At 38.3% G+C, this 144,179-nt stretch overlaps 10 protein-coding genes, 1 long non-coding RNA gene and 1 pseudogene across 14 annotated transcripts; 6 read left to right on the top strand and 6 right to left on the bottom strand.

Moving 5' to 3' along the window:
- Positions 1 to 1,221: 1,221 nt before the first annotated feature.
- LOC311286440 (microfibril-associated glycoprotein 4-like) lies at positions 1,222 to 5,052 on the top strand (annotated as a pseudogene). The gene is made up of 5 exons (XR_014630267.1): positions 1,222 to 1,271; positions 2,099 to 2,289; positions 2,370 to 2,466; positions 2,649 to 2,816; positions 4,781 to 5,052. The product of XR_014630267.1 is annotated as a microfibril-associated glycoprotein 4-like (transcript).
- An 11,874-nt stretch (positions 5,053 to 16,926) lies between these two features.
- On the top strand, positions 16,927 to 22,164 carry LOC311286435 (microfibril-associated glycoprotein 4-like). The gene is made up of 5 exons (XM_084402656.1): positions 16,927 to 17,009; positions 17,839 to 18,039; positions 18,120 to 18,216; positions 18,361 to 18,528; positions 21,893 to 22,164. Exons 1-5 carry the CDS (start codon positions 17,004 to 17,006, stop codon positions 22,147 to 22,149), a joined length of 729 nt encoding a protein of 242 aa, XP_084258782.1. The 5' UTR covers positions 16,927 to 17,003; the 3' UTR covers positions 22,150 to 22,164.
- Positions 22,165 to 24,564: 2,400 nt separating this feature from the next.
- Positions 24,565 to 26,045, bottom strand: LOC311286431 (microfibril-associated glycoprotein 4-like). The gene is made up of 5 exons (XM_084402651.1): positions 25,870 to 26,045; positions 25,582 to 25,791; positions 25,405 to 25,501; positions 25,143 to 25,310; positions 24,565 to 25,041 (listed from the first exon to the last, which is right to left on the bottom strand). The coding sequence occupies exons 1-5, from the start codon at positions 25,873 to 25,875 to the stop codon at positions 24,788 to 24,790; spliced, it is 735 nt and encodes a 244-aa protein (XP_084258777.1). The 5' UTR covers positions 25,876 to 26,045; the 3' UTR covers positions 24,565 to 24,787.
- Positions 26,046 to 30,338: 4,293 nt separating this feature from the next.
- LOC311286405 (uncharacterized protein) lies at positions 30,339 to 44,670 on the top strand. The gene is made up of 5 exons (XM_084402618.1): positions 30,339 to 30,396; positions 30,546 to 30,598; positions 30,954 to 31,121; positions 31,327 to 31,651; positions 42,699 to 44,670. Exons 3-5 carry the CDS (start codon positions 30,954 to 30,956, stop codon positions 43,787 to 43,789), a joined length of 1,584 nt encoding a protein of 527 aa, XP_084258744.1. The 5' UTR covers positions 30,339 to 30,396; positions 30,546 to 30,598; the 3' UTR covers positions 43,790 to 44,670.
- A 9,126-nt stretch (positions 44,671 to 53,796) lies between these two features.
- LOC311286316 (NACHT, LRR and PYD domains-containing protein 3-like) lies at positions 53,797 to 63,877 on the top strand. Its single transcript, XM_084402465.1, has 9 exons — positions 53,797 to 53,840; positions 56,958 to 57,233; positions 57,377 to 57,439; positions 58,948 to 60,754; positions 61,269 to 61,442; positions 61,748 to 61,921; positions 62,470 to 62,640; positions 62,723 to 62,769; positions 62,849 to 63,877. The coding sequence occupies exons 2-9, from the start codon at positions 56,978 to 56,980 to the stop codon at positions 63,385 to 63,387; spliced, it is 3,231 nt and encodes a 1,076-aa protein (XP_084258591.1). The 5' UTR covers positions 53,797 to 53,840; positions 56,958 to 56,977; the 3' UTR covers positions 63,388 to 63,877.
- A 3,674-nt stretch (positions 63,878 to 67,551) lies between these two features.
- LOC311286362 (piggyBac transposable element-derived protein 4-like) lies at positions 67,552 to 70,536 on the bottom strand. Its single transcript, XM_084402555.1, has 3 exons — positions 70,013 to 70,536; positions 68,728 to 69,674; positions 67,552 to 68,600 (listed from the first exon to the last, which is right to left on the bottom strand). Exons 1-3 carry the CDS (start codon positions 70,254 to 70,256, stop codon positions 68,052 to 68,054), a joined length of 1,740 nt encoding a protein of 579 aa, XP_084258681.1. The 5' UTR covers positions 70,257 to 70,536; the 3' UTR covers positions 67,552 to 68,051.
- An 8,674-nt stretch (positions 70,537 to 79,210) lies between these two features.
- LOC311279875 (microfibril-associated glycoprotein 4-like) lies at positions 79,211 to 129,023 on the top strand (the record flags this gene model as incomplete). The annotated part of the gene is made up of 5 exons (XM_084391657.1): positions 79,211 to 79,230; positions 79,753 to 79,953; positions 80,034 to 80,130; positions 80,217 to 80,384; positions 128,767 to 129,023. The coding sequence occupies exons 1-5, from the start codon at positions 79,225 to 79,227 to the stop codon at positions 129,021 to 129,023; spliced, it is 729 nt and encodes a 242-aa protein (XP_084247783.1). The 5' UTR covers positions 79,211 to 79,224.
- LOC311286426 (microfibril-associated glycoprotein 4-like) lies at positions 90,702 to 92,168 on the bottom strand. Its single transcript, XM_084402645.1, has 5 exons — positions 92,098 to 92,168; positions 91,810 to 92,019; positions 91,633 to 91,729; positions 91,385 to 91,552; positions 90,702 to 91,292 (listed from the first exon to the last, which is right to left on the bottom strand). Exons 1-5 carry the CDS (start codon positions 92,101 to 92,103, stop codon positions 91,027 to 91,029), a joined length of 747 nt encoding a protein of 248 aa, XP_084258771.1. The 5' UTR covers positions 92,104 to 92,168; the 3' UTR covers positions 90,702 to 91,026.
- LOC311286383 (zona pellucida sperm-binding protein 4-like) lies at positions 100,030 to 102,156 on the bottom strand. Its single transcript, XM_084402585.1, has 8 exons — positions 101,520 to 102,156; positions 101,253 to 101,440; positions 101,084 to 101,181; positions 100,862 to 101,019; positions 100,583 to 100,775; positions 100,366 to 100,513; positions 100,226 to 100,298; positions 100,030 to 100,135 (listed from the first exon to the last, which is right to left on the bottom strand). Exons 1-8 carry the CDS (start codon positions 102,133 to 102,135, stop codon positions 100,059 to 100,061), a joined length of 1,551 nt encoding a protein of 516 aa, XP_084258711.1. The 5' UTR covers positions 102,136 to 102,156; the 3' UTR covers positions 100,030 to 100,058.
- On the bottom strand, positions 103,234 to 103,621 carry LOC311286466. The gene is made up of 3 exons (XR_014626566.1): positions 103,570 to 103,621; positions 103,427 to 103,499; positions 103,234 to 103,338 (listed from the first exon to the last, which is right to left on the bottom strand). It is a non-coding gene; the product is annotated as an uncharacterized lncRNA (long non-coding RNA).
- On the top strand, positions 105,857 to 127,060 carry LOC311286335 (dynamin-2-like). 3 transcript variants are annotated; one of them, XR_014626535.1, is made up of 22 exons: positions 105,867 to 106,242; positions 108,219 to 108,292; positions 109,065 to 109,214; positions 109,431 to 109,515; positions 109,592 to 109,710; positions 110,638 to 110,736; positions 112,192 to 112,352; positions 112,760 to 112,902; positions 114,042 to 114,177; positions 115,513 to 115,580; positions 116,574 to 116,712; positions 118,182 to 118,268; positions 118,399 to 118,469; positions 118,551 to 118,602; positions 118,691 to 118,801; positions 119,646 to 119,755; positions 120,874 to 120,985; positions 121,852 to 122,016; positions 122,318 to 122,544; positions 124,447 to 124,716; positions 126,058 to 126,466; positions 126,566 to 127,060. XR_014626535.1 is itself a non-coding variant. In XM_084402503.1 (21 exons), exons 1-21 carry the CDS (start codon positions 106,082 to 106,084, stop codon positions 126,122 to 126,124), a joined length of 2,607 nt encoding a protein of 868 aa, XP_084258629.1. In that variant the 5' UTR covers positions 105,857 to 106,081; the 3' UTR covers positions 126,125 to 127,060. The 3 variants fall into 3 exon arrangements, 2 of the variants coding, with proteins under 2 accessions (XP_084258629.1, XP_084258630.1); XM_084402503.1 differs by having other exon boundaries at positions 105,857 to 106,242; positions 126,058 to 127,060; XM_084402504.1 differs by lacking the exon at positions 116,574 to 116,712 and adding an exon at positions 117,105 to 117,243 and having other exon boundaries at positions 126,058 to 127,060.
- An 8,052-nt stretch (positions 129,024 to 137,075) lies between the features above and the next one.
- Positions 137,076 to 139,387, bottom strand: LOC311286369 (uncharacterized protein). The gene is made up of 2 exons (XM_084402566.1): positions 137,222 to 139,387; positions 137,076 to 137,138 (listed from the first exon to the last, which is right to left on the bottom strand). Exon 1 carries the CDS (start codon positions 139,300 to 139,302, stop codon positions 137,623 to 137,625), a length of 1,680 nt encoding a protein of 559 aa, XP_084258692.1. The 5' UTR covers positions 139,303 to 139,387; the 3' UTR covers positions 137,076 to 137,138; positions 137,222 to 137,622.
- Between the last annotated feature and the right edge of the window lie 4,792 nt (positions 139,388 to 144,179).

Genomic DNA, 144,179 nt, shown 5'->3' with positions numbered 1-144,179 from the left:
TATTTTAGCTTTAGGTTCTAAATGATTACTAATAAGCTGTCATAAATTAGGATAAAACTTCACCTTTTATATTGTCGCTATGGATACCTGAATGACTTCAGCTGTTCATTCATACAGATATACATGAAACTTTAAGACACTTTATTCTGCTGAATGAACAACAAATTTCAAGACTCACGCCTGTAAGCAAATGATGTCGATCCCAAACAGTGACTGTGAATGCAGCCATCATGGACATTTGTATTACTGATTATTAATTCTTGCCACTATTTTGTTAAGCTTTATAATTTGTAAAGTATTTTATGAGAAAATTTTTTAATAAAAAGTTGAAAGATTAATGGGAAAAGTTATGATTATTATTTATTAGAAGGTTAACTAAAATATTTAATTGATTGATCAGAAAACAATAAATAGATAAATCCTAAATAAATCCATAGATTAATCAACTAATCATAAAAAATAACTGATAGATTAATCAATCCTCAAAAATAATTGTTAGTTACAGCCCTAATAGTAGATGCACCTCAGCCTTGAGTCTGCACATGGTATAGACACATTTGGTATAGACACACACAAAAAAAGCTTGATTTAAGCTAAATAATAGTATTCTATCTGCCAAACACACTGTAACACAAGACACATTCAAATAATTAATTAATTCATACATTCTTTAAAAAAAAAAGCAAAGCAAAAATTGCTCTTAGCAATCTGCCTTCCGTCATGTTTTCACACAGAACGATACCTACGCTGCATGCTGTGCCTCTGTGAGACTCCTGCTAACTTTGCTTAATCCAGCTTGATTGAAACTTTAACGTCCTGATTTGTTTTGTTTTCTGTTATATTGTAATTACATTTCCATGTTCCTAAATAAATAAAAAATAAAAACCACACGGCCGATATGTCAAAATTGATTTGCATTGGAGGGGGTGGAAAACATATTGGCTCACTCTGATTAGATGAACAGTACTTCTTGGCGAGCTACCTCCAATCAGGCCACGGGTGACGTGTTTTAGACCCTTCATCTTGAGCTTCATAGTGGACATTTACATACACAGAGGAGGAGTCTGAGAATCTGACAGATATATAAAGAGTGTTTGTGTCAGACTGAACCACACAAACGGTGAGTCACTGTTTTATTCTTCATTTACCTCATACAACATTCAGACATTTACACAACTTTTGGGGGGAAAAAACATAATAAATGTATATTCCTTTCTAGATTAAACAAATCTATATCTGTGAACTACTGAGTAGAGATTCAGAAGATGGAAGTAAGTTCATCTGCTTCTTTTATTTTATCAATTAATCTAAAGTCCTGATTTATATGTAATAATTTCACTTTGATTTCATCATTATAAATTGTGGAACATTGAAGACTAAAAAATACTGTTTAATTTTTATTTTTTTGTATTATTTTTCTTTATTCATTTTCGTAATAATTTCATAATGTATTTGTCAAGTCAGAGTATGTTGTACATGTGTCCTGAGCAGAGATCTGGGATGAGTTATATATTTTGCTTAGAGGTATGCAACGTTCACTGAGCAGAGATGTTCACTGATGATGATGCTTCAGTTGGTATGATCTTTACAAGGAAAGAAACGTTTCAACTGATGCAAATGTACCACTAATGTATACAGAGGGATAGTGGATTGTACCATGTGAAAGCATGAGGTATATATTCCATTTTTAAACATAAGCAACATGTTTTTCTACCTTACAAGGAAGTGTAAGTCTCTCTGTGATGTATATAATCTCAATCTTACAGTACCACCTCAGAGAAACATAGAGATGATGGGGTGAGAGGAAGGAGAAACATAGAGATGATGGGGTGAGAGGAAGGAGAAACAGAGATGATGGGGTGAGGGAGGAGAAACCCAGAGAAACCATTTACAGCTAGCATGATGGGGTGAGAGGATAGAGAAATGGGGAACAGAGAAATCTGTAATGAAGACCTCCTCTCATGTAGCCTTATTCTGCTATAGAAATATCTTGGCAAAAGTAACTGGTGTAGCTTCCATGATTCAACAATAATGGGGAAAGCATGATTTTTAAATCTACAAACATGTTTGCTTAACTCTTTCCCCCTCTCTCTTGTAGATGATGCTGTTTTTGGCGGTTCTTCTCCCGGTTGTATTGGGCAGTGACTGTAAATTCATGCCATTCGACTGTTCTGACATCTACAACTCCATCTATGGATTTACACCATCTATCCAGCAGGAGACGTTCCTGTCTGGGTTTACTGTCACATGGTCTCAGATGGGAAAGATGAAGACAACGGAGGATGGACGGTACGAATGTGACTTTAGATCATCAAACACACATCAGAACATACATTATGAATCATATATTCTATATAAACCCATCACAGGTGATTCAGAGGAGAATGGATGGCAGTGTGAATTTCTATCGGCCGTGGAATCAGTACAAGAGAGGATTCGGGAATGTGGAGAGCGAATACTGGCTGGGTAAGATCTCACAGCGTGTGTCCGTTTGTGTGGATGATCGTGTGTTTGGTTGAACATGTTCTTCATGTGTGTTTGTGTGTGTGTTTGTGTGTGTGTGTGCGGGTGTGTGCATGTGTGCGCGTGCGCGTGCGTGTGTGTGTGTGTGTGTGTGTGTGTGTGTGTGTGCGTGTGTGTGTGAACAGGGCTGGAGAACATGTACCAGCTGACACGTAACAGAAAGTACATGCTGAGAGTGGATCTGGAGGACTTTGAAGGAAGCAAGGGTTTTGCTCTGTACTCGTCCTTCTCTGTGGATTGTGAATGTGTTGGATATCAGCTGAATGTTTCAGGGTTCACTGATGGAGGAGTTGGTAGGACACTTTTATTCATTCTCATTGAGTTCATATTCTTTGGAAAACACACGGTTACAACAACCAAAGAAAAGCTAATGTTAAAAAGTCAAGGGTCAAGAGTAAAATCTAAAGCTAACACTGATCACCATAATGGTGATGTTAAATGAAGCAATAAATCATCAACATCTAAACCTCTGTTAATTCTCAATAACAGCTTCTGTAGATGTATGACAGAAATAAAGTAAATATGGTTAGTAATAAGTGAAGCTGGTAATACTGTTTGTGTTGTTTAACCCTCCTCTGCTGAGATCTTCATAGATTTAATGTCTTCTTTTATCCTCAGTGTATTTCATCTAAATCTGTGGCTGAAAGTCAGTTGTAGTGTTGTTTTTGGCGGCCTGTTTTAATTTTAGTTTTAGTCTAGTCTTTGTGTCAAGCTGTCGTTTTAGTTTTTATTAGTTTTAGTCACCTTTTTAGTCTAGTCTAGTTTTAGTCGACGAAAACTGATGACATTTTAGTCTAGTTTTAGTCGACGAAAACTGATGACATTTTAGTCTAGTTTTAGTCAATGAAAATTGACTAAAAAATAAAAACTCGTTATATATTTCCACACAAAGACGCGTGATATAGCCTAGCCTACCACAATGCGCTTTGAGAGGGATGTGGGACAAGCAGGAAAGAGTCCATCGATCTCTTTTCTGATATCCTCATGTTTTCAACTTGATGTAAAATGGTCTGAAGAGCGAATTTTATCCTCCACAAGGGCGAGATATTTAGGCTATGTTTGAGATTGCGCTGCCAGAGAAAGTGAAACTAAAAATCTTCCGCGCGTGTAAAACACGCTTTACAACTAAACTTGACGCGCCTTACCATGTCTATAACAAGCACAAACTGTAGAATTTGACATGCAAGTCCATATGTAGGCTATCTGTCCTACAGCGTTTTCTACTTTACCACAGTAAAGAATACGAATATAATAGGCCTTATTAAAAGCGAACCACTGAAGAAACGTTTATAATCCCCTTAGAAAATGGGTGAGACGTGAGTGAAAATTTAGGAAAAGAAACGAGATTCCATGCAGGGATGAGTCACGTTTTTTGAATATTCGATTAGTTTATTTAATTATAGAATATCGAATAGGTAAAAGTAATGATTATGAATGTGTCAAATATATCAATGAGACATTTTAATGGAATAACTAATGGAATAGTATTGTTAAATTTGCTGATAATCGGGTGACCAGATCGCAAACCAGAATTTAAAGCCGACAAAGCTGCTATGGGTTCACGCCATAAACGGGTTCACACACAACTCTCTCATTCGTCGTGACGTTATAACATTTCGTCTCGTCTCGTTTTGGTCAACGAAAATGAAGAGACATTTTAGCATAGTTTTTATTTTGTAAACCACATTTAGTCTCGTTTTTATTCGTCAACGATATTGCATTATACATTTATTTTAGTCATCGTCACATGACCAGCATTTACTTCGCGTCTCGTCTCGTTTTCGTCAGGTGATAAAGGTTCGTTGACGACAATATTTTGTCATAATTTTCGTTGACGAAAGCAACACTAGTCAGTTGAAGTTCTGTAGAACTGTAAAATTAATATAAAACTGGTGTCACCTTTGCTGCCAGTATTTCACTGTTAATTTGTTAAGCGTGTTATTGTAGTTTATGGTCAGCTTGCTTTTTTCCTGCTGCAGTCTAAATGTAACTTCAGTTGATGGTCTTTGACTGTTTATTTCCATTAATGATACACGTTTGGCACCCTGTGCTGCCATGCATTTCTTTTCTTTTTACACCTATATTATTTACAGTGTAGAATAATTCCACTTTTAGCAGGTAGTGTGAGATGTCGGACATGTTGTTCTGATAGCATACAAAAACCCTTGTTTATTGTGAAACCTATCCGACTGGATAATATAAACTGAACTCTTTTATATATTGTTAATCCAGTTAATGATGCTCTTCCTCTCTGCAGGCGACTCTTTGACCTACAATAATAATCAGAAGTTCTCAACCTTTGACAAAGATCAAGATGTCATTGCAAGTAACTGTGCCAAACAGCGTCTTGGGGCATTTTGGCATAAAGAATGTACCTATACAAACCCCAACGGTGTGTATCTGGGGGGAAATGATGATACCTTTTTCAGCATTGGTGTTGTTTGGTACCACTGGAAGAACAGTTACACTCTCAATATGAAATCCATCAGCATGAAGATTAAACATGTGTCTTAGAAACATCAGTGTTTCCAGGTGCAAATGTCTGATATTGTTAACCGTACATGGAAATTCTGAATATTTATGCTTTCTCCCTTAACTGTGAAAAAGAATAAATCATGTAAGTCAGAATGACTTGGAAAATCTCAAACTTGTGAATGATGCTCTAAGTTGTGCCAACACCATTTCGTGACTCTATTGTATGTTCCGGTAAAACTTAAATTTTATAGACAGTGACGATCATAGCCTTGGAATTGTTGTTTTGGATCTGACAATTATTCATTTACAAACTAAGCACTGTCCATATCCTTGTGCATTATTGCGTGGTTTCTAAATAAGCAACCTAAATTGCTAAATCGCGCAGCTGCAATACACACACACACACAGACACACAAACTCATACTGTGTACAATGTTAAAAAAAATCCTAATTTTACAGAAAATAACTGATTATTTTACGATAATTTTCTTTCATTTTAAATTGTACTCAAAACACTGTAAAATTACAAATAATATCTGTAAAATAAAAATTCAGCTGTTATTTTAGGTATTGTGACATTAATGACAAATTACAATAATTCACACTTTTTATACAGAAAATGTATTGTATTTTTCATACAGTATTTTTTCTGTTTTCTTAAATTACATAAAAATGAATGTAAAATTACAAATATAATCTGTAATTTAACAGAAAGAAAACAGTTAAATGATAAAATGGTCAAATGACTGTCAGCTCCCCAAAAAACTGTAAAACATCCTAAATTAAATAAACTGAAAAACACTGTTATTTTACAGGTATTTCCTGAATAATCACGATCAAAAACCTTCATTGTAAAAAAAATCGTAAAAAAAGGGTCAAATGACTGGCTGCTGCGGCTGCCAAACAAAAACCTTAAAATTAAAGTCAAATATGGTAATTTAAATAAATTGTAAAAAACTTTAAAATAAATTTGATGTCACCATGATTGAGATTAGTGTCTGCTTTAGTTGGGCTCATGACTTAAATTATTAACTTATGTTTTTCTTTGGCTGCTTTAACTGTGTATTTCATGCACATTTGTTATAGCAATAAATGCTGGAGAAAATTTCAGATGATTTTGGTGATGATGTCATCATATGATGGCTTGATTCTCTGATATGACAGTCAAAAATATGAATATATTAGCTTAGATTACATGTAGATGGAATTTAGTTTTATACAAAGTCTATAATGTCATAATTTCTCACATGCATATCATTTTTTAAAATCGTAATAATTCAGGAAATAGCTGTAAAATAACAGTGTTTTTCTGTAAAACATTTAAGGAAAATTTCTGTAAAAGTTTTTTGCACTTCTAAAATAGGATATTTTACTTTATTTTTACGGTTTTTGTTTGACAGCCGCAGCTGACAGCTTTAAAATAAATTTGATATCACCATGATTGAGATCAGTGTCTGCTTTAGTTGGGCTCATGACCCGTGAGTTTTTAACTTTAGTTTTCTCTGGCTGCTTTAACTGTGTATTTAATACACATTTGTTATAGCAATAAATGCAGGAGGAATATCAGATGATCTTGATCATTCATAAGTGATGCTACAGTCATCGTGATGATCTGATTCACTGATATGACAGCCAAATCTCTGAATATATTAGTTTAGATTACATAATATGTAGATTGTATTTAGCTTTATACAAAGTCTATAATGTCATAATTTCTCACATGATCCTTGGCAACAATATTGTAATAATCTGAAATTTAAAAAGATATGTATTATATGGAAAAAGTTTTGAGCTGGTTAATTTATTTTTATTTTTTTGTAGTATAGACATCAAGAATCAACATATGAATCTCAACAATGGTGACAACCAACAAAGCCTTTTTGTGACTTTATAGTAGTTCAGATTTTTTTTTCGTTGTCACCATTGTTGTGATTCATACGCTGATTATTGATGTCTGAGTGAGTCTATATGATCCTGTCAAAACATTTTCTGTATAATGACATCATAAAATCTGAGTATCACAGCACTGCAGGATCTTCTATAGCAGTTTTATCATGCAAAAATTAACAACTAATATTTAATTACTTAATCAGATATTACACTTCAGGTGGTATTAATAAAGCAGGACACTACATGATGACTATTGGCACTAAAAAGAGACCAATATCATCTGATCTGAGTTTCTCTTGGATTCCTACCATAACAAATATGCATCAAAGACACACAGTTAAAGCAGCCAGAGAAAATTTAAAGTCAAATACCAAAAGGTCAAGAGCAACTAAAACAAACACTAATCTCCATCATGGTGACATCAAACTTTATTCTTTTCAATAAAACTTCAACTTCTAAACCTCTGTTAATTCTCAATAAGAATGTTAGTATGAAAGAAATAAAGTCTGGATTGTAATAAGTGAAGATGCTGAGATCCTGATAGTGTTTAATGGTCTGTTTGGGTTTAAAGTGTTTCTGTATGGTGTGTTTTGTGTGTCACCATTGTGTTGAAGAGTAGAGCCTGAGCTTCAGTCCAGGATGAGCAGAGAAACACTGATGAAATGCTGCATGTTGCTTTATTTAACAGACAGTAACTGTGTAGTTGCTGATGCAGTGACGTATAGTCACAGCAAATCATGCATATAATTAACTGCATGTTTTTCAGTAAAAAATCAGAAAAAATGTGAATTAACTGTGTTTTAACTGTGTGTTTCTGTTAAAAAAGATTAATGAAGATTTCTGTAAAAGTATTTTCCACTTATTTAAATTAGGATATTTTACATTAATTTTACGGTTTTTGTATGGCAGCCATTGCTGACAGTCATTTGACTGTTTTTTATGGGATTTTTTTACAATGAAGGTGTTTGATCGTAATAATTCAGGAAATAGCTGTAAAAAAACACTGTTTTTCCGTAAAACATTTAAGGAAAATTTCTGTAAAAGTTTTTTGCACTTAATTTAAATTAGGATATTTTACTTTATTTTTACGGTTTTTGTTTGGCAGCCGTAGCTGACAGTCAATGACTGTTTTTTTACGATTTTATTTTTTACAGTGTGGCACAATAATAACAGAACTGAGATATCTGACCCTTCACACCCGTCTAACTGAGTGGGAGTGTATGTGGACTGGTCCGTCGGCACTCTGTCCTTCTACAGTGTTTCTGACACACACACACTCACACACTTACACACATTCAACACCACATTCACTGATCCCCTCTATGCTGGATTTAGGGTTTATGATTCCTCAGTATCTATGTGTAAGATTACACAACACAGGGACATGTGCTGCTCAATTTGAATGCACAATGTGGAGGCGAAGAACAACCTGACAGACATGATTCTAGAAACTTTTCAATCATGAACTTAATAAACATTTTAAAATAAATAAAATAAAATTGATCACGTTCAGCACAACTATATTCTTAAATATGTAAGCAATTTTCAAGGCTGTGACACTTTCATCACCCAGATGCTCCAGTCTGTGGTAGTTGAGTCTAGAGATTCCTGATCTCAACCATCTGTAGAAACTTGTGTGCAGCATAGAGAGAAAACAAAAACTTTCACAAAGTCACAGAAAACTTACATAAACTTCTACTTCTGACTTAATACAATCAAATTGTTGTTAATAGTAGATAGGGCTGGAATGATACATCGACACATTGATAATTTTTTTTTTGAAAATACATAAATTTGCGTGCAATATGTAGTTGCGTCACAATGTTTTTGTTCATCCCTAATAATTCCGTATCATTTTTCACACAAAACAAAACTCTAGACCAGATGCCAATGGCTAGTATGGCAATTAGGGTTGGGTATCGTTTAGGTTTTTTTTCGAAACCGGTGCCAAATCGATACTTTTAAAACGGTACCGGTGCCTGAATGGTGCCTGAACCGATACTTTAAAAAAGAGAGCCTCAAAACGATGGTGAATGACATTAAAAAACGTTTTTTTATTGAAAAATATTAAATAAAAAATTCTTAAAATTGTATGTATTAAAATGTTAGAGTAAATATATAAATATAAGTAGTCTAAATAAAAAACACAAACAATTTACATAACAAATTCACAATACAACTTAAGCCACCTAACCCAAATACAATAATTTAACACTAAATGAAGTTTTATGTAACAAAGTTCGGGAGGAGCATGTTCAGGTAATCATCCAATCAGCACAAGAAGAAGCCAGTATAAATAAAGCCTTCCCTTCCCTTACCTCCTGTCTCATGACTAATTTCTCAGCATCCCGCCACCACCCCATCACCTCACATTCGGCTGGGTCTGATCATAGATACCTATGATCTATACATTTATAGGGGGGAGTTCTCTGGGGTCGGGCCGAATTCCGAGCTCGGAGCCCTCCCCCCGGACAGCAAGCCAAATATGCATTATAATATTACATCAGATTTCATTAACATGTAAACTCGTGAAATAACACTACATTAGCCCACTAAAAACAGCATAGTCTGTATTCTTGGTATGCTACAAACCAGCTTTAAATTTCAGCAATTCTTTTCACATTTTTTGCCTTCTCTGGCCAAATACGACACCTCTCCTGACTTATTGAATGTCCCGCACAAGGTAAGCATTATTTTAGAACGGATCACCTTAAATGCCGTGACGCGAAACCCCTCGTGGAAGAACGCTGTCATGTTTACAACTGTGACAATGAGCGCTCATCAGGATCAGCTGAAGGCTGGATTTTCAAAAGTAGCCTACGTGAGGTTTGCAGTAAACCTCTATTGTTGCAGTAAACTTGCACAACGTTCTTGAATAAATAATTTATTAGATGTACGCCGGTCTGTTATTGTATGGACATCGACTTTACATTTTCACACTAAACATGAAGCGGAATGTAACCTGTTGTATTCTCTTATCTGTTTGATGACAGATTAAGGATACTGAGCTCGCTCCAGAGAAAGATGCGTTGTGACATCAACTAGGCACTGTTGGCTCGCCGTTCGCTCGTCCACGGTCAACTCAAGAAGTACACATCAACCGGAAACAAGAAGGAAGAAAAAAAACAACCTGCATAATGCAGAGAACTTGTCACTCATTCACATTATCTGAATTGACAACAGATATAAATCACATGAAATTTCAGATCTTTTGCTTTTCTTTGTTCAATTGTATTAACTTGGTTTACAAAGAAAATCCAGGAAGAATATACCCACTTAAAATCAACATTAAACAGGGCAATGTCTGACATATTATTATTGTTATATGACTCAAAACCAAATGAAACTACTAAATGTCATATATCCATATTCATCAAATCACTTACTCTGATTATTTTACAACAATATATCCCCAGAGTTAACTAACAGCAAACTATCGTCAAATGGCTCTGTTTACACAAACCAATGCACATTAATTAGTATGTGACGCAGTTAATTTTAACATCACATTGGATTCAACTCCGATTGGTTTAATGACAAAACTATCCTTTATCTCTTCGTCACAACATGCATATTTGAATATTTACTCATCATCAGTTAGTTATCAATCATATTTCTTATCGTAAATCATTAACTGAACACATATGAATGATTACAGAGCAACAACAGAGTAACAAAACACTCACCGGAGTTCTTCGAAATAAAAGTATGAAAAGATGTTTCTTCCCCCCGGATTTCACTTGAAAAGAACTTAAAACTTTGTCTTCACACTATAGTACTCTCTTTTATAATAATTACACTCTAAATCGTCTTTTTTTCCTCCGCTCTCTTTCTCGTTTTGCAAAAAATGGCATTTCTTTTCAGCTATTTTTACTCATCACGGAGAAGCGCCCTCTAGTGGAGAACAGCAGTCACTACACTTTTTTTTTCAAATTAAGAGTGTGTTTACTTCCTACATTTAAAGGGGTTACAGGAACAAATAACGAACTTTATTAGAAAATAACGAACTTTGATTGGTTGCGTTACATGTCAGTCAGTCCTTGGTTGATGTTTTTATTCTTAAACAGGGTTCTCAAGTTTTATCAAAAGCTTGGAGTGAGATCACATGCGGTTAGGGGAGGAGCCCTAATGGAGCCCCGCCCCCGCCTGTCCGTCCCCGCCCCCCAATTTTACCCATTGTTCATAATTAACCAGCACAAATTGAAATTATAACAATTGGTAAATCTGATAAATGACAGAGCAATTAATCACATCAAATATACTCTTAAATGTTATATTTCAAAATTACAAATATACAAAAATATAACAAATTGCTCCAAACAGTTTGGAAAAACAAATCTTTTTGCATTTTGAATGTGTCTAGTCGTAATGGTATAATGATTTATTGTGTGGTAGGACATTGTGAACAAATGACATAGTATTAAGGTGTGTGTGTAAGTATGGCCTGGTAAACCTTACATTATGGGGACAAGATGTCCCCACAAGGATGGCAATATCCGAAATCCTTGTTTGTGTGGGGAAATTTTTTGGTCCCCATGAGGAAACCGGCTTATAAATCAAAAAAGTTATGTTTTTTTGAAAATGTGAAATTGCAGTAAGTTTTCTGTGATGGGTAGGTTTAGGGGTAGGGTTAGTGTAAGGGAATAGAATATACAGTTTGTACAGTATAAAAATCATTATGTCTATGGAAAGTCCCCATAAAAAATTAAAACACTACATGTGTGTGTGTGTGTGTGTGTGTGTGTGTGTGTGTGTGTGTGTGTGTGTGTGTGTGTGTACACAAGAGTACACACTGCAGCTTATGAAATGTGTTTTGTGTTGTAAGTGTTTGTTGCACATTTTGACGCCTTGATAACATTGATATATTTAATGTTCTGGCCTAAAAATGTTAGACGAGCTTTCTTAATTCCAACTTACCTTCTCCATCACGACGTGTGTTCGCGTGATGTTGTTGGTTACTTAGTAACGAACGTACGGCGGCCGAGAATTTTCCGTCAACTTCCGTGTGTTCGCGCCTATGGTTCGCGCATCTATGTAACGAACGCAATCTGGCCGAGATACGTGCTGGCGGCAGGAAACTTCACTTTGTGTGCCTGCGCTCGTATACAACGTTATATATAAAGCTTGCAGGACAACTGGCATTGCCTTTTCAGCGTGAGAAATACACGGTGTGGCGTGTGAGCGTGTGAACTGGTTGAATTGCGTGTGTCTCACGGCCAATGCGTGAGACTTGAGAACCCTGTTCTTAAAGGTGCTATAAGCGATCTCGGTTGGCGTAACCCTTTTGTTGATGTTTGAATTATTATCAAACAAAATGGAGGCTAGCTAGACCCTCCCTCCTCCTCATCCGCGCACTAACCCCCGAACCCCACCCCCACATCATTCTTGTCGGTTATTGGCTGGAACAGTTTGTTATGTTTTGTGGTGCGGGTCGCTCTGTTTGTTGCTCAGTTTGTTTTTGCTGCAGTTTGTGGAGCATGGGGCTGTCTGCAGAGACCGTGTTTTTTTACAGTGTGTTCAGGGGACAGGCAGCTAGCGGATAGTGAGGAGATGTTTGCGGTATGTGAAAAAAAATGTTTTAGCCTAAAAAACGCGTGAGATCGCTTATAGCACCTTTAAATACATGTAAGATAAACCTTTATAATGATCATGATTCATGTTAGTTGATCTATAACGCACAATGGGCGCTAGTACGCACCGCAGTTCAGAGAATTGTATCTGTCAGGCTACAACACGTCAATTCATCCACTTCTCCTGAAATACATTAAAGTGGCTGGTGAAGTGTGGGAAGAATAGAGTCAATTTTATAGTTGCTACACAATGTGTATCTAAACACATCATCCATTTATAATCGAAAGGATTGTTATTGCCACTTCCACAGACATCAGTGTGTATTTTACTAACTATAAATGTTGTTTTGCTAGTAGTTAAATGTCTGAAACCTAAAATAAAGCTTGTATGGTTGAAAACACTGAATAGTTGTGATATAATATGACAGCGCTGAGCACGTCTGTCTCTGGCTCAGTGCCAGCTACGCGCGAACGCAGATTTGAATTTAGAAGTTGATGATCACCTGATCTGAACGTTCTAATCACACCAGTGTGAATGATCGTACGCATCAAAGTTAACTAGCAATCACATGCAGTGATGATGCTTGCGTCCATTTCAGAGAACCAGAGGGCAAATATTTCAACCATCAGCTGAAGCATTTAAGTGGCACCGAGTTTCGATTCGGTCCGGTTGCCAAATCGGTGCCCTGTTTTGGTAACCAACCCTAATGGCAATGCCACTTAAAATGGTTGCATTCATACAGCATTTTGGTATTTTTTAAAGCATGTCAGCCGCATAATTTAACCAAACTGATGCCCGCATATTTAGGAACTCACATTCTCGACACATCCGCACTTAATGAATGGAACCGCACTGGAAAACTCTTTGTCTGGCATGTCATATGATGTGAGAGCCACACTGAATTGGAAAATCATGATGGGTTTAGTTTGCTCACAGAGATGGAGAAATGATTTGCGCTCATCTGCAGATTCACTGGAGCTGCAGTAAATGCAAACTGTGAGATGCGTAGCTCAAACATACTCTATGCACTCAGTTGCGAAGCTTTTAGTTGTTGGTTGTTTAAATTATTTGATGGATGAAATCGCGCCTTGATTGGACTCTTTAATTTATCTCTTTTAAACTGGGTCTGTTGTCGCAGACACATCTACCAAGCTGTATTCATGTTACTCTTCAACCGTTTGCACTATTATTACTTATCACGGTAATGTCATGCCTTTCATCAGCAAATGACAGCAACTTTTGTGTAGAACGGGATGTTTGCCTGTAGCCATATAGTACAGCCTTCTCAATAAGGTGTGAGTTTGGTCTTTTATATCACTGTATTAGTCCATTAAGCTACGTTAAGTGTTTTATATGTCCAGCAATCCTTAAGTATTGAGGGAAACCCTAGTACTGCAGCACATCGCCGCGATATAAAGTTAAAGCAACTAAACAACCAAGAGAAATATATGTCTACCTCAAATAGAACATTTGATCTGTGCATCAGCATCGGGGGAGTAACATTATAATCTCGTTCACGGTAGAAATAGATGCATGTAGGCTACACAGGGACCATTAAACATAAAAACAGCCCTCATAATAATCACAAATACACTTACATTTCTATAAATCAGTTTTTACACTGCAAAAAATGCTGTTCTTACTTAGTATTTTTGTGTTGTTTCCAGTCCAAAAATCTAAAAATTCTTAAATCAAGAAGTATTTACTAGAGAAGTAAAACTACATAAGAAATTATTTTTTGTTTTCAGATAAACAGTAAGTAACTTAAGTAATTTTTGCTTAAAACAAGCTAAATTATCTGCCAGTGCAGTAAGAAAAAAAAACTTAATTCAAAAAAACTTAATAAAAACATAATCTTAAAACAAGATTATTTTCCTTACTGCACTGGCAGATAATTTAGCTTGTTTTAAGCAAAAATCACTTAAGATACTTTCTGTTTATCTGAAAACAAAATAGAATTTCTTATGTAGTTTTACTTCTCTAGTAAATGCTTCTTGATTTAAGAATTTTTAGATTTTTGGACTGGAAACAACACAAAAATACTAAGTAAGAACAGCATTTTTTGCAGTGTATGAATGAATGGCTCGCTCTAACTGTTGCTCTGGTCTTTGTCAACAACACACGCTTGCACCACCTGCTGGTGAGGTCGACTACAGCAGATGGAGAGTATGCTCGGCAATCTACTGCTTTTCCATTTGAGCCACTAAATTTACTGTCGAATTTGAACCACTGAATTTACTGTCGAATTTGAACCACTGAATTTGTGGAAGCAAATTTGTAAAGCGAAATAAAATGGACCGAAAATTGCCTGTTGAATATTGTAGGTTTTTTAAACAGTTTGAAAATGTTGGAAGTGAAATATGAAAGGTGAATACGGATTATTGGATTTCTATTAATGAAAATGTGTTTGAAATGTTTTGAACTGAAATATTCACAGCTTAAATATTCAACCATGTTGAGTTTCAGCCCATAAAAATGCAAGCCCTAAACATATAATGCATTAAAATGCAAGCATGGTTAATGCAATGCATTTTTTTTTTCAAGTAGTGCAATTCAACAGGCTTTTTTGTTTCAAAAACATTTGGCATTATTTTACTTCCATACTAGTGTCACAAAAAGGACTTTTTCAGCATTGAAGTGTTAGATTATTTCATTTGTGTTTTTAATTAAAATTAAAATCTATTAATTATTTGTCTATTTAAATTCTATTCACAAACTCACCACACAGTAATTACATTTATAGCCAATTGTTTTCTGGGGGAAAAAGAAACACTTTCACTTGAAGATAGCACATTGTTTTAGAATTGTACAGTCAAAATGTGAAGATCACCTATTTTAGCTTTAGGTTCTAAAGGATTACTAATAAGCTGTTATAAATTATGACAAAACTTCATCTTTTATATTGTCGCTATGGATACCTGAATGAGTTTGTGACTTCAGCTGTTCATTTATACAGATATATATGAAACTTTAAGGCACTTTATTCTGCCGAATGAACAACACATTTCAAGACTCACGCCTGTAAGCAAATTATGTCGATCCCAAACAGTGGCTGTGAATGCAGCCATCATGGACATTTGTATTACTGATAGAGGAATTTAAATTCTACCAGAAAGACTCGGGAGATAAAATGATATAACAAGAGTAAATTTATTAATAGCTCAGCAAGCATAGTCTTTGGCGTAGGCCCCGTCCTTAGCAAGCAATGCGAGGGTAACGGAATCTGCAAATCCCGCCTGAAGATGAAGGCAGGGGCGCAGCCGACCCCCTGGAGGTAAAGGAAGGGACCATCCTGGTGGTGGTGGGGAGGATGGAGGGAAAGGACCATCTTGGAGGTGGTTGGGGAGGATGGAGGTAATTGGCGCCGTCAGTATCTGCGAACTCAGACGGATGTAAGTACCATTCTTTTATACTGAGAGTGTTAACACATGATTGGTTAGAAGTGAGTTAATTCATAACGCGCTGATTGAGTCTTCCTGGCAGAACTTAACGCTAAGCTTACATTTCTTGCCACTATTTTGTTAAGCTTTATGATTTGTAATTTTTAGATTTTAATTTTCAATTTTTTGTTTATGAGAAAATGTTTTAATAAAAAGTTGAAAGATCAATGGCAAAAGTTATGATTATTATTTATTAGAAGGTTAACTAAAATATTGAATTGATTGATCAGAAAACAAGGTAAAAAGATAAATCCTAAAAACAATCCATAGATTAATCCTAAAAATAATCCATAGATTAATCAACTAATCATAAAAAATAACTGATAGATTAATCAATCCTCAAAAATAATTGTTAGTTACAGCCCTAATAGTAGATGCACCTCAGCCTTGAGTCTGCACATGGTATAGACACATTTGGTATAGACACACACAAAAAAAGCTTGATTTAAGCTAAATAATAGTATTCTATCTGCCAAACACACTGTAACACAAGACACATTCAAATAATTAATTAATTCATACATTCTTTAAAAAAAAAATTCTCTTAGCAATCTGCCTTCCGTCATGTTTTCACACAGAACGAAACCTACATGCTGTGCCTCTGTGAGACTCCTGCTAACTTTGCTTAATCCAGCTTGATTGAAACTTTAACGTCCCGATTTGTTTTGTTTTCTGTTATATTGTAATTACATTTGCATGTTCCTAAATAAATAAAAAATAATAACCACACGGCCGATATGTCAAACTTGATTTGCATTGGAGGGGGTGGAAAACATATTGGCTCACTCTGATTAGATGAACAGTACTTCTTGGCGAGCTACCTCCAATCAGGCCACGGGTGACGTGTTTTAGACCCTTCATCTAGAGCTTCATAGTGGACATTTACATACACAGAGGAGGAGTCTGAGAATCTGACAGATATATAAAGAGTGTTTGTGTCAGACTGAACAACACAAACGGTGAGTCACTGTTTTATTCTTCATTTACCTCATAGAACATTCAGACATTTACACAACTTTTGGGGGGAAAAACCATAATAAATTTATATTCCTTTCTAGATTAAACAAATCTATATCTGTGAACTACTGAGTAGAGATTCAGAAGATGGAAGTAAGTTCATCTGCTTCTTTTATTTTATCAATTAATCTAAAGTCCTGATTTATATGTAATAATTTCACTTTGATTTCATCATTATAAATTGTGGAACATTGAAGACTAAAAAATACTGTTTAATTTTTCTTTTTTAGTATTATTTTTCTTTATTCATTTTCGTAATAATTTCATAATGTGTTTGTCAAGTCAGAGTATGTTGTACATGTGTGATGAGCAGAGATCTGGGATGAGTTATATATTTTGCTTAGAGGTATGCAACGTTCACTGAGCAGAGATGTTCACTGATGATGATACTTCAGTTGGTATAATCTTTACAAGGAAAGAAACGTTTCAACTGATGCAAATGTACCACTAATGTATACACAGAGGGATAGTGGATTGTACCATGTGAAAGCATGAGGTATATATTCCATTTTTAAACATAAGCAACATGTTTTTCTACCTTACAAGGAAGTGTAAGTCTCTCTGTGATGTATATAATCTCAATCTTACAGTACCACCTCAGAGAAACATAGAGATGATGGGGTGAGAGAGGAGAAACATAGAGATGATGGGGTGAGAGGAAGGAGAAACATAGAGATGATGGGGTGAGGGAGGAGAAACCCAGAGAAACCATTTACAGCTAGCATGATGGGGTGAGAGGATAGAGAAATGGGGAACAGAGAAATCTGTAATGAAGACCTCCTCTCATGTAGCCTTATTCTGCTATAGAAATCTCTTGGCAAAAGTAACTGGTGTAGCTTCCATGATTCAACAATAATGGGGAAAGCATGATTTTTAAATCTACAAACATGTTTGCTTAACTCTTTCCCCCTCTCTCTTGTAGATGATGCTGTTTTTGGCGGTTCTTCTCCCGGTTGTATTGGGCAGTGACTGTAAATTCATGCCATTCGACTGTTCTGACGTCTACAACTCAGGAGAAACAGTCAGTGGGATTTACACCATCTATCCAGCAGGAGATGTTCCTGTCTGGGTTTACTGTCACATGGTCTCAGATGGGAAAGATGAAGACAACGGAGGATGGACGGTACGAATGTGACTTTAGATCATCAAACACACATCAGGACATACATTATGAATCATATATTCTATATAAACCCATCACAGGTGATTCAGAGGAGAATGGACGGCAGTGTGAATTTCTATCGGCCGTGGAATCAGTACAAGAGAGGATTCGGGAATGTGGAGAGCGAATACTGGCTGGGTAAGATCTCACAGTGTGTGTCCTTTTGTGTGGATGATCATGTGTTTGGTTGAACATGTTCTTCATGTGTGTTTGTGTGTGTGTTTGTGTGTGTGTGTGCGTGTGTGTGCATGTGCGTGTGTGTGTGCGTGTGTGTGTGAACAGGGCTGGAGAACATGTACCAGCTGACACGTAACAGAAAGTACATGCTGAGAGTGGATCTGGAGGACTTTGAAGGAAGCAAGGGTTTTGCTCTGTACTCGTCCTTCTCTGTGGATTGTGAATGTGTTGGATATCAGCTGAATGTTTCAGGATTCACTGATGGAGGAGTTGGTAGGACACTTTTATTCATTCTCATTGAGTTCATATTCTTTGGAAAACACACGGTTACAACAACCAAAGAAAAGCTAATGTTAAAAAGTCAAGGGTCAAGAGTAAAATCTAAAGCTAACACTAATCACCATAATGGTAACGTTAAATGAAGCAATAAATCATCAACATCTAAACCTCTGTTAATTCTCAATAACAGCTTCTGTAGATGTATGACAGAAATAAAGTAAATATGGTTAGTAATAAGTGAAGCTGGTAATACTGTTTGTGTTGTTTAACCCTCCTCTGCTGAGATCTTCATAGATTTAATGTCTTCTTTTATCCTCAGTGTATTTCATCTAAATCTGTGGCTGAAAGTCAGTTGTAGTGTTGTTTTTGGCGGCCTGTTTTAATTTTAGTTTTAGTCTAGTCTTTGTGTCAAGCTGTCGTTTTGGTTTTACTAGTTTTAGTCACCTTTTTAGTCTAGTCTAGTTTTAGTCGACGAAAACTGATGACATTTTAGTCTAGTTTTAGTCGACGAAAACTGATGACATTTTAGTCTAGTTTTAGTCAATGAAAATTGACTAAAAAATAAAAACTCGTTATATATTTCCACACAAAGACGCGTGATATAGCCTAGCCTACCACAATGCGCTTTGAGAGGGATGTGGGACAAGCAGGAAAGAGTCCATCGATCTCTTTTCTGATATCCTCATGTTTTCAACTTGATGTAAAATGGTCTGAAGAGCGAATTTTATCCTCCACAAGGGCGAGATATTTAGGCTATGTTTGAGATTGCGCTGCCAGAGAAAGTGAAACTAAAAATCTTCCGCGCGTGTGAAACACGCTTTACAACTAAACTTGACGCGCCTTACCATGTCTATAACAAGCACAAACTGTAGAATTTGACATGCAAGTCCATATGTAGGCTATCTGTCCTACAGCGTTTTCTACTTTACCACAGTAAAGAATACGAATATAATAGGCCTTATTAAAAGCGAACCACTGAAGAAACGTTTATAATCCCCTTAGAAAATGGGTGAGACGTGAGTGAAGATTTAGGAAAAGAAACGAGATTCCATGCAGGGATGAGTCACGTTTTTTGACTATTCGATTAGTTTATTTAATTATAGAATATCGAATAGGTTGTGTGATTATTCTTTAAAATAAACTTTTTTGTTTTCGGTGCTGATGCGGTGACGCGTTCATAACTAGAGGGTGACGCTGCCAATAGCACACATAGCTTAATAGCTGTCACAAAGAACCGGCAAAAGTAATGATTATGAATGTGTCAAATATATCAATGAGACATTTTAATGGAATAACTAATGGAATAGTATTGTTAAATTTGCTGATAATCAGGTGACCAGATCGCAAACCAGAATTTAAAGCCGACAAAGCTGCTATGGGTTCACACCATAAACGGGTTCACGCACAACTCTCTCATTCGTCGTGACGTTATAACATTTCGTCTCGTCTCGTTTTGGTCAACGAAAATGAAGAGACATTTTAGCATAGTTTTTATTTTGTAAACCACATTTAGTCTCGTTTTTATTCGTCAACGATATTGCATTATACATTTATTTTAGTCATCGTCACATGACCAGCATTTACTTCGCGTCTCGTCTCGTTTTCGTCAGGTGATTAAGGTTCGTTGACGACAATATTTCGTCATAATTTTCGTTGACGAAAGCAACACTAGTCAGTTGAAGTTCTGTAGAACTGTAAAATTAATATAAAACTGGTGTCACCTTTGCTGCCAGTATTTCACTGTTAATTTGTTAAGCGTGTTATTGTAGTTTATGGTCAGCTTGCTTTTTTCCTGCTGCAGTCTAAATGTAACTTCAGTTGATGGTCTTTGACTGTTTATTTCCATTAATGATACACGTTTGGCACCCTGTGCTGCCATGCATTTCTTTTCTTTTTACACCTATATTATTTACAGTGTAGAATAATTCCACTTTTAGCAGGTAGTGTGCACTGTAAAATGTAATTAGTTGACCTTACTTAAAAAAAGTATGCAAACTCGTTGCCTCAAAAAAATTAAGCAAAGTAAGCTTAAGATTAGTGAGTTAGAAAAGCTTGTTTATTTTAAGTGTGCAGTACTAAATCAAGTAGTACCACTAGCACGGTTTTTTTATGTTCATGTAACTTAATAGCCATTATTAGTGTTAACTTAGTTTTTTCATTTTGTGTGGATTGCTTGATATAAATTTAACCCCACTTAGAATGACTAAATACCTACAACTTAACACTTTTAGTTCTGCTCACTCATTTTTCAAGTTCACTTAAATTAAAGAAACCAATTTCTGAGTTAAGTTTATTTTACTTAATTATAGCACTGTCTTTGTACTGCATAATATTTATAATTTCTTAAAAGTTTCCATTATACAAAAAATAATATATATTTTTTTTTTAATTTAGTTTTTAGACACATTGACATCAAGAATCAGCCTGTGAATCTCAACAATGGTGACAATTATAAAGCATGTTGCAGTGCATTCTGGGTGCAACCAATCAAAACTCATTCATGGCTCCCATCATGCATTGCTGCATGAATAAATAATGAGCTTATGAATAGAGGTGATCTGTTTGTCACCATTGCTGAGATTCATACGCTAATTCTTGATGTCTGTGTGTACCTACATTAAAAAAATAAATTGAAGGTTTTTTTTATTATTTATTTGGATATCATTGAAATGGTTAAAAATATTATGCTGAACCAGGACAGTGCTGCTATAATTAATAAAGTAAACCTAACTCAGAAATTGGGCTATATATGAGTTCAGTGAATCAGGTCTAATGATTGTGAAAAATGATTATGTTAAAACACAACCATCACCATCAGATCACCTTTTCTATTTGTTCATCTGGCTGTTATAACTCAGGTACAGCAGCCAAACAAAATGTTAAATTAACAATAGAAGGGTCAAGAGCCCAACTAAAACAAACACTAATCACCACAATGGTGGCTTAAAATTACGGTTTTCACCTTCAGCCAATAGTAGCTATTGAAGGGCGAGTCTTGGCGTGGCCATATATCGACGTCTAGCGTAGAGAGGACTGGTCTGCGCATGCCCACAGGTCATAAGCTTACTTTTTCTAAATGAATCCAGCTCAAGTAGACTGAGCTGGTAAGATTTTTCAACCTCAAAGTACAAGTAACTTACTAAAAGTGAGTGTTAATAGCAGGTTGGAAAAAAATGATTAAGGTCAATTTACTATTTTTAATTAAATACCATGTTTGCATTTACAGTGTGAGATGTCGGACATGTTGTTCTGATAGCATACAAAAACCCTTGTTTATTGTGAAACCTATCCGACTAAGTAGAAACTGAACTCTTTTATATATTGTTAATCCAGTTAATGATACTCTTCCTCTCTGCAGGCGACTCTTTGGGCTTCCATAATAATCAGAAGTTCTCAACCTTTGACAAAGATCAAGATGTCTATGAAAAGAACTGTGCCAAACTGCGTCTCGGGGCATTTTGGTATGCAGGCTGTTCCTATACAAACCCCAACAGTGTGTATCTGTGGGAAAATGATGATACTCATAATGCCATTGGTGTTACTTGGTACACCTGGAAGAACAATTACACTGTGAATATGAAATCCATCAGCATGAAGATCAAACATGTGTCTTAGAAACATCAGTGTTTCCAGGTGCAAATGTCTGATATTGTTAACCATACATGGAAATTCTGAATATTTATACTTTCTCCCTTAACTGTGAAAAAGAATAAATCATGTAAGTCAGAATGACTTGGAAAATCTTTAATAATCTCCAGCATTGAAAATCATTATGTCTGCATGGGAATGTGTTAGAATGACTGTTTTATCAGGGCAAATCTCAAGAAATGAAGCGGCTAACAAGTGTGTTATTTATTCTTTAACTTTAAACAGTGACTGTAGTAGATATTAATGATTCCGATGTCAAAGTACCTTATTTTATGTTTCACAGAAATAAGAAAGTCATTAACACCTGGAACGACATCATGATGATAGAATGTTAATTTTAGGTGAACTGAAAGGGTGAACCCTTTAACAGGCGTGTTGCGTTACTTGAGAATGTGATGATGACGTGCGCCACTAGAGGGAGATGTTCAGTAAACACTGACATCAAAAAAATAACATGTAGTATTTTACATGTTAAAATAAACATTTATTTTTATTAATAAAAATGTATATTTAATATTAATTAAAGATCCCCCCCCCCCCATATAACTGTTTCATTAAATTATATTTTATTAACAAGGTTCGGGAGAAGCACTTTCAGAAGCATCTCTTGGGGTGCTGCAGTAACCGCAAGAACAAGTTCTGTGGCCCTTGCAGAAACAATGGTGGGCTCTGAGGCCTGAGCGGGCTCCTGGGTTGGGCTCGGGGGCTGGAGCCGACACTGGACTGTGCTCAGGGGCAAAGTTATTATAGTTTTGCATTTTTTTTATTAGTTTTTATTTTAATATCGTTTTGAATTTTGCTTTAAGTTTCAGTTTATGTTTAGTTAGTTTCATTAATGGTTTTGTTAGTTTTAGTTTAGTTTTTATTTTGTGAACACATTTCTATTTAGTTTTTATATATTTTCACATCGGTTAATGGATAACATCGGTAAATGGAAACACCGTCATTTCAAAATAGTATTTTATCGACATTTAGAAAATATTGCAAATGTTTTTCGCAAATCTGTAATGCCTCTCTAAACTCTTAACCCTTATTACCTTTTGGTTTACTTCTGTGGAGACGAGACCATTGTACCAGTCGCACTGAGACATTTTAAAACATGACTGTTAATTAACTTGCATTGACAGAACATTATACATTTTATATAAACTTTCTAAATGAACTGATAGAAGAGAAGGATGTGTAAAGGCAAGGAAGTGGGGGAGAAGGAACAAATGTGAAGGAAGGACAGGAGGGAAAGAAGCTTTCCTGTAACCTAACTCTGTGGGGTGTGGAGACAAATGGCAGTATGTGTTTGTGGTGTTCATATCTCAGGAGATCAAAGTATCTGAGAGTCTGTTTGTTTTACAAGTATATATAATGTTCTGTCATGAAGCTCTAGATGGCACAAGCTAATAGGTCCTTAACTCAGTCTGTTAGCAATCACACTGTCCTCTACATTGCACTGCTGATTGGTTTCTGTTGCATCAGCAGCCAATGAGCTCGCTACTCAGCATTCACATTCTTGGTCAGTGTTTGCTGTAACAGTTTGAGGTGTGCTTTCAGAAAGAGTTTGCTGCACACTTTCAGAATTCCTCTGAAATTCAACATCTAAGATAAGTAAACATTCTTTTACTCCATATCCAGTGCTTAATTTGAGCCGGATCCTGTTCTGGAAAATGTCCGATTTTGGATTTTTGCATTACGGTATTTGTTTTTAAACGATCCGGCATTAACAAGTCCATTACTTGGTGACAGTGCGTGCATGTGAGAGAGACCGAGCGAGCGCGGGTTTATGCAAATGTATTTGGAGGTTATGTTTTGCTATTGGCCCTCAACATATATATTTTTGACCAATTAAGTTTAAAATCACTCTTATTGGTTGGTGTTTACTGCTTATTGTTTTGCACGTAGTAAGCAGCAGAAATTTTGGAGAGAATGTATATACCTGACTAATTATAATAGAAATATGTTAATGTTGGCTAAATGTTAAAAAAAAAGAGGCAACTCTCATTTTTCATGTCTGCAAGTAAAGTCCGTAGCTATAAACGTGACAGACTAATACACTATAGGCTTCAGTTAGAGCCGTGCTGAAACTTGTGAATGATGCTCTTTTAAGTTGTGCCAACACCATTTCGTGACTCTATTGTATGTTCCCGGGAAAACGTACATTTTATAGTCAGTGACGATCATAGCGCCTTTGAATTGTTGTTTTGGATCTGACAATTATTCATTTACAAACTAAGCACTGTCCATATCCTTGTGCATTATTGCATGTTTTCTAAATAAGCAACCTAAATTGCTAAATTGTGCAGCTGCAATACACACACACACACACACACACACACACACAAACAAACACATGCTGTAAATATAAACAAATCTACATTGACACATTGTGTTCGTTGCATGAGTTTATTGAAGTTTATTGTTGATTCATTTTAATTTCAATTTAAAAAAGTGACCCAAAACAAAGAAGAAAATAATTGATGCGAGTGCACAAAACATCAGCCACATACAATATGCTTACATGATTTACTAAGTTACACAGTTAACGGAGACAAGGAAACCCTTTAACCTTAATTTATTTTCTAACTAAGAAACACTGTAATGTATCTTCAAATGTCTAAGACACACGTCTGATCTTCATCCTGATGGTTTTCATACCGACAGCGTAATTCTTCCAGGAGTACCAAACATTTCCAATGGCATAAATGGTGGGATCTTCTCCCCATAAATACACACCATTGGGGTTTGCATTGTGACAGGTTGCATACCAAAATGCCCCTAGATGCTGTTTGGCACAGTTCTTCTCCCAGGGGTCTTGGTCTTTGTCAAAAGTGGTGAACTTCTGTTCATTATGGTAGGTCAGAGAGTCGCCTGCAGAGAGGAGGAACATCATTGATGATATCAGGTGAACATTTACTCAACTGAGTGTGATTTTATTTTTTATTTTTTGTATGTGAATGAAAGTGTCCTACCAGCTCCTCCATCCTTGAACCCTGAAACATGCAGTTTATACCCGTCAGTTTCACAATCCACAGAGAAGGACGAGTACAGAGCAAAACCCTTCCTTCCTTCAAAGTCCTCCAGATCCACTCTCAGCATGTACTTTCTGTTACGTGTCAGCTGGTACATGTTCTCCAGCCCTGTTCACACACACACACACACACACACATGAAGAACATGTTCAACCAAACACATGATCATCCACACAAACGGACACACGCTGTGAGATCTTACCCAGCCAGTATTCGCTCTCCACAGTCCCGAATCCTCTCTTGTACTGATTCCACGGCCGATAGAAATTCACACTGCCGTCCATTCTCCTCTGAATCACCTGTGATGGGTTTATATAGAATATATGATTCATAATGTATGTTCTGATGTGTGTTTGATGATCTAAAGTCACATTCGTACCGTCCATCCTCCGTTGTCTTCATATTTCCCATCTGAGACCATGTGACAGTAAACCCAGACAGGAACGTCTCCTGCTGGATAGATGGAGTAAATCCCACTGAGCTTTTGTCCTGCTTTATAAAGATCAGAACAGTCGGCCGGCATGTCTCCATCCTGACTGCACCCACACACCAGAACAACAGAGAGAATAACCGCCAAGAACACCATAAACTAAACGAGACAGAGAGAAAGAGATGAACATCACACTGAAAACCCTCTCTAGAAATGAAGAGTTGTTGATTAACTTACTGCCATCTTCTCAGACTCTCCTCAGTAGATCACAGCAGATATCAGATTTATCTAGACAAAAAAAAAACAGAAACATTTACATACAGAATTTTCACATTTTGATTATATTCTGAAAATTGTATAAATGTCTGAATGTTCTGTGAGGTAAATGAAGAATAAATCAGTAACTCACCTTTTGTGTTGTTCAGTCTGACTCAAACACTCTTTATATATCTGTCAGATTCTCAGACTCCTCCTCTGTGTCTTTATGTAAATGTCTACTATGAAGCTCTAGATGTCTAGCTACAAGATAAATGTTCATATGACCGGCAGATTACAACAAATGAAATTAAATAAGTCTCTGTTTACACCTGTCCTTTTGGCAAAGGCTATTTACACTACACACACCATTGCTCATCCAAGGTCAAAACAACCTTGACAATCTTCAGTAAATCTTCAGTTTATTTTAAGTTTAAATTGCCTTTGTCAGACTCATACAGCCTGGCTATTTGCAAAAAAAAAAAAAAAAAACTAGCTTACAAGTAGTTACTAAGTTCCAGCGGAAATTCAGTGGGAATTCGACTAAGGTGACGACTGCTGCAGCTCCTCTAGAGACGACCGCTACAGAGACGAGGTGGCGGTGTCCACTGGTGAAAACTCTGCCTGCCTTGGCCTGCCATTGCTCCACGCCCCAGGACCCCCAATGCTCCACAGTCTGCCATTGCTCCACGGCCCAGGTCCCCCAATGCTCCACAGTCTGCCATTGCTCCACGGCCCAGGACCCTCAATGCTCCACAGTCTGCCATTGCTCCACGGTCCATGCCCCCCAATGCTCCACAGTCTGCCATTGCTCCACGGCCCAGGACCCCCAATGCTCCACAGTCTGCCATTGCTCCACGGTCCATGCCCCCCAATGCTCCACAGTCTGCCATTGCTCCACGGCCCAGGTCCCCCAATGCTCCACAGTCTGCCATTGCTCCACGGCCCAGGACCCCCAATGCTCCACAGTCTGCCATTGCTCCACGGCCCAGGTCCCCCAATGCTCCACAGTCTGCCATTGCTCCACGGCCCAGGACCCTCAATGCTCCACAGTCTGCCATTGCTCCACGGCCCAGGTCCCCCAATGCTCCACAGTCTGCCATTGCTCCACGGCCCAGGCCCCCCAATTCTGCACAGTCTCTCATTGCTCCACGGCCCAGGACCCCCAATGCCCCACAGTCTGCCATTTCTCCACGGCCCAGGCCCCCCAATGCCCCACAGTCTGCCATTTCTCCACGGCCCAGGCCCCCCAATGCTCCACAGTCTGCCGTTGCTCCACGGCCCAGGCCCCCCAATGCTCCACAGTCTGCCGTTGCTCCACGGCCCAGGCCCCCCAAAGCTCCACAGTCTGCCATTGCTCCACGGCCCAGGTCCCCCAATGCCCCACAGTCTGCGATTGCTCCACGGCCCAGGTCCCCCAATGCTCCACAGTCTGCCATTGCTCCACGGCCCAGGTCCCCCAATGCTCCACAGTCTGCCATTGCTCCACGGCCCAGGTCCCCCAATGCTCCACAGTCTGCCATTGCTCCACGGCCCAGGTCCCCCAATGCTCCACAGTCTGCCATTGCTCCACGGCCCAGGTCCCCCAATGCTCCACAGTCTGCCATTGCTCCACGGCCCAGGACCCCCAATGCTCCACAGTCTGCCATTGCTCCACGGTGCAGGCCCCCCAATGCTCCACAGTCTGCCATTGCTCCACGGCCCAGGACCCCCAATGCTCCACAGTCTGCCGTTGCTCCACGGCCCAGGCCCCCCAAAGCTCCACAGTCTGCCATTGCTCCACGGCCCAGGTCCCCCAATGCCCCACAGTCTGCGATTGCTCCACGGCCCAGGTCCCCCAATGCTCCACAGTCTGCCATTGCTCCACGGCCCAGGTCCCCCAATGCTCCACAGTCTGCCATTGCTCCACGGCCCAGGTCCCCCAATGCTCCACAGTCTGCCATTGCTCCACGGCCCAGGTCCCCCAATGCTCCACAGTCTGCCATTGCTCCACGGCCCAGGTCCCCCAATGCTCCACAGTCTGCCATTGCTCCACGGCCCAGGACCCCCAATGCTCCACAGTCTGCCATTGCTCCACGGTGCAGGCCCCCCAATGCTCCACAGTCTGCCATTGCTCCACGGCCCAGGACCCCCAATGCTCCACAGTCTGCCATTGCTCCACGGCCCAGGCCCCCCAATGCTGCACAGTCTGCCATTGCTCCACGGCCCAGGTCCCCCAATGCTCCACAGTCTGCCATTGCTCCACGGCCCAGGTCCCCCAATGCTCCACAGTCTGCCATTGCTCCACGGCCCAGGTCCCCCAATGCTCCACAGTCTGCCATTGCTCCACGGCCCAGGACCCCCAATGCTCCACAGTCTGCCATTGCTCCACGGCCCAGGTCCCCCAATGCTCCACAGTCTGCCATTGCTCCACGGCCCAGGTCCCCCAATGCTCCACAGTCTGCCATTGCTCCACGGCCCAGGACCCCCAATGCTCCACAGTCTGCCATTGCTCCACGGCCCAGGTCCCCCAATGCTCCACAGTCTGCCATTGCTCCACGGCCCAGGACCCCCAATGCTCCACAGTCTGCCATTGCTCCACGGCCCAGGCCCCCCAATGCTGCACAGTCTGCCATTGCTCCACGGCCCAGGACCCCCAAAGCTCCACAGTCTGCCATTGCTCCACAGTCCAGGCCTGACACTGCCCCATGATCTAGGTTCAATTCCCCTTCTCAGGCCTGGCTCTCAGTCCCTCCCCCTGGACCACCTCTACTCCACCACCCTCCTGAACTTTTTCTATGTTTTGTTTGGGCGTCTGGAGTCGCCCATAGAGGGAGGATATGTCATGGATGGTTTAGGGTTTTGTTATCACTTTTTTTTTCTTGTTTCCTGGTTTGTCATGTTATTCCCTTGCCCTTATGTGATCCTATCATGTGCCTCCTTGTTTCAAGTGTTATGTTTTCATTGTCTGATTATTCACAGGTGTTCCATGTTAGTCATTAGTCCTTGTTTGTGTGTGTGTGTATATATATATATATACTCTATTAATTTTATTACACCACCCAATTAAAAAAATAAAAATAAAAAGAAGAGGTTTCCATCTTTAAAAATAGTATTTATTTTCAGTGGTGTTCTAGTAGAAGCTCAGTCAGGTTGAGATCTGGACTTTAGACAGAGGCATCCAAGCATTCACAGTACATTTCTGAAGAAATAAGAGTTTCTTCTCATTGTATGTGGTTGTGCTCTCGATGGGTTTTGCACTTGGATGGGTTCTAGTGAAAAGCTAAAGAGCTAATTACAGATCACATGACCTCCAACTTTGCGTGTGAATGTTTCAGAACAAATATTATTATTTTATTTGTTTTTATTTTTGGTCTCAGCAACAGCCCACATTTATCCACTTTATTTTCAGAGAAAAACACAATTTGACCTTTACAACAGTACATATATGTAAACAAATGAATGTTTTGTACACACAAATACAGTGGTGTGAAATTTCAGCCTATGTACACATCAAACATCAGATCTACTGTATATCAAACCATTGAGGATGTTCATCTGTAGATTTTCCTTTGAACACATCATGCATTTTGAAAGAAAAGCACAACATGTTTGTTAATGTATGTTAAGATTAATTTCCCCAAAGACACAAAAGCCGGCCGAGGAAAAACACAGACTTTGTTTAAGAACATGTAGAATGCTGTCATGTTGACTTTAATATTGCAACTAAAATATTTAGTTTTTAAACTACAGAGTGTAAGCTAGTGAAGCCTAATATAATATCAGTCTCTTCTCCAAGGGCGTAGATTTGGTTTGAACATTAGGGGGGTTGAAGTTTGGGTCTGCATATTTTTCATGTGATCATGGTATAAATATTGGGGGGGTTGTAATACATAGATTAAAATACCCCCCCACAAATTACGCCCCTGCTCTTCTCTCTTAACATAGTCAGAATTTTTGGCAAATAATTAAGTAATTAAAAAACTAAAAGTAATTTTCTGTAATGTGCATATTTTTATCAGCAAAAGGCCTTTGTGATCACAAAATGGGTAAATAATGACAGCGCTCACTTTGCATTAAGCAACAGATTCTATGCAATAAGTAAATTGTAGTGCGAATAGAGGCAGATGCACCTCAGTATTGTTAAACAGTATGCAATAATAATTGAGTGAAAATTATTATATTTATTAAAATTATTAAATGGATGTCACCTTATTGGGACAATAAAGATACATTACATTAATCATTCAGAGTCCTGAAAAACAAGTGAGTAGTATCGAGCTGTCGATACAGTCGCTCCAGTCCAGCAGGAGGCGGAAATGCGTCATCATGTGTTGCTGTGTGAAACCACGAACGAGTGTAGTTCAGCCCAGTTCAGCCCGTGTGTGTTTATGGTGTTTTACATCAATGATGTGATTTTACATTATTGTGTGCTTGATGATGTTTAGTACCGGACAGTTTAAACGATTTACACTTTAAGGAGAAACGAGGAGAAATCTGAGAAAGATCAGCAGCGGAAGGTAAACGGAGGTAATCTTATTATTTATTGGAGTATTCCTGTTCGAAAACAAAAGTATTGTTTATATACCGGTATATATATTTTTGCTGTCTTGGGCACTTTTGTTCGTCTCTAAATTTGCCTTTTTAAAACTAGATTTAAACGCTTTTGTTTTGTAAAGGTGGCATTAAAGTTGTCTGGAACAATGAAACAACATACAAAGCAATTGTAAAGGTAAATGATGGTAAAACTCTTATGACCACTATAAACAACATTATTGTGGTCATATGACAGCAATGAACTTTACCAGTTTACACTAAATTGAAGAAAGTTTGTTGTCAACAACAGCTATATACTGACATTATTATAAATGTTTGACCATTCACTTTAATTTAAGTATTTATTGTGTGAAAATGATAAAGAAAAACTGTCTTTGAGATGAAATGAGGTATGTAATATTTGAAGAAAATAGAGTAAAAGTATGGTAAAACCATTGTTTCAATAGTTTAAGAAACACCTAATCACATGCAAATACTGTTGAGTTAATTATAAATGTGTCTTGTAGTAATGATGTTGTGTTTGTCTTCAGATGTTGACCATGAGAGCGCAGATGGACGTGATCTGCTGTAAATCAGTAGGAACTGATCTGTCCATGCTGGATATTGAGGATTTCATCACTGAAATCTGTCAGCTGAAGAAAGAGGTGGCGTCACTGGAGGCAAAGCTGAGAGAAAGAGGAGACAAACCCAACAGAGAGGTTTGAGCAGCTCATCATTTCATCCTTCAGCTCAATCAAACCAAAGTTTTGTTAGCTTCTCACTTCTTATGCACATCTCAAATTAAGCCAGAAGCAAAATATGCAAACAAATCTCCAATATACTCACTAGAGATAACTCCTGAGTAATGAGGCTAATATCAACAGGTTGTTGTTTATTTGTGTTGATCTATGATGTGTTTGTCAGGATCTGGAGAAGGTTTCAGTGTGTGTGACTGATGGGACAGAAGCTCAGGATTCAGTCTGGAGATCCAGAGACACACAGGACTCAGAGCTCAGCCTCACTTTACTGTGTTATACTGACGCTCAGGATCATGGATCCGCTGATCAAACCTCTGACTGTAACGCTGGAGAACAGCAGATGAAGATGTGCTCCGTCAAACTGGAGGACTGCAGGAACCTGATAGAGAGACGAGGAGAAGAAACCACAGCAGAGGAACAACAACAGAGCCATGAGGAGGAGGAGGATGAAGATCAGAATGAGGAGGATGATGACGAGTTTATACCTGCAGGTGTGTTTCTTTCATGATCTTTTTCATGACACTTGAATGTGATTCATTGGTCATTCAGTAGAGACTCTGTAGGATCAGGATCATATTGGCTGTTGGTCTCTGATGCTCCTGATCAGGTTTGACAGCAGATCTTGTCAGATAATAGGGAACATAATGGCAGACGATAGTAAAACTGAACGATTTGAGTGAGAAAATAAAATCTAATTACAATGATAATAATAAAATCCCAATGCTCTGTTTAACATGATAAATACAGTTTTCTCTCCTCTTACCACTTCTGGATGGTACACCGGAGACCTGCATAGCATTTCTAGATTTATTTATTTATTTTGCTTGCTCTGCTTTGATTGATCAGTTTGAACCAATATCCCTCTCTGAGCTTGTGGATATAGTCCAAAATATTAAAGGACCATTCACACACCGCATGATAACTATAACGATAACTATAACCATATTTGCGTCCACACCAACGAGCGATAGCTGAAATTTCAGCTCATTATCCCCCAGATCATTTATTATCATTTATTATTATAGCTTGTCAAATCTGCCCCTTTTTGGGTGTGAGCAAGAACGTGCCGTTTTTGTGTGTATCCTTTTAAATGCAAATGAGCTGCAGCTCCGCCTCCATTCAGAAGAGGGCGGAGCCTTTACACGAGCTTCAGATTAGAGGTCTACACGGTCCAAAAATTCGTTTCCAAACCCGAAGAGACCCGTAATGTGCTACACCGAACCGACCCGGACCCGTCTATTATTTCAAAAGCTGGACCCGGACCCGTGTAGATCCGAGAAATGCCATAAATGTACTACCCGGAACCGACCTGGACCGTCTATTATTTGAAAGCTGGACCCGAACCCGGCGGGAAGACACAGACCTGACTGGACCCGATTGTCACATATTCCACACATGTTGCGAAAAATTTAAAATTTTAATTGACTGTGATGCATTACAATCCTCCGACAAGAAAGTTCTATACATGTTATTCCTCTCGTTATTCCAAGCTAGGGATGTTAACCGATGACCGTTTGACCGATGGTTGACCGTATCAACGTTAACCGATCAAAGCTGTCGGTAGTCGGTTAAAAAAAAAAAAGTGATCTCTAAATTAGGCTATTATAGACAGTGGACTAAACGCTACTACAGTTAGCCATCTCATTCCAAGATCTTTTTGTGTGAAGTGAACAAATCCCTCACACTCAATTTTTCATAACTCGCCTGTTTGTACTTAATAAACCAATAAAAACATTTGGCGCGAGGTCACAGCGTTTGGGTTCGCGCGCTCACAAGGTTTGCGAAAAGTAAAGGCTACAGGCTAAAACACGCGAGGTTAGAGCCAGGGCAGACGACAGGATGAAGCCTGCAAAGAAAAGTAGTGTGTGGGACCATTTCACCAACAAGAATGACACAGATGTAAGTTGCAACTTGTGTGATACAGTGCTATCATCATCTTTCTTTATTATTGTTAGCACTACCTCAAACTAAAGCGGCGTCTCTTCGGAGCTGTCATTTTCTTAGCCGCGGCAATGTTTCAAATGAGCTAGACAAACGCCTTTATTTTCAACGCGATCACCTTGTACCCAAACCATTTTGAAACTAAGGAGCCATTTGTCCTCCGATTACATACAAGCTCCTCGGCGCCGTGTTTGCGGGACTTTAAAAAGTGACGTGAGTGGAAGGGCACGGGCAGTGTGTGTGTGTGTGAGAGCGGGAGGCAGAGCGGCAGAGAGATGCGACAGAGTTGCGAAATTGCAGGCGCTGCTCGAAATGGCTGTTATTTCAAATAGCATATTTTAAAGTAACCGGTTAACCGGTTTCACCCGGCTAATGAGGCTCGGTGGTCGGTCGAGAACATTTTTAGTTTTCGCCATCCCTATTCCAAGCTTAATCCACTCATTATTTCAGCTTCAAAAGTCCACTTGATGTCACGGTGACGGATGACAAATGCGACTTTGCAGATTTCCATTTCGACTCGAGTTAACTTGCATAATAAGTTTTGAACTTTAACAATGATTGCTCGTTCAGTGCCATGGCCGCTGAAGTCAGCAGTATTTATTTGCTATTATCTCTGTGGTCTCTGCGCCGAGTCTGACCACCAAAACTTTAAGATCAAACAAGACAGTTCATTCTTATTATAATAAAAATGGGAGAGTAGTAAAGAAGTGTTTGGAGAAGTGTAAAGCGTGGCTTGGCGGGATAAGTCCCGCTCTAGGTTGTCATGATGCGCTTGAGACTGCACGTTCGCTGCCTGGAGGAACCTGAAGAACTTTTTAGTGCAATTTGTGTTTTTTTTAAACCTTATTTCTTGGCTCACACTTTTCTTATCCTAATTTGGGTATATTACACACAATGTTAAACAGACCCAGGACCTGAAGTAATATCCGGGTCGTATCCCAGGTCCTCGGGTCTCGGGAGCTCCGTGTTGACCTCTTCTTCAGATACTCCGGCAGTAACAAAACAGGCCAATCTCACTCATCCAGAATCTCAGAAATAACCAGTAGCGAGTGCAGCCTTACGGAGAGACTCAGGAAGAGCTTCACTTTTAGACGCACCTTGACGTTTCTGAATGGTTATTGGATACATTTGTGTAGTTGTTGTGGAGTTACATTGATCATGAGCCATCATGTTTAAATTATACAAGTTGTCACAGTTTCCTGAGGTCTTTATAAGACAGATGTTGGTCAGATAGTGTTCAGTGCTCGTCTTTGCAGCAACGACAGAACAGTTTACATGCTTTGCTTGAACTTTTGCCACTGCGTTAGAACTGGTTACACTGTTGTCGCTTCCGAAATGGCGGCACCGTGGGTGGAAACGTGCGGATTCGATATTATTGTGACAAATATTATAATAAGATCCTCTTCCTACGTATTTTTTAACATGATTGCAGAGAGAGGCTTACCAAAACAAAGTTACTGGGTTGTCACTTTTCACGTTTCTGGGTTGGTAGTAGGGCTGTACAATTAACCCCTTGCCCGTCAGGCAGGGGCGTCGCACCCGTGAGGATGTGGGTATTTTAACACCCACACTTTTCCCGGTGAGAGGGTTCAACACCCGCACTTTTCCCGGTGAGAGGGTTCAACACCCGCACTTTTTCTGCAGTTTTTCTGCAGTTTTGCACAACTTACTACAGTCGCTCCTCTGTTTCTCTGGCCGCTCTGTGTCAGCGCTCGCTGCGGCTGCCTCCTCTCAAACATGACACCGGCTTTGAGTGTGACCGGCTGATGATTGGCTGTTCTGCCTTAAGTCCCGCGGGAACTTATTGTTATGGTTATTTACATCTCCCTTTTCCAGGTACTTTGAATGAGTGTTTATGCTTTCGAGGTTTTTAACCCTCTGATGGTCTTCGGGGTCTTTTTGACCCGCAAATGACTTTTGCTCAAAAAAAAAAAAAAAAAGTTCCCTTTGTCCAAATGGTATGAAACCTTCTACGGCTCTCAACACTTTCTAGATCTACAAAAAAAAAAAAAAAAAAATTGGAATGATATCTGTTTTTATGTTGCCGTGACAAAATTTGTGACACTCGTGCAATCAGAATAGACAAAATTCATCATCAAAATCAGAAACAACGCAGAACACATCGACAGAAATGGCACAAATAATGTGGCACACTTCCACCAATGCAAAAAACATCCACAATGCTAAATTATATTGCTCACAACACGCGTACGTACACACACACACACACATATAGAGGAATACATTTTTGAGACTATAAAAACTGTTCTCTTATCATTTGTAAAATAAAATCATCCAAAATGCAGTACCACCACAAAAATAAATTGGTGACATTGACACATTGAAAATGTGCACACTCACACACACACACACACACACACACACACACACACACACACACACACACACACACACACACACACACACACACTTGTAAGGCTAAAACACCTGCAGTGCACTGTAAACGAGACTGAGATGAAACCACCAATTATTGTTCCTCGTTGTTTGATTTTTTTTCCCCATTTACTGATTTTTTTTACTAAATTTTATCTTTTTACTGCTTTATTTGCTCACTTATTATTGCTGTTCAGTTCATGTGTTCATATGTAATATAACTGTTCATTTCTGTTCATTTTTGTTCTGTTACAGTTAGTAACTGAAATGTTGATTAAAATTGTAGAATTAGATTCAAAATAGATGATTGAAATAAATGATAAAATCTTAAGACTCCAACATTTCTGTTTGTAACATTTTGTTCAGGTTTGATTCTAATCATAATGTAACATTATTGAAAAACTGGGGGTTTTTCAGTACAAAAAATACTAAACTTTGACAAAAAATATTTTATTTTTGTTATAATTGTGATTTTATAATATTTAGATATCAATCCAACTGAATCCAACTTGTGAAAAGATATCTTTCAGGTAGTCAAATAGCAAATAGCATATAGTGGAGCTCTATAGCCATCTAGTGGTTAAAGTGATTTTATTTATTTTTTTAAACTGCATTTTCCAAAAAATTGGTATAAATGTTACATTAAACCATTTAAAATGATCCATGTTATCCCCATGAATGAAAGTTAGAAATCTGGGTCTTTTATAAAGTGAATTTTACATCAAATGCTGTTTTTTTGTAAAAAGCCTATTTAAATAAATGTTTTTTTATTTATTTATAGAAATTTAAAAGATATCATAAATCCTCCAAAAACTGCACAAATGTTGAGTAAAAACATTAACAAACAGAGTAAAATTACATTACATTTGTAAAAAAAAAACTATTATCTTGTTACAAAATTAAATGTTATTGTCTGGGGTCTCTGGAGACCCCAAAGACCACGAGTGTGGACAGAAACGAAGACCATCAGAGGGTTAAATAAGCTTGATATGTGTTTGGGAAGATGTTCTGTTTATGTTTTGTTGACATGTCGAGTGTTTTCGGTAATATATTTCGTTTTTTAGACTAATGCTAATTGCTAATTGGGATATTGTTCAGCAGCTAGCTAAATTCAGTTGGTCAGTTGGTTGTTGTTGTTGGTTGCATTTACAGTACAGGCCAACAGTTTGGAAACATTACTATTTTTAATGTTTTTGAAAGAAGTTTCTTCTGCTCATCAAGCCTGCATTTATTTGATCAAAAATACAGATTTTTTTTTTTAATATTGTGATATATTATTACAATTTAAAATAATTGGTTTTCAATTTATTATACTTTAAATTATCATTTATTTCTGTGATGCAAAGCTAAATTTTCAGGATCAATTCGGTACTTGGGCGCTGTCTGAGAGATGGTTTTTTTTCTCTGCACACATACATAGAGTAAAGCCGCCTCCCAAACAGCTCGCGGGTAACAAAAGTAATTTTTCGTGGATTATATCGCTTTAACAGTCAAAAACATGCAAAAAAATATGACAATTTTCGGTCTTGGTGATATCCTCTAAACACAGTTGGTTATGTCTTAAATAAGCATAAATCGCACGTGACCGTATAATGAAAACAGGATCCGTGCACTAGCTCTTACAGTGACAGCAGCCATATGTGTCTGTCATTAATTTGGTTGTCAAACAAAACATAGCTTTCATTTTAAGGAATCAGGAATAATAGCCTATGTATTTAATTTAGTCAGGCCTAAAATACTACCCAGTGTTATTTTACATTTGATTACTTTATTCAGTCTCTGTAGTATAGTGTTAGACCTAAGCACAAACTTGTCTCTTTATTCTATTGTAGGCTATTTATTTGTGCTACTTTTTTCAATTTAATGCAAAGATTGAAATCAAGCTTCCTTGTGTTGTGTAAATTCTTTAGAACAAAATTACCCCATTGTAAAAATACAATGAGTGAGCATACATTTAGGCGAGATAAATGTAATAAAAAAAAGGGCTAAACTCCCCCCTCAAATTAAAAATTCCCCCCCCATAAGAATCACCTAAGGGGGGATTTCCCCCCCATTTTCCAAAATGAAATTCAGGCCCTGACTCCAGTCTTCAGTGTCACATGATCCTTCAGAAATCATTCTAATATGATGGTTTGATGCTCAATAAACGATTATTATCAATGAGAAAACAGTTTTTTAAATTTTTATTTCATGATGCTATGATGAAAAGAAAGTTCAAAAGAACAGCATTTAACTGAAATGGAAAGCTTTTGTAACATTAAACACTACCGTTCAAAAGTTTGGGGTCAGTAAGAATTTTAATTTTATATTTGGGGGAAATAAATAAAATAAATCAATACTTTTATTCATCAAGGCAAGGGTGAGTTAAACTGATCAAAAGTTACAGTAAAGACATTTATAATGTTAGAAAAAATTCTATCTTAAATAAATGTTGTTCTTTTGAACTTTCTATTCATCAAATCAAAACTGTTTTCAACATTGAAAATAATAATTAATGTTTTTTTTTTTTTTTTTTTTTTACATCAAATCATCATATTAGAGTGATTTCTGAAGGATCATGTGACACTGAAGACTGGAGTAATGATGCTGAAAATTCAGCTTTCATCTGAGGAATAAATTACATTTTAAAATATATTAAAATAGAAAACATTCATTTTAAGTAATTTTAAATTGCCATAATATTTCACAATATTACTTTTTTTATCAAATAAATGCAGCCTTGGTGAGCAGAAAATACTTATTTTAAAAACATTAAAAAATCTTACTGATCTAAAACTTTTGACCAGTAGTATATATATATTAAAGATTATTAAAGTATTTCTGATTCTGATTCTTTAGCAAGTCTACAGTAGTGTATTTTCACAACTGAGTTTTGACTTATTTTCCGTGTGTGTTTTTATACTTTTCTAGTATCACTCATTTAAATGGGAAGCTTTTTATATCTTGTATGTTATACCTTTTGTACCCTTCTGTCATTGTAGTCATCGTTTTTATTGTTAACCCTCTGGGGTCTGGGGTGTTTTTGGGGTCCTTGAGATGTTCTGACATGCCCTGACATTTGTGTTTTTTTCAGTTGCTTATAAACATATTAAAGGGATAGTTCACCCAAAAATTAAAATTCTGTCATCATTTACTCTCCCTCAAGTTGTTCCAAACCTGTATGAGTTTTTGACCGGGAACACCACAAGTGTGACTCTGTGTCATTTTGTACAAAATAAAAGCATTTCAAAAGAAATTTCCTGGTTAAACATTAAAGTAGACTAGTGTGATCAACAGTGCAATTTATTTTCATATTTTTCTCAATATTGCCAAAATTATTAACAAATAATGCTTTTTTCACTCAAAAACTGAGGTGCATAAGCTCGAATAAATGACTCCTACAATTAAACTGTTTGAAAATTGAATACAAAACCAGTCCTAATTGAAAGAAAACAAGTTGATAAAAAGATTGAATCCAATTTTTGGTGAAAATATAGCATAACAAGTGATTTATAAGCTATTTTGTGTAGGCTCGTCATTTTTGACCGGGAACACCACAAGTGTGACTCTGTGTCATTTTGTACAAAATAAAAGCATTTCAAAAGAAATTTCCTGGTTAAACATTAAAGTAGACTAGTGTGATCAACAGTGCAATTTATTTTCATATTTTTCTCAATATTGCCAAAATTATTAACAAATAATGCTTTTTTCACTCAAAAACTGAGGTGCATAAGCTCGAATAAATGACTCCTACAATTAAACTGTTTGAAAATTGAATACAAAACCAGTCCTAATTGAAAGAAAACAAGTTGATAAAAAGATTGAATCCAATTTTTGGGGATAATATAGCATAACGAGGGATTTATAAGCTATTTTGTGGAGGCCTGTCATTTTTGACCGGGAACACCATAGGTGTAACAAGGTGAAAAAAACAACACAAAAAAAGTAAAAAAATAAATAAATAAATGTGGACAAGTTGTTATAGTCTCTGTGAACAAAGTCACTAAGTTTCAGTTCAATGCGATAACATTAACTAGTATTTTCAGGAAAAAGAAAATCTTCTCCAGTCAAAAATGACATGAACACCACATGAGGGTTAAAGAGCTGTTTTGAATTTCCTGGATTATTGTTAATGATGTTGGAATAGTATTGTGACCGAGTAATTTGGAATATGATCTTTGGTGCTCTCTATAAGCAGTTTTATGGACAATCAGCCCAGAAGCAACGTAGCGCCTCTCAAGGACCCTCCCAGCCGCCTTCTGACTACGCAGCGCACCAGTGTACCACGGGGCAGAGCGTGTAAATGTTACAGTTCGTGTCTTGAGGGGCGCATGGGCATCAAGTATCTCTTGCAGTCCGGTATTGTAATGGTCGACAAGTGCGTCAGGAGAAGAGTGATGAGCGGATATGGCCAAGTTTTGTAGGTCGTAAGACAGGTGTTCAGGGTTAATGTCTTTTGTTTTGCAAAAGCAGATTTTGTGTTTAGGCTTACTGAGTGAGGTCAGGAATGAAAAGTCTAATGATATGGCATTATGATCAGATATGCCTAAATCATGTACATGAACATTGTTAACAGGAAAATTTGTTATAATGAGGTCCAGTGTGTGCCCTTTTGTATGGGTAGGGACTGTCACGAGTTGTCTGAGATTGAGTGTATCAAGAAGTTGTAATAATTCTGTAGTTTATTGGCTAGTGGGAGAATTAACATGGATATTAAAGTCTCCAAGAATTGCCACATTGTTTGATGTGGTGCACACTGACAAGAGTAACTCAGTTAATTCTGAAATGAAATGTGGGTGTGGTTTAGGTGGCCGGTATATGAGGATGGTTGTAAGTGGGATGGGCTTTTCACACGTAAAAGACAAGCATTCAAATGATGACAGCTTTGGCAATGTCACAGAGGACAGGTGCAGATCAGAGCGATAAATAACCGCCAACCCCCCTCCACGTCCATTTCCCCTGGCTTTTTCCAGATATGAATAGCACGCTTCATTAAGTGCAGAATACACTTCTGATTTGTGCCAGGTCTCAGTGAGGCACATAAAATCAAGCTTCTGATCAAATATATAGTTGTGGATAAAGGATGCCTTGTTTGTAAGTGATTGACAGTTTAACAGTTCTATTCTATTCTGATGGAGTCCACTTTACCAGAGAGCGCAGCACAGTATGGTCCACTCCGCGTTTTCCCAGGTGCGCAGTGCGTGGTTCCTCCAGCAGGGGGCCTGGGTTTTTTAGACCTGAACCATGAGCGCTCTGATGACGCATTCAATGACGTCGTTGGTGTGCGCCGCTGGCAGCTGTCCACAGGCTTGGAATAGAGCTCTCGGTCCTGCTCTCGGAGTAAACAAAACGCCGCCGCAACCCCCTATGAACGTAGCGGGGTCGGCGAAGAATGCCCACACAACACCCATTCTCGTCTTCTCCGGTTTATTTGTGTCTAAATACATGAACTATACAGAATCCGCCAGGGATATAAGTACAATGGTGCACATATTTGAAGAAATAATGAATAATTATCACATGCTAGTAAAAAATCCGTCATACAGAATAATAGTTCTGAATAATAGTTCGCTTTGATAACAAAGCGAAAGTGACATTTCTTCATCTGAAACAAGTAGCTAATAAATGCACGAAACGAAGTATTTGTGTTTTGTGGGTGATTTTCGTGCGATTTGGGGTATTTTTATATAAATAAAAAATAAAGGTAAGGGTTTAGCATAGCCCATAGCTTCATATAAAATGCTAAAAATAACATATTTCAAAATCTTTTTTGGACTTGAATCCATTTTAAACCGCGACCGGAATATGATACAAATACTCGATGGTATTTTAAAGTGACCTTTAAAGAAAAGTGTAATATTAATAAATTAAATTGTGTCATGTAGCTTGAGGCTACCTGTTGTGCTAATGCACCTGCTGCAGGAGCTTTCTATTCCATAATATATATATTTTTAAAAGAATTTGCATTTAAAATTCCAATAATAGTTTTTTTGTTGTTTGTTTTCTAACAAGACTTAAGTTAATGCGTGGATTTTTCGTGTATAGGTGGTTACAAGGTGTCAATGCCCATGCATTATGCCAGAAGAAAGGCTATAATGGCTGAATTCAAACAAAAGAATAAGGCTAAAAGAATAATGAAGACCAAGTATCATACCGGCACAGGTGTGAAAGGTTGGTCGATTTAAATGAAAAGAACATGAATGGGGCCAGTTCTCCTCACCAGACATTAGTCAGAGACAGTAAATGGGTGTTTACAGGGCAATAAAATATTTGATGAGAATCTTTTAGCCTTCTCCAAAGTCTCCCCTGACATGGTCTCACAATAGGCTTCATAAAATGCATAATTTTAGAGATATCATTCTCAGATTTGAAACGAAGCATGACCACAGTTGTGGCTACACTTTAGTTGTGGTTATAAGTTGCTATCCTAAATTCACATAATATTTTTATACATTTAATAAATATATTCTTAATATTAGTTTTTTTTGTTTTTATGTTTGAGCTTAGGCTATATATCTCAATATTAATAACAGTCTGGTTAATTTGAGCCTTGAACTGTAAACTCTCAAGGGTTGGCTTTCTAAATACAGTATATGTTGGTTATGTGTCTATTCAGAATGACTTATGAGCAGCAACCTTTTTATTTTGGGTATGTCATGTATGCAGCACTTGCCAAAATTGGGGGTGATGAGCAAGGGGTTAATTGAATTTCGATTTCGGGTCCCAACTCATTCAATCTACTTGCTAAAGTGAATCAATGTTTGTGGGGGAATTTCTCGCATCATAAGTGGTAGACCTGCAGGAAAAATTTAAATACTTATTTGAAGTATTATCTGTTATATTATTAATTTTAGTAGTTCAAAAAGTACAATAAATGTTCAAATTTCGATTTTTTAAGAATTGTTGAAAGGTGTCTTTTTAATAAATGCAACACGTTCCCAAAGTCATGTGAAATAATCGTGTTGCATAATCGTGATTTCAATACTGACCAAAATTATCGTGATTATGATTTTTTCCATAATCAAAAAGCAGCCCTAGTCGGTAGATGCACCGCGGACCCGATTATAGCACTTAAACACGTAAAAAAGTCCGATTTTCATGATATGTTCCCTTTAAAGTTTAAATGGTGTACCATCTGTCTGAACTTCTTAGCTACCAGCATCTTCTTGGACTTTCAGATCCACTGATAAATTTCACTTACATATACCCTATTGTTCCTTTCAGGTGAGGACACTGGTTCATCTTCTGATGGAGAAACAGTCTCAACATCAAAAGAGCAGCTGAAGGTCAAGAGTTTTTCCTGCGTAACCTGTGGGAAAACATTGAGCTCACAGGGAAATTTAGCGAGACATGAGAGAACACACACAGAACAGAAAGAATTCACCTGCAAGAGATGCAACATCAGCTTTCCTACCTCAAAAGAGAAAAGACTTCATTCAAAACAGCATGTGACGAAAGAGTTTCACTGTGAACAGTGCGGGAAGGATTTTTTTAATTCTTCAGGTCTAACAAATCATGTAAAGACACACAGCAAAAAGCTTTTCCACTGCAGTGAGTGCGACAAGTATTTCAGCACCAAAGAACGTCTTGATGCTCATAAGCGAATCCACACTGGTGAAAAGACTTTCCACTGCAGCGAGTGCGACAAGTATTTCAGCACCAGAGCGAATCTTGATGCTCATAAGCGAATCCATACGGGTGAAAGGCCGTACAAGTGCCCTCACTGCGAGAAGAGTTACAACCATGGATCCCATTTGAAGAAGCATGTGCGCGTTCACACCAACGAGAGGCCTTACCAGTGCAGCGAATGTGGGAAAACCTTCACAAACTCAAGCAATCTGCATGTACACCAGAAAATACACTCTGAGGAGAAACCGTATCAGTGTTCACACTGCGATAAAAGTTTCCGTCAAAAATCTCAATTGACTTGCCATGAGAGGACTCACACCGGAGAGAAACCGTACCTGTGCTCCTACTGCGGGATGAGCTTCATAACTACAAATCATTTTAGAACTCATCAGAGAGTTCACACTGGAGAAAGACCGTATCCCTGTGGTGTTTGTGGGAAGAGTTTTAGTAGGTGTGATACCTTAATAAATCACCAGCGGATTCATACAGGAGAAAGATCATTCAAGTGTTCTCAGTGTGACAAGACGTTTGCTCGGTTAGACGTCCTGAAGACTCATGAGCGAGTTCATACAGGAGAGAAGCCTTACCGCTGCTCCATCTGCAACGAGAGATTCGCTTATTTAGGTAGTTTTCAGACCCACCAGAAGAAACACGCTAAAGAACAAACTGCTCCTGAATCATTGTAAGGAGCTTTCCCACCTAATGAACGTTTTCGTAGTTACTTTAAGTTGGTGGAAGTATTCACTTTTTGGCATGTTCGCACCGCAGGAACTAAAGCGAACACTGATCACCATCACGGTGACCTTAAACATAACTCAGTAATCATCAACTTCTAATCCTCTGTTAATTCTTCTCAATAAGATTTTGTATTTGTATAATTCTACTATTGTAGACGTCTGACAGAAATAAAGTCAGTCTGGTTATTAATAAGTGAAGCTGGTAATGCGGTTTGTGGAGTTGTTTAATCCTCCTCTGCTGAGATCTTGAGAGATTCAATGTTAGATTTTTATTTGCAGTTGATTTCGAGGCTGAGGCTGAAGTCAGTTGTAGTTCTTAGGTATGTAGTTTTCAGACAAACCAGAAGAAACATGCTAAAGAACAAACTGCTCCTGAATCATCATAGTGTCTTGGTCTGTCAAAAAGGCTTTATTTCTTTAGTTGCTTTCATCATTCATGCCATGTGGTATATCACAGTATCATTATAAAAATTATGATTTAAAGACATAATCTGACATGAACCATATGTCATACAACAACTGAATTTGATTTCTGAGCAGCTTTCCTGTAGTCTAGATATTTAGTCTAGCATCACTGGGTCATTTCACTGTTTGTACAGTATTACAGACCAGAGTATGAGTTGTGTTATTATTTGTGCCTGTCAGTTTTCTCTTATGCTTTGGAAATGTTTACATTTTTTGAGTAAAAGTGTATGAACTAACTAAAGTCTGATGTTACTTATGATTAGAGACAGATTTGAAGTAGAGCTACCATTTGAAGTTCATCCCGAAGGTGTTATTGGGTTGAGGTCAGGACTCTGTGCAGTCCAGTCAAGTTCCTCCACACCAAACTCGCTCATCAATGTCTTTATGGAGCTTGCATTGATTGATACAACCGACACCACAAAGCATGGTGGTGTCGGTTGTATCAATCAATTAATCAATTAATTTTCACATATGCACATTCCAGGTGGTGCTTCAGGTGTTTATTGAGCAGAAGACGTCAGGTCGGATGTCCCACACACCCTAAAAAGTGCACTAACACGCTACATCAAAACAGAAGGTCAGTGAGGAAGGGAACAATGAAGAAATCAGGCCAAGTCAATTTAAGCTAATGCACGCTGCATTTTAAGTTCATTTACAGTAGAAAACTAGGAGTGCATGAAATCATTTGACAAGTGCAGGCTTCCTGTGATGATTGATGTACCTGTATGTCCCACTGAAATAATTGGGTGTTTTTCTTTGAGTTTCCTGGGTACACTACTAGTGTTTTCTCCCTTGGATGAATCTCTTCTGTTCGCATTATTTTCTTTTAAGTCCTTTTTTGGGTAAACAAGTGGCAAAATTCACCAGTAAAATTAAAGTCTGGCCACTTAAAGGCAGGGTCGGCAGTTTTTTTCAAAAAAAAAAAAATATATTTTTTTTTTAAACTTTATTTATATACCAATACATAATTAAAATGTAAGTACTCTGAAAAAGAGAGTATAAAATCGAGTGTCTTTAGTCCTCTCAGGGCTGCAATGAACACAGCTACTTATTTCCATTCACTCCCACCCCCCCACCCCCCTCACTTCTGGGCTCCTTCCAAAGCCACGCCCCCAAAACACATGAACGAGCGACGCCGACCGCTCAGCTGGAGGAGGACGCGTTTGCCAGCGCCGAGCGGAGAGGAGCGCAGTGCATGTAGTGACATCATGTCAGAGTCACATATAAAATACCTAACTTTATCATTATGAATATAAACAACTAACATGGCTGTTAGTACTCACTATCAAGCTAGCATATCGATACTGGTAAAGTTTAAAATATATTGAGTTTGATTTGCTAACGAGCTAAAAACAGGTTGCATTGATACACGTTTTCCCATTATCATCAGTTACACTGTGATGAAGGTGAATTTCATGTAAGATTCATAACATATACGGTGTTTTGCATGTAAGAGCTTCCACGATGAAAGCACTGTTGGCTCTGATGAGGACTAACGTTACACTCCGGAGACAAGTAGCCTACCTTTCTACCTTACTAGTTCCTTTTCTTGCCTTGTTTGCCTTCGCTGACTGTATATGCAGGTACTGGGAATTTTGACTGCTCTTTCTCTGCCATAATTGTGATTCCGTGCCTCTTCCCCTCCTCGAGTCAAACGGGTGCGCGCATGTGGGCAGCTCCTGTAGCGGCAGGGGTGTTAGCCATGGTAGCGAGGGAGAGTGACAGTCACCCAGCCAATCATTTTATTCGTTCCGAATGGAAATAAGTAGCTGTGTTTATTGCGCCCTGAGAGGACTACAGACACCCGATTTTTATACTCTATTTTTCAGAGTACTTACATTTTAATTATGTATTGGTATATAAAGAAAGTTTAAACAAATTTGGAAAAAAATTTTTTTTGAAAAACCTGCCGACCCTGCCTTTAATGGTAAAATTATCACAAAAAAAAAGATCTGAATTCTCTTTTACACCGAAGCATACATCAGAGAGCCACGAAACATGAGCTCTAAAATACAGTATTTATTCTGTAAAATCATACATATTCATTTATGCTTGAATAAAGTCTTTCAAAGTCTTTGTCTTGGATTAAAACATTATCATAAGCCCTACTTCCTTTTTATCACGTATCATATTCATCTTCATTCACATTGGTCTTTCTCAACATCCCATAATATGCTTCTCTTGTGTACGCAAATATTTTTTAACTGGGAACATTTTATCTGACTCCCTAGACTCTTGCAGGCCTTCCGACCTTGACTACAGAAAGGCATTATTCAAGTTGTTTTTACACAGCATTTGCGGATTAAACTAGAAAAATAAAAGGATAAAAAGGACAATATATCTGAGTCTGAGACATCTACCAAGAGTTTACATGATGTGATTTTAACATTCAATCACTTTCACCTCCTCCCCTAATCCCTCTGTCAAAAGCATCATATCATATATTAAGTAGCAATAAAGGTAAAGAGTCTGTTTTTAATACATACATTAAAAATGTTGGTTTACACACATATATCTATACATGTCCAATTTACAAAATGTATCTTTCATGATTAAAAGTTATGTAAGGAAATCTCTGTACCTCATGTAAGATTAACGGAATTAATATATAAGCAGTGGCCTCGATTGAATACCAGGGTTCGTATGGTCATAAAAAACCTGGAAAAGTCATTTGATTGCAATTTCCAGGCCTGAAAATGTTTTGAAAAAGACACGGAAATTATTTTCACAAATATCCATATAAATGAATATATGTTTAATCAGGGCCTTAGTCTCGGCCTGGAATTGCCTCTATTGCACATGGTTTTATGCAGGTTTTGCGCGTATAATGCTGGAAATTCCCACAAACGTTTGTTCATTGTACCATGTAGGTTATATGAGTAAATTAATCCACATAGTCAGAATATCAGATAAAATCAGTTATTTGTACCAATCAGATTTTAAACCATTCGGTACACGCATGCTCTCTAAAAGAGAAAAGAAAACGCATGTATCAGTATATTGGATCTGTGCATTAGGTCTTAAAGTGACAGCAGCCGAATATCCCTGCTCCTGTCTGTCATTAATGTTAATCAAACAACAGAAGACAAAGAGAAAATCACTCACTGCTCTTGACTGAATAATTTGTGTTATTTTACATTTTGATTACTAAATAAAATAAAATGATTTCAGTCACATGACGTTTTGTTCTCTGCGTGGTTCAAACTTCTGGCACCGCCGCAGCTTGCACTTATCAAAACCAAAAGCAAGCAAACAAAGAGCATTAATAGTCATTAATTTTAGTTAAGAGATGCCATACATTTTTAACATGGGTTTTTATTATTTTACAATGCATACATAGACATTGATAATGCTTTATACAGTAGTTCCTGTTGTCAATTATTTAAAAATAACATAAAGCAATACAGTATTTAAAATTGTATAATATACCAACTTTCTCCAGTCTGTTCTTGTGACATGCACCACTGTAACACCAGGCCTGGGTTTACAGTCATTTCATTGCACTGAATTCAGTTTGCTCAGCAATATCTACCGCAGTGATTCATTTTTATGCAAACATACACACATTTTATTTAATAGAATCAAGCAAACTTGTGTTTATTATGAAACTGTTGCTTTTTTGTCTGTCTTGCCTACATTTCTTCATCATAGAGAGCGTTATATATCCATTTAGTGATTGTCATTTGAGTATCTTTGCAGTTTTCTAGAATAAAACTTAAATATTCAAAACTGAGAATTTTCTGTTAAGCTTTACAATAAGGTCTGATTTGTTAATATTAGTATCTTGAATTTAAAAAGGCTAAATGTGCTCAAGCAGAACTCAGGATGATGTTAGTTAAACATTTAACATACTTGTCAGTGACTGCTGATTAATTGTAAGTGTATGTAGACATGTACTATACCGACGTCTTTGCAAAAACAGGACAAATTCAATGCCGGTTACATTTGTATGTTGTTATGTCACGTTAACAGCAGTTCAGTTCTGTGCTTTTCTGCTGTGCTTCATCCAGCTGCTTTTGAATGCAAGAAGTACCAGTGATCACACAGAGCCTCAAAAACCAGGAAGAAAATTATTAACCATCAGTTTGTGAATGTTGAGTTTTCACACATTTTTTTATGTGGTGAAAAAGAATGGTGATTGCAATGGTGAAAATTTCCCATTAGTCTTGATAAAAATCTACGATAAATGTTAGTTTTTTTTTCTTTTTCTGTCTTTGTAGGCAAGGGGAATATGAAATTGTCCAGTGAGTCCAGCCAAAATCACTGCAATGCACATTCTGTGGTAAAGAATTTTATGAATTTCCCAGGAGCGTTTGAGCGCAGCAGCAGATGATAGTCTGTTTTAAAGTATGGTGCAGAATCTTTTGCATAATCCCTTCTTCTTGTGTAAATTGTCTGAGTGGTGTTGTGAGGACGTGTCATCTTCTATTTGGATTATGGTGTCGATGTTCTGTGTTGCAGGAGGCTCATTGTGTGCTGGATCACTGGATGTTGGAGTGACCGCTTTGAATTCTGGACTGACTTTGTTTGTAGTTTGAGGTCTGCAATTGACGACAGGTGTTGGTAAAGAAACTGTCTTCTCGTTGTCATTTAACTGGATTTTGATGTCATTGTTCTGTGCTGAAGGAGGCTGTTTGTGTGCTGGATCACTGGATGATGGAGGAATTGCAATTAATTCTGGACTAACTGTACTTGTAGTTTGAGGCCTGTAATCGACACCAGGTGTTGGTAAGACAGGCTGTATGTATGTGTAATAACCTGTACTCTCGTCGTTATTTAACTGGATTTTGGTGTAATTTTTTTGTGCTGTGCAAGCTTTATTGTGTGCTGGATCACTGGATAATGGAGTGACCGCAGTGAAATCTGGACTAACTGTACTTGTAGTTTGAGGCCTGTAATCGACACCAGGTGTTAGTAAGACAGGCTGTATGTATGTGTAATAACCTGTTTTCTTGTCCTCATCTATCTGTGTTTTGGTGTAATCTCTCTGTGTTTCAGGTGGCTCACTGTCATCTGAATCACTGGATGATGGAGTGACTGCGGTGAAATTTGGTCTGACTGTGTTTGTAGTTTGAGGTCTGTAATTGACGACAGGTGTTGGTAAGACAGGCTGTATATATGTGTAATATGTATAATAACCCATCTTCTCCAGTAAGTCCTTTAAACGCATCCTCCTGATGATCATGAGAAGGCCTCTGGAGATCCGGTAAGTGGCGTTTGGATCGTAGTTTGAGCGGTCGTGGTGTTGAGTCACATAAACTCTATGAAACCACTCCTCATCGTAGAGACTGACAATGATGCGGTCTGTGTTGCTGTTGTGCTGGTCAGTAGAGTTGTCTTCTGAGACGTATTCAGGAAGTTCTTCAGCTCCTTCTGAATTTAGATTTCCAACCACATAGTAAGGGAAATCTATCTCTGGAAGAAGTTTATCCCCATATTCGTCATATCTGTTCTCAAAATAGTGAAAACCGAAATCTCCATCGGCTGGGTCACATTCAGAGAGCATGACGTTGTCATTGCCAAAAGAAAAACAGTCATTGGCAAACCAGTAGAGGAGTTTGAGTCCGTGTCTGGGCCAGGGTTGGCCGAACCCAGAGTCTCTCAGGTGGGCTAATTCATTTAATGTTTCCATCATGGTCCTGTACCTTAGGAGGAGAGAGGAATATATAGGCATCTATTAAAATACAAGATAAGAGTTTCATAGAAATATGTTTTCTTTAAATGTGTATATAGTGTATATACTGTGTATATGCTATAAAGCCATACTTGAATTGCAAACATTTTGACCAGTGTTTAAACAGTGAATTAAGGACAGCAATTGAACTATATTTCAATTGAAAACAGATGAAAAATAACATTGTACACAGAAGTGGATCATTTAGACATATATCTTCTAGTCTCCATTTACAGCTTATTTATATTTAACTGCATTGCTAAGCATTTTGTTAGATCGGATGGATTTCCATGTCAGAAACATCAGATCTGAATCCTGTCAAAAAGGATTCGTCTGGTGTCTGAAACCAGTAAAGCCTTTACTTTGTTTAGTAAAAAATATTATTTTTTGTCGGCATGGTCTGAAGATGATCTGGTTTGATATTTGTTAACAGTCTAGAAGGAGTTCAAAAAATGTTTAAAAAAAAAAATGTCATGACAGAAAATGACGTCATAGGGTGAAATTGGATCGACTTGAGCCAAGGAATCAGAGGAACATTTTTTTTTTTTTAGCCCTTACGGTTCTAAAATTATTTTCATAAACATGAGTTAAACGTTGGTGGCTCTAGAGAGATTGAGTTAGAGACTCCAAAACTGCTGTGGTTAATGTTTAGACTGTCCTCTATCTGTGTGCCAAATTTTCAGCAGCTGCCTAAGACTTCAACATCATCCTGTGACAGTAAAAACCTTGAAATGGAGACAGTTTATCTCTTACTCTTGAAGACAAACATCCCTTGAAAGCACACAATCATAAGATTTAACAACAATTGAAAGGAAATAAGTTATCTTAAGTATAAAAATGACATATGAATAATATGTATGGTATAAATCAAATTACAACTACATAAATGATAATAATATATATATATATATATATATATATATATATATATATATTAAAGAAAACACAACAGATGTATGGTTGCTTTCATGAAGTAACACACTATTGAAAAATAAATCCTGACGGAGATTCTGCCTCATGTCAGGCAGTTGTAGACTTTAAGTCTACATAATGAGTCAGTGAGTGACTTTATCCTGCTTTTTACACACAGACTTGCCAAATAATACTGAAATATTGAGTTAAATTATTTTAGCCTATGTACATTCCTAAAGCTTCTAAGAAAAAGTCCATTACAATGTAGAAAACAATCAGTCTAACAAGACAGGCAGTGATCATTCATATATTATTATTAAAATGGTCATTAATCTGTTTGTCTGCCTCATTTAGCCCTTTGTCTCTTACTAGCTGTTCAAGTCATCTTTTTCTTTTTGTTCCATAATCTTGTTTAAAATATCACCAGTTGGAAAGAGAAGAGGTATAGCAACTTTACTACGTCATCATATTGTTTGGAAATGTTAAACCGCTCCATCGAGTTCGGTAATCAACTCTCAGTTCTGTTACCAAGCAGTCAATCGGCTGTGAAGTAAACTCTAGAGATTAAAATGGAGAAACCAAATAGGTGTGCTTTTAATTAAGTGTTGCAGAAAGAGAAGTTTTGATAAGCTTGGTAGAAAAGGCAAAGCCTATCATTATATTTCATGGGAGTCTGTAATTATTTATTAGTGTTTTGTCATCAAAGTGCACCACCATCAAGTCTTTCCACCATCAAAAGTCTCTCTTCTTCATCTTGTATCATCAATACATGTGATGCCATTCTCAGACAGGACTATTTTTAAAGGTGCTGTATGTAACTTTTTTTATAAAATGAATCCTTTTTTTATTGCCCGTCTGTGAAGGGGTTGTAATCACACATTACAATGATCCACTTTTCGCGTTTTGCTATTACCTCTGAAGGCCAGTATTCCTATTTTTATGTGAAGTCTCCGGGTCGGATTTTCTGCGAAATCCACCGGATGTGACGTGCATGCGCGCTCCCGAGCCTCTCCGTTTTATATATACAGTCTATTGCGACGGCACTGCAGCTAACGACATGGAGTCTGATAACACCAAAAAACGACCTGCCTCCAGCACAACATAGACTCCAACACAAACTCCAAAAAAAAAAAATAATTATCTGCTGAAGCTCGTCAGGCCAAACGTCAATCGGATCGACTCAGGACGAAAACACGGATCAACATTGGCAGAGCGTTTGAATTATGGAGAGACCTCCGCTTTGTTTTAGGTATAAAAACAGACCCTGAGTTGGCTTTCATCCTTTTGGACAGGTAAGCTAACAATACTTCAAAGCATGTAAAATATATTGTGATTTTGTGCTTTAGTTGGCTCAAGTTAGACATCATTAGTTCGCCAGCTAACGCCGACCATTTGCTAACGTTATCTGATGTGAAAGACTACAGTTGTAACTTTATTGCTTTTCACGAGCACGAGCGCTGTCATTGCAATCTGAAACATCACCGCTAGAGGCCGCTGGATCCTACATACAGCACCTTTAAGTGATTTTTACATTTGGCTTTCAAATAATTTTGAAGTTAGGACACCATTGGGGTTGTCCTAAAGCTAAGACAGTTTTTAGGGTTTTTCGTCAAGTTAGGATGCTTCTGCAATACTCTGTTCCTATCCATATTTTAGATAAGACAATGCACTTAAGAAATGTCATTCTGTAATAGCTTTTGTCCTAAATGAGGTCCTAACCGAAATTTCAATGGTTACCAAACAGATAAGATAGGATTACAAATTTAAGGTCTTTCTGTAATATGATCCCCTGGTTTTTGTGTCATAATTTTAGAGTCTTTGGTTGTCACTCTAACATTCCACAAGCACAAACACATTGACTTAAATACTGTGAGCATACTGAAGAAATGGAGATTGAATCAGTTATACAGAGTATTTTATGTGTGCACTGTATATATATAAATTCAAGCAAAAAACCCAATCACTTCTGTTTAAAAGATAATTTTTTAGAGAATAGAGAGAAAATGAAATCATACCTCTTTGATGCCCGTCATATATTAAACCTTCAGTTTGTTTCTTGCTGTAGAAGAATAGATAAGCTGGAAGACTCGCTCACTATCTGAGAAACACTAAACAGGACGGCGATGTGGGCGTGTCGTTTCTATGGAGAAGAAGTTAACGTCACACTTTGACTTCTGCATGTGTTTCCACGCTGATACTGGATCGTCCTCAGCACTGAACATTGCAGATGTTTCTCTTATTGAACCTGGCTGATTGAACTCCTCATTATTCGTGGACGTGACCTGAGCTCAGTGTGTCGAATAAGGAAAACATGTAAAATGTGCTGGTGAGCATCTAGAAACAGTTTGAAACCCTTGGATTACTGGGACACAATCTGTTCATAAATCCCTAAGACATTTGCTCACCTGTGTGTAATTTAACTGGATCATGTGATGTAATGGTGGCATTTTCCAAAAGTGGGTGTGGTTTAACTGAATTCAGATGAAATCACTCTGTGCCCAAAGTCCTTTATGAAAATTCAGAAGTGGAAGGAGCTTCTGGTCAAGATGATCGTCATTATTCAAGGTGAGTTAGCAAATAAAATAAACAAACATTCAATTTCTTTAAGTTTTCTTAGTAAGAACCAAGAATCAGCAGATTTCGTTTGACATTCTCTACTAGTAACAGTTGTTTGATCTAATTATCATTGTGTTTCTCAATTGAACTATTACAATTGTCTGTATACATTGAGTTGATTTATAATATTTGTTTTTAGACTTGTAATATTTGTTTTTATTCCTGCATTTAGAGAGTCCATCAACAAACACACTTATCAGTCCTGTGAAATTGTTGAATCTGTACGTTGCTTCAAACTCTTCTGAGAGAGCTGGGCTTGAGTAACAATGACCTGACTGCTCACAGTTAAGCTGAATGGAGTGGGACGGGCTGATATATCAGAGGAATCATCAGGTAAGGAATAAGTTTAATGAGTCCTGCACTCTGCCCTTCTACATTGTCTCAGACATACACATACACTTACACACATTTAAAACCACACTCACTGAACCCATCTTTGCTGGATTTTGGTTTATGTTTTTTTAGTATCTTTGTTAAATAACAAACAAACACTGACTGAAAGACACTTCAGTCTCGTGATCATAGGCATGTGTTTTACGTCTGAGGTGTGATGGTTGTTTTTCTCACTTGTTTTATTTTTGGCTTTTTATGTGACTTATTTAACCTGTGTATTTACTCATATTTATATGAGAATCCAAAAAATGCAAAACGAGTGTGCGTGTGTGTACCTATGTGGGCAACAAATGCTGAAAGGACTTTGGACACTTTACAAGTTAAAACGTCTGTAATCAAAGAGATAACGTACTATCCTGAGCATAAAACACTGATTTGAGTTGATTGACTGTTGTTTCAGATACTGTTACGAGACCGCTTTCTGGTCTAGGGGCAGGAAAGGAGAGTAACAAAAAGTTGCAGGGAGAAAGTGAGAGAATTCCCGTCTCCAGGTCCCAGGACAAGCACAAATTACAACACCAGTTTGTAAAATAAAAAGATAGAACAAGTTTTATTTTAAATAATCAGTGGGATATAAACACAAGACTGAGAATGGACAGGAGGGGAAACGGCAAAGAAAATTAATTCTTACTAAGGGTTTTTAGAAATAACTCACCTAGCTTCAAAAGTAAACAAAATGATCCCAATAAAGATAAACAACCAACCATTGTATTAACTTAAAGGAAAAACATTTAAGGCCAGGCCAGCTTTATACAGGCCAGCTATACACAGATACATGCAAAAAAAAAAGGATTACTTTAACACACTCCAACTAGATAATGGTAACTATAAACAGGTTTTTCTATTCCACTTAAAGGGATAGTTCACTTTGAAATTAATTTTTGATATGTTTTAGCTTACCTCAAGGGCATCCAAGATGTAGGTGTCTTTGTTTCCGCAGTAGTTTCAATTTTGATATTTTTAGGTCAAACCGTTCTTGTCTGTCAGTCATATAATGCATGTCTATGGTCACTGTCTCAAAACACAAGCACAGAGTCCAAATTAAAACAATTCCCCACGTCCAAATGAAACAATTCCCCATCATAAGTACACATTGATGGCCTAAGACACGAAACGAGCGGTTTGTGTGAGAAAACGAACAGTATTTATATCGTTGTTATCTCTTGAAAACAGCACACGTCCAAATGATCTGACGGCGCGGGCGGGTATAGATATATACATAGATGTCGCCTTGGCTATGGTTTCGTTCCAATGAACTGCAGTAGCGAAGGCGACATCTAGTGTATACATCTATACCCGCCAGCGGGCGGGTATAGATATATACACTAGATGTCGCTTGGCTACAGTTTCGTTCCAATGAACTGCAGTAGCCAAGGCGACATCTATGTATATATCTATACCCGCCCGCGCCGTCAGATCATTTGGACGTGTGCTGTTTTCAAGAGATAACAACGATATAAATACTGTTCGTTTTCTCACACAAACCGCTCGTTTCGTGTCTTAGGCCATCAATGTGTACTTATGATGGGGAATTGTTTCATTTGGACGATGGGGAATTGTTTTAATTTGGACTCTGTGCTTGTGTTTTGAGCCAGTGACCATCGACATGCATTATATGACTGACAGACAAGAACGGTTTGACCTAAAAATATCAAAATTTAAACTACTGCGGAAACAAAGACACCTACATCTTGGATGCCCTTGAGGTAAGCTAAAACATATCAAAAATTAATTTCAAAGTGAACTATCCCTTTAATACACAATAAAACAATATACAATAAGATTCGTTAACAACGTATTCTTCTAAAATAAGGGCGAGCCACAAATTCGTGAGTACAGTTTACAAACCCGTGGGAATGCATTGCGAAAGCGTGGGCACGGTTTATGAATTTGTGGGTACAGATTGCAAAAACTGAAGGCACGGTTTACAAATCTGAGAGTGCAGATTAGAAACTCGTGGGTACGGTTTATTAATCCGTGGGCACGATTTGTTAAACCGAGGGAACAGTTTGAGAATTCATGAGTACGGTTTATAAACTGAGTGGACAGATTGCAAAACCGTCGCCACAGATTATTATTTTTCTCTCCCACAGGTGACTTCCCGGGCTCTGTAGAATAGCATTCGCTGAGTTTTGTTTAGATTTAGAGATGTGCACCAGAAAAAAGTTCACGGAGACAGAGAGACAGAAAGCACACCCTGTTTATTTTCTTTATTTTACAAAAGCACAATGTTTTGTTTTGACTGTAAGTGGACACATAAAAAAGTAGACATTTTACAGTAGAGTATTTTAAGTCTATTTTGCTGCTATGTGAAAAAAATCTATCAAAATGCACCAGCGTGTTTGCCGACCCCAGAGGGTTAATTACTCACCCTCATGTTGTTCTAAACCCGTAAGACCTTCGTTCATCTTCGGAACAGAAATTAAGTTAATTTTGATGAAATCCTTTAGGTTTCTGACCCCACATAGGCAGCAACGTCATTGCAACTTTCAAGGCCCAGAAAGGTAGTAAAGACATCATTAACATAGTCCATGTGACTCCAGTGGTTCAACCTTAATGTTATGAAGCAACGAGAATACTCTTTGTGTTCGATTTTAAATCTTTCTTCTGAAAATGTATTTTGTCAAGCTGAAAACAATCAGCGCTGGTCCCAATTCCTGTGAGACGAGTGTCTTCACTGGTTGTGTGTCTGTCTGACGACAGACTGGTATTCTTGAAACAGACTGAACTGAGCTCTGAAGGCTGTATCTGTCATCTCTTCATTAGTACACACATTGCAGCCTTTATTTCATTGAAATAATGTTTAGATTGTGTTCTTCATCATTAAATCTGTCCACAGCAACATTGCACATCTGACTACACTTTTTCCTCCACACTCAAGCTTGTTGGCCAAATAAAATGTAACTCTAAAATGTTAGTTTTACTGCAGAACAGCATTCCCTTTTCACTCATTGTCAATCACTCATTACCTGAATGCATTGTAGCAGACATTTTATAATCCAAATAACATTTGTGCGCACAGATCCACATGTTATTAATTTTTTTCTTGGCCTGCAGAAGTGAATCATTGAAGGACAATGGCATCTGTTAAAGAGCAGCTCGTGAACTCACTGAAGGAACTAGTCAAAGATGATCTGAAGGAGTTTCAGTGGTACCTGAAGAATCATGAGTGTGTTTCAACTTCTGAAATGGAGAACACAGATGTCTTAGACACAGTGGACAAAATGGTGGCAAGTTTTGGCCAAGAAGGAGCTGTGAAGACGACAGTGTATATCCTTAGGAAGATGAACCAAAACCTTCTGGCTGAACAGTTAGAGAACAAACACAATGAAGGTAACTAAAATCTTTACAAGTGTATGGTGTAAATGTAGAGAACAAAGTAATAAATGTCTTTCAGCTTAAACTCTAGCTTTCCAGTGTGTTTGTGTAATTTATGTTACTGCATTTTCATTTTGTTTCATCTCTCTCTTTCACAGTTCAGACTGAGGGCAATATGAATGCTTCTGCCACTGTTGGAGCTGCTTCAAAAAAGATCTTGGGTAAATTATTGGGGATTATTCATATTTTAGTCAAATGGTCTTCATTTTGGGTATGTAAGAGAAAATATGCTTGCAACTATTACAGAGGTTCACACACATAAATCTTTGGCTTGTCTATTAAATAGCAGTACTAAAGTCTATATTTGTTTTGTAAGATGGTTTGTGAAATACAAGCTGTGCTTGTTGGTAGGGATGCAAAATTTGGCTGAAAGTTATCTGATTAAATATGATTATTATTATTATTATTTATTTCCCAAATATACGTTTTAAGGGATCCAAACTAATAGCAATGCAGAAATGGGCTTCATGTGAAGCAGCATTTACTACAAACTGAGCCGTTCTGAGACACTGACAAAAAAGAATGAGAAACTACTCACATGCAATTTAACAGTGGTGTTGGGTTTTCTCATACACCAGGGCCATTATTGACAACTTATAACTTTTGATTCAGTTCTATAAGGACCACTCATTTCTCCAGCAATGGTAGCCAGTGGTGTGGGCCAAGGTGTTCTGCGTGTAGGTCTTTTACTTAAAGGTGCAGTAAGTGATTTTCTGAAAAACACTGTTGAAAGAGGATTGGAGCGAGCACCGCAACACACTTTATTCTTTATTCTTTATTCTTTATTTATTCTTTATTTTCAAGGATAGCCCCTTGAGATGAACTATCTCATTTTCGATGGGGTCCTTACAGTAACACCTCAGACTCCAGAGGGTTAATATTTGAAAATCTTTCCAGCACTGGAGAGACCTAGGCAGAAAGGCCTGAATTCAGATGCTAACATTGGTTTTGCTGTTTTACTGAACCAAGATATGCTGTTTTTGTAAATGTTAGCTGTAGTAACAGCACAGTTTTAAGTGTCATTGTTTGTCTGGAGCTGGTGTGCTGCTGGTGAGTTTAACGTTCTGTTAACTTGGTGGCTGCTGGCTCTTCTTCTTCATCACTGGTTTGTGTGTCACAGGTTTACCAATCATAAATTGCAAAAGTGGCCATAATTCAATTTCTTGACTACTTGAAAGTGCCGGAGTAGGAGTTAAAAATACTCGACAAAATGGCGAACAGGAACTATAGTTCCTTGTGCAAACAGGACGAAAACAGAAATGTTCTTCAGTTCCTGAGCTAGGTTCATGTTCCTGCAGGGGGACACTGCCTGTTGTATCTCAAAGAGATCTATACTATGTGGCTTGAGCCAAAGCAAATGCATGAGATTAAACATTGTCTGTTTATTAAGCATAATCAGTGTAAGATGAGCATGTAAATGCATTTAGTGTTGCAGTACATTCACTAAATATGCAAGTATGATTAATTGTGGTAAATAGGCTGCAGTAATACAGCAGTACTGAAATGCACATGTACAACACATACTTATTATAAGTGTGTTTGTATGTTAATTTATTTTAGAAAAATATCATAGGCCAGGTAACAATTAATAATAGTTTAAAAATGTTAGTAAAATACTAAATTTATAAACAAACTTATTTCAATCCAAAAGTTTTTCTCTTTCTCATAGGCTCAACTGCAGAGGACAGTAAAGCTGATCCTCATGATTACAGAAAGGTCAGCCTCAGACTGAAGAACAAATTACAAGAGGACTACAAGCGGATATTGGTTGGTAATTCTCAGACAGGTCATCGGCAGTATCTGAATGATATTTACACCGATCTATATGTGGTGGAGAATGAAACTGGAGGAATAATGATTGACCATGAGGTGAGACGGATTGAACTAAATATCAGCCGATTTACTGCGAAGGACTCAGCGATCCAGTGCAATGACATATTCAAAGAACATATGGGTCAACAAAACAAAAAAGTGCTGACGATGGGAATCGCAGGGGTGGGAAAAACTGTCTCTGTCAATAAATTCATTCTTGACTGGGCTGAAGGAAATGAAAATCAGAATATACTCTTCGTATTTCCTCTCCCATTCCGTAAATTGAATATGATTACAAAGAACTGCAGTCTCATGGATCTGCTTCAGGAATGCTTCTTTAGTGGTCCTGAAGAACTTCCCTCTCTTCCTGAAGGTGACTGTAAGGTCCTGTTCATCTTTGATGGGCTGGATGAATGTCATTTCCCTTTGAGATTTAATGAGAGTGATGCATTTACAGATGTGCATGTAAAAACAACAGTGAGTAAAATATTTACAAACCTAATCAAGACACATCTGTTTCCCTCTGCTCTCATCTGGATAACATCCAGACCAGCAGCAGCTAGTCTGATACCCAGAGACTACATTGATCAGGTGACAGAGGTGCGAGGATTCAGTGATGAGCAAAAAGAGCAATACTTCATCAAAAACAGTCCTAGGGTTGCTGGAAACATCATCTGTCACATCAGGAAATCCAGGAGCCTATACATCATGTGCCACATCCCTGTCTTCTGCTGGATCTGTCTCACTGTTCTTCAGCCTCTACTGACTCAAGAGGGCAATGACAAAATACCAACAACTCTCACTGCGATGTACACAAACTTCTTACTTTCTCAGAAGCAAAAGATGAAAAAATACTGTGATGATCCTGAAATTAATCCTAAAGCTAAGTCTTTTGATCAGGTTATTCTGAAACTTGGGAAACTTGCCTTTAAACAGCTACAGAAAGGTAATCTGATTTTCTACAAAGAAGATATAGAGGAGTGTGGACTAGATGTCAGTGAAGGGTCAGTGTACTCTGGGTTATGCACTCAGATCTTTCAGAAAGAAAGGGCTTTTTCAATGAGAAGTGTTTACAGCTTCGTACATCTCAGTGTTCAGGAGTTCCTAGCTGCTCTCTACGTGTTTTTCATATACAAATGTTTTGGAAGTAGATTTGTATTTCTTCAATCTTGGACAGAAAAACTGAAATGGGTTATCTTCAAAAAGTCATTATTTGACTTTCATAAGGCTGCGATCAACAAGGCTTTGCAGAGCAAGAATGGACACTTGGACCTTTTCCTCCGGTTCCTGCTGGGTCTCTCACTGGAGTCCAATCAGAGTGACCTGAAGGAACTGTTGCCCAAACTGGAACTGAAAACCCAGAATGTCAAAGATGTTGCTGATTATATCAAAAAGAAAATAGAGAAGGAAAAAAAGGTAGAGAGAACTATCAACCTATTTTACTGTCTGAGTGAACTGAAAGATGACTTTGCAGAGGACATCCAGATTAATCTGAGCTCAGGAAATCTTTCAGCAAATCTCTCCTCTTCTCAATGGTCGGCTCTGGTGTTTCTGCTCCTGATATCAGAAGAGACTAAAGAGATGTTTGAGCTGCAGAAATACAGAAGATCTGATGAAGCATTGATGAGACTGCTACCAGTGATCAAAAACACTAGACGAGCACTGTAAGAGTCATATTTACATTTATTTACATACATGGTTAGTCATTTTATTTGGTCTCTAAATTAACAGGGTGACATGGGCCAAACTGTAGACCAAGGATGCCCAATACTCTTCCCAGAGATCTACCTTACTGCATAGTTCAGTTACAACAATTTCTACGAACATTAGTATATTAGGGAAATTTTAATATTTACTGACAGGTGTTTTGGAAGATATTATTTAGCTGGTTCAGAGGTGGTTGAACTTGAACTTACCATTTTTTACAGAATGCTAGATTGTTGGTACATAAAATATTGAATAAACCCTTCTTGATCTTGTCACATAAAGAGTGATGTTTAAGTGATAAGTATATTTTAGTTTTAATACTTAAGTACATTAAAATCAAGAAAATCAAGTGCCATAGCACTTTAATTATAAAAATTGTAAAGTATAAATTATACATTTGTGTACATTTGAAATAGTAGGGTATTATATTAGGGTATCTGGCCAACACTGATAACAGTTTTTGTTTTCCAGTTTACAGTCCTGTAATCTCACTGCTCAGTGTTGTGAGAGTTTGTCATCGGCTCTTCAATCCTCAAACTGTGTCCTGAGAGAGCTTGATCTGAGTAACAATGACCTGAAGGATTCAGGAGTGAAGCTGATCTCTGATGGACTGAAGAGCCCAAACTGTCAGCTGCACGTACTAAGGTTTGATATTGATTGGAGTGTAAATGAATTTATTATGTGAGAAGGGACAGTGTGGAATAATATGAGATTGTTGGCTCAGTGAAAAGTCAGTATAGAACTGTATTTTATCACAGAATAACCCCATTGATTAATTGCAATCAAAAGTTCCTTTTTCTGTGTGGATTTGTATTATGTGTATATAGGAGTCATACAAATTTAGGAAGAAAATGGAAACGCAAAACCCAAATGAAAAAATATTTTTGTCTGTTTACTTCTAATTTGCAAATGATTTAGTATACACCACTTTGTTTTATTTTTCAAATTAGATTACCATGTTGTAATCTTACTACTTGGTGCTGTGAGAGTTTGTCATCAGCACTCCAATCCTCAAACTGTGTCCTGAGAGAGCTGGACCTGAGTAACAATGACCTGCAGGATTCAGGAGTGAAGCTGCTGTCTGGTGGACTTAAGAGTTCAAACTGTCAGCTGCACATACTGAGGTATTTAACTGGTCTGTATATTTTGGGAAAAACTGGTGTAGTTGGTGTGTGCTTAATACTGCTCTCTACTGCCCCCCAAATTCTATACATTTGCAGCAATGACTATATTAGATTTAGTGATTTTCTTCAATAAAAAGGCATCCTGTTTTTTATATTTATATCCAGTGTAATATAATATTTAAGAATTTGGTTAAATAGTAGTCTTTGGGGTTTTATTTCTTCCTATATACATAACTTATTATAGCTATAACTGTTTATGTGACATTGTAGTTTGCTGGCAACATTTGCTGATAATATACAATGTTTGCTATAATCACCTTTCACCTCCATGTCCATGGCTTTTTAGCTGATTGTTCACCACTTTAGTGCAAATAATATCTGATTATAAATGTCCACAATAAATCCCTCCACATCCATGTTTGTAACACAATCTGTAACACAAGGCATAGGCATAAGCAGTTCACCGTTTGGGAAGCACTTTTTAGATTACCTGACTGTGTGTGTGTGTGTGTGTATGTATGTGTGTATGTATGTGTGTGTTTCTATAGGTTGTCGGGCTGTATGGTGACAGAGGAAGGCTGTGGTTATGTGTCTTCAGCTCTGAGTTCAAACCCATCACACCTGAGAGAGCTGGATCTGAGCTACAATCACCCAGAGTCAGGAGTCAAACTGCTCTCTGACAAACTGAGGGATCCAAACTGCTCACTGCAGATACTCAAGTATGCCAAAGACTAATACTGACATATTGAACATGGGTGTGCATGTACATATCTACATTAATGTGTGTTTGTGTGTTTATAGTGTGGATCAGGGAGGAGAATTCAGGATGACAGCAGGACTACGAAAGTGTATGTCTTCATACACGCACACACTCTGAGTGATTGCTGTGCTGTTGTGTTATAGATGTTTCTTTTTTCTTGTGTTCAGATGCCTGTGATCTCACACTGGATCCAAACACAGCACACTCTCGTCTCATTCTGTCTGATAAGAACAGGAAAGTTACATATGTTTATGGTCATCAGCCGTATCCGGATCATCCAGAGAGATTTAAGAAATGCGAACAGGTTCTGTGTGGGGAGAGGTTGAATGGACGCTGTTACTGGGAGGCTGAATGGAGCGGATATAATGCAGATATATCAGTGTCATGTAAAGGAGTCAACTGGAAAGGAGGAAGTGTCTTTGGGTTTGGATCCAATGACAATTCCTGGAGTCTGATCTGCTCTGATTACAAATTCTCTGCCTGGCACATTAAAAAGCGGACTGCCATACCAGCCCCTCCACCCTTTTCTAATAGAGTAGGTGTCTATCTGGACGTGTCGGCTGGCACTCTGTCCTTCTACAGCGTCTCTAACACACACACACTCACACACTTACACACATTCTACACCACATTCACTGAACCCCTCTATGCTGGATTTAGGGTTTATTTGAACTCTTCAGTGTCTCTGTGTCAGATTAAAACTTAGAGAAGCACACCCAACATACATATCCCTACATTAAACAACATCCCTATGTTAACAGCCAAAACAATGCTAACATAGATACTTGGAGATGAACATGATTGACAGAATTATAAGGACAGAGTTATATGAGAACAGACAGAACTCATGATTAAATGCTTGTTCACTCCAAAAAGGATAACTATAATGATAACTAGCTTGTACGACAATCAACGAACAATACTCTGCAGTTATGTCATAATTGCAACAAACATTTTAAAATAGCAAGGATTTTGATTGGCTGTCAATGTATTTACCATTCATCAGCTGAAAAAAGTACTCTGAAAGTGATTCCAATGATAATATTGTTGTGAACTTTGCTATTCTTGGAGTTGGAATGCTTTTTAAAACGTTTAACATTCTTGGACTGAATGGGCATCAGAGGTTGTTTTTTTTTTATCAATTTCTAACATCCTTTTGTTCAATCTGTAGTCAAGTTTTAAAAACTCTAAACACAATTAGCACAACATCTGTTTGTTGTGACCATACCATTTACACAATTCATGTTGTTTTCACACAAAATGCAGTTGGTTAACACGTTTCTAAAATGCTTTAAAAATATATAAAAAATACTGAAATTGCGGATTAGCTTTTTTTAAGTAGGAGATCACTGAATTATTGAGAAATAGTTGAACCGAATCTCAGGGGAAGGCATAGTCAGGTCTTGAAGGTCTTTCCATTACATGAGCATGCGCAGTAAACAACAACAAAAAAAGGACTATTTGTATTGGTTTTGTGCAGTGTGGATGCAGAACAACACAGAGAAGCAGAGAGAGAAAAAAACAATGTCTGGGCGAGGGAGAGGAATAGTTGAAGGAGAAGAGTAGTTGGACCAGGACAAGGGAAAAGAAGAGGTAGGGGAGAGGAGAGGAGAGGAGGAAGAATGTTTGCTGGATTGGGCATCTCTGTTTTTTCCAACTTACACATGTGGAACCTATGGAAGCTTATTTCTGCCATGGAATAGGAAAGTAACTAGGTAACTGTGACTTTCTATCTCACAATTATGATTATTTTCCCTCTCAATTCCTAAATTTACATCTCACAATTCTGAAAAAAAAAAAAAAAAAAACATAATTGTGAGATGAAAACTCACAATTGTAAGAAAAAAGAATTGTGTGAGAAAATGTCCCAATTACCTTTTATACTTTTTTTATGAAAAAAGCTTCCTCCCTGAGCAATTCTGTTACTTTCTATTTTTTTTTTCTACTGTACATTCTATAAAGTAATGACTCATTCACTTTTAGATAGTATGTTGCCAAGAATGCATACATTCAACACTGGCTTACAGTAAAAATAAACTAAATTATTAAAAACAATGTATTTCATATTGTCTGCTGGTAGAACTGAAACATGACAAGTAATGCAGTTTTTATAATGCCATCAACTGTTAGTATTTTGACAGTCATTGCGTTATGATTGACTATATGTTCATGTTGGATAGAACACTAGTGCTAGAGTTTTGACAGAATGATTCAATTTTGAATCGGGTTTGCTGTGTCTTGGAGTTAGCATATAACAAGTTTTTTAGCATTTTTAAATGTAGAGTTTATATTTATTTAACAAAATATGGTTTTGGGTAGAAAATTAACTATTTGGCTAATTGTGTAGGTGTGTTGCTTTAAGAATTTAGAAAAAGTACTTTACATAAACGCTTGTTAGCAATTGTAAAAAAATAAAATAAAAATTTAAGTAAATGTCCAAAAGTGTATAAAATATTTAGCTGCACGACAGCATCACAAAAACTTTCATCTTACCTTATGATACTCCAATGAGGTTATGAGATCAGGAGTAAAACTAACCGAGCTTGGTCAGGTCACATAGAGATTTGAATTTCACCCAAAAACTAATTGATTAATTTACATTAGTGGTGGAGAACGTTTTTTAAAAAACTGGCTAAAGAGATTTAGTTTAGATCAGTTGGATTTAAGGTGTTTTGAATACTTTTTTTCACTGCTGCAATAAACTTTTAGGCTTTGAGACTGACTTCTGTATTTTTCGTACACTGATGAGCCGCTCACTGAGGGATACCTGTCGTATGTTAAAGTGTTAAATTATCATCTCAGTGACACTGTTATGTCTTTGAGAAGCTCCTGAGTGGAGTTGATTATTTTGAAGGTACGGATGTGAAATTGAGAAACATTTATGTTTTTAAAAATGTGACTGAAAAGTTTGTACTATCCTATTGGCAGAGGAAGACAAGCAAAAGTCTGTTAACCGGCCACAAGTTCCATAGTTGCAAGAAATTGTTTAATATAGAATTCAGTTTGTCTTAATGGTTTTTAATTTTTTCCTTATTTGTGAAAAGGTTACTATCATTGCTGTTATTAATACTGGTGTTTTCAAAAAGAAAATCTAATAAAAAAGTGTTTCATGAAAATGCAGAGGAGGTGAAAGGAACATCTACAAATTTCATAATTAATCAAGGTAAGTTATTAGATACATTGATTCTTGATTCTTTACTAACAAAACAATTACTTAACATTTCCAAAGCAATCGTAGCTGTTTCTTGCAGCAAAGATTTTTCTAACACTATGTATTTATTACTTTTATGGATCTTAGAGGACAGGCAGGACACAAATGTAGCTCTCACACACAGACATGTCTAATAATTTGCTGTGTTGTGTTATAAATGTTCTCTCTTCTTGTGTTCAGATGGCTCACGTTGGATCATTTGTGCACTCTGTGCTCCTGGAAAAATAAAGAGTGTGACGAAATAAGAGGGGAATGTCTCGATGAAATCTCAACAAAAGTGGTCACAGAAGATGCGTTTGAAAAGCACGTCAATAGCAGGTGGAAATGGTAATGCATATAGGCTGAACAGCTGAGATCGAATCACTGACAGCACATCTTACTACCAGGTGGAAACAGTCACACACATTCAATACTACATTCACTGAACCCCTCTATGCTGGATTTGGGGTTTATTGGTTGTTACAGGTTGAAAAATAACTACAAAATAACTGACAATGGGCCAATTAATGTTTTATTAGGTTTTGATACATACATTCCACAACACTGTAGCATTTCATGGCTCTACAGTGTGACCATTTGGGTCTCATTTATTTATTTTTCTGTGAAGGTTAGTGTAGTAAAACCTGTAAGCTCGCACTCGATCGGCCCAAAGCCGGCATCCGACCAGAGCAGAAGGTCTTTACGTGTTACTGTCTTTTCTCGAGGCAGAGTATATTTTTATTAAATGCAATACATTTGAATATGTATTCTCTCGTTATTTCATCTGACTCTATAAATGAAAAGGTTTTAATGATATCTGTGCATCATTAAATGTGAGCGAATGTTTGACCATTCCTTTTAACTCTTTAATGAAAATAATGTCAAAGTCAGTTAGAATAATCAAATCGTCGCTGCCCGTTGAAACTCAAGTATGTCCAAAATGGCTACTTTTCAGGAAGTGAAAAAAACACCGTAATTTCAAAAGCAGTTGAACATAGTGTTGTCATACTTGGTACGGCATCTTTAAATGTAACCATATTCTTGCCAGTGTAATGATTTAATCGAGTTTAAATGGACATACGTGCATATTTTACAGTAACGGTGGTCGATACGCGTTCTTCCGATCATTAATTAGAATGGCCAAGTCGCTTTTTATATTGACAGATGAATAGGCTACGCTCAGTTTATTAAATGTCTCTTGCAAACTATGAAGGGACAATGAATCAATACACTGACATGGCAATGCTAGACAGATACTTTGTTTGCACAGTTCTACCGTAATTTTGTCACTTCTCTCCACTCCCAATAACACAATAACAGTTGTGAATATATTGCGAATATATAATAAACTTGAGAACAGTTGTCAAAAACAAACGTTTGCTGATACTTTACCTCACAGTGTTATTCGGCTATCCAATGCTGAGCTTCCAGAGACGCTTAAGATGAAACTTCACGAGACCGGCGAGATGCCTCCACCAGTGATGCGCGGGTCAATGTATAAACAACCCACACCCGACCGACGTTTTCAATTAACCCGCCCGCAACTCGGACCGCAAAAAAAGAAAAAGAAAATATTGTATCCGACCCGTTTCCTGACCCGCATTTTTTAAAAGTAGTAAATGCTCATCGTAGCGTCATTGGGCCATAGACGTGTGTATAAGGCTGCGAATAAGGGCTGCCTCCGACTAATTTTTTTTTTTTTTTCTAGTCGACTAGTAGTTGTTCATTTAAGCCATTCGTGGACAAATCACCCCTTTATATTAATTTAATTACTTAAATAGGCTATAGCCTACAGGATAATACGCGTTATGACCGCACGCATAAAGCTTGCCACAAAGAACCGTTTAACACTAGAAGTCCCAGAGAGCAGCCATTTGGCTTTTCTACCTATAAAACCCGCAGGACAGCCGATGGGCTGGAAGGCTTTAGGCTAATATCCTTAATCAGCTGTGAACGGTTGCTTTTGTTATGTAAACGATGTGGGGCCATGCTGAGCCACTTCAAGGAAACTTGTGTTTCACTTTGCCATCTTAGGGAGAAATCAACACACATGTTTTTTTTTTTCCTTTGTTGCTGAGATTTATTGATAAAAACAGTACAAAATAAAATAAAAAAGAAACCAACCATTTGTACACATATTTACAAATAATATTAAAAAGTGAGTGAGTACATTCCAGCAATCACTCACAATCCTGGCACTGCCATGGTATCTCCCGTCTGCATTTACCACATGTGTATCTGTAGCAGTGAACACATCGCACAGTGGCATGATTGTTCTTGCATTGGTGTTTGACCTGACACATGGCTCTTTTTCCAGGGCTAGGTGTGGAGGGTTGTGTCCGAAGCAATTGTTCTTTTCTTGCCTTCTTCGCACACATATGAGAGTTAGCCAACTCTCTTGCAAGCTCCACCAGGAAGTCCACCCGTCTTTCCTGCCTTCCGGTGCATGCTTGATACAGCACATGTGCATTCAGTGCTGCCATGTCAATCATGTTATAGAACACGGCAACTGGCCAGCGCCGTGTCCCTGTGCGGACAATGTACTCCCGCACCATCTGGTCCATCACATCCACGCCGCACTTTGTGGTGTTGTAAAGGATGACAGTGTTTGGCTTCCTTTTGGTGGTATTATCAGTCTGAACCACGCCGTGCACGCTGCTAAGAATGTAGACGGTCTTCTTCCGTTTGGGCGCATACGCCGTCAGCGTAGCAGCAGTGGTTGAAAACACCTAATAAATAAGATAAATTGTTATTTTCATAGCACTTTTACACACAATGACACAATGACACACTTGGCGGTGTTGATTCTAAAAATTAGAAACACAAACATAGAACCACAAAAGACCTGCAACATACCTGAGTGGTGAATTCATTGCGATCTGTGTGTCTAGCGGATTGAGGGATTTCCCGGCGAATCTTGTTGACTGTGCCGAGGATGGTGGTTTTCCGGCTAAGAAGTTTATGCGCAAGTGACAGCGATGTGAAGAAATTGTCCGTGGTAACATTTCTGCCCTTGTCTAGGAATGGTTCCATCAGCCTCATCACTACATTTTCAGACAGTCTCTCTCCACTGGGACGACTAGGGTCCTTGCCAAGATATGGGAGGACATTACAAATGTACTTGGATTTTAGGTCGCAAGCCACCCAAAACTTGATCCCAAACTTGTCAGGTTTAGTTGCAATATACTGCAGGAAACAGCAGCGAGTCTTTGACGGGAAAAGCTGTTCATCAATGGTGATATGTAGACCAGGGTTGTAGGACGTGATGCAATTGGTGACAAATGATCCCCACACACTGGAAATTGCAGCAAACTTATCAGTCTTTGCTCGATCACTCCGGGTGGACCTGTCATCAAAGCGTAGGTGTCGCATGATGTCTTGGAAGCGGTTTCGCGGCATTGTTCCAATGATATGTGGGTTTCCCAGGTTTGCTGACCAGCAGTCACGTAGTGATGGAACCTTGGTAAGCCCCCGCAAGATGACAATTGCAATAAATGCCATTAGTTCAGGGAGGGCCATGAACCAATGAACATGCTCCGTTTCCTGTGCATGTTGAATAGTCCATTCTTGAATGCTATGAAGCATGTCAAGAGTGATGAAACACAGGAAGCTCTGAAGGCGACTCGAGATACTTTTACTGGCCTTAGCCGTTGGCTCTCCATCTGCAGCGTATGCTTTTATTGGGGTGAAAGGGAGACGCGTCCCCACCTGTTCTTCACGCCACACTGTGCCATCTTTCGCTGTCTCTGTCAGGTCAGTCCCCAAACGGGCTCTCTTTTTTGGTTGAGGAGCAGTCTCCTCATCTGCAATGTGAACAAATTCAAATTGTGAGCAATGGAAAAGTCAAATGATATCACAAATGCATGCATAGATACTAATAATAATTCCAGTATCTCCTTCTCTGTATTGGAATAATGTCTGAAATATCTTCCTAAATAAAAAGATACAACTAAAGCAAAGAAACAACTAATAATGTTTTGCACTTCAGATGGCAGTGAATGTCTGCTAAGTAGTACAAACAAAAAAGTGGACAATACAAAAAAGGCAGAGTAAATATTTATGTCACTCCACTCTGCTTTTTTGGTGTTTTCCACTTACTGGTTTGAAATGAAATAGGAAATAATATGAAATGAAACTTAACCTGAAGACAGATCAGACAGCTCTGAGTCCGAATCCGGCTGAAGTTCTATGTCTTCTCCATCTGAGTCACAAGGGTTTACTTCACTCAGGATCATTTCCAAGGCCTGCCGAGTGGTGAGTCTTGTCTGCATTTTCTTTTCTTGGAGAGGAGGTTCGTACACCACAGAATTCTTGAGGGCACTGAAGTAGTAGGCTATGTGCAGTGAGATTTTACCCACCTCAGCACAAAAGGAATTACCTCTCATTTGAGAGCAAGCTGCATGCAATTAGATGTGCTAATTCATACCTGTTTACACCTGGGCAAGACCCTACATGCCAATGTGAGACTTGGTCAATCAAGTTCTCTGCTTTTAGCAGCCCTCCCTCCCCCACACATACAAACAAGCCACCAGCAACCATTCACACACACACACCCCCAACCCCCCTGCAGATTGCTCAGGTAATGACCACATTTACACATGAATTGATGCTAATGATAGCCAAAAGACTAACCAGTTAGCATCCACTTGGCTAAAGGAGGGTTACAAAACTCTGGGACTTCTAGTGTTAAAGTAATGATTATGAATGTGTCTAAATTAGCAAGGAGACATTTAATTGTTTAGTAATAAACTGGTGTTTTCTGTGTCGCTGCAATGATGAAGTTGACGATGCGGACTCGTCATAAACGCCAGAGAGAAATGCACATTTCATATGGATTACATAATCAGAGAGTAGCCTATTTATTTTGGTTTGAATATTTTCGTTTAAAAGTAGACATTTCAAGCTTTCTGTAATATATAGCCTATATTTCTCAAATCTGTGAGGCACAAGCTGAGTTTCGGCGCCCTCCAGTTCACATGCAATGCAAGTGATCGTGCCGGCGCCTTATTACATTGTCTGCTATATATTTGCTTCTTATATATTAAATACGGGCAATTGATTGATAAAACATTGATCAAAATTAAGATACAATTTATACAAAACGAAAATCTTTTAAAAAGAGTTTTCTATAAAACAAAACTTAATGAAGTCGTCAAAATCATGTTTTACCAAAAACAGCGCCGTTGCTAGGAGGGCGCCAGCGCCTCTGCCTTTCAGCGCATCTGCCTCGCGAGTGGATGATAGCCCTGAAGACGCCTAGCAATGATATACCTTTAGTGGTAGTATACCTTTAATTAAGTTATACCTTAAGAGTCTTCGTGGGAAGACTTCGGCTGGGAAAATGCAGCCCAGGTATGATGCGTAATGGAGATTCCAAAGCGCTCTTCTTTGGTCAGAACCATGGAGAGCAATCGCGGATAGGTCTGTCCTATGCACCGAAACTTTTAACAATGCAACAAAATATTTAAAGAGCATCAAGCTATTAAAATCTATATTATGTATACGCACAGATAATATAACAGTAGGCTATATTAGTCAATATTTTTTTATTAGGTTAAGCAGTGATTGGATAACGTATTTTTATTTATTTTTATTTAACGTTTTTAATTTAAGGCCCACCCACAATTGGTCTGGCCCATCCAAAACTGGAATCCTGGTGCCGTGCCTGGTTGGTCGTGACAGTTTTGTGGCTATCAAATGTGTAAATAGCATCGCAAGAAGTACACATGACAAAGCCAGCACTTTGGTCATCATCTTTCATTATTTCGGCAAATGTCTCCCACACTTTGCTCTTTCTATTTGTGTATTTGCGGAGCTTCCACTCCCCAGTCTTCACCTTTTCTCTTGCCGCCTCCATCTCTACCTGCAGACTGAGCTTGTGCATCATCTTCACGCCAGTTATTCAGCCAATAAAGTGTAGGCCTATGTATTTCATAGAAAATTGTGTCTAGTACTATATAAATTACAAAGGTTTAATTGGCATCTTTATTTCAAACGACCCGACCGACCGCGATCCGAATATCATTAAAAATATTTTTGGATGACTCGTAACCGCGGGTGACCGCAGGCACCCGCTCATTTTGGATCAACCCGCGTATCACTGGCCTCCACAGGGTGGGAGATACGCAGCGTGATTGACAGCTTTGACACCAAATGGATATACGTGAAAATCAGATGACATGATTTCACAACTTTTCATTGGTCATTTAGATATGTGAAGCATACTGTATAAGGAAATGAACCTGGACATTCTATCCGTCGAAAAATCTCAAAATCAGCAAAATGGACATACGCGGTTTTCATCGGACAGCGACGAAATGTAACAATTTATAATGTCAGGTAAATGTATCATGCCAATTTTATAATCAATTCAAAGATAATCAATACAAAACATCAAATGCTCCGGAATAAAGAGAAGAGATGCAAACCCAACATTAAGATACATGATGCTAAGAGTTTACTCTTAGCATCATGGGCCAACTTGAGTTACAAAAAGGCCCAGAACCCTTTGCTGCATTCCATTATATAGACAGAACTTCTTTCACATGAAAACATGTGCTGACAATGGAAATTTGCATTCAGAGGTTACACCTTTTGGGGGTAGGAGACCATTTGCCAGGAGACCACCTTCCTTTGTGTGCCAGTTATCTCTAAACTCTTAAAAACCTTATTACCTTTTGTTTTACTTATTTGGAAATGAGACATTTGTACCAGTCACACTGAGACATTTCAAATGATACCAAACATGTATAATACTCAGTGATAATCATTCACATTAAACTATATATTTTCTTGGGTGAATTCAGGTGATCTGAGCATGAGAGAGAGAGGGTGAGGGGAGAGGGAAAGAAATGTTGATTAGGATGACTCAGAGGTGAGACTTTCGTCTCGATAGTGCACAAGGGGGAGTTCAAATGTTAATTTCCAGAGAGGTCCTTTGTCCTCTCAGGGCCTCAAGTAGACTGCCTGGCATTTATCTAATTTCTCAAGTCTTACAAACCTATGTTGGCGAACTCTTATCTCAGCGTCAATGACAGTGTCATGTCATTAAAATAATATTGCCCAACAATTTCTCAAAGGTACAGAAGTGCAATTGAGGCAAGAAATTACAGTGTCTGGATCGGAAGAAGAGTGGTTTCAGAAGTAGCCTGTGCCAAATGTGACTCAGCAAAACCTCAAATTTAAGTGCCGTTTACATGACACCGTTTTCAACTGAAAACCATTCAGCATAATACAGCGGTTTTTGTCATTTTCATGGATACGTGTGAATGGAGATAATTTTGACAACGATGTCGTCTGTAAAAAGGAAAACTTTTCCGTTTTTAGTACATTGCTGTCGTGTAAATCTTACCGAAGTCTGCATTTATCACACTAATGGCCAGATTTACTGAACAGGGAAAAGCGCAATTCCAAAAAAGCGCAGATGGGAGTGGAAGGTTCTGCTCGTGATCTACTGGCGATGCGCAAATAATGGCCAACGCAATCCACCAGATAGCGTCTGGTTTAAGACGGGCTTTTTTGGGGCGGTAAATAATAGCACAAACACGAGCGTAAACCTTAGTAAATCACCTTGCATGTTTTATTTAAATTCTCTCCTCCCATAAATTTTGCTTCTGAAAGGGAAACTCCTCACAAATGCATAAGGTCAGCCGCAAAAATAACTGTGTCCACACCTTTTCAGCGCTAATTTTTCATCACTACTGGCAGTAGTTTTTTAACGCCAAAAGAGGGTTTGCGTTGGCGTTAAAAAAGCTGTTAGTGAATCTGGTCCTATGTAGTTCACGCATGCATGCAAGAAGCCATTATAGATTATCTAGTAGTTTCCATCACAGACCAAGGAAACTCACAAAAGTAAATTCAGACGGTGTTGTACTTCGCTATCCATGTCACATTGCAAAACAATGTTTGGAGAGAAGAAGAAAAATCAGTAGTTGTTTGTTTTGCATGTGGAAATATGGGACACAAGAAAAGACTGTGTTGCTTTTCACAAAAAAAAGGAAGTTGGGCTTTCAAGTCAGCAGTTTAGAAAGACAGTTGACTCTTAAGGAAAAATCCATTTACACCTGACCAGAAGTTTTAAACCAAGATGTGTGTTTTTTTGTTTTTAAATTGAACTGATTGTTCCTCGTTAGACTTTGAATCTTTAGGAAAATTATGTTAATGAATAACAGTAAGTATGTTTATGGTTATGAGTAATTGCTGTCTTAGATCAATGTTTCCATCTCAAAATAAAAATGACATGTATAAATTTAATGTACACCTGCAAAGGTCAAGTCCTGATATTTCACCACCAATGACTGATGAACTATTATTAGTTATTAATTACTGATCTAATTGGTTGCTCTCATTGTAACATTTATTTAAAATTATAAAACATATTGCCTGTGAAGCCCTATGGGAATATGAGACTTGGCTATAGATACATTTCCTTAAAAACATATGTTTAAATCCTGATATTTGTAAATGAATTTTTTCTGTCTGTCAGAAATACATAATAACATAACAATGCACATTTAATGCCCTTATTTGGGCTTATTTCCTTATAAAGAGCCATAATGAATTACTAATTATTTCTGTATATAAAATAAAAATAAAATCCCTTAGATTCTTTAATATTCCCTAGAATTGATGAAGATTTGGCTAAGGAATTGGGCAGCCACATTTCCCCCCAAGAAGTCAAAGAAGCGATTAACTCAATGCAAAATAAGAAATCCCCAGGCCCCGATGGGTTTACAGTTGAATTCTATAAGGCATATTCTACTTTATTAGTCCCAATTTTAGTGAGGATGTACAATAATTCATTTCAAGAAGGCCAACTCCCATCGACACTGTATATGGCTTCTATATCCTTGCTTTTGAAGAAAGACAGGGATCCCACTTCCTGCGGTAACTACAGACCGATTTCTCTGTTAAATGTAGACTGCAAAATATTAGCCAAAATTCTGTCTATCCGCCTCCAAAATATAATGCCATCCATTATTTCATTAGATCAAACAGGCTTTACATTGGATAGGCATTCCTTCTTCAATACCCTGAGGTTACTTGATATTATTTTCTCACCCTCATCTAATACCCCTGAAGTCATAGTTTCATTGGACGCAGAGAAAGCTTTCGATAGGGTCGAGTGGGAATACCTGTTTTTTGTGTTAGGAAAATTTGGGTTTGACCCCAAACTCATTTCTTGGATACGGCTTTTGTATGCTTTCCCGTCTGCATCGGTATATACCAACGGTGTTCGATGGCCACCCTTTTTACTTCAACGGGGGACACGTCAAGGCTGCCCGCTCTCTCCTTTGTTATTTAATATAGCTATTGAGCCCCTGGCCATTTGGCTCCGAAGTCACGATGCATTTAAAGGCATCAAACGTCATGGCTTGGTCCATAAACTTTCACTTTATGCAGATGATTTGTTATTATACGTCTCCGACCCCATAGCTTCTTTCCCCTCTATACTATCTGTTCTAGAACAGTTTGGCTGCCTATCAGGGTACAAGTTAAACTTTCAAAAAAGTGAGTTATTTTTTGTTAACCAATTGGCTAAATCTCTTCCTCATTCTTTATTTCCCTTTAAGTTAGCCTTGGATGGGTTCAAGTATCTGGGGATATTTATCACCGGTTCGCTTAAAGACCTGTTTTTTAAGAACTTTACACCACTTCTGGAAAAATGCAAGTCAGATATTGCTAGGTGGAGTTCCCTTTCCCTTTCTGAAATAGGTCGTGCAAACCTTATTAAAATGGTTGTTCTGCCAAAGTTTTTGTATCTTTTCCAGCATCTTCCAGTCTGCATTAACAAATCCTTTTTCGCTCATTTAGATCAGCATTTGAATGGATTCCTTTGGAATAACAAACCAGCTCGCATCAGGAAGTCAGTTCTTCAGCTTCCCAAATCTGAAGGGGGTTTAGCACTGCCAAATTTTCGATATTACTATTGGGCATGTAATATTCATAAATTACTTTATTGGGTTGGCCTTAAAAGTTGTGCCTCTAGTCCGCCCTGGGTGCATGTAGAGATATCTTCCTCTCGCTATTTACTTTCTAATATCTGCTCCCAGCTTCCACTTGGAGTACACAAAATTTCGAGCAATCCAATAGTTGTTAATACCATTAAGATTTGGCATCAATTCAGGAAACAATTTGGTCTTCATAGAGCGTCGATTCATATGCCAATTTCAAATAATCACTTATTTTCCCCGTCCCTTTCAGATAGCTTCTTTGATATTTGGGCAGCTAAGGGTCTCTCTACTCTAAACGATCTGTATGAAAACAAAGTCTTCTCCTCTTTCTCTTCCTTATCAGCAAAATTTAACCTTCCTAATAGTCATCTTTTTCGTTTTTTTCAAGTGAGGCATTCTATTCAAAAGCTATTTCCCCATTTTCCCAATCGCCCACCCGAATCAGAAATTGATTCAATTCTTACCTTCGACTCTGGTCAAAAACGACTGATTTCAGCTATTTATGGTAAAATTATCTCCCTAACTCCTTCTCCGATTGACTCCCTTAAGCTAACCTGGGAGCATGATTTGGGCATTGACATTTCCGATGACCAGTGGAAAAACATTCTCAGTTTAGCTCACTCTTCGTCTATTTGTGCTAGACATGCCCTAATACAATGTAAAGTGATCCACAGAGCTCATTTCACTAATGCCAGACTGGCTAAATTGTTTCCTAACAGAAGTAATGCCTGTAACAGATGCAAACAATCTCCAGCCAATCATCTTCACATGTTCTGGTCATGCCCGGTGCTATCAGATTATTGGTCCGACATTTTCACAACTCTCTCACAGGCCCTCAATTACACTATTGTCCCTAATTCCTTGACTGTTCTGTTCGGCCTCTCCCCAATCACATATATACCAGCTACAGCGCACTGCGTCATTGCCTTTACTACTTTGCTGGCCAGGCGTGCCATCCTCCTTAAATGGAAGCATGCTTCTCCTCCATCACATGACGACTGGATAAGAGATGTACTGCAATACATCCACCTTGAAAAAATTAGATATTCTCTTAAAGGCTCGCTGAGATCATTTCATAAAACTTGGAGCCCTGTACTGACTACTATTGAAGGCCTTATTGGGATTTTAAAACCTCCTGATTAGTTTTCTGTGGGGGACGGGGGAGATTTTCTTCTTTTGTTTACTACTTGTTTTCTTCTTTTTTTTTTTTTTTTTTTTTTTCACATACTTTCTCGTCACATACCTTCTCGTGTATGTATTTACTGGTTTATTTATTAGTTTTTATTATCTATTTGTGAGTGCTACAGGTGGCCTTAGGGGCGGAGGGGCGGGGTGGGAGGGTGGACGAGTGAGGGTCTATATTTCTATATGGAACTGTTCTGTTGATTTTTTTTCTTTTTCTTTCAGACGCCTTGTTTCATTTTACATCTGTTGTAATACCCTTTATATGTCTGCAGAAAACGTAATAAAAAAGAAATATAAAAAAAATTCCCATTTAGGTAGTGAATCCACACGTGATTTAGGAATCTGTCCACGTGGATGGAAAGAGTTTGGACCCCGGTGCTACAAGTACTTCTCTCAATCGGTTCCCTGGATCACAGCAGAGAGAAACTGTCAATCTTTAGGTGCGAATCTCGTATCTGTGCATGATCAACCAGAGAATAATTTCCTGCTGAGTCTGTTGCCTTCTTCCACAAGAACTTGGGTTGGTGCTCATGATGCTGAACAAGACGGAGAGTGGTTGTGGAGTGACGGAACTGTGTATTACTATACCAACTGGTGCTCTGGAGAACCTAACAATGCTGGTGTTCCTGAGAACTGTTTGGAGATCAACTGGACCTCTAACCGTTGCTGGAACGATGCACCCTGTTCAACCTCAATGAACTATATTTGTGTTTTGGACGAGTGAGATCATAATTGGTCATCCTGCTCCACATTCACTTTGAACTACATATGTTTTCTGATCTTATCACAAATGTTGTTCTGAAATTCAATCTCTTAATACTTTCTCTGAAACACTCCTCAAATTAATAAAAGCATTGAATAAAAAAAAATAAAAAAAAATAAAATAAAATAAATAAAAATAAAAATATCTAATCTGTTTGCATTAACTCTGAGGAGTTTAGAGAGTAGTCTTGTTTGGGAAATGGGGAAACCTCTTTTTATTACCTATAATCCTGAACTTCCACAAAGTTTTTACTTAGAACTAGTGCTGGGCAACGATTAATCGCATCCAAAATAAAAGTTTGTGTTTACATAATATATGTGTGTGTATACTGTGTATGGCCTAATTATTTTGTATATATAAATACACACATATGCATGTACTATATATATTTAAGAAATGTTTGTAATATTTAACAAAATTTTCTTAAATATATACATGCATGTGCGTGTATTTATATGTACAAAATAATAATTCATAGTACACACACATATATTATGTAAACAAAAACTTTTATTTAGGATCCGATTGATCGTTGCCCAGCACTACTTAGAACCCATTAAAATCATATTTATTTAAAAAATAACATTAAAAAATGTAACCTTTTTGCTTTTCTTTCGTATACTTTGCACCTTAATAAACATCTTGTTTGCTTTGAGAGATGATAAACCAGGATGTGTTTTCAAAAAAATATTGAACTGCTTTTTCCTCCTTAGACTTTGAATCTTTAAGGAAATGATGTTAATGAATAACAGCAAGTATGTTAATGGTTATGAGTAATTGCTGTCTTAGATCCATGTTTCCTTCTCAAAATAAAAATGCCATGTATAAATTTAATGTACAGCTGAAATGGTCAAGTCCTGATATTTCACCACCAATGACTGACGAGCGATCAGTTATTAATTACTGATCTAATTGGTTGCTCTCATTGTAAAATATTAAGTAAATGGCTCTAGATACATTTCCTTAAAAAAAATATGTTTAACATCCTGATATTTGAAAATGAATTTATTCTGTCTGCCAGAAACACAAAATAACATACCAATGCACATTTCATTTCCTTATTGTGGTTTATTTCCTTATAAAGAACCATAATGAATGGCTTATTATTTCTGTATATAGAATAATAATTTTTTTGTATGAACTTTAGTTTTCAAACAGATGTTTACTTAATCTTGAAACAATATCTAGAGCTTTATAGTGGACGTTTATGTCATAAAGATGTTATAAAGACACACAGGAGGAGTCTGAGAATCTGACAGATATATAAAGAGTGTTTGCATCAGACTGAACAACACAAACGGTGAGTTACTGTTTTGTTCTTCATTTACCTCATTGAACATTTGTACAATTTTCTGAAAATAAAATATAAAAATAGACCTAATATGCACTTTTATATTTCTTTTATTTAGATAAAACCATTCTGCTGTGATCTACTGAGGAGAGACTGAGAAGATGGCAGTAAGTTCATCTGCTTCCTTCATTGTGTCCCTGTTACCCTAAACCACTAAATACTTATTTCAAATTTGTTTCATTTTCAGTGTGATGTTAATTTCTTTCTCTCTGTCATGTTGGTTTTGGGTTTAGGCTCATGCTTAGGTTTTCATGTCTTTTATTTTGAAATGTAATCACGTTTCCTGTTTGCCATGTGCTTCCCTTGTCTGTGTCATGTTCTGATTGGTTGTTCTAGTCATGTGTCCTATGTTCTCATTGGTTAATTGTTCTTTGCATTCATGTGTGTCTTACTAAGTCATTAGTCTTTTTGTATAAATAGCCCTCATGTTTCCATTGTCTCTTGTTAAGTATTGTCCGTATAACCGCTGTTGGTGAGTCTGCTAGGTTTATAGTCAAGTTTGTTTAGTTCATGTTGTTCAAGTCAGGTCATTGTTACTTTGTATTTTGTCCATGTTTTGATGTAAATAAACTGCACTTGGGTTTGCACTATGCACTCAGTGGACTTATGTTACACTCTCTCTCGTGTAGATGAAGGTGCTTTTGGCGGTTCTTCTCCCTGTTGTTCTGGGCCGTGACTGTAAATTCATGCCATTCGACTGTTCTGACATCTACAACTCAGGAGAAAAAGTTAGTGGGATTTACACCATCTATCCAGCAGGAGAAGTTCCCGTCTGGGTTTACTGTCACATGGTCTCAGATGGGAAAGATGAAGACAACGGAGGATGGACGGTACGAATGTGACTTTAGGTCATCAAACACACATCAGAACATACATTATGAATCATATATTCTATATAAACCCATCACAGGTGATTCAGAGGAGAATGGACGGCAGTGTGAATTTCTATCGGCCGTGGAATCAGTACAAGAGAGGATTCGGGAATGTGGAGAGCGAATACTGGCTGGGTAAGATCTCACAGCGTGTGTCCGTTTGTGTGGATGATCATGTGTTTGGTTGAACATGTTCTTCGTGTGTGTGTGTGTGTGAACAGGGCTGGAGAACATGTACCAGCTGACACGTAACAGGAATTACATGCTGAGAGTGGATCTGGAGGACTTTGAAGGAAGGAAGGGTTTTGCTCTGTACTCGTCCTTCTCTGTGGATTGTGAATGTGCTGGATATAAACTACAAGTTTCAGGGTTCAAGAATGGAGGAGCAGGTAGGACACTTTCATTCATAGGAGTAAATGTATACATTATCATGCACTTTCAAATGTTTTGGTAATTTCCAATAAATATTTTTTCATGTCCTCAATTTGGATTCAGATTGTTCATTCAGTTTGTAAATATAATGTATGTCTCATTCTTTAAATGTGGCTTAAATTGGTAAATGTTAAGAAAACTGCACTTATCTTCTGGAATAATTCAGTGAGCAGTGTGAGATGTCGGGCATGTTTCTCTAATAACATACGTTAAGTGCTAACTGGAAAATCCCTTGTTTATTATGAAACGTATCTGGGTAAACAAGCAAGAATATGACTCTTTTACATATCATGTTAATCCTCATAATGATGTTCCTCCTCTCTGCAGGCGACTCTTTGACCCAACACAATAATCAGAAGTTTTCCACCTTTGACAAAGACCAAGACTCCTGGGTGAATAACTGTGCTAAACAGTTTCTCGGGGGATTTTGGTACACAGACTGTCACTATACAAACCCCAACGGTGTGTATTTATGGGGGGAAGATGCCACTCATCACGCCATTGCTGTTTCTTGGTACAGCTGGAAAGTCACTCACACTGTCAGTATGAAATCCATCAGCATGAAGATCAAAAGTATATACTAACATCAGTGTTAAAAGCCAAAAGTATACTTCAGTTTTGACACCTATGCGTACAGCCGAACACATAGCTTTTCAAAGTATACTCCATTTGACAGTGAGCACAAACACAGGAACTTAACACATTTCTTTGTCTAATAATAATAATAATAATTCATTACATTTATATAGCGCTTTTCTCTGCACTCAAAGCGCTTTACATGGAAGGGGGAATCTCCTCAACCACCACCAATGTGCAGCATCCACTTGGATGATGCGACGGCAGCCATATTGCGCCAGAACGCCCACCACACACCAGCATACTGGTGGAGAGGAGACAGTGATGAAGCCAATCAGTATATGGGGATGATTAGGGGGCCATGATGGACAGAGGCCACTGGGCAAATTTGGCCAGGACATCGGGGTTACACCCCTACTCTTTCGAAAGACATCCTGGGATTTTTAATGACCACAGAGAGTCAGGACCTCGGTTTAACGTCTCTTCCGAAGGACGGTGCTCTTTTGACAGTATAGTGTCCCCGTCACTATACTGGGGCAGTAGGACCCAGACAGACCACAGGGTGAGCACCCCCTGCTGGCCTCACTAACACCTCTTCCAGCAGCAACCTGGTTTTTCTCAGGAGGTTTTTTCCCATCCAGGTACTAACTAGGCTCAGCCCTGCTTAGCTTCAGTGGGCAACCAGTCTTGGGCTACAGGGTGACATGGCTGCTGGCAAAGTGTGCTGTCCAGTGTGCTGTGTGCTGTTATGAATGATGAAATATTACTTTTAAACTACAATTTTTTTTTTACTACTTTTAAACTAGAGTTGTGGGTTTCTCTATACCGTTTTTTTTCTTTCTTTTTTTTCAGTATTTCAGATTCACTATCCAAAGGACCTCTTAAATGTTCAATAAACTCCAGTACTGAATGCATTATGTCTGTATGCAGAAGTGTTTATTTCCACAACAGAAACACTAAATGAGGAATTCTGTGGAATCATAGATGTGGATTAATTGACTGTGAGTTTGGAGTCGTGGGAGCAGTTGAGTATTGTACATGTAGACTGGAATTATTAATCACAATGTTTATATATTTACAAAATACAATTAAGCTGGTCAATGAAAACACTGGAAATATTTTCTTTTTACTTTTTTTCAGTTAAATAAGATAATTAAAAAATCACAGATTCTTGAATTTATTGCATTTTGCAAAATGTCCCAACATTTCTGGAAATGCTGTATTTATTTAAAAATAACATTCATGACAATGTAAATACTTTTTTGCTTTTTTAATACATTGAGATGGATCTAAGCACATTATTAAACATCTTGGTTGCTTTGAGAGACGGTGTTAAACCAGGATGTGTTTTTTTTGTTTGTTTTTTTGTTTATTTTACTACTTGTTCTTCATTAGCCCTTTGAATCTTTAGGGAAATGATGTTGATGAATAACAGTAAGTATGTTAATGGTTAAGAGTAATTGCTGTCTTAGATGCATGTTTCCCTTTTAAATTAAAAAATGACATGTTTAAATTGAATAAATTGCTGAAATGTCTAATTCTGATATTTCAACTCCAATAACTAATGAACTATCAGTTATTAACTAGAAAAATGCATTTCCGGAGGAACTGCGAAGTGTGCTTGCTCGGGTGCGGTTCACTAACGTTAGCAGGTAGTGGATAAGGGTGCGTTGAAGTTTGCTTGATCTGAGAATTTCAACAATAGTACTTTTTTCAAGATTGTGCAAAAAGGTGAAAATTCATGTGCATTAAGAGACATGTCTGCAATGTAGACTAGTGCCAATGGCATTGTTTATGTGGCTTGGTTGTTGGTTTTGAAATAATTGGTTATGAATATACAGCAGAGAGTGAGAGTGTTTTGGGTGATGAAATAGTATTGAAAAGAAGTTGACAGTCTTAATTTACTGTATCCAGTAAGCCAATACAAAACTCGCCCAGCTGTTCTGTGGTTGAGTGTTCCCTTTGATTAGGAACAAATTTACTATCTCAAATTAAGGTCTACCGTAATTAGCGATGCTTTGATTGCTGCTGTCAAGATGGTTGTCATCACCTACACAGAAACGCTGATTTTTATAGCCTACCGTCAGTCCTCATATTGTAATTAAATGAAAAACGCTATCAGTTTCACTATTAGCTTATTCTAGCGATGCAATCGCAACAACATTAATTAAGGAAACCTAACTCATAAATTGGACTCTATATGGGTTCAGTGATTCAGGTCTAATGATTGTGAAATAATGATTATGTTAAATCACAACCAACACCATCAGATCATCTTTTCTCTTTGTTCATCTGGCTGTTATAACTCATGTACAGCAGCCAAACAAAACTTAAAGTTAATAATTTAAGGGTCAAGAGCCCAACTAAAACACACACTGATCTCCATAATGGTGACTTTAATTATGGTTTTCTCCTTCAGTGATTCTGCTTGTTAACACCAGGTGTCTTCAATGTTGGCAATAAAAGATATTTAGTAAATTTTACTCATTTTACATGGTTAACTTTTAAGGAATTAATTTGATTAATTATTACTCAATTCTAATTTGTTAAATTTAATTAATAATATTGCTTGTAATCTGTTGCCTCAATTTTATTGATTAGATATCAATAAAATCTATGTATTCATTTTTACAGTGTACATTTGATCAAACCTCATTTAAAATTTAGTCTGCATTTATTTTATAGACGGACATATATTTTTTTAAGTATTTTATTTATCTTGCCAGTTAGTCAATCAAATTTGAAGAGATGCAGTACAATATTGTAATGATTGGAGGTAAAGAGGAAGAGATTTTTTTTTTTTCATGCTATCACTGAGGAAACTGCAGAAGTGGAGGACATGAGTGAAAAGTCTATTAATTATTGCCCAGCCTCAAAAAAAATGACACTCAAACCAATCACTTAATCTTAACTTGGGTTTTCTGAGTAACCAAGGCATAATATGTGAATAGTACAGATTACTAGATTTTTACAACTAAGTTAAGACATTTAGTAAAGTTAACTAAAAAGTGTTAGTTAGAACAACTGAGGTTTTGGTGAGCTTTCTCCCAATACGTCCCAGAATGATCATGTGTTTGGTGAGTAGGCGGCAAATAGGCAGAGCTTTGCCGCGGTCCAGGATGGATAAGGATGGATAAAATATGGCCACATTTCTGACTTTCTCCATATATGTTTTCAGCAGGGCCGGAGTTGGGCCTTTTTTTAACACCAGTGTTTAATGCCCAAGACCAGCTCTTTTTTTGTTCATGGTGAAAGAACTTGGATAAATGAAGTGTCAGTTCATACTATTCTGTTTCATTTATTACTGTCATGCTTGCTGACAAGGAATATAAAAGGTACATAACAAATGACATTCCGAAACAATTGAAAAATATTATAAATAAAAATGGAAAAAACCTGAACATTATTATCATAACTAATATCAGACAGCCGTATGGATTATGCTATTCTATAAAGTCATATTACACCGTTGTATAAAGACCTTTGTGTCTATAGGCTGTGTGAACAGCCAGTAAATGTCTGTTTGTTGTGAGAATGGACATGGCTTGTTTTCCCTCATCCGAATTCCTTAACTCTAAATCAAGATTTTAAACAATAATTACCATATTAAGGTAAATCTAAGATAACATTTCATACCTGTGTGTTCTTTGAGCCAGTCAATCAACATTAGAGCGCCACCCTCAGGCTGAATTGCACAAGGAAATAGAGGTGTGTACCCGGACCGAGCACACAGGCCCTGTGTGCATGGAGAGCTGCACTGTGGAAGAATTATGATCTTATTTGTGTAAATAGTTTTGCAACACTTTCAAAGTTCAAAGTTTGAGTTCCTTGTGACTTGTGAGAATTATTGTGACTTGTTACACTGGTTCACCTTGTAAAGTTTCATAATTGGCAAGTGCTTTATCTCTTTTGCTGCTGAGGTGGCCACTGTGTCTTGAAGAAACTGTTATTTGTTTACTGGTCGTTGCATGCAGTCCTAAAATACAGCATGTTGCAAAACGGTGTTAGCTTTGAGAAATGGACTTCGGGTTCTGTCTGAAAATGTAACTGTACCGGTTGGGTGGGTTCGGGTCAGGTTAAGTGATCTCAGGTACGTGCTGGGTTCGGGCTTCAATTTAAAGCCTGTGCAGATCTCTATCTCTGCCAAAAGTGCATCTGCATGTTCAGCAATTAGAATTTAAAGGGGACCTACTATGCCCCTTTTTACAAAATATAATGAAGAGCTTTCGCTCTGTTGAGGGCGAGAGTCGCGAGAGAGTGAGATTCATCATGGCGGCACACGCTCACTGAGAGAGAGCTGCTGTACCAACTGTATCAACTGCACTTACTGTACCAACTGTACCAGCAACTGTACCAGCAATATTCATCACGAGAACATTTCCCCATTTTCACTGGAAAAACTAACGGACTTAGAGATATACATCGATCACTACTACAACCGCTACAAAATGAATACAACGCAGCAAACTCCGAAAACAAACAAACAAACAAACAAACAAACAAACAAACAAACGAAAGAAGACATCATCATCATCTACCGACACCAGCGATTTACAAACTACAGAAATTGAGGTCAGTGTACTCGCATCCATTAACAGCAAATTGGACTTACTGGTTTCATGAAGAAGTAAAAGAACTTCGAGCAAGTCTGGAATTCGCATACACACATATTGAAACGCTAGAACAGTCGAATAAATCCCTCTAAATTAATGCTGAATCACTCAACAAAAAGATGGAGACAGTCATAAAAGAAAACCATTCTAGATTTTCTAACCATTCTCTGGATCTTAATCCACCGATCCTAATACTTTTGTTTATTATGTTTCACTATGTCATACTATACTTGTTTATATGTATTCTGTACACATTTATATGTATAATCTATAGTCTCTTTTTTTTTCTTTGTTATTATTAGGCTACTACTATCATCATTATCTCTTTTTAGACATTTAATCAACAATCATGCAAACACTTAAAATGGTATCGTGGAATGTGCGTGGCTTCCGGACCCAGTCAAAGGACTAAAATAATTAATCATCTGACGAAATTGGGGGCAGATATATCTTTTATACAAGAAACACACCTAACAAAATCGGAACTTGAAAATCTAAAATTTAGTAAATTTAACAACATTCTCATTGACATACAATAGTAAACAACGAGGAGTTTCAATATTAATAAATAAAAACATCCCACTTACTCTTAACACATCTGCTATTGACCCAGAAGGGAGATTTATTATTATCAATATATCCATTAATAATACAACATACACACTGGCTAACATTTATGGACCAAATACTGATGACCCAAGCTTCTTTCATAATTTCTTCTCACTAATACCTGACACAAATAATATTATTATTACTTCAATACTGTTATCAACCCACAAATGGACCGATCAAATTCAACCAATTCCACAAGAACTGGGCAGTCTACTGAAACAATAAAACAATATATGACTACTTTTGGACTTGGCGATAGTTGGAGAATAAATAACCCTTCACTCAGAGAATATACCTATTCTTCTTCTGTTCACCAATAATTTTCCCGAATTGATCTTTTTCTCATCAGTAATTCATTAACCCAACATGTAACAGAAACTTTAATTCATCCAATCATAATCTGCGATCACGCTCCCATCTCTATCACATTAAACACTAAACTTTCTATTAAACCCCCCAGTAGATGGCGTTTCAATACCTCATTACTCCACGACTCCGACTTTGACTGTTTCATTAGGAAAGAATGGGCTTTCTTTCTGGAAATGAATGACTCTCCAGGGATTTCTCCATCATTATTATGGGAAACAGGCAAAGCAGTAATTACAGGAAAAATAATATCATATTCAACATACAAAAAAAAAAAAAAAAAAAAAAAACAAGAGCTGGAAAAAAACTTAGACCAGAGAATTAAACTTCTCACAGATACCTATACTACCGATCCTAGTGAGGAAATACAATGCGAACTAAACTGTCTTAAAGCTGAACTCGATAGCATCATAAACCAAAAAACACAGTTTATTATCCAACAACTCAAATATAAACAATATCAATATTCTAACAAAATGGGCAAATATTTAGCAAATCAACTAAAGCGTAAACAAGAAAAAGCAATCATTCCATCCATATATAATGAATCAGACAGAATAACCCAGAACCCACAAGAAATTAATAATGTATTCCGAAATTTCTATCAAAATTTATATTCATCAGATCACAATCCAGATGAAAAAGAAATAGAACATTTTTTTTTTTTTTTTATTAAAACTACCAACAATGTCAAAAGAGCAGGCAAATGCATTAGATGCACCGTTCACTAATGATTAGCTCTATAAAGCATTAGACAAAATGCCAAATAACAAATCACCCGGACCTGATGGACTACCAGCTGAATTTTATAGACACTTCTGGCCAATTCTATCTCCATTATTCGTCAAAGTTATCAAAGAAATTAAAACCACATCGACAATACCAACACATATGAACACGGCGGCTATGACACTTCTGCTAAAACCAAACAAAGATCCAATGCACCCTCCTAGTTACCGACCTCTCTCATTAATAAACACAGATTTAAAAATCATTACCAAAGTATTAGCTACTAGAATAGAAACAGTTATCCCGATGTTAATTCACCATGATCAAACAGGTTTTATTAAACAAAGGAATGCCTCAGATAATGTACGCAGATTATTCAACTTAATTAATATTGCCCGACAAAAACTATAATTGTATCACTTGATGCTGAAAAAGCGTTTGATAAAGTTAACTGGACATTTCTTTTTTACACTCTACACAGATTTGGCTTTGGAGAGTCATTCACCCATTGGATAAAAATATTATATTCTTCACCTAGGGCCACAATAATGGGATCACATCACAAAATTTCACACTTTCCAGAGGGACCAGACAAGGATGCCCACTTTCTCCCTCTTTATTTGCCATATTTATAGAACCACTTGCAGCAGCAATACGACAAAACAATAATATCAGAGGAATACAAAACATCAATACACAACATAAAATCTGTCTTTATGCAGATGATTTATTGTTATGTTTGCAAAACCCTTCTAAATCACCTTTAAAATGATTAATAATTTTTCAAAAATTTCTGATTATACAATAAACTGGAATAAATCAACAATACTACCACTCTCTGAGGACGCCTGGGATTCCACAGCTCATGATTCTTCTCTTCCACTCCGCACCGGCAATATTACATACTTGGGTGTCAACATTTCCTCCAGGCTGTCAGAGTTGTTCAATCTTAACTATACTCCACTTTTAAAAAAAATAGGAGATGATTTAAAACGCTGGACTAACCTACCACTATCACTTGTCGGGCGCATTGCTACAGTTAAAATGAAAACTTTACCACAAGTCAACTATCTGTTCTCAATGCTTCCAACAACTCCCAGCGATAAATGGTTCAAATCACTTGATTCATTAATCTCTCACTTCTATTGGAAAAACAAAACATCTAAAATATCACTAGAAAAATTACAAAAGACAAAATCACAAAGTGGCCGAGAAGCTCCAAATTTTCAATATTACTTTTTAGCAAACCAGCTACAATATTTGTATAAATGGATCAATAATAAAAATCACAATTATTCATGGATGGAATTAGAACAAAATCAATGTAAAAATACTTCAGTTTCAGATCTCGCCTTCCTACCAAAATCAATTAAAAAAAAGCACTATTTTAATAATATTACAATTGCATCAACTCTGACAGCCTGGTGGAAAGTAAATCAAATTAATAACTCATCACTAACATCATGTACACACGCCCCCATCTGGTTCAACCCTGACTTCCAATTATGCAATAAACCTATACATTTTCCATCCTGGAAACAAAAAGGAATTACGCATCTCCATCACTTATTTGAAAATAATACATTTGTATCATTCCAAACACTAGTCCAGAGGTACGGTCTTGGGGGAGAACAATTTCTACAATACCAACAAATTAAATCCAAGATCAACATAATTAATAACCCACTTAACAAATTACTAACACCAACAAACTGATATCCAAACTACATAAACTTATATTAAATAATGATACAACAATTATAATACCCATGAACAAATGGGAAAATGATTTAGCCTTATCCCCCAACACCGACCTCTGGAAGGAAATCTGTAACAATACATTTTCAATGACTAACAATACTAACCTCCAGCTCATACAGTTTAAGATTATACACAGGATTCACATCACTGAAAAAAAGATGTTTATAATGGGCTTGAGGGACACAGACATTTGTTCACAGTGCACAATGGGGAGCACAGATGACTATCTTCATGCCCTATGGACCTGTCAATCAGTTTATTCATTTTGGATATCAGTGACCACAAAACTCTCCGTTATCATGGGTTGTGGAATCCCTCTCCGTCACTTTGTTTACTCAATAACTATACTGAAGTTGATCATCTCCCAATTAAATACAAAAATCCACTCCTCATTTCTCTAACTATCGCCAAGAAAGTCATTTTGCAAAACTGGAAGTCCAAAAACTGTATAAATATCAATCACTGGACTAATCTTCTTTGGACTAATTCTCATTTGTGATGGTGGTATTAAGAATAGTGATATTGGTAATATTATAGTATAATTATTATTCAGTCCTCTCTTTATTATATAAATAACAAAATGTTAAGTATAAATATTAAATTATTATATATATATATATATATATATATATATATATATATATATATATATATATATATATATAAATAATATAAACGATCTGGGTTGGGCGTCTGTTCTAGGTGCTGTTGGTGGGTCCGATTGGCATGCCCTGTTGTCATGGTCATTGTAGTCTCAGTGGTTTGATTGACCCTTCCCTTTCACTGCCTCTGGCCAAATCCCTCCCTCATGTAAAATAATTTGGATTGATACCTGGGTTGGATATGGTGTCTCTGGCTGGGTAGCTAACCAGTGCACACCATGGTCCAAGCCTTGGAGAAAAAAAAAAAAAAAAGGGGACAAGAGGGCCAACCACTAATAACATTTGGTTATGTCAGGTCACAACCAGACTAAGGGAGCTTGGTATGGAGGTGCCTGTTATGGTGCCCCAGCATACTTCTTGGAGGAAGACTCAATGGAGCATAGAGGTTTAACTGCTGTGGCCGGGTGTCGCTGGTGGGGGTGGGGTGGGGTGGGGTGGGGTGGGGATTGGATTGTCGGATCAATGAGAGGTGTCTATGTCGGGGGGATATGCTGGTTGTGCTCACTGGCAGTTGTGGATCAGCCCCTGTCCTAGAGTTTAGAGCAAATATACAATAGCTTATGGACTGATCTTAATGTATTGTTGTTATTATTATTACTGTTACTAATACTATCATCACTATTTACTATTTTTTTGTATTTTTTTTTTGTATTTTTTTTTTTTAATAAATCACTAAAACTAACACTATTACTATTGTTATTTTTTAACACCACTAATATTGATATATTATTGATTATAAATATCAACAATGATATTGAGCTTTTTTTTTTTCTCTTTCTTTGTTATTCTGTCTTTGTTCTTCTCTCGCTTCTGTATTTATGTCACTGATTTCTTACCTTGTATATGTTACTGTTTTGTTAATTTGCAATAAAAAAAAATATATATATATAAATATAATGAAGTCTCAGGTGTCCCCAGAATGTGTCTGAAGTTTCAGCTCAAAATACCCTACAGATAATTTATTATACCATGTAAGTGTTTGAGTGGAAGCAAAAACCTGCTGTTTTCGTGCATGTATCTTTTTTGGTGGAAATTAAGACATCAGCATACAGGCATAACTCATTCAATGCTGCAGTTTATTTTAAATGTATGAAGTGAAGAAAATGAAATCAAAATGAAGAAAAATCATTGACAGGAAGAGTTTAGTGCACAACGCCAACATTCACAGCTAGTATTGTTCATGATTTACTCCATTACAGTTGACAGAGAAAAGAACTTTAAACCTTCACATTGTCAGAGAGTGACAACATATGCTTGCTCCTGGAAACACTGATATGTTTCTAGGGCACGGCTTTGATCTTCATTATGAATGTTTTCATACTGACATCGAAATTGTTGTTCCAGCTTTGCCAAGCAACACCAATAGCAAAATGATAAATTGCATTATCATCTTCTCCCCATAAGTACACACCATTGGGGTTGGTAAGATGACAATATCTGTACCAAAATGCCCCGAGATACTGTTTGGCACAGTTACTTGCATAGGAGTCTTGGTCCTTGTCAAAGGTGGAGAACTTCTGATTGTTGTGGTGGATCAAAGAGTCTCCTGCAGAGATGAGGAGCATGAAGTGTATGAACAAATGTACAATTACTCAACTGATAATTGTAAAGAAATGAGTATGAATGAAAGTGTCCTACCTGCTCCTCCATCCTTGAACCCTGAAACATGCAGTTTATACCCGCCAGATTCAGGACCCACAGAGAAGGACGAGTACAGAGCAAAACCCTTCCTTCCTTCAAAGTCCTCCAGATCCACTCTCAGCATGTACTTTCTGTTACGTGTCAGCTGGTACATGTTCTCCAGTCCTGTTCGCACACACACGAACAACATGTTCAGACAAACACATGATCATCCACACAAACAGACACACGCTGTGAGATCTTACCCAGCCAGTATTCGCGCTCCACATTCCCGAATCCTCTCTTGTACTGATTCCACGGCCGATAGAAATTCACACTGCCGTCCATTCTCCTCTGAATCACCTGTGATGGGTTTATATAGAATATATGATTCATAATGTATGTTCTGATGTGTGTTTGATGATCTAAAGTCACATTCATACCGTCCATCCTCCGTTGTCTTCATCTTTCCCATCTGAGACCATGTGACAGTAAACCCAGACAGGAACGTCTCCAGCTGGATAGATGGTGTAATTCCCACTGAGCTTTTGTCCTGCGTTATAAAGGTCAGAACAGTCGGCCGGCATGTCTCCATCCTGACTGCACCCGCTCACCAGAACAACAGAGAGAAGAACCGCCAAGAACACCATCAACTAAACGAGACAGAGAGAAAGAGATGAACATCACACTGAAAACCCTCTCTAGAAATGTAGAGTTGTTGATGAACTTACTGCCATCTTCTCAGACTCTCCTCAGTAGATCACAGCAGAGGTCTGATTTAACAGTCTGACACACCTGATTCGACTCATTAGCTCATTAACCCATGTGATAATGAGCTGTTAATGAGCTGATGAGTTGAATCAGGTGTGTTTGATTAGGGAGACAAAGAAACCGTGCAGTGTTGGGGGTACTCCTGAGGGTTGTTCCATAAAACAAGATTAGAATACAAGCCAGGCTTATTTTGCTTAGTCAGACTTATTGTCGGTGGATTCTGTTTCATAAAGCAAACTTAAAATAGTTCAAACTCAGTTACCCTGGCAACTTATGCTGGGAAACTAGCCTGGTCCAGGGCAGGCTAACTGTCAGGCTAAGCCTCAGCTGTTACACAGATCCTCTAACACTGACCGACAAGAACACAATGATATTACCACTGACACTCTCTCATACCATTATTGGACTTTATTAACCACTATTAGTCCAAAAATAAATATACAGTATACAGAAAATCAACTTAAATAAGGCTACAATGATACATTAGACTATATATACACACACACACACACACACACACACACACATATATATATATATATATATATATATATATATATATATATATGCTGTATATATATATACACTGTATATATACTGTGTATATATATAGATATAGATATATAGATAGATAAATACAAAACAATATAATACTACAGGTTTTCTTTTTTTACTGGCTGAATGTTTTGTGCCCAAGATTTAATTAGATTGTTTTAAAGATTTATGAATACATTTCTCTCTGGTTTTGTTTGGCAGCTGTAGTACATGTTTATGATTATTAGAAGAACATTAGAACACAAAGCTTTTTAAAGCAGAAGTTAAAATCACAAAATTAAAAATAAATAATTACAAAAGCACAGACTACATTTTAACTGGTAAGATGAATCTGAGCTTAGTCATTGACAGTATATTAGCCTACATTTGATTTACCCCATTACAATAGTCCCTTTACAGTTATTGCTATCATAAAAATACACTTGTAGGTTTAAAATTCTAAATAAGGCACATCTAATGTCCAAATAACAAATATATATATATATATATATATATATATATATATATATATATATATATATATATATATATATATATTATGTACTTTATTATGTCTTTCAATTCAAATACATTTAACACAATTATACAAATGGACAGTTCCTTTAAAGACATCATATTTTCCCCCAATAAATATTCCTTATTTTTCCTTCTACTTTTTTTCTTTTGTGATAATACCCACCAACACATAGCCTAAAAAACACATGATTAGAACAATAACCAAAGAGTACATAGTTAGACACTTTTACATATGATTTAAGGGGAAAAAAACAAAAACCAATAAATAAATATTAATAAAAATTTAACATTCACATATTTATATACAAGTAATATTATTTAAATATCAAATATTCAATAAAGTCAAAAGTCAATAAATAAAATAACAAATAACTAGAAATAAAAGGGAGGGAGGGTTATATAAAAATGTAGTTAATGTAGGCTAATATATATTCCTTTATTTTATGGAATATTCTTTGATTTTAGAGTTGCACATATCTTTTCAAAATGTATACATTTGCTCTTAATTTCATGTTATCCTCTCCATAGTGTACTTTAGAAACTAAATCTAACCACTTATTTAAAACTGGGGATTCTTGCTTTCTCCAAAAAATTATTGCATTAAAAGCTGTAATTCTCAGCATTCTAAATAAGTATATGTCATCTTTATTAAGTAGATTAGGTCCTATACCCAAAACTATATTTTAGTATATAGTTTCTTAAAAGAATCTTCCCTGAATTAGGCTACTTCTGTTCAAATTTTTTTTTTTTATAAGTATAAAATATATGAGTGTAATGAGCTAGAAGTTCACCGCAACTTATCCAACATCCTAAAGATAAATTATTATAATTAGAAGATATTTCTGGTGTTATAAAATATCGCATATTAATTTTCCAAGCAAAATGTATATTTTAGTCAGAATTATTGCGCTCCTATATGGCGCGCATGCGCGCAGCGGCGCTCGTTCAATATGAAGATTAGCAGCAAAATGGATATATTTGCATGACTTTCTAACATTTACAGATGGAGAATATAACTGTAAAATGTAAGTTTTGCACTGAGAAAAAAAAAAAAAAAAAAACATGTCACAAACGCATAAAACAGCACAAAATATATGCTGTTTGATGGTGGATCGATTAGATCCACGATCGACCTCTAGGGCTGCTTCAGAAATGCGTACACACGCAATTATCTAGACTAGATAAACCTGGATCAAATGAGTGAGATTGCATGAACTTCAATTACCTTTTATGGAACCACTTTAGCCCCAATTTATTTGTTAGGCTCATTCAAGTCCGGTTTTGGAGTTTAATCCCCGCTTTTCTAAGCGTCTTTTATGGAACAACCCTCAGGACAGGTTTGGAAACCACTGATCTAGACAAAAATAACAGAAACATTTTCATACAATGTCTATTTAGTTGTATGAAAATTGTATAAATGGAAAATGAAGAATAAAACAGTAACTCACCGTTTGTGTTGTTCGGTCTGACACAAACACTCTTTATATATCTGTCAGATTCTCAGACTCCTCCTCTGTGTCTTTATGTAAATGTCCACTATAAATCTCTAGATGTCTGGCTACAAGATTAAGTTCATATTACCGGTAGTTTACATTCTAAAAAAACAGAATCTACACTCATCCCATCCTGTTGGCAAAGGGTATTTACACTAACTCACACAACATTTGTTCACACAAGGTCAAAACAGCCACAAAAAGTTTCAGTTTATTTTAAGTGTAAAATGTCTCTGTCACACTCAAAGTTCCATTAAGTTATGTACACGTTATTTCTGAATGTTCTCTGATTCATTTTTTTCTTGGTTATGTGAATGTTAAGGAAACATTCCATTTTATCATATATCATTCCATTTATCATTATGTGAATGTTGCTTTTGAAAGTTCTCTAAACATTCTGAAACAAGCATTTAAAAAATATTAATGAACGTCCAACTAGAACGTTTCAGAAAAAAGTTCCATGAACGATGTCTAAATAATGATTTTGTGCCAAATCCTACCCTACCTCAGAGTGATGTGAGCATAACAGATTCACTTCAACAGAAGGTTGAAAGTGAGAGACAAGAGAAACGGAAAAGGTCCACGCTGGTAAAACTCCCAAAGTACAGGAGACTCTCAGAGAGACTCTCAGTGCCGATCAAACAGTAAAGGGGAACGAGACTAAACCTGACAGCTTGAATGTGCTGCAGATGTTGGAAGAGCTTTGCATGGAAATGCAGCAGATGTTTCTGGCTGTAATGGAAGCAAGCCCTCGCCCTCTTGGACTAAACAGGAGAGTGAAAGGCTGCAAAAAGTGCAAGGAATAGGAAATGGGCGAGAAGCCGTTCACACGGCTATCAGTACTAATGCTTCGCAAGTTATGATGCATTAGGTTAAATATCCTTGGTACAAAGTGTAAGAGACTAAGGTTTACTGGAAAGCGCCCGAAAAGACATACACGCTGAATTCCCTTCGAACCAAGACACCGGACACCGTCTTTGGGCCGGTGATTGGAGCTTACACTAATATTACTGAATGAAATGTTGACCCAGGAGTACTGTGAAGCATTAGGGGTGTTGATGGACTCGATCGACTCCATCTGTGTTTTGATCATCGCTCTGAATGTGTTCTGGATGTGGTCTTTAACAAAAATGTGATTTTCTCAGCTTTTTGCTCAAAATGTTGCTTTTTTTATGAAACTTACCCACGTTCAAGTGTTGATAATACAGAATGCATAAACTCGAATAAAACGTTTTTTTTTTTTTTTTTTTTTTTTTTTTTTAAGCAGAGGCTCTGTTCTTTCAATGGATTTGCATGTTCAGATATTCATACAACAAAATGTTTTAGGGGTCATGAAAGTTTCATGAAAATGATCAAAAACACTGGTGGTGGCTGACAACTTTTCTTTTTTTTTAAATGCTGGCAGGGAAAGAGTGTTATTCTTGTTAAACTCAGCTTCACCAGTAGAGGGCACCATAAGCGTTACACTAGGCAGAGGATTGGTCGCTGACGCTAGTACAGCGCACATAGGTTCAGTACTTGATGAGTGAATTCAGGTGCACACGCTATACAGAGAGTGTTCCCAATCTAACTTGTGTTTTTCATATTTCCCACAGAAATAAATGTGTTGCACCAAGGACGAGCACCACCTCGTTCTTAAAAAGTGCAGCATGGACATTACTTGGACACAGTCACCTCTGATAACAAATTACTCTAAACTTTGATGTGGACACATGCATTTTTTGTAATGCTGCTTTGAAACTATATGCATTGTGAAAAGTGCTATACAAATGTTTTCACATATTTCACTCTGTTGTGTAGCAGTTATCTTGCGGTGTTTTTATTTTCACCCCTACATTTTAATTTGCACGTCATGTGTATTTTGAGAGGGAAACAGGACAGCGATAACCGTTAAGACAAATGACGAGAAAACACAGGCAGGCCTACGATGTTCTTTTCAACACTATTACTCTGATTATGACACCAAATACAAGAAAGAAAAGTGAAAAGAAGAACTTTCCATCTTTAGAAATGTTATTTATTTTCAATGGCGTTTTAGTAGATGTTCAGTCAGGTTGAGATCGAGGGATGGATTCACTGTAAATTCTGAAGAAATAATCGTTATTTCTCATTGTATGCGGTTGTATAAGTTATATTTGATCTCCATTGGTTTGGGTTTTTCACCGCAAAAAAAATAACGTTAAAATACCGGCAGCTGTGGTTGCCAGTAATGTACTGTTAATTTACAACCTTCTACCATTAATTAACAGCTCTCCTTTTTTACAGTATGTTACTTTAATAATAACATGGAAGGTCTTGGACGTAGCGAAAAGCTAAAGAGCTAATTACAGATCACATGACCTCCAGCTTTGCGTGTGAATGTTTCAAAACAAAAATTATTCTTCTGTTTATTTTTTGGGTGTCAAAAACAGCTCACAGTGATCAAATCTGTTTTTAGAGAAACACACCAACCAGTGCATCTAAAAAATAAATAAATACAGACAGTGTCGAGTGATGTCGGTCTATTTACCCGTCAAACATCAGATCTACTGAACACCAAACCATTGAGGATGTTCACCTGTTGAATTTAATTTGAACAGTCCTTTGAAAAGGACGACATGTTTGTTAATGCTATGTTACACAGTTGGTCCATCAAGGTTAACCTTCACAGAAGCCAGCTCAGAAGAAAACACAGACTTCCTCTTACAACACTGTCATGTTAACTTTAACATCATGTATAAAATACATTTTGTGTATACCAGCATATTTTCTCGGTCTTGTCCACTCACTCATGATGTTTTATTTGAGGAAAAGTCAAAGCAAGACACGAGAATAACTCAATTTCCAAATAATAACCAGAATAAATAACCAGAACGCACCATTAAATATGTTGAGTTTGCATTTCTAGTATGGGTGCGTATGAGAAAGACTGAGTATATGCTACAGAATCTGAGTAAAGCCTGTTTCAAAGAGGAAATGGCCTGAAAGTAATAAGTATGACATAAAAAGTCATAATTATGGCATACTGCATTATGATAATGAGAAAAGATTAAATTATTACATATTAAGTCAAAATTCTAGACATAAGTCACAATTATGAAGTCGAAGATAAAGTCAGTTAACACAAATTAACACACAAGATAAAGTTAACTCACATTAATGAATAATTATAGCCCTAAATCATATTTAATAGATTAAAAAGTCAAAATGATGACATTTTCTTTGTCTATTTTGATGCCATAATTTTGTTATGATTATGACTTGGTTCATCTTGGTTTATCTCATAATTGACTTTTAAAGTAATTATTTCAATTGACATAATTGACTTTCATCAAGTCAAAATTCCGACTATACATCTATACTATAATTTTTGACTTTTTATGTCATTTTTTTTTTTATTAATAATTTTGACTTGATCTTATAATCATGACTTAGTATTTTATAATTGTTTTACCAAAGGATGAATTTCTTTCTTATGTAGTGGAAATGGGCTTTCTTCCATACATGATCATTTTGATTGTGATTTTTTCTCTTTTTTTTAAGAGCTCGAGTTTTGCTGTGCTGGTTTGTAGGGCTGTACGATTTATCCAAAAATCCAAAGATTATTTTGTCATATATTATGATCATGAATAACCATAATTGTTATTGTTGGTAAACTACTACAGAAAGTGTGCAGATGCGTTTTTTTTTTTTTTTTTTTTTTGTGGGGAACAGCATTTACTGTGAACCAAGTCACTGAAAACACTATCATGAGCTACACAAGAGTAAAATATTTATTGCCGCACACCAGTCTTTACAAAAATGAATACATGAATGATTCACTAAGGCTTCATCCACATTAATAAATATATGGTTTGGGCATTTTGTCAATTATGTCTAGCGAAACTAGAGCTTTATAAAATTATTTCCCCAAGTGGTTAGTCATGTGACACATATTTTACCCATAAATACTTATGGTTATACTAATATATAGACCGTTTAACTGTATTTTAATCGTCATAATTTTTTCTTCTCCTAAAAAAATTAAATAAATACTTGAGATATTTTCCTGAAAACGGTTTATTTTTTATTTTTAGACATTTACGTTATCTTGCATTGGTAACAAGCCTCCATTATCTTTTCTGCTTGGGATTGCCAGATGTAAAGAGCTTAAATCCCCAATACATTTGCTGCCCTGTTTTACTTTAAGGTTAGTTCACAGAAATATTTGAATTCTGTCATCATTTACTCATGTCGTTGTAAGATTTTCGTGCATCTTCAGAAAACACAAATGAAGATCTTAAATCTGAAAGATTTCTGTCCCGCAACTACCACTTCAAAAAGTTCAAAGAGATAGCAAAATGATTTCATTGGAATTTAGCGGTTTAGTCCAAATTTACTGAAGAGACTCAATAGCTTTATATGATGAACTGATTTAATTTAGGCTTTATTTCACAAACATTCAACACACACATCAGTTGTGGTAAACGGAAGCTCAAGCATGGACGCTTGACGTGCGAGAACCAATGAGGTTCATTCTTGTGTTAGGCAGCATGTTTGAGCATCAGCAGGAACCAACATGAACAAATTGAAAGGTGCTTTATGATCCACCTGCCTCCCTTAGGTTTTGCCTTTCAGAGGGACAGCCCATCCTAAACAAGGCAGCTATTCATTGCCTTGTAGAAAAGGTACAGTTTATATTAAATTAATACTAAACATTTTGTATCTGTTAGCTTCATTAATTTAGTAGCCTACTGTTTTATTAAATGCATCATTAAAATTGTACATTTTAATCTAATATTAGTCACATTTTGTTAACATCCATTTTTTCTCCAATGTTGACTTAAATATTTATCCTCTCTAAACTGTTCATAGACCCCTGCCTTAGAAAACATTGTTGCAATCTAAACTGATTTGTCCCCCTCAATTAATTAAAAATGCAATTACAAAATATAAACAATTACTAAGTTGAAAAAAGTGCCAACATCAGTATACAGTTGTGCTTTCTACAAAGCAAACTAGTTCTAAAGTTAGTATACATTTAAATTGAGAATTTGATTGCAGCATAACCCTGTAAGTAAAAGACTAAAATTCCATAAAGTCAATATAGCAGCAACCAGATTGTCAAATCAGGAGCATGTGCAAGAAAGTGATTACAAAAAAAACAAAGTAATAGTACTGCGGGAACGCTTTAAATTATGTCTCTAGAGCATTGGGAAACAAAACAGTTCAGAGACAATGGGCCTCAAATGGAAGATAGATTTGTAACGGTCTTGAAGTTACAGCTGTCGTCAACACACAAAATAAAAGAGAACAATTTCATGTTGGCATACCAACATTAGCATTGCACAAAATGTGGTCAGACAAAAGGTCAAGGTATAACATCATTTATTAAATACTCATGGAATCAGTCTCACTTCTCCACTAGAAACCACAGTTTGCCCAGAAGTGGTAGTGTTTAAACGAACATCCCTTCCTAAAAGTGCAAGAAAAAACAAACACTGAACACTCCCACAACTTTTAAAACAAGCAAAATTAAACAATTTCAATAACAGGAAGCACTGACTTTGCCTGGAGCAACTTTGCTGACAAGAGCCAGAAGAGGGATGGCACACCTCCGTACTGCAATGGATGAAGACCTGAAACAAGAACCAAAGCTGGCATTAGGAACCAATAGACCGTTAACTGACACACTGGGTACTGTACCGTTTCCTGCAGAGGAGCCAGTGATGCTGGATCTACAAATGTGAACATCTTCACAACAAAGCGCTTGTAGTGGGTTGGGAACTGAAGACCAGATGATCCAGCCACTGGAACCAATGCGGTCAGGTAACGATCATCCTGGTGAGGGCATCTGAAAGGCAAAGAGGCAGTCAGAAACACCTTACTGCACACTAGATGGATACAGACTGTCCTTACTCACCCATCAACCAGAAGGTCCCACTGAGGTAGACTGAGTGGACTGGGGGTTGATGTCGCCCAGCAATGTCCCAGCATCAGGACAATGTTGGGGTCGGTCCTCTCCAAAATGCGCACCTCAACATACACAGGTTCCCGCAGGACTTTTGTGACCGGATAATCAGCATCACTGTAGTAGGACGTGTACGCCTCGTCCCCTGAGGAAGAGTACGGTGTTTAACTTGAAACTGCTGCAACCTGAAGTTTTAGAAAGGCTTTAGGCACACATGGGACAAACGTATACCTTCTGCACAGCCTTTGGTGACACATTGACCATTTGCCAGTCTAAGCTCCACCCTGAGGGGTCCAGGAGCAGCTACTGGTGGAGGAGGAGGAACAGTGTTGACCTCCACAACCAAAGCTTCCACAGAAGTACCAGAGTACCTACACTGGAAGAGAAGTCTGGACAACAAACAGTGAGCTTGTAGCATGTCAAAGATTAACATTTATGATATACATCACTTACTCAAAATGGCTGTCCCTTGTGATGGAACCAAGTGGTCCCATACCCACTTCATATGAGGAGGTCATTCTGTTTTCATACACCACATATCCGCTGTCCTCCTGCAAATAGCAACTATTGGCATCCAGTCCATTCCAAGCCATGCAGAACAAAACCACAAGCAGTTACTCACCACCATGCTTGTGCCGCACGCAGTGACAGGGAACTGGTATATAGCAAAGAAAGGTGTGGATCCCACAGGGCTGCAAGCTGGATCATTTCCACCCAGGAGACGGACTGAATCCAGGCTCAGTCGAGGCAGTGTAACGTCTCTAGCCACCACTACCACAAACTGACCATCTCTTATACACTGGACAGTCACTGGAACAAGGTACAAGAGAAGGTTATTGCTGAAGATCAGTTTAACATGAACACCTTTACATTGACTCTACACTCTTACCTGCCTTCCCATAGTAACACTGCTGTCCATTAAAGCAGCAGTTGATAGCAGCACACTCAGCACCACTGATACCAGGTGGTCCACATTGGATCTTCTCATAATCAGCTACAGTACATTTGTCAAGGGGCTCTGCCTGTGCCACTGGCTGCTTAGGCTGAAACTGCTGAGGAAACTGTTGACTAGCTTGCTGTTGAACTGACTGAGGAAACTGTTGAACTGACTGTTGAAGCTGCTGAGGAAACCATTGACTAGCTTGCTGTTGAACTGACTGAGGAAACTGTTGACTAGCTTGCTGTTGAACTGACTGAGGAAACTGTTGACTAGCTTGCTGTTGAACTGACTGTTGAAGCTGCTGAGGAAACCATTGACTAGCTTGCTGTTGAACTGGCTGAGGAAACTGTTGACTAGCTTGCTGTTGAACTGACTGTTGAAGCTGCTGAGGAAACCATTGACTAGCTTGCTGTTGAACTGGCTGAGGAAACCGCTGGTCAGTTTGCTGGAACATCAAAGTTTGAGGATTCTGGGGAAGATTACTCCACTTTGGAACAGCATGACAGAACACACAGAACCAAACACAAAGTGCCAGAGACTGAACAGCACACCAACTTCTTGCCATTGTTCAACAGCTAGTCAACCTGTTGAGATGCTGCCCTTTTTGTATTCTACAGACTTTGGCTAATAAATAATAATCCCTCCCTCTTCATTAACAGGCATGATTCTCCAGACTTGCATGAGTGGGCGTTTATGCAACTGGGTGAATCCATTGATTCCTAAGAATACATTTTCCTTGTTTTTCCCACCCTAATTAAACATGCATAAAAGCACATATTAGTGGATTTCACACTGGAGGTTGTGTTGGGAGAAACAAGGCTTTTTCGAAAATTCTAATCAATTGAACAAATTGTTTAAAAAATGCAACACACTGGTGTTACACAGCACGTTTGAGCCTACTCAAGAACCAATGAGGTTCATTCTTGTGTTACGCAGCACGTTTGAGCTTCAGCAAGAACCAATGAGGTTAATTCTCATGTTACACAGAACGTTTGAGCTTCAGCAAGAACCAATGAGGTTCATTCTTGCGTTTTGCATCACTTTTTGAGGACACAAAAGAGCCAATGAGGTTCATTCTCATGTTACACAGCACGTTTGAGCTTCAGCAATAACTAATGAGGTTCATTCTCATGTGTTATGCAGCACATTTGAGTTTTCTCAAGAACTAATGCGGTTCATTCTCGTGTTATGCAGCACGTTTGAGCTTCAGCAAGAACCAATGAGGTTCATTCTTGTTTTACACAGCACCTTTGAGCTTCTGCAAGAACCAATGAGGTTAATTTGTGTTACGCAGCACGCTTGAGCTTCAGCAAGAACCAATGAGGTTCATTCTTGTGTTATGCAGCACTTTGAGGATCCAGAAGAACCAATGAGGTTAATTCTCATGTTACGCAGCAAGTTTGAGCTTCAGCAAGAACCAATGATGTTCACTTGTTTTATGCAGCACGTTTGAGCTTCAGCAAGAAGCTATGAGAACAAAATTACAGGTGCTTTATGATCCACCTGCCTCCCTTCCATTGAGGTTTTTCCCCTAAGACAATGGGCCTCGATGGCAAAAGATTGAAGGTAGATTTGTAGCAGTCTAGAAGTTACAGCTGTCGTCAACAAATAAAAGAACAATTTCATGTTGGTAGCATTGCACAAAATGTGGTCAGACAAAAGGTCAAGGTTTAACATCATTTATTAAATACTCATGGAATCAGTCTCACTTCTCCACTAGAAACCACAGTTTGCCCAGAAGTGGTAGTGTTTAAACGAACATCCCTTCCTAAAAGTGCAAGAAAACAAACACTGAACACTCCCACAACTTTTAAAACAAGCAAAAATATACAGTTTCAATAACAGGAAGCACTGACTTTGCCTGGAGCAACTTTGCTGACAAGAGCCAGAAGAGGGATGGCACACCTCCGTACTGCAATGGATGAAGACCTGAAACAAGAACCAAAGCTGGCATTAGGAACCAATAGACCGTTGAAAACTGACACACTGGGTACTGTACCGTTTCCTGCAGAGGAGCCAGTGATGCTGGATCTACAAATGTGAACATCTTCACAACAAAAGCGCTTGTAGTGGGTTGGGAACTGAAGACCAGATGATCCAGCCACTGGAACCAATGTGGTCACTCCCAGTCTATTCAAACCTGGCCCCGTCGTCAGACACCCCATCGCAGCCAGACTTCAACCATAAGTAGATCCAGGTAATGTTCACTGTTGGTCAGAGGTGGAAACCTGCACAAATAAAAATTTTTAAGTGCTAGAGGGGGTGCGCTCTCCCCAGCACTAACTTCACCATGATGAGGTAGGTCTGGTGGCATGGGTGTGCCCAGGACGACCAGCTCCTCATCCTGGCTGCAGGAGGCTGCCGGGACCTAGCTCTGTTTAGGCCCGCCTATTGCGTGCCGCCAGCGCATTGCTTTCCTGTTGGGGTGTGCTCCCTTAGCCTTGCCTCAAGAGGCTAACCCACAAGGCAGTGGGGCTGTTTACCCATAGCTGGGGCAGTGGTTGACAGGCGTCAGGGCGTGTCCACACCACATCTCTGGGGCCCACTGCTGCTCCGAGATCCCCTGCAGTTTAGCCTGAGACTGCGAGGTAGCCAGTTACCATGTGTGGCCGTGAGGAGGCACTGCAAGAGTCTTGGTGGTGGAGAGGCTGTGTACTGGCGGAGGAGACTTACGCACTCGGCTCCTCTTTTCACCCCCTTTGAGGGGGCTAGCCAGCGGCGGTAGTTAAAAAGCAGAAAGTTGCAAGCAGCGTGCAGCATGCACTAAGTACAAACACCTCCACACTACTGCACTAGACACTTCACACACACCCTGTGAGAGTCTCACACACACACACACACACACTCCAGATCTGATTAAGGACCTATGACACGATGACAACGCAGTCCTGAAGTGTCAACTAGGCTCTCCCCTGTGAAGGCCTCCTTTCCTTTACCTCAGTACAGATAAAACGTTGTTGGGATAATTCCGGTTCATGTGGACCGGTGGACCGGTTAGCAAAGACTAAACACGTAATATGCATGTGCACGCCGTCAGCGTTCTCACAGATTCACGTTTTTGAAGTTTACACGGAGATGATAACCTTTTTTTCAATATTATTCAATGCTTGCACCTTGGAACTTATTTCAAGGTTTGCGTTCTCGAGCCACCAAATACTGTTTTTGTGCGGAAGAGCGGCCGGAGCGCGTTAAGGGTTTTCGGTTAAAATGGTGTCGTGTTAGCGGCCCCTAAGTTAATAACTAATGATCTTCGCAACGGAAGTGAATCAATCAAAACTAACTTTAGCTGTAAACAGTTTTGTAAAGCCAAACCAATCTCTGTTACTTTAATTTCCTACTATCACTGTAAAGCTGCTTTGAAACAATCTATATTGATAAAAGCGCTATATAAATGAAGGTGACTTGACTTGATTTTTTACATTTTTTGACTCACTAAATCTGCCAAATTGTCTTGTATTTCACCAAGTAAATAAAGCTATAGGACCATAAACAATGTTTGCATTGTGACATTACTGTTCTGTATATTATAGTTTATAATTATTTTACACAATATATATATATTTTATACATTCCACTTTAAACAGGCTTACATAAGAAGAGCGAAAGATCACATAAAAATAACGGTTAAAAGAACCATAAAAATAAGGCGGAGCTTAAGGAAGGTCCAGTTCTGATGAAACTATTATCACGATACAAAACATATAAATAGTCTTAGCTTTATTTAGCACTTTAACACTATTTATTTTTCTTTTGATTTGGGGAGAAATATTACCTTGACATTTCCGTGTGAGACAGTAAGTGCTTGACTGTCAACACACGCGTAGCCTAAATTACCTGACACACACATAGGCTACAGCTGTACAATTGTCACTAATATCACCTCTAGAGTATTACTAAAGTATTTTATGTATGTAATGGAAAAAGATTACACTGATATTATAGCTGTTCGAACGCCCCACCCTTTTTTTGTGTGTGTGTGTTATTGTTTATGTGTTTTTTTATTTATTTTATTTGATTGCATAACAGAACAATAACAACGTACACATACAGAGGATCACAATGTATTCAACTATTATCTATTAAATTCAAAATAGCATCAAAGGAAACAGAATAAAAACGAATAAAATAAAAATAAATTATACAGGGGATAACTTACAAAAAATTCCAAAAAGAAAAGGATTCAAAAAATCTATACATCCGTTTCGCTTTTTTATTTCTTGCATCTTTTAATGCCTCACCCGTTACCCTCTCTGTCTGTTTGATTGACATCAGCAGTGGCCAATAGGAACGCGCGGTTTGCACGCGTGGTCTGTTGTTCAGAAGTTTATGGTGGTCTGCTGACCGGATAGGAAAACTTTCTGCCTGCCTACGTTTTTCTCTCTGTCTGACAACTGGAGTTTGACATTCTGAGTTGGCATTGTTAGTGTTAAAGCGGTTTATTTTGAGTCAGCGAGTTATGAAGTGATCGGTCGAGTTTCTCTGGGGTTTGTGGTGTTTGACCGAAGCTCGTCATGGGGAACCGCGGGATGGAGGACTTGATTCCCCTGATTAATAAACTGCAGGACGCCTTCAGCTCCATCGGCCAGAGCTGTAACCTGGAGCTGCCGCAGATCGCGGTGGTGGGCGGCCAGAGCGCCGGGAAGAGCTCGGTGCTGGAGAACTTCGTGGGCAGGTGACCGTGCGGCGTCGACATGATAAAACTCAGTCTTTTGTGTAAACAACACTGAAATAGGACAGATACTTATTCAATTTGAGAGAAAAATGTTCTTTAACTTGAAAATGTGTGCCCCACTATTAAAACTCAAATGATCCGTTGAAGCGGTCAGTGATCAGAATGTCACTGCTAGTCAAACATTAACCATTTCAGAGTGTTGCTGTGCTCTAAAAGTGATAGTTAACTCAAAAACTAACATTAAAGGCCTGTTCACACACCAAGAACTATAACTTTATCAAATATAGACCGGTAACAGCACAGAGGAACGATATCGTTGGAACCACTTTTTCAACGCTTTTTTTTTTTTTTTTTTCAGCTGATAAACAAACAAGTATTGACAGCCAATCAGAATCCAGATCTCGAGCATTTAAAGCGGCAGAACACAATAAACTTCAGCGAGCGCTTAAAATAAATAAAACGTTAAAACATTAAACTCAAATGATCCGTTGAAGCGTTCAGTGATCAGAATGTCACTGCTAGTAAAAAAATTAACCATTTCAGAGTGTTGCTGTGCTCTAAAAGTGATAGTTAACACAAAAAAATAACATTAAAGGCCCGTTCACACACCAAGAACTATAACTTTATCAAATTTAGACAAGTAACAGCACAGAGGAACGATATCGTTGGAACCACTTTTTCAACGCTTTTTTTTTTTTTTTTTTAGCTGATAAACAAACAAGTATTGACAGCCAATCAGAATCCAGATCTCGAGCATTTAAAGCTGCAGAACACAATAAACTTCAGGAGCGCTTAATGCTAGTCAAAAAATTAACTATTTCAGAGTGTTGCTGTGCTCTAAAAGTGATAGTTAACATAAAAGGCCCATTCACACAGCACGGAGGAACGATATCGTATCATATATATTCCAGCTGATAAACAATATAAAATTGACAGCCAATCAGAATCCAGCTCGATAATTTAAAGCAGCAGAAAACGTAAACTTCAGCGAGCGCTAAAACGTTATCGCCATTACGATATCGTTGTATTTAAAGGCATCGTTGTTGGTGTGAATTGGCCTTAAAGGGATAGTTCACTCAAATGTTATTCCAAACCTGTATGAATTTCCTCCTTCTGCTGGAACACAAAAAATACATATTTTGAAGAATATGGGTAACCAAACAGTTGATGGACCCTATTGAGTTCCACTGTATGGAAAGAAATGCTATGGAAGTGAATGGGGACCATTTACTGACCTTTATGTTGTTACAGACCCATTTTTATTTGGATGTTTTAAGACATTTCATGCAGATCTTTTCCATACAACAACAATAATTCATAGTGACCACCATGTCATACTCCGAAATTCACCACAAAAGCGTCACAACACTAGTCCATATGTCTCATTTAATAGTGAGAATGACAGCATACGGGTTTGGAAGGACTGAGTGTGAGTGAATGAAGATGTAATCTGTGTATCACTGCAGATCATGAGCGTCTTCATCCTTCAGAGGCGCAAATGTGTTGATTTCTGTTTCTGAATGGTTCACTAAACCACATCTAACTGTGTGATTGAGACCGATTTCAGCGTGTGCGGACTTGACATCTTCAGGATTCCTGCTCTAGCAACAGGAAGAGCAACACACACACACATGTGTAAGCTTGTATATGCATGGAGACTTTGGTCTGGGAAGTGAAACAAGATTTCCTCTTTTCTTTGAGGGTGTGTGTTTTCAGTGTACTTTGATGAACCAGAGAATTATACTGTCATTCTGTGTCATTTCATAAACAAATTAACCCTTCACTGAGAAAGGACCATTTTTAATGCAGTTTTTTTCCACAGAGTATCTAAAAAAATCTTCTTTTGGGTGTTTTCTGTATATTTTATTGCATTTTAATGCCACAGAAGCTGGCATGGCGTTATACCACAAGCAAACAAAAAGTTAATGTTTTGAATGTTAGTAATGTTCATTCATCTCTGTTTCTCTGTCGTTCAGAGACTTCCTCCCACGAGGATCCGGCATCGTCACTCGCAGGCCTCTGATCCTCCAGCTAGTCAACAGTAAAGCAGGTATAACACGCATTACACCTTCTGAACATCGAATCTCTCACACTTAAAGCTGTGTTCACGCCTTTCAAACTGTTGAAATGATTACCTGTGTTAATTTACTAGAGCTTTAAACCTGAGAATTACCTTCAGGGCGGCCAAAAACTATATCACAATATTGAAATAATGCATGATGATGATGCTGAAAATTCAGCTTTGCATCACGGGAATAAATTATATTTTACAATATATTCACATAGAAAATACTTGTTTTAAATAGTAATAATATTTCACTGTTTTTACTGCATTTTTTAGCCTTGGTGAACCAAAGTGACGTCTTTTTCTTCTTTTTTTAACAATAAAAACACGAATTATTCCAAACGCTAGTGTATAATTAGAAATCAAAAATCACAAAAAACCTTAAAGGGGTGGTATAATGCCCCTTTTCACAAGATGTAAAATAAGTCTCTGATGTCCCCAGAGTGTGTATGTGAAGGTTTAGCTCAAAATACCCCACAGATATTTTTATATAGCATGTTAAAATTGTCACTTTTTTGAGGGTGAGCAAAAACGTGCATTTATGTGTGTCCCTTTAAATGCAAATGAGCTGCTGCTCCCGGCATGATGGAGAGACTCATGTGTAGTTATCTTCTCATAATCATTTACCTTTAACTAAAATTAAAATGAATAAAAAAAACATACACATACACACACACATATATATGTATATATATATATATAATTCAACATTTAATATAGTGTATTAATGATTCTACATTGATCTCTGTTCCTCTAGAATACGCAGAGTTCCTGCACTGTAAGGGCCGTAAGTTCGTGGACTTTGACGAGGTTCGGCTGGAGATCGAGGCCGAGACGGAGCGAATCACCGGATCTAATAAGGGAATCTCTCCGGTGCCCATTAACCTGCGCGTGTACTCGCCGAACGGTACCTTCAGATCACTCTTCCACAATAAACAATCTCTCTCTGTTGTTGCTGCAGTTAAACGTCACATTTCCTTGCGTTATGTGTGACTGTGTATTTATAGGATGATAAGGAACCGTATTAATCTCACTTTGTAAAATCAACCCAGTTTTTGAACTGCTCTGAATCAACATAAAGATGTTTATAACCGAATCAAACTCGTTCCTCTCTCTCTCTCAGTGTTGAATCTGACGCTGATCGATCTCCCCGGCATGACGAAGGTGGCGGTGGGAGACCAGCCGACGGACATCGAGTTCCAGATCAGGTAAGAGCCGTGGGTTTGATGGCCTACAGGACCCGATTGAAACACTGATGGCTCTTCTCCGTGTGTGTGTGATCAGAGACATGCTGCTGCAGTTCATCTCCAGAGAGAACTGCCTGATCCTGGCCGTCACGCCTGCCAACACCGACCTCGCCAACTCTGACGCGCTGAAGATCAGCAAAGAGGTCGATCCTCAGGGTGAGACACACCGAGAACGTTATGAACAAACGTTCATCCAGTAGCGTTCGCTCAGAGTTATCTGTTCACACAATATTATTTATACATGCAGGGTTCGTACAAGGTGCTTGAAGTGAAATTTAAGTCCTGGAAAACCCCTGAAAATCTTTATGAAAAGGTACTTAAAAAGTGCTTGAATTATTGAAAGACAAGATATGTGAAATTAGTGTTTCATTTTATCGATAAAACAATCTTTTCGCGCAATATTAACTCTGCAGCCCGTCTGATATAGATATAGAGCCCTTTCACATGGCTATGAGTGTGATATTGCTCATATAAATATTCAAGTATATGATACAGCTTTCATACTTCAGGTCACTCGTATATTCATGAGGGGGAAAATCAGTTTGATTAAGGGAAGCGATATCTTTGTCATAATATCCTTTCAATGGTTAGTGACTACAGTCATTGCATCTGCTGCACTTTATTAGTTCTACCATTTTGTTTTGCTTTTTAGAATTTGAAAGATAAAGATATTGTTTGATAAGTGAGATCTCTGATTGAAGTCCCTGAAAACCAAAAAAGTAGTGCTTGAAAAGTCCCTGAAAGTCCTGGAATTTCATTTTACAGTATCTGTACGAACACTGTATAGGTTTATTTCCGACACGTTTCAGTTGGACATTTTTTAAATGTTACAACTTGTTTCAGAACGTTCCGAGAACATTCAAAAGTAACGTTCCATAGTGTTTGCAAAATGGAATGTTCACAAAACTAAGAAAAAAACGCTTTCAAAACATTTAAAAAACGACATTTTGAACGCTCAGACTGAGAACGTTCAGAAATAACGCTTTCATGACTTGATGGAAATGTTAGCAAAAAAAGAATTGTTAGGTCGGGTTGTGATTGAGAAACCAAACGCCCGCTTGACCTTTGACCTCTGCCTTGCAGGTCTTCGCACCATCGGCGTGATGACCAAACTGGACCTGATGGATGAAGGAACGGACGCCAGAGACATCCTGGAGAACAAGCTTCTGCCGCTGCGCAGAGGTGCTGCACCTGGGCTTCATGGGGGAATACAACTAAAACCAACCAAAAAAATGTTGTAAATAATCAATAAAATGTAATATGGAAACCTTAAACTTATCTTATTTCAGCTAGTTGCCAAGGCAAAGTTTCTCATGTTCATTTAGTGTAATGTAGATGTAATAAAATAACTCAAACTGAAATAAACTTAAATGAATAACTACAAACTATATACACCTTAAAAACTGACTAAAGCACGACAGAATTGATAAAATGGTAACTAAAATTAAAATGAAAAGACAACATAAAAATAAAACCTAATCGAGTGCAACAGTAAGAATTATATGCATTTTCATTGATTTTTAACAATAACTTCTACATCGTTAAAGTCAGCCCTACCGTGAGCTACTAGGCTGTTAATCGATGGTACTGTGCTATTTTAGCTTGTTTTTAAAATGAACATGTTTAATCATGGAATTCCTGGTGGAAAAACTACATTTCCCATGATGCTGTACGGAAAATTCCACCAATCAGAAAGTCGAAACAAGCAAAACAGGACAAAAGACCTCTTTAGCTCCACCCACTCCAGTGAATGTCGATCTCTCTCTGCTCTCTTAAAATACTTCAATGTTTGAAAGCCGTCAAGTTCACAGTCTTGTGTTTTTCTCTGATTATAAATTACTTTTTTGCTTGAAAATCAAAGTTTGTAGTGTTGTGATTCTCCTTGTAGCCGGCTGGTTTGGTTCACGGTTTATAACGCTTTAACAAAGTTTATTTTTTTAAATCCCTATGGGAAAAGTGAATGGAAAAAACACTTCCGGAACCAGCGCCGCTGAAAAAGGGGGCGGGTGCTAATGCACTGTATTTAAAAACTATAATAGTATATCAGTAGATTATGTTTCTGTCCGCCAGTTTTTATGCAAGTTTTGGGATATTGCATTAAAAAAATCAGTAGATGGAAATGCGCATAAACTAGGATGGAAACACATTTATTGAAAAAATCCTTCATAAACCTCGCGTGTCTTTGGCTCAGCGTCAGCTGTGATTGGATAACTGGAGTAACCAGTGGACCAATGGCATCGCAGCATCTCTAATGTTGGTTTGGTGTTTCAGAAACGCCGGAGTCGAAGTGTGTGATCAGAATGATTTGGTTTAATTCCCTCAGAAGCGTCTCACACACACGAGTGTGTTCCCGAACGCTAGAGAACACGACAGCGTTTACTGTGTTTCGTCTGACGCTCTGAGACACACTCATTTATGATGGAGGGAAAACGGAAAGATTGCAGAAACTTACACTTTTATCACTGATAGGAAGTGATGATGTTGTTCTCTTGAGCACATGTGATGGAAACACTGCTCTATTTGCAAATGATTTATACAATATTCCAGTTTTAAATTCAACTTTTGGATTGACACATCGCTAGTGATGCACACATGCATGTTCTGTTATCAGTGATGCGGGTGTGTGTGTGTTCATAGGTTATATTGGTGTGGTGAACCGCAGTCAGAAGGACATCGACGGCAGAAAGGACATCCGGGCGGCTCTGGCTGCCGAGAGAAAGTTCTTCCTGTCTCACCCGGCATACAGACACATAGCGGAGCGCATGGGCACACCGTACCTGCAGAAAACACTCAACCAGGTACAAACACCCGCACGTTTGAACTGCTCCTTTAAAGGGGTGGTATAATGCCCTTTTCACAAGATGTAGAACAAGTCTCTGATGTCCCCAGAGTGTGTGTGTGAAGTTTTAGCTCAAAATACCCCACAGATATTTTTTTACAGCATGTTAAAGTCGTCACTTTTTGAGGGTGAGCAAAAACGCACCGTTTTTGTGTCTGTCCCTTTAAATGCAAATGAGCTGCTGCTCCCGGCACAGGGGGCGGAGCTTCAACTGCTTTGAACTTTGAGCGTCGTAACTTTGCAGATGTCGTTTATACTCAAACAGCAACATTACACACTAACTAAAGTTAGAAAAGTCAAATCATAATCAACCGCCCCTTTAAACGCACCGTTTGGATTTGTCACATTTCTATCAACTCTTTCCAGCAACTGACGAACCACATCCGGGACACCCTGCCGGCGCTGCGCAGTAAACTGCAGAGTCAGCTGCTGTCTCTGGAGAAGGAGGTGGACGAGTACAAGAACTTCAAACCGGACGATCCTGCGCGCAAAACCAAAGCACTGCTGCAGTGAGACACCAACACACTAACAACACACTCTGCAGTTTTATTAAGATTATCATGTTACGTATTGTGATGCAGGTCTGTAGAGGGTTGGGTGTGGAGAACCGGTTCCAGAATTCCCAAAAACCGGGGATTCGATAAGACGCGCACATTTCCATTCTCCTTATTGATTCCTTTGTGTGCATTTTAATGTGATTTTAAACCATTCAAGCGCAAGAAGACTCATGCACTGTTTTCTAAAGTGCGCACACAGAAAGCCGCTTTTCATTCTCAATAGTGGTGCGCGAAACTGAATTTGCACTTGAACACACAAATACACACAAAAATATGTCAAAATATCCCCGCAAACACAGTCCGTTACATCTTCAGTGAACATAAACAGTTGAGAAAGAAAACGTGTGTGTATCAGTACATTGGATCCGTGCAGCTCTTAAAGTGACAGCGGCCTAATATTCCTGCTGCCGTCTCTATAATAGCATTAAATACAAAAGACTAAGAGAAAATTCACTCACTGTTCATAACTGAATACATTTTGTAACTATATTTTTAATGTATATTTTATTTATAAAATGCAGTGTTTTTTTTGTTTTTTTTTACATTTGATTAGTTTCTGTACCTGAATACCTGACAATCTTACAACACTGTTTATTTCAAGCGTGTCTTTGTTCAGTTGCATTTATTTGTGTGATTGCTGATTTATTTGTTCTTTTTTTAATTCCTGAGTGTTTACTTGTCTTTAGTAATGCTTGACATGTATATAGTTGTTTTTGCTATGGTTTTTTTAAACCATATAGGCAAAAGTGTAAGTGTTCGTAGTTTTCAGCCACAATGAAATGTTTTGCAAGGAGAATTAGAATAAATGTGAATGATTTTTTTAATTTAATTTTACACATTGGAATCGAAATTAGGAATCGCTAAGAATCGGACTCAATAAGCAGAATCTGAATCGTTAAAATTATAACGATACCAAACCCTAGTTCGATATCACCCAAACTTTTTCTTTCATTTGTCAATTAAGGACATGTAAAGTAGGAGGACAATTTCTTTATTTTAAGGACAAAAATGAGTGTGAATAGAAGAGACCACATCCACATGCATTAAACTACTCTTTGTGTGTGTGTGTGTGTGTGTGTGTGTGTGTGTAGGATGGTGCAGCAGTTCGGCGTGGACTTCGAGAAGCGGATCGAGGGCTCTGGCGATCAGGTGGACACGCTTGAACTCTCCGGCGGAGCACGAATCAACCGCATCTTCCACGAGCGCTTCCCTTTCGAGCTTGTCAAGGTGCGCTAGCCTCGTTTAGTCACTAGGTGTGACTTTATGTTTGGTTTCGCTGGAGTCATTTTTTTGATCAAATCAACGTGTGTTCTGATTGAAATCAATTAAAGTGAAAAGTGATCACGCTCAATTAAAGTGAAAGCACACTTTTGATGGACAAAATTAAAATGATTTCACCAAAAAAAAGTGCTCAAAATGCACAGAATAAGCATGTCTAGTGTGTTTTAACAAGAACTGGAGTATGTCAGAAAAGAAAACGAAGATTCAAAAATATTTGTAGAAGATTTACCCATTTAAACTTGTTTTAATTATTCAGTATTGGTCGCAAGTATGGTTATGATTATAAAAAAGAAATAACGTAAACTAGTTAGAAAATATAGAAATATCTTTATACTGCAAGGCTATATATATAATAGATTTATTTATATATATTTTTTAATTGCCATTACCTGTTTTCATACAGAAGTTTAGTTTGCTAAATATATCACATTTCTTTAGTTGGATATTGGATATGAAAAGAAGGAAATGGTTCCACCATAACACTGCACTTTAGATGTGTGTGAATTTCCCACACCAGGAGCAATTTATATAGTTCTATTTTATAGCGTTTATCTGTTCAAAAAATGTTCTATGCAAAATGTAAAATGTTCTATTAAAGAAAAGATAGAAAATAAATGTGTGTGTGCTGTAAAGTGGTTAGCAAAAATGACATCGGAATCGGCTAAAATCGGTATCGGCAGGTCAAACTCAGTTAGAAATCGGAATCGGCCTAGAAAATTGTAATCGGTGCATCTCTAATTATCACCGAAGTATTGAGATGAAAGTTTATAGTTCGGATATAAACACTGATGTGTATAGCCAATCAAAAATAGAACAAATCACCTTTTGAAAGTAACTTGACGCTTCAAATAAAGATTATTACATAATTACACCAGTAGGTGGTGACAGGTGACTGTTAAAAAATTTAATTAGTCATTTAATCATAAATTAAAGAGATTCGATCAAAAACGCTGATTCATCCAGTAATGAAACAAGTGAAGCCTTTATGAGTGAGTCATTGAATAATTCACTCAACCTGATTAAAAAACAAATAATTTAAACGGGTTAAACATTTTAAAATAAACTGCTGCAATTAACATTTTGTCTGAACCTCTAGTAAATCACATGTGTTTAGTTGTCTATACAGAAGCATGATCTCCATTTTAAACCAAAAAATCACGATTCTTACTTCATCCAGAATCGTGCAGATCTGACATTATGGTAGAAGTTACATTTTCAGCCAAACGTTTCCTTTTCATCTCATAACACAGTAGATAAACGTGTTTGTGTGTGTGTGTTTAGATGGAGTTTGATGAGAAGGAGCTGAGGAGAGAGATCAGTTACGCCATCAAGAACATTCATGGAGTCAGGCAAGAACACACGGACACGTGCACTCGTTTCAGGAGCATCATTCACTCAGTTATTAAACTCCTATATCACACATGCTGGATCATTTAGTCCGCTTTCATCGCAACTTTAACCTCTTTAACATTAGAACTATTTAACTCTCTGGTGCTCTTCGCGTGTCGGTCAAAAATTACAGAATTTTTTTTTTCTTTCAATGAAATGAATGTACTATATTTTTTTTATTCAATGTTTTTTTTTTTATATATTTTGTATTTTTATAGGATTTAATGGTACTAAATTATATTTACACCGTATTTCTCGTATATGACTCGTAAATCTTGAACGCTGTAGAGCACAGACTTAAGTTTGATATTTTTAAAGAGGACACTTGGCAGATCATTGCTGAAGTGAAAGAAAGTTTTAAGAAATCAGATTAAAAAAAGTTACAGAATTTTACGTTTATTGTTATTAAAAATGCACAAAAATACTATTTAAATTTTTTAGATGAAATATATATTTTCAAAAACACATTCTACTCTAAAACTGCAAGAAAATCAAAGTCATATATCTAAACAAGTTGTGTTACAAATTTGAGGTTGATATCTCAAAAAATGAGCTTTCAGTGAGATTTAGTTCGGCTGCAGTACCAAACGCTTCCACTAGAGGACATTCGTCTCGTTCATTTCCAATGCGCTCATTTTAGACCGTGAGGAGCACAAGTGTGACTATTATTTACAAGACCATTTAACCTTTTCAGATGATGTCCATGATTTTTTTTTTTGTGTTCACATAGCAAGTTTTGTACCATTCCAATGAAGTAAAAAAAAAGAAAAAACTTAAAATTGTCGGTCAAAAATCGAAGACCGAAGAGCACAGATACACCACACATATTCAACATGCACTTAATGCTGAATTTTGACCAACTCAACAAACGCTTATTAGAGTCATGGTTTCTGTAATCGGATCAGCATGGTTTTACTGTGTTTGACCGTGTGTGTGTGTGTGTGTGACCTCAGGACGGGGCTGTTCACCCCTGACATGGCCTTCGAGGCCATCGTGAAAAAGCAGCTGATCAAGCTGAAGGAGCCGTGCCTCAAATGCATTGACCTGGTCATCCAGGAGCTCATCAATACGGTCAGGCAGTGCACACTGAAGGTAGACACGAGAGACGCCTGAGCATGTCACGCTTACCGCTCCGCAAAGCAAAAACACGCTAGCCATGCTGCTTCAGGCTGATTGACTGACTACTTCAATACAGAAATAACGAAAACTGCTCGCCTTCTAAATTACATTTCTCATCAGCCACACAATCTGACATGAACGGTGCCGTAAATGTTGTGTTTACACTCAAATAGTGTTAGCAAACTGCGACTAGCAGGTTAAAGAGCTGCGGTTCCAGAAAAGACGCGTGTCACCCTTAGGAACGAGGACGTACGGAATGAATGAAGTGATGTGCTTGTGTTTTCATCCACCCGTCCACTTTTTCCCAATATTGTGCCCTTAATTATCCCCCCAAATAACACCTGCGCTGTCCCATGATCCTCCAGGACGGGACTGTTCACCCCTGACCTTGCCTTTGAGGCCATAGTGAAAAAGCAGATTGTTAAACTGAAGGAGCCGTGTCTCAAGTGTGTAGACCTGGTGGTGTCTGAACTCGCCACGCTCATCCTCAAGTGCACTGAGAAGGTAAAACATGACCGTTTCTGGCAGATCCCGTAACCAATCAAATCCAGTCCTATAACTGAACCTCCTTTGATTGACAGATCCCTTCACCAATCAAATCCAGTCCTGTAACCGAACCTCCTTTGATTGACAGATCCCTTAACCCAGTGGTTCCCAAACCTGTCCTGGAGTACCCCCAACACTGCATGTTTTCTTTTGTCTCCCTACTTAAACACACCTGATTCAACTCATCAGCTCATTTACAGCTCATTATCACACGGGTTAATGAGCTGATGAGTTGAATCAGGTGTGTTTGATTAGGGAGACAAAGAAAACGTGCAGTGTTGGGGGTACTCCAGGACAGGTTTGGGAACCACTGCCTTAACCAATCAAATCCAGTCCTGTAACCGAACCTCCTTTGATTGACAGATCCCTTCACCAATCAAATCCAGTCCTGTAACCAAACCTCCTTTGACAGATCCTATAACCAATCAAATCCAGTCCTGTAACCGAACATTCTTTGACCGATCCCTCAACCAATCAAATCCAGTCCTGTAACCAAACCTGCTTTGATTGACAGATCCTATTACCAATCAAATCCAGTCCTGTAACCAAACATTCTTTGATTGACAGATCCCTCAACCAATCAAATCCAGTCCCTGTAACCAAACCTGCTTTGATTGACAGATCCCATAACCAATCAAATCCAGTCCCTATAAAGTTCAGTGTTTGTCTGTGGTGGATGAACTCAGCTTGTGTTTGTTTTTGCTTTGTGGGGATTATATTTACTAATCACACACAGTCACATTCACCGTCAGTGTTTGGTTAAACACACATTGGTTCAGGTCTGCATGCAGTCCTACTCATCCGTGTTTATTTGAAGTCTTGATAAAGTCTTTCTGGAGACACAGTAATGATGTGTGTGTTCCTGCTGCCGCTCTCAGTGTGTGTTTGTGTCGTAGTTGAACTCGTATCCTCAGCTGAGAGAAGAGACGGAGAGAATCGTCACCACATACGTCAGAGAGAGAGAGAGCAAAACTAAAGACCAGGTGTGTGTGTGTGTGTGTGTGTTCAGAAACCTTCCTCCGGTTATTTACTGCTTAATTTCTTAATGTAACATTAATATATATATTTATTTGTTTATTTATTTATGTTTATGTATTTATTTGTGTGTCGCAGGTGATGCTGCTGATCGACATCGAGCTCTCCTACATCAACACCAACCACGAGGACTTCATCGGTTTTGCCAAGTGAGTGACCTCTGACCCCTGTTGACCTCTGACCCCTATTGACCTTTGACCCTGATTCAGTCTAACAGCAGTGTGTTTCAGCGCCCAGCAGCGGAGCGCGGCGGTCAGCAAGAAGAGGGCGATGCCCAACCAGGTACAACATCATCATCCACACACACTCAACCGGCTGCCGATTGGTCCGTTCCTCCTCCTCATTATCATATTCCCTCCCCTCGCTTCAGGTGATCCGACGCGGTTGGCTGACCATCAACATCAGCATCATGAAGGGCGGGTCCAAAGACTACTGGTTCATCCTGACCGCAGAGTCCCTGTCCTGGTACAAGGATGAGGAGGTGAGTGAGTGAGGGAGGGAGCAACGCAAGTGTGTTTTGCTAGTTTCAGCCCGACGCAGTTATCATTTTCACGTCCTGCGCCACGTTATTTAAATAGCAAAATGCACTTGCGCCCATCTGTGCGCCCTTGGGCTGCTGGTCTGAGAACGAGGTGTGTTCTGGCCCATTGTTGGAGCGTTGCTATTTTGAGGAACAGAAATAGACTGAGTCATTGACCGACTGAAACCTGCTCTAAAGTCAATGGTGCAATATTTTTTTTGTTATTTAATGAGCGTGTTAGTAATGTGCGCCTATAGGCGGGTCCACAACGCGCATACACTCTGCTTATTACACATACACTCTGCTTATAACACACACAGGGACGCACAGCAGCACACAAACATGCCAAATATTTAAAATAAAAGGATTACAATGTAAAAGATTATTATTGTGTACATAAAGATATGGTGAATCCGGCTTGTCCCGTTGATGGTCTGCTAGCACACTTTTACCTCGCGCACGAGCAGATCCGTTTGCGCTCTGGAGACGCGTTCGGTCTTTCCACTATCAGATTCCGTCATGTATCTGCCATGGCGCGAGCGCAACTGGCATTTAAAGGGAATGGGAGATGAGACTCTGATTGGTTTAACGCACGTAAATCCCAAAACACACCCATTACTCATCAAGAGAATAGAGACAACCCTTTTAGACCATGCGCCGGGAGCACCGACCATTTTTCCCCTCGTTAAACTAGCAAAAGTGGATTCGGACATGCTATAAGTGCACTTGTGCCCTGCGCTTTAGACCATGCGCTTAGATTTATTCTTCATGTTTGCTGAAAATAATCCCTGTGTGTGTTTTCCAGGAGAAAGAGAAGAAGTACATGCTGCCTCTGGATAACCTGAAGCTGCGAGACGTTGAGAAAGGGTTCATGTCCACCAAACACACCTTTGCCATCTTCAACACCGAGCAGAGGTGCGACTGAGTTTATGTTTGTGCTCGGTTCACACCTCTTCATCCGAGTGTGGGTCAATTATTACGCATATGCATTAGGGCTGCACGATTATGACAAAAATCATAATTGCCGATTATTCCCTTGAAATTGTAATTGCGATTATTAATTACGATCATCACAATTTACATTGAAAACTAGCTTTTGTTAATACAATGTTGGTATGAGCCACCACAGTCTTTTAAAAATATAAAAAATAACACAAAGTGAAAATAAAGTGGCATTTTGGGGTTAATATTGAAACGACAGTTACCATGGTGAATACACAATACTAACAAGAACTGTTAATGAAACATAGAAACTGCTCCTGGTGAATAGAATGAAAATCATCCCTGCATGCAAATCCTCCTCAGCTAACACACGACGTACCAGTAACGTGATTTATTGGTATTTTACTTTTATTTCATGACTTACTAATTTACAACGTAACAACGTTGCATGCTCGTAGTTTCCTTTGCACTTTATATACAGTGAAGCGATACACAGCGCGCGCCTCCGCATTTGCACGTGCAATTAAAGAGTGTGCGCTACGAGTACAGTAACAGCTGACAGGAGGACAGGAACGTCCGTTTTCCTGAGGTGAAATACTTTTTATTTCAGCGTACACATACGTCACTGCTTGGTAGTTCCTATTGTGCTGGTTTTTCTGAAGTAGTTGTAATTCGCCTCTCATAATATAACATGCTCTAAATGCACGCAGAGTGGATTTTTCCTTTTTTCCTTTTTTTTTTTTGTTTGTTTGTAATCGCGGCTTTGAACGATTACGTAATCGTGGCATCCGTAATCGTAATCGCGATTAGAAATTCGATTAATTGTGCAGCCCTACTATGCATGCATTTAAACCTACCGACACAACGTCATTGCCATAGAAACCAATGCAGATATTCCAGAAAACTGAAGAGCTGCACGGACACACAAATCGGATCTGAACAGTTGCGATACACAGTGTGGACATCAATCATTTTAGATCAGATTCCAATCGAATACACAAATAATCGGATTTGGACTGACAGTGTGAACTTAGCCTTAGTTACAAATCAGTCATGAATCTGATTTCATATGTGTGATGTTGTGATTTCAGGAATGTGTATAAAGACCTGCGTCAGATCGAGCTGGCCTGCGACTCTCAGGAAGATGTGGACAGCTGGAAGGCCTCGTTCCTGCGGGCGGGAGTCTATCCGGAGAAAGACCAGGTCACAGTCTCACCCTGAGTCTCGTCTCACCTGAGTCTTACCTGCCTCCCCTGTCTTACCTGAGCCTCGTCACCCTGTCTCATCTGTGTCTCGTCTCACCTGAGTCTTACCTGAGTCTCGTCTCACCTGTGTCTTACCTGCCTCCCCTGTCTTACCTGAGTCTCGTCACACTGTCTCATCTGTGTCTCGTCTCACCTGAGTCTTACCTGAGTCTCGTCTCACCTGTGTCTTACCTGCCTCCCCTGTCTTACCTGAGCCTCGTCACCCTGTCTCATCTGTGTCTCGTCTCACCTGAGTCTTACCTGCCTCCCCTGTCTTACCTGAGTCTCGTCACACTGTCTCATCTGTGTCTGGCCGGAGTCCCGTCCCACCCGAGTCTCAGCTCACCCTGTCTTGCCCGAGTCTCATCTCACCTGTGTCTCACCTGTGTCGAGTCTCACCCTGAGTTTCACCCTGTGTCTCGTCTCACCTGAGTCTTAGCTGAGTATCACCTCACCCTGTGTCTCATCTGTGTCTCGTCTCACCCTGTGTCTCGTCTCGTCTCACCCTGTGTCTCGTCTCACCTGAGTCTCGTCTCACCTGTGTCTCGTCTCACCTGTGTCTTAGCTGAGTCTCACCTCACCCTGTGTCTCACCCTGTGTCTCGTCTCACCCTGTGTCTCGTCTCACCTGAGTCTCGTCTCACCTGAGTCTTAGCTGAGTCTCGTCTCACCCTGTGTCTCACCTGTGTCTCGTCTCACCTGTGTCTTAGCTGAGTCTCACCTGTGTCTCATCTGAGTCTCAAACGCACATCAGTCTCAGAGCTTCTCTCCTGAATCTCTCCAGACTCTCAGTGCTGACTCTCGTCTGTTTCCCGGTGTTTCCCAGGTGGAGAACGGGGACGGTGTGGCGGCCGACTCTCTCTCCATGGACCCTCAGCTGGAGCGGCAGGTGGAGACCATCCGAAACCTGGTGGACTCCTACATCGGCATCGTCAACAAGAGCATCCGAGACCTGATGCCCAAGGCCATCATGCACCTGATGATCAACAGCGTAAGTGTGGGCGGGGCTTACGCCATCATCTTACACTGATCACATGTCTTATTCACTTTAATCAGCTGTCAATTACAGAAGTTACTTTGCTTTTTGATTTTCTGTGGTTTTAGCTGTGTTATTTATTTATTTATTTTTTATTGTATATATTTATGTCTTTGCATTGGATTTTTTTTTTTTTTTTTTTTGATATTTCTATTTTTAGTTGTTTCAGTGTAACAGTGATATTAACAGTTTGTTCAGAGCATCCAGGTGTTTGTTGAAGCCGAACTGAGCCGGTGTGTGTGTGTGTGTGTCTCAGGCGAAGGAGTTCATCCACTCGGAGCTGCTGGCGTACCTGTACTCGTCCGGCGATCAGAACAGTCTGATGGAGGAGTCGGCGGATCAGGCGCAGCGACGAGACGAGATGCTGCGCATGTATCACGCGCTCAAGGAGGCGCTGCTCATCATCGGGGACATCAGCACCAGCACCATATCCGCACCGGTCCCGCCTCCAGTGGACGACACCTGGATACACACTGACCCCAGGTACTAACCAGGGTGGCCGCGGGTCCTTAAAAAGTCTTAAAATGTCTTAAATAAAGTTTTCCTTATAAAAGGCCTTAAAAAGTCTTAAAATGCCTTAAATTCAGATTCAATAGGTCTTAAATATTTCTGGTCACGTTACCGCTAAAATTTCTCCAGTCTGACGCACCTAATGTCCGTCAAATAACCAGTGAAGCATCGAATCGTGAGAATGATTCAGATTTTATTACATAAACAGTAGGGGTGTAACGATGCGCGTATTCGTATTGAACAAATGGTCCAACGAACCGTTCGGTTTGAAAATGCGTACCGAACACCGAACGGTTCGTTGGACCATTTTTCCTGCCGACCAAAATTTCGTTATTTCAAATGTAGGCGCGTTGTGCGTGGCAAGTGCGCTCATAAAGTAAGAGATGCTGGCGCGACCACAACATTGCCCAACATCAAATGGCAAACGTAATGCAAGCGGAACGAAATTGCTCGTTATTGTGTGGTTGAAGGACCGGTCCGTTATCAGTTTGGACCAGTGCAGCGCGAGCCGATCGTGATCATGCGACACTGTTACTACACAGTGCTAAGAGATCCAGTAAAGAAATCATTTGAATTCGCCACTTAAGTAATAACATCACTGCGAGATCTAGTGAGAAACATTCACATTTCTCCGTTATTAATGGATCAAACAGCGCTGACGTGGAAACCAGGAAGAAACATTGTGCCATGAATGAACTATCCAGTGTCCACAGATCAGCAACATTCACCATGGATTTACTGTAGTAACACTAACTGTCTGCAACCATGGAAGTTTGGCAGGAATAGTAGACTATAATGCCTTCAAGTAACATTACGTTGGTTTTATTTTGACATTATGAATACAATTGCTGCCCTCAAATGTTAATCTGGACTAAAATGAACCTTTGTTTATAACTACTACAGTATTACATTTCATTTTTTCCAAGGAGCTGTTTTGTTTTATATGCTCCTCTAGAATTAATCAAAGTAAAAAAAAAAAAATCAAAGTAAAAAACAATATTTATGATGTTAGTTTTAATAAAAAAAAAAAGAATAAAAAAATTAAATTAAGGAAATTTCTCTGGCATTTCTTTCTTTTTGCTGTATCAAAAACGTACCGAACCGTGACACAACTGTATCGTATCGAACCGAATCGTGAATTTTGTGAACCGTTACACCCCTAATAAACAGCTATTGATAATGATAATGTAGGCTTTTTTTGGTAACGCTGTTGAGGCTCGCACTGCTTGTCTCTGTGATAGATTTTATAGGAAGAAATCAAAACAAATGAGCATAACGGCAAACACAAAAAAACTCCCAGAAGAAACATACTGAGGTAAAAATTCAAAATGTTGAGTTTTTTATTTATAACATGTGATATAGTTAAGTAACATAACATGACGGGAGCAATTTTGCTGAATATTCTCACGATTGCAAATGTTACATTGATTTTAGTTCAATAAACAAGTAGTGAATATTAAATTATTTCAATTACTTAGGTTAAATATTACATATACGCATGTAATATAATGTGTATTTCCATCACAGGTTTGGTCTTAAATTTCATTCAAAGTGGCATTAAAAAGGTCTTAAAAAGTCTTAAATTTAACTTGTTTATATCTGTAGACACCCTGCTAACGTTCACAATCAGTTAATGAGATAAAAACATGAAAAGTTAAGGCAAGGTTTCCTAAAATCATAAGTTTGGGAATATCCCTGATTTGACGCATGAATTACTGATGCTTGTACACTACCAGTCAAAAGTTTTGGATCGGTAAGATTTTTAATGTAAAAAGAAGTCTCATGTTTTTATCGAATCAACTACGAATATGTCAGATCTAATAAATTCTAATAAATGTTCTAGTACTAACAGAAGTGTTTCTCCGTCTCTGTCAGTCCCCCGTCTCAGCGAAAGCCGTCGTCAGGCGTGGCTCCGCCCCCAGGCCGGCCCCCTGCGGTGCGCGGCTCCACCCCCGGCCCACCGGCCGCGCCGCCCCTGAACCCCTCGCCTGCGTTTGGGGCTCCTCCGGTGCCGTACAGGCCCGGCCCGCCTCCAGCCGGCACTAATGCGTTCGGGAGTGGCGCTCTGGACCCGCTGGCTCCGCCCCCTCAGGTGCCGTCCCGCCCCGCCCGCGTGCCGCCCGCTCTGCCACCAGGCATTCCCAGGTACGACCGACACCCTCCGCAAACACCACACAGATTTATACAGAACTTCCAATTGCCTCTATTATGAAGGCTTATGAATATTAATTACATCACATGTCAAGTCCCATAACTTATTAAATATTCATGAGCCACAGGTTATTCATAGTAAGACTCTCTAATTGGCTAGCTGACTAGCAGAAGACAGTCACACTTGAGTTTTGTCAAACTGAACGCAGAAAATCACACCGAAACTTCAGCTCCATGTGGAGAAACTTTATTTTTCATTTCAGTTATTCATGTTCATGCAAATGTCATAGATAATGAAGAGTGTTGAAGCTGGTGTCAAATATTATGAGATTTTACTGATATTAGAAATGGTTGGTCTTGTGACAGCACTAATTATCTGCTAGTCATTTGCTTTTCATTAACATACTGAGCATATAATAATAAAAAAATGATTAAAATGTTACTTAACTTTTTTTTTTTAAACAATATCACTTTTTTCATCATGGCAATTTGTTGCCACACATTTTTAAAAGATTAATTAAATTGTTTGTGTTTTATGCCTTCATTTCTAATAATATATTTGTATTAAATCATAAATCCAGAGAAATTAAAAAAGACAACACAGAATTTATGAAAAAAATAAAACATTTCATAAAGGAATTAATTATTGGATTTGTTTTATTAAATTATTGGATTTATAAAACTTTAACAAATTATACATGCTTATTTATTATTAAAACTTAATTATAACCATTATAATGGAATCCAGGAAAATAAAAATGTATGAAAAAATGAAACGGATTTCATAGAGCCCTAAAAATGTACATTTTCTTAAACTTTAAATAAACTGTTGTTGAATATTGAAATCTATACATTTCCATTTAATTAATTATTGAAATTCAATTAAACCATTAAAATGGAAGCTAGAAAAATTAAAATGGGGGGGGGGAACTAATTTCATATGGCCCTAAAATACACTTTCTTTCTTTTTTTTTTAATGTTTTTTTATGGCATGTTTCTTGATTACTAAAATTGAATTTAAGCATTAACACAGAATCTTCAACAAAAATAAAAACTGAAGAAACAAATGGAATACAGAAAAAAAAGGTAAATGGGAAAAATGAAACTTATTTCATAGGGCAGTAAAAATTATATTATGTTAAAAAAGTTAGTTTTAATAAATTGCATTTAAAAATGTAATTGAGTTAATTAGACATTTCTAAAACAATTATTTAACCATTTAAACAGAACCTTGAACAAATAAAACTGATTTCATAGTGCAGTAATACCATGATGTGTTTTCCTGTGTGTGTGTGTGTGTGTGTGTGTGTGTGTGTGTGTGTGTGTGTGTGGCAGGAGACCTCCAGCGGCTCCAAACCGGCCCACGATCATCAGACCGTCAGAACCGTCTCTGCTGGACTGAGACTCTTTCAACTCAAACACTGCCAAAGCAACCAACCACACACTAACACACACTTATACACACACAGACATTAATACACACTAATACACACACATTCACTCAGACACACACACACACACACAGAGACACTAACACACACTCACACTAATACACCTACACTAATGCAAATAAGGGCGTCAATTCAAAGTTTGATTGACACGTGATTTTTGATACACTTTAAATGGTAGTTCTAGTAATAATAAGACGTATTATGATTTGTTTAGATAAGCCTTTCCATTGTTTTCAGGAATTTCAGGGAACTTGTTGGGAGAACGAGCAACACTTTAAACACCAGCACGTATGGTCCGTTCACACGCGTGTCTTAAACCGAGAGTGGCGTTTACAGACGACTGAACCTCTTTAACACTCCTCCTCTGTGTGTGTGTGTGTGTGTGTGTGCAGCTTCCTAATGATGACACTGTGGTGGGGATCACATGATCTCCTCTAGCGGTCAGCATGTTTAATGCCAGATCATGTTGATGAGGGTCCAGATAACACTCTAAACATTCCAGAAACAGAGTAAACGCTCGTCGCTGATACGAGGAATAATGCGTGTCCGCTAATACGCTTAACTCTGAACCTGGCGAGTGTTTCGCCTTAACCTTTTCATTAGACGGCTCTAATTATGAACACTTGATTTCCGAGAGTAACTCTTACTCAGCTTCACTTCTCAAGTACATCAGTTTTATGGATGTTTAGATGTTTCTACTTGAACATGAATGCTTTTATATATCATGTTTGACTAACAGGAGGTTGAAACGATGACCTTTTCCTTTCATTGGTTCTTCACTCCTTCATTTTCTCTTTTCCATGACCTTTCGCAAGGACTGCGAACAAAAGCTTAAGTATCATAAATGCAATGATTATATATCAATAAAAGGGCAATTTGTGAAGCGACTGCTTTGATTTCTTTTCCCTCAAATATTCACAGTCTGAGACCCAAAGATGTTTTGTCTGTAATGGATGTGATTGTCTTAAAAATTACTGACATGAAACTTCCTTTTATTTCCTAAATGTGACGTATTTCCAAATAAAAGCAGATATGTAATTTGACACTCGAGTCTTAATTTGTATCCATGAATGAATAAAAAATTTCTAATTTGGTCATTTTTAAATAAACTTAACCCGGCCTCTGGTGCTCTTCGGGCATTTTTGACCGAAAATCTTTACGTTTTGTTTATTTCTAATTATTTTTTTCATTGGAATGGTACAAAACTTGGTAAAGGTTTTGGCACTTGTTGTGTGAACACACGAACAGGTTAAATGGTCCTGAATTAAATATTCACACTTGTGCTCCTCACGGTCTAAAATGAGCGCATTGGAAATGAATGAGACGAATGTCCTCTAGTGGAAGCGTTTGGTACTGCAGCCGAACAACATCTCACTGAAAGCTCATTTATTTGAGATATCAACATCAAATTTTCAAACTTGTTTAGAATTATGATTTTCTTGCTGTTTTAGAGTAAAACTTGATTTTTTCATATTTACATATAAAAATGTGTTTTTTTGTTATTTTTTCATAACAATAAACGCAGAACAAACCAACAAAAACAACACAATAACTGGAGAGCTCCACACCGAGGCAGCCATCCGCGGCGCCATCTTGTATTTACATCTTGTTTTTAAGAAAACTGTACAATAATCTTCTGGAATAATTCAGTGAGCAGTGTGAGATGTCCGGCATGTTGCTCTTATAACATACATTATCTGGGTAAAATGAAGCTTGCTAAGTGGAAAATCCCTTGTTTATTGTGAAACCTATCTGACCAAGTAGAAACTGAACTCTTTTATATATTGTTAAAGGGATAGTTCACTTTGAAATAAATTTTTGATATGTTTTAGCTTACCTCAAGGGCATCCAAGATGTAGGTGTCTTTGTTTCCGCAGTAGTTTCAATTTTGATATTTTTAGGTCAAACCGTTCTTGTCTGTCAGTCATATAATGCAGGTCTATGGTCACTGTCTCAAAACACAAGCACAGAGTCCAAATGAAACAATTCCCCATCATAAGTCCACATTGATGGCCTAAGACACGAAATGAGCGGTTTGTGTGAGAAAACGAACAGTATTTATATCGTTGTTATCTCTTGAACACAGCACACGTCCAAATGATCTGACGGCGCGGGCGGGTATAGATATATACATAGATGTCGCCTTGGCTAAGGTTTCGTTCCAATGAACTGCAGTAGCCAAGGCGACATCTATGTATATATCTATACCCGCCCGCGCCGTCAGATCATTTGGACGTGTGCTGTTTTCAAGAGATAACAACGATATAAATACTGTTCGTTTTCTCACACAAACCGCTCGTTTCGTGTCTTAGGCCATCAATGTGTACTTATGATGGGGAATTGTTTCATTTGGACGTGGGGAATTGTTTTAATTTGGACTCTGTGCTTGTGTTTTGAGACAGTGACCATAGACCTGCATTATATGACTGACAGACAAGAACGGTTTGACCTAAAAATATCAAAATTGAAACTACTGCGGAAACAAAGACACCTACATCTTGGATGCCCTTGAGGTAAGCTAAAACATATCAAAAATTAATTTCAAAGTGAACTATCCCTTTAATCCAGTTAATGATGCTCTTCCTCTCTGCAGGCGACTCTTTGACCCCCCATAATAATCAGAAGTTCTCCACCTTTGACAAAGATCAAGATGTCTATGAAAAGAGCTGTGCCAAACAGTTTCTCGGGGCATTTTGGTACGCAACCTGTCACATTACAAACCCCAATGGTGTGTATTTATGGGGGGAAGATGCCACTCATTTCGCCATTGGTATTGCTTGGAGAACCTGGAAAGAGAATTACGCTATCAGTATGAAATCCATAAGCTTGAAGATCAAAAGTATATACTAACATACCAGTGTTAAAAGCCAAAAGTATACTTCAGTTTTGACACTTAGAGTATGTGTACAGCCGAACACATAGCCTTTTGACAGTGTGCACTCAACACATGTGTACTAGAAGTTTCATCTTTGTCCAGTGTTCTGTGCAGAAGTTATGAATGATGAAAAATGACTCTGTACTCTTTTAAACTAGAGTTGTGGGTTTCTCTGTACCCTCTCACACAAGCGGTTCAATATCAGTCATTTTTCTTTGTTTTTAGTCCATATTTTCAGATTCACTATCCAAAGGAGCTCTGTACTGAATGCGTTATGTCTGTATGTATGCAGAAGTGTTTATTTCCACAACAGAAACACTAAATGATAGCCTGACGTCGTCATACTCAATTCTAGTCAGAATGTGAGTCTGATACTTTTCCATAGAGATTTGATTATGGGGCGTGTCTCAACCAAACCAGGAAAAAAAAAAACTCTGCACTCAATTGGATAGACCTACAACCAATCAGAGCAACGGAGTAAATGACGCATGTTCTTCATTCATATTTTCAACCAACAAAATGTCGCGGCTCTCTGTTCCTCTTTTAAAATGAATGCGCTGTCGATATAACAGACGCGATGGCGGAATCTACACATGATGTTTCATAAACAAAGTTCGGGAGGAGCACGTACAAATAATCAATCCAATATAAACTTGTCATCAAACAATACATGTCTAACGTTACCCTATCTATCAGCATGAGGAAGCATATTCACTCTGTAAACTTACCTAACACTCCTTGACAGTTTTTCAGCATCCCTCCACCACCCCGAATCCTCACTCTTGTCTTGTTCTCTCACAACCAGGAATACGGGGGAGCATGGCTACCGAGCCCACAGCCCTCTCCTCGGACAGCACGTCATATACGCATTTATTCTATCGACTTATTTGTGTGAAATCTTATAAACGCATTTATTCTATCTGACTTATTTGTAAATGTGAACTCGTGAAATCTCAATTCTCCAGCAGCAGTCGTCTTTGTTGTAAACTAATTCAAATCAAGCGCTCTTTGGTGACGTGGACGATTACGTTGCATTGCTCATCTGTCCATCATCGTATAAAGCCCGCCCTGACAATTTGATTGGTCCGAACAATTTTTGTTCGGGCATAATAGCTCCTCAACGGAGCGAGTCCAGACCGAACTTCCCGACCAAAAAATATTGTGGGCGGGGTTCGGGCTGGCACCCAGGCTAACTAAATGAGGAATTCTGTGGAATCATAGATGTGGATAATTGACTATATGAGTTTGGAGTCGTGGGAGCTGTTGAGTATTGTACATGTTGACTGGAATTATTAATCACAGTGTTTTTATATTTACAAAATACAATTAAGCTGGTCAGTGGAAACACTGGAAATCTTTTCTTTGTACTTTTGTCAGTTAAATAAGAGAATGAACAAATCACAGTTTCGTGATTTTTTTTGCATTTCGCAAAATGTCCCTATTTTTCTGGAAATGCTCTATTTATTTTACAATAACATTCATGAAAATTTAACCACTTTTTAGCTTTTCTTTCTGATACATTGAGATGGATCTAAGCACAATAATAAGCATCTCGTTTGTTTTTAGAAACGGTGCTAAACCAGGATGTTGGTGTTTTTATTTCCTTGTAAAGAACCATAATGAATTAATAATTTTTCTGTATATAGAATACAAATGTCTAATTTCTTTGGGGAATTGGAGGAATTTAACAGTTGAAAATACATAATTTTGCAACATTACAAAATGTTTGCATGTACTTGAGTTTTTTAAATAGATGTTAACTTAACCTTGAGCCGACATCTAGAGCAGGTGTCAGCAGGGACGGACTGGGGCTAAAAAACAGCCCTGGACTTTCTCCCAAATAGGCCCATCATCCGGCCATTCGCCTCTAGCCGTGTGGGACAGACACTAGCCAGGATGTCCTGATACTATGCCACAATACTGTATCAGACAAGGTATTCACAGCAAGTAACATCTCAAAACCAATGATGATAATTGGGGTTGTGTTTATTAATGAAGCCTCAGCCTTCAAATAAAAACAAAAAATGTACAATGCCATAAAATACAAATAATGAAATGTCACTGGCTACAGTAAACCAAATTACACAAACTTGTAATTATAAAACATATAGTTAGGCTACTGTATACCAGGGATCTCCAACCTTTTTGTGTGCAAGGGCTACATCTAGAAGGAATTTTTATTTGTTATACTCCAATATTTATTATACATAACATGGTGAAGCTTTTTTACTTTTCACCATCATATGGGAAATAATAAAATATCTTGATATTCTGGTTCAGACTTAAAAGCGTTTAAAAAAAATCCTGAAAACTTATGAAAATTATTTTTTTTGTTTAGTTTTTTTAGTTTTTTTTTTGTTGATTTTCTATAAACCTATTGTACGTGTTATCAAAAACAGTAGCCCAAACATTTAGTATAAATATAAATGAAAAAAAAATAATGAAAAAAAATAATAATAAACTGCCATAACTTCTAAACAAAAACATTACTGTATTACATTTAATACATTTATACATAACTGTATTAATATAACAGCATTTTTAATAGTTAATTCATAGGTTTTGGTGTGTAATGTCTTCTAACTGGTTTGTTCTCGGAACAATGTTTCGCCTGTTTTTTTTGTTTTTTGTTTTTTTGCGTCAATATGTTGAGAATATCAGCGCTGTTTCATCTGGCTTTTTACAAGCTTAAATCACATAGTCATTTGTGGTTTATAATAGAGATAGAGAATTCTGCGCTGAATTGAAATGCTTCTCAGACCTCAGTGGATCGCGCAGCTCTGTGTAATAATGTTCGCGTGATCGAGATCAGCTTTGTCCGCGATCGCTGTTTTTTGGGTCGAGCTGATAATGCGCTGCTCAGATCAAACAAGTTTTGTTCCGCTTTTTAAGCGTTTGCCATTTGATGTTTCTCATACGCAACGCAAATGACAGCGTACAATCAAAGAGAGTTGGGTAATTTTGTAGAGGCAAAAGTTCAAATTGAAACGTTTAGTTGAAAAGGTCGCAAAATTATACCATTTATTCGAAGTCTGGAACCCCGACGGCAAGTTGGGGCTATTTATAGAATGTGTTTAGCGGGCAACTCACAGGCACCACGTTGGAGACCACAGCTATTCAAATATAATGTAAGCAAATTTAAAAGTGCAGCCTTATAAAATGTCAGTGGATATAGGCCGACTCTTCTTCCTCAGTTGTTGTTTTTTACACGTAGCATAAGTGATCATATTAGTGCCCCTGCTGTTGGCTGTTAAGCTGCTTTATTAGACTTTTTTTTTTTTTTTTTTTTGTGCCGACGGCCCTCGGTTGGACGGCCGTTCTGGACTTTTCCAGAACGCACAGATTGTCAATCCGTCCCTGGGTGTCAGCAACTTGTGGCATGATCATCACAGAAGAACGGCTTGTCAGATCTGCACACACTAGTGAAGGTTAAAATCTCACACTTTATTAGTATTTATAGCTCAGACTGGGCGATATGGCCAAAATGTCATATCCCGATATAGCTCATTTGATATCCCGATAACGATATAGCAATTTTTCTGTTAATTCAGTTCATGAATAGTCTACCGTAAATCCTCTAATATGCCTGTATTCCATTACCGGCCGGGTCTCTAACATTGGCCGGTCTCGCTGTTGGCGGAGGTAAATAATTATTAGAACCAACGTTTTTCTGGGCAGGCCACAACATTATGCTTGTGATAGTAACATGCAAATACCACAGGGGGGCAATGTTTGCTAACGAATCCAAGCCATAGCTACGGTAGCCTGGTCATGTCAATCACTTCGCTCTTGACGTGTGACTTCAGTCGGCTAACGTTGTTTACCATGGCAGCCGCGGAGCCAGGATTTTTGGCGAAAATATATTTTTTAACCCCCTGGGTTCGACAATCGCGCCGGCGCGATAGGTTTTTTTCTTATAAGTGCAAAAGAGATTCAAAATATTCTGTTGACTTTGATCTTAATTACGGAGAGCGCGCGCTATTCAAACGCAAATAATCTGAGGCGATCCACGCAAACCTGTGAACACTCACAATCAGTTGGATATGTTAACTTTCAGGTTCACCTCGTTTTCATTTCGAGGAGCAACGGATCCGGTTGAGGAATAGGTCAGTTCTATATTTGCTTTGTTCTAATCGCCATTGTGTCTGTACACGCAAAAAGACTGTTTAAATATGAATCGCGTTTCTCTCTTTCTCTGTGTGTGTGTGTGTGTGTGTGTGTGTGTGTGTGTGTGAATGAATGAATGAATGCACAGATGCGCGCTGTTGTGGAATTACTAACGGGTTGGGTTGGCTGGTCATCTAGTTGAGAATTAACTTACCCTGGTCTGAACCGCGTCTACTACCGTCTTCCTCCATGTTTGTTTATGTATTGCAGCATGCATGGGCATGCCGTGAGGTTAATTCTGCCGTAAAACGCCTTATCGTGGCGTAAACGATAGAGCCTTATAAAACGATAGACATTTTCTATCGTCCAGACGATATATTTCGTCATATCGCCCAGCCCTAGCTCAGAGCTTAATAAAATAGTCTGTGTGACCATCAGAATGATTACCTCAGAATGTACATCCCAGAGAGACTTTATTTAAATGAAATACATACAACTCTTTAGCTATTATCATGTGTTAGGGACTATGCCGTAGGTTGCCGACGTCTGATCTAGAGCTTTATAGTGGACATTTATGTCATAAAGATGTTATAAAGAAAGAGGAGGAGTCTGAGAATAAAGAGTGTTTGTGTCAGACTGAATAACACATACGGTGAGTTACTGTTTTATTGTTCATTTATCTCATAGAGCATTTGTACATTTTTAAGAAAATGAAAAATGAAATGAAAAAGGAAATGTAGTAAGAGTGAATGACCCTGTGAGGAAAGAGGACCTCTAGTGGTTACCCAGGGAAGCACAAACCAGACACTGTGACGGGTTTCAGCAGGGCCGGAGTTGGGCCTTTTTTTAACAGCAGAGTTTAATGCCCAAGACCAGCTCTTTTTTTGTTCATGGTGAAAGATAGGGCTGTACCAGAATATTCGAGTATTCGAATATTCGTTCGGTGGGTTGGTATTCGATTTTCAAATTTGACATTCGAATATTCGTTTTAATTTTTTTTTTTTTTTTCACACCTGGCATCCCCCTAGAAACTGTTCCCATTCGCGCTTGAATGGGGCTGTCATGCATTTTCTCAGATCGGATAGTTCTCTCTGATTTATCAATATGAACAATGAACACATAAATGTGTTTTTGCAAAACGGATATGAATCCGAACTTCAAATCCCACGCTATAGGCAGATGTGATGGAGTGCACGTCACTAGCAACAGATAAGCTGCATTTTACTGATCGTCAGCTAAAATTTCTAAATCAAAGACCGCAATATGAGAGCGGCAACAGCCCTGGTAAGATCATTTCGATTCTTTACTTTTAATGAAGTTGATTGTGTGTTAAAGCATCTGCGACCCACTTTCACTTTGATTTGTGATAGTTTGCACGTTGGCTTTATGAATAGATGCTGATCTGCGGTGACGCGTGCTGTAGGCTAAGTAAGCATCGTCATATCTGGCTATAACATGATATAGCTAGCCTAAAACACCCTCTCACACGGTTATTGTTTTAGTATTTCTGGGCGAAATACAATACTCTTATTTTAGAGCGCAGAACAGCGGAGTTTGTATGGGCAAAAGTGCATGCCTGAGCTTGTAACGTTAGTCTATAAGCTGCGTTGCTTTGACATTGTGGAAATAGAATAGAAACAATATATTAGCCTACCCTTTACTGTGTCAGTAATTACTGTGCTGCTGATTTCTGATTTGAGAGTTATTTGTTACTCAGAAAAATATTAGGCTGTGTTTTGTATCAAGTGCAGTGTTGCGCGTGAGGCGCGCGCGCGCTTCCCGCTCGCGCTGGTCTGTATTAAAAGTTTATTAATTCTGAACGTGTCACATCTCGCGTGGGTATATTGCACCAAATGTGACACTGCACTCGTGAAGTCGATTGGATGAACGGTTCTAAATGCAAGATAAATAATCTAAATGCAAACAGACAGACGCATAGAGATTCCTGCCTTTATTAGAGAGAAGAATATGTTCAGCCCCCTCCCTCCGAAGCTTCGAATATTCGATGTTAATTCCTGTCGAAGCTTCGAAGCTCAAAAAATGGTATTCGGACCAGCCCTAGTGAAAGAACTTGGATAAATGAAGTGTCAGTTCATACTATTCTGTTTCATTTATTACTGTCATGCTTGCTGACAAGGAATATAAAAGGTAAAACATTCCGAAACTGCTTGAAAAGCACAGTTGAAAAATACTATAAATAAAAAAGGAAAGAAATTGAACATTAGTACCATAACTAATATCAGACAGCAGATTATGCTATTCTATAAAGTCATATTACACCGTTGTATAAAGACCTTTGTGTCTATAGGCTGTGTGAACAGCCAGTAAATGTCTGTTTGTCGTGAGAATGGACATGGCTTGTTTTCCTCACCCGAATTCCTTAACTCATAACTTACTAAATCAAGATTTTAAACAATAATTACCATAATAAGGTAAATCTAAGATAACATTTCATACCTGTGTGTTCTTTGAGCCAGTCAATCAACATTAGAGCGCCACCCTCAGGCTGAATTGCACAAGGAAATAGAGGTGTGTACCCGGACCGAGCCCACAGGCCCTATGGAGAGCTGCACTGTGGAAGAATTATGATCTTATTTGTGTAAATAGTTTTGCAACACTTTCAAAGTTCAAAGTTTGAGTTCCTGAGGAATTATTGTGACTTGTTACACTGGTTCACCTTGTAAAGTTTCATAATTGGCAAGTGCTTTATCTCTTTTGCTGCTGAGGTGGCCACTGTGTCTTGAAGAAACTGTTATTGGTTTACTGGTCATTGCATGCAGTCCTAAAATACAGCATGTTGCAAAACGGTGTTAGCTTTGAGAAATGGACTTCGGGTTCTGTCTGAAAATGTAACTGTACCGGTTGGGTGGGTTTGGGTCAGGTTAAGGGATCTCAGGTTATGTACGTGTCTGAAGTTTCAGCTCAAAATACCCTACAGATAATTTATTATACCATGTTGTAAATATTTGAGTGGAAGCAAAAACCTGCTGTTTTCGTGCATGTATCTTAATAAGCTGCTGCTCCCTCAGATACCGCCACAAATGAACAAAACATCTGTTTGGTCTTGATTATCATATCGCAGTCACGTTCGTATGACATTGCAGTTCATCCATCTCGAACACAAGGGAGAAGTAAACAAGGCACTCAAATTTCATTGGCCTTCCTGTGTACCATGCCCCGAGATACTGTTTGGCACAGTTACTTGCATTGGAGTCTTGGTCCTTGTCAAAGGTGGAGAACTTCTGATCGTTGTGGTGGATCAAAGAGTCGCCTGCAGAGATGAGGAGTATCAATAAAGGCATTAACAATGTGTGACAGGGTCCCATTCTTTGTTATAAATGAGCAATTTTGTTTTTGAGCAACAGTCAATGGGATAGAATTACTTCAGCAGAATAGAATAAGTATAAGGGAAAGGTTTCACTGCATATAATGTAAATTGGAAGAACAAGACAAAAATAATATTTACAATTACAGAGGACACAAATATTTCAGTTTAACTGACTTCAAGAAAAAACATTTAAAAAAATGCATGAACAAGTGTACATTTACTCAACTGATAATTGTAAAGAAATGAGTATGAATGAAAGTGTCCTACCTGCTCCTCCATCCTTGAACCCTGAAACATGCAGCTGATACCCGTCAGTTTCAGGACCCACAGAGAAGGACGAGTACAGAGCTGAACCCTTCCTTCCTTCAAAGTCCTCCATATCCACTCTCAGCATGTACTTTCTGTTACGTGTCAGCTGGTACATGTTCTCCAGTCCTGTTCGCACACACACACACACACACACACACTCAACCAAACACATGATCATCCACACAAACGGACACACGCTGTGAGATCTTACCCAGCCAGTATTCGCTCTCCACATTCCCGAATCCTCTCTTGTACTAATTCCACGGCCGATAGAAATTCACTATGCCGCCCATTGATCGAATGCGAGACTCCAGTTCCGTTAACAGATGTTTATTACACCGTAGAACTAAAAGTTCAGGTAAACAAAATAGACAACATTAAATATTGCAATTGTTACATAAATAACAAAGAATACAAAGTAATACTGACCACTTTAGCCTGCTTATCAACCAACGGCAGAGTACTTTTCCAGAAGCAATCTTCAGTCAAAAAATGTATTCTTCAGCTTATACACAGTTGAAGTAAACACCACGAATCATGGATTATAAAAAATTAAACTAGACAGGTGTCACTGCTACATGTGCGCTTGGTCTCTGCGCTTTGCTTACTGAGCTTACCGAAGCTTACAGCCGCCACTTCCGGTTTTCGGCATGTCAAAATAAAAGTATGTGCGCATTTCAAAATAAATACAAAAAAAGCAGCTGCATTTACACTCCCACCATCACACAATGTGTGATTCACAATAAAAAATATACATTGTTAACAGATCTCTGGAGGTAAATACACCTTCAAATAAAAAACAAAACAATGTCATTGAAGAGCTAACCTACTTATTCAGCCTCAAGCAATAGTACTGTTTTGTGTATTGACCTTTCTAAGTAAAGTGGCTTATGTAAGCGTGTGCCTTTACTGTCTAGTGTTGTGTCACTAAGTAACAGTTTGAGTTTTCTGACTCTTCCATCAGTTCCTTGGGCGACTTCAACTACCTTCGCCAGCTTCCACTGATTTCTTGGTGTACCATCATCTTGCAACAGGACAATATCATTCACTTTAGCATTTCTCCTGTCCTTGCTCCATTTGCTCCTCTGCTGCAGATTCAGCAAATACTCCTTTCTCCACCTGGTCCAAAATTCATTGGACAAGAACTGTACTCTCTTCCATCTTTTCTGAAGATAGAGATCTGCCCTTACAAACTCACCCGGTGGTGGTGCGATTATTGACGATTTCATTGTCAATATGTGGTTTGGAGTTAGGGGTTCAGGTCCTAATGGATCATTGAGATGTTCTGTAGTCAATGGTCGACTGTTCACTGTAGCCATCACTTCGTACAGGAATGTTCTTAATGAAGAGCTGTCTAATCTTCCAGCAGACTGGTCTAGGATGGATGTAAGGACACTTCTCACGGTCCTAATCTGCCTCTCCCAGACGCCGCCCATGTGACTGGAAGCAGGTGGGTTCATGACAAAGTTGCATCCCAGCTCTTTCACACGTTCTCGATCCATTCCTTTCATTAATTCTTGGAATTCATTGCGTGCCCCCACAAAGTTTGTGCCTTGATCACTTCGTAGTTGACTCACATTGCCTCTTATAGCAATGAAACAGCGCAACGCATTTAGGAAAGCATCAGTGGAAAGGTCATCCAATACCTCAATGTGGATGGCACGTGAACACATGCAGGTGAATAGAAGCCCATACCTCTTCAGTTCTTTCCTTCCGTCTTTGACATAAAATGGTCCGAAGCAGTCCATACCACTATAGGTAAATGGAGGGGTAGCTTCCATCCTCTCTGGTGGAAGGTCGGCCATTTTTTGTTCCTGATTACACTTTCTGAGTTTTCTGCATTTGATGCATTTGAAAATGAGTGATGACACTTCACTACTACACCCCAGGATCCAAATCCCACTGGAGCGTAATTCATTGATGGTCATTCCACGACCCTGATGCTTCACCTTCTCATGGTAGTGCTTTATCAACAATCGAGACACATGATGTCCTTTGGGGAGGATAGCTGGGTGTTTGACATGAGGGTGGAGTGTTGCTTGTGTCAATCTACCTCCCACCCTCAGGATATCTTGGCTGTCCATGAAAGGGTTCAACTTGTGCAGTTTGGTTAACTTGTTCTTTTGTACTTCTTTCTTTTGTTTAATAGCCTTGATTTCATCACTGAACGCTTCTACTTGAACTGCATGGATTATGAATTGTTCAGCCTCTATTCTTTCTTCCAGTGTCGTAGCTTCATTGGATCTTGTTTTAAGACCTTTCACCTCCTTTGCGAAACGCTTAAGTCTTGCTATGGCTCTTACAACTCTCTTCCAATCAGAAAACTTCTGAAGTCGATCTGTTAGGGACCTTTCCTCATTTGCTTTCGTTGTGTGAACTTGTGCTCTTTTGATTTCTGGGTCTTCCTCATTGAGGTCTCTCACCTTAATATCTTCTTCCTTAGGGAGCTCCTTTTGCCACAAGAAACTAGGTCCCGTGAACCAGTTAGACTCTACAAGCTCCTTTGCCATGAGTCCGCGAGAGGCATGGTCAGCCGGGTTATTTTCTGAGGCAACATATTTCCACTGGCTTGGTTCTGTGCTCGATTTGATCTGCTGGATCCGATTGGCTACGAATACATGAAATCGCTTTTCATCATTGGTAATGTAACCAAGAACAACCTTGGAATCGGTCCAAAAGTATTCCTGCAGATTTTCAATCTCCATTTCTCTCCTTAGCAGATCACTTGACCTTGTTGCCACAACCGCAGCTGAGAGTTCCAACCTTGGGATAGTTGTTACCTTCGTCGGTGCAACCCTTGCCTTCCCCATAACAAAAGCGCAGTGGACTTCTCCAGACTTCGAAACAACCCTAAGGTAAGAACACATTCCATAGCCAGAAACACTGGCATCGGAAAAATGGTGAAGTTCACACTGTTGAATTTCCTTGGCTGCCAATGGTATGTAGTGCCGTGGTATCTCTACCGAAGACAGATTATGAAGGTCTTGGAGCCATTCTTCCCAACGCGGCCTGAGGTCGTCAGGAAGTGGCTCATCCCATCCTACCTTGTCTTGGCACATCCTTTGTAGAATCTGTTTACCTTTCAAAATGATAGGTGCCACAAATCCAAGAGGATCAAAAATTGAGGCCACCGTTGACAGTACTCCTCTTCTGGTAAAAGGATGCTCTTTTACCCTCACTCTGAACTGAAACTTATCTGAGCTAATGCACCATTGGACACCGAGAGCCCGTTCTATCTTGTGCTCGCCCAAAGCCATGTCCAGGTCAGCTGCAACTTCGGCAAGTTCTTGCTTTGGGATTGTGGCAAGAACCTTCTTGTTGTTGGTAATGAATTTGTGTAAGCGGAGTTTACCGGTGTTGCATAGGTCTCTTGCCTCTCTAACAAGCTCGATAGCTTCCTCTTCACTGTCCAAACTTGTTAATCCATCGTCAACATAAAAGTTGCGCTGTATAAACCTCACTGTAGCTTCACTAAACTTGCCTTCTCCTTCTGCAGCCAGGTGTTTGAGCCCAAAGTTTGCGCATCCAGGTGACGATGCAGCACCAAACAAGTGCACCTTCATGCGGAACACTGATGGTGGAGCTTCCATATTGCCTCTTTCCCACCACAGAAATCTGAGGTAGTCTTGGTCTCTTGGTGCAACATGAAATTGATGGAACATCCGCTCTACATCACACATGATGGCTACTTGTCCTTTGCGGAAGCGACACAAGACCCCTACGAGGGTATTTGTAAGGTCTGGCCCGGTGAGTAGATGCTCATTCAGTGATGTATTCCGGAACTTAGCTGAGCAATCAAATACCACGCGAATCTTTCCTGGCTTTTGGGGATGGTAGACCCCATGGTGAGGGATATACCACGTGGTCTGATTGGTTACCTCTGACTCTGGAACCCTTTCAGCATCACCTCTTGCTATGATGTCCTCCATAAAAGCCACATAATCTTTGGGATATTGATTATCTTTCTTAAGCCGTTTTTCCAAACATCTGAGTCTATGTTCTGCACACACTTTGTTGTTTGGCAGGCTTGGTCTCTCTTCCTTGAAAGGCAATGGCATTTCGTAATGTCCATTTGGCTTTTGCTTGATTCCTTCTTTCAGCTTCCTCAAGAACTTAATATCTTCTTGCGATATTAGAACTTCTTCACTGAACTTCTCAGCAAAATCTGACTCAAAGACCTTGAGTATATCTGCTGGAGTGATCATTTCCTTGACTTGAGTTCTATAAACAAAATGAACCTCAGACTTGAGCTCAGTAAAGGGCTTGGTAGCTGGCTGAACTTCCTTTATGATGATACGGTGGCTCACACCGATTTCATCCTCATGATCATAATCAACTTTAGTACTACTGTAGCCGATAATGCTCCAACCCAACACAGACCTTTGTGCATATGGCTGGTTTTCATTGCCCGTGATGACATCTCTGGGAAGTAAGGCTTGTGGACAGTTATAGCCGATTAACAATCCTACTTCACAGTCGAGCTCTGGAGACATTTCTTCTGCCAAATGTTCCAAGTGAGGCCATGACTTTGCGGTTATGCTTGTGGGTATATGGGATCGGTTTGCTGGTATGTAATCTCTGGTATAGGTTGTTGGGAGTTTGATTTTAGTGTCAGAGCTGATGCCTCTTACTTGTAGTCCTTGCACCTTTTGGCTATTCACCACTTTTGTTTTTGATGTTATCGTGGACACTTTAAGTTTTACTGGCTCTTTCTTGACACCCAATGTTACAGCTGCATCCTTCAGTATGAAGGTTGTGTCGCTCTGACTATCAAGTAAAGCATACACTAAAACTTCCTTGTCTGGTTCCGTTGTCGTGGAGACATAGACTGGAACAATAGATGAAGTATGTGTACTGCTCTTCTCTTGAACAACTCGGTTAGAGGTAGCTTGCTGTATTTCAACTGATTCAGACTGTTGGTTCTTGTCTCCTTTGTTTTCTTTTGATCTTTCTTGTTTTATTCTTACTCCTTGCTCTTGGTCTTTCTTCCCACGATCTTGATGTAGGCATGTAGGGTGGCGTTTTCCACACAAGTCACACACACTCCTGGATGTGCAAGCTCTGGAGTTATGGCCGATCCTAAGGCAGCCAAAACACAATTTCTCCAGTTGGACAAACTTAACTCTTTCTTCAACTGGTTTTTCCCTAATCTTGAGACATTTATGGAGAGTATGGCCTTTTTTCTTGCAAAACAAGCATGTGATGTTTGTCTTCTCAATTGTGTTAGTAGAGAAAGTCTTTGCACTAATGTTTTGATTCCGTTGATACTTAGACTGTTCTCGTTCTGTTGGCTTTGATCTTTCTTGGTCAGTTGACTTCACTGCATATAATGATGTGATGGGGTTGCATGCAATTCGAGCCTCCATGTTGAGAAATCTCACAAAGTATCTGAAGTCAGGGAACATTTTGTGTCCATCTTGATAAATTGTGGCTTCTCTGTTCCAGCGTGAGCTCAACCAATCCGGGAGCTTGCCAGTAATCCTTTGGTTTTCCACACAGTCGTTGAGTGTTTGTAGACCTTGAACATATGGCATAGCTGATTCCACACTGCTCAGGAAATCAACAAACTCACGAAGATTTTCGCTGTCCTTGGGGGCAATTTTATGCCATGTATGTATCTTGTCACGGTATGACTTGGCAACTATAAATGGATTACCAAATCTGTCTTCAAGTATGTCCCAGGCAGCACGATAAGCTGTTTCTGTTCCTACAAGGAAATGGCCTTCTATAGCTCTCTTGGCTGAGCCACCAACGTACTTGCGTAAAAAGAAGAGCTTTTCTTGAGCTAGCAGGTTCTTGCGATCAATCAGAGTAAAGAAGGAAAGCTTCCAATCATTGTACTTGAGAGGATCTCCTTTAAAAACTTCAGGTTCTGGGATTGGAACTCGATTAGCTGTGATTGCTTCAGCAAGAGTTCTCACAAGGTCATTGGAAGCTTCATGTGAGGTTAAAATGGCTTGAGTGGCAGGAGCTTTAGTGGTTGGGACTTGTTGCATGAGTGGAAGTGCAGTTGGAGTGATAACTTGACTTACAGGGACTTGCGAAAATGTGGCTGGCTGTGGAACAGAACATGAGGTGTACATGGAGGGATATAGAAGAGGGTTTTTAGTGGCTGTAACCTCATGTGGGTGATGGACTTGATTGGGCTTGGCTTGTTGCGCAGGAAGAGCTTGAGAGACTGGTGCTTGATAGGAGGGAAAAAATTGATCCATTAAAGGGTTAAGTGCAAAAGGTGGATCGACAGATTCTGAATAAACCTGCAGTCTTGCTTGAGCTGCAACATGCCCTTTAAGTTCTTCTAGCCTTTCTACTTCTCTTCTTTTCCCTTCCAACTTCATTTTTCTATCAGCACTTTCTGCTATGAACTGAGCTCTTTTTTTAGCACTCTCTGCTTCAATTTCCCTTTCTTTAGCTTCTCTTTCAGCCTTCAAGATTTGATCTTCCACCTCAAGTCTTTGAATTTCTTCCTTCTGCTGATGTTGTGCATTTGTTATCTTTATCACCTCTTGCGTAGCCGCAACTTCAGCTGCCGCTTGTTTTGCATTAAGGGACAGGATGGAAGAATGTCTGGATACTTTAGAAGACGCTTTTGACTTAGCAGTTTGAGCTGAGGAAACACTAGAAACTGTGCTGTCAAACACTGACTTAGCATCAGGCCAAGATATGATTTCTGAATCATCACCACTGCGAAAACGTTGAACATTTGTATTTGCAATCCTAGTGAATGCCTGGCATGTGTCATTCATTCTCCGAATGTCAGGTTCAGGACTAGAAATGGCTCTTATTTTGAGGTAAGTATTGTCCATGTCAACTTGAATGGTGTTGATTGCATTTACAATCTCATCAATCAGATCATCAGCATCATTATTCTTAATGGACCGTTTTAAGCCATTAATGTGATACTTCCATCTTCTGTACATCCTTACAAAACTCACATTTAGATCCTTCAATTTGTCATCTAACAGAGCTTTTCCCTTTTCAGTGAGCTTTTGTGTGCGTCCAGATTTCCTAATTGCAGGAGGCAGTTGAGTATCATTCGCACCAACCTGAGATTGTGTGTCCTGCGCTGTGTCTTCAACTTGCTCATCAGCGTCAGCTTGCTGTGATAGGGTAGTCTGCTCTGCGTCACTATCTTCTTGAAGGTCTCCAAGAGTGACCTCTTCAGTTGGAAAAGTGCTTTCCTTTGAGTGTGACATATTAAATGTACAAAGGTTTAAATGTGTTGAAATTTGAATAAATGTATTCTGTTCTCTAATGTGTGCAAATATGAAATAAAATGTAAAAATAAATCTCTTTGATTACCCTAGCTTAACCTTTGAATAATGCACAATAAACACTACAGTATCATAAGAAACACACTTCAACAAATAAGCAATAAAAAGGCAAT

The sequence above is a fragment of the Rutilus rutilus genome, assembly GCF_951802725.1.
Source record: "Rutilus rutilus genome assembly, chromosome: 2".
NCBI classification, from domain to species: domain Eukaryota; kingdom Metazoa; phylum Chordata; class Actinopteri; order Cypriniformes; family Leuciscidae; genus Rutilus; species Rutilus rutilus.
The sequence above is the reverse complement of the archived record's forward strand: the minus strand, read 5'-3'. Positions and strand labels throughout refer to the sequence as shown.

Excerpts from the sequence above, each read along its gene's own strand:
- LOC311286435 (XM_084402656.1), top strand. Across the intron at positions 18,217-18,360 it reads GGAGAGCGAATACTGGCTGG|GGCTGGAGAACATGTACCAG; the intron begins GTAAGATCTCAC and ends GTGTGTGAACAG. Across the intron at positions 18,529-21,892 it reads ATTCACTGATGGAGGAGTTG|GCGACTCTTTGGGCTTCCAT; the intron begins GTAGGACACTTT and ends TCCTCTCTGCAG.
- LOC311286431 (XM_084402651.1), bottom strand. Across the intron at positions 25,502-25,581 it reads AAGACAACGGAGGATGGACG|GTGATTCAGAGGAGAATGGA; the intron begins GTACGAATGTGA and ends AACCCATCACAG. Across the intron at positions 25,311-25,404 it reads GGAGAGCGAATACTGGCTGG|GGCTGGAGAACATGTACCAG; the intron begins GTAAGATCTCAC and ends GTGTGTGAACAG.
- LOC311286405 (XM_084402618.1), top strand. The coding sequence starts at position 30,954 with ATGTTGACCATGAGAGCGCAGATGGACGTGATCTGCTGTAAATCAGTA. Across the intron at positions 31,122-31,326 it reads GAGACAAACCCAACAGAGAG|GATCTGGAGAAGGTTTCAGT; the intron begins GTTTGAGCAGCT and ends TGTGTTTGTCAG. Across the intron at positions 31,652-42,698 it reads TGACGAGTTTATACCTGCAG|GTGAGGACACTGGTTCATCT; the intron begins GTGTGTTTCTTT and ends TGTTCCTTTCAG.
- LOC311286316 (XM_084402465.1), top strand. The coding sequence starts at position 56,978 with ATGGCATCTGTTAAAGAGCAGCTCGTGAACTCACTGAAGGAACTAGTC. Across the intron at positions 57,440-58,947 it reads TGCTTCAAAAAAGATCTTGG|GCTCAACTGCAGAGGACAGT; the intron begins GTAAATTATTGG and ends TCTTTCTCATAG. Across the intron at positions 60,755-61,268 it reads AAAAACACTAGACGAGCACT|TTTACAGTCCTGTAATCTCA; the intron begins GTAAGAGTCATA and ends TTTGTTTTCCAG.
- LOC311286362 (XM_084402555.1), bottom strand. The coding sequence starts at position 70,256 with ATGAGAGGTAATTCCTTTTGTGCTGAGGTGGGTAAAATCTCACTGCAC. Across the intron at positions 69,675-70,012 it reads GCTGTCTGATCTGTCTTCAG|ATGAGGAGACTGCTCCTCAA; the intron begins GTTAAGTTTCAT and ends TTCACATTGCAG. Across the intron at positions 68,601-68,727 it reads GCAATGAATTCACCACTCAG|GTGTTTTCAACCACTGCTGC; the intron begins GTATGTTGCAGG and ends CTTATTTATTAG.
- LOC311286426 (XM_084402645.1), bottom strand. Across the intron at positions 91,730-91,809 it reads AAGACAACGGAGGATGGACG|GTGATTCAGAGGAGAATGGA; the intron begins GTATGAATGTGA and ends AACCCATCACAG. Across the intron at positions 91,553-91,632 it reads GGAGCGCGAATACTGGCTGG|GACTGGAGAACATGTACCAG; the intron begins GTAAGATCTCAC and ends GTGTGCGAACAG.
- LOC311286383 (XM_084402585.1), bottom strand. The coding sequence starts at position 102,135 with ATGGCAAGAAGTTGGTGTGCTGTTCAGTCTCTGGCACTTTGTGTTTGG. Across the intron at positions 100,514-100,582 it reads TGGGACCTTCTGGTTGATGG|ATGCCCTCACCAGGATGATC; the intron begins GTGAGTAAGGAC and ends TTTGCCTTTCAG. Across the intron at positions 100,299-100,365 it reads TGGCTCCTCTGCAGGAAACG|GTCTTCATCCATTGCAGTAC; the intron begins GTACAGTACCCA and ends TTCTTGTTTCAG.
- LOC311286335 (XM_084402503.1), top strand. The coding sequence starts at position 106,082 with ATGGGGAACCGCGGGATGGAGGACTTGATTCCCCTGATTAATAAACTG. Across the intron at positions 108,293-109,064 it reads GCTAGTCAACAGTAAAGCAG|AATACGCAGAGTTCCTGCAC; the intron begins GTATAACACGCA and ends CTGTTCCTCTAG. Across the intron at positions 122,545-124,446 it reads TGGATACACACTGACCCCAG|TCCCCCGTCTCAGCGAAAGC; the intron begins GTACTAACCAGG and ends CGTCTCTGTCAG.
- LOC311286369 (XM_084402566.1), bottom strand. The coding sequence starts at position 139,302 with ATGGCAAAGGAGCTTGTAGAGTCTAACTGGTTCACGGGACCTAGTTTC.